Source organism: Kogia breviceps, chromosome 4, assembly GCF_026419965.1.
Source record: "Kogia breviceps isolate mKogBre1 chromosome 4, mKogBre1 haplotype 1, whole genome shotgun sequence".
In the NCBI taxonomy this organism is placed as follows: Eukaryota; Metazoa; Chordata; class Mammalia; order Artiodactyla; family Physeteridae; genus Kogia; species Kogia breviceps.
The window spans coordinates 5,163,372-5,305,557 of NC_081313.1; the positions used below are offsets into that span (position 1 = coordinate 5,163,372).

The window sequence follows — 142,186 nt, forward strand, 5'->3', positions numbered from 1 at the left end:
CGTGCATATATTTTCTATGATACTTCAGATTTTCACAAACTCATTCTTAGAAATTAGTGGTAGAGAAACACACAATAGCCGTGTGCCTGGTGGAAAACACGTGCTCTGGTCTGTGTCTCTAAAACATGCTGAGTGTGTTGTCCTGAAAGAGATCCAGCTTCTTTGGGAAAAAACTTAGCCAAGATCACTTGCTAACTTTATGATAAAATGTAGTGTTTCATTATAAAGCACATATTCCGTTTCAAAAGGATGGGAAGCGAATTTTTAAAACAAATTTTATTGTTGTATAGTTGATTTACAATATCGTGTTAGTTTCAGGTGTACAGCACAGATTCAGTTATACATATATATATATATTCTTTTTCAGATTCTTTTTCCTTATAGTTTATTACAAAATATTAAGTAGAGTTCCCTGTGGTATACAGTAGGTCCTTGTTGGTTATCTATTTTACATATAATAGTGTGTATCTGTTAATCCCAAACCCCTAATTTATCCCTTCCCCACGCCCCTTTGCCCTTCGAGTAACCATAAGTTTGTTTTCTATGTCTGTGTGTCTCTTCCTGTTTTGGAAATAAGTTCATTTGTATCTTTTTTGTTTTTTTTTTTTTTAGATTCCACATATAAGTGATATCATATATTTATCTTTGTCTGGCTTCTGGAAGTGAATTTTAGAAATATTCTTTGATTGAGCTAAGGAGGAAAACAAAATAAATTGAATATCTCCTTTTACTCTGAGACAATTTTTTGAAATTTTAGCACCCGGATAATCCATGTCAGCAATTGTGTTGAGTTCACTGAACCCTACAAGCGACCCGTTTCAATCTTTTGATTTCTGCTTAATAAGAGCTTATGTTTTCAAAGCAGTGAGGAAAAACTTCTCTTTTGTCCACTAAGTTGAGGTCTTCCAGATAGTGGGCAGCTCAGAGCCTGGCACCCTGATGTGCGGTGGTTACTCCTTAAATACTTACAGATTCAAGTGTGTTTCTGTCCTCAGATTTCCCCTTTTGCTGCCTGGGGCACTTGGAGGTGAAGGGTGTCTGTCTCCTGTTAATTTGAAACTTCTGTCGTTCTTTTAAAAGATCTGTACCCGATTGCGGTTGAGGACGTTTCCTCCCCTGTGATACTGGGTTATCGCAGGCAGTGTCGGAAGGACCCTTGCCTGTCCCGTGAATTACAAAGGAGCCGAGAAGCAGCTGGAAACAAGTCACACCTGCGTGGATTGAGCGCCGCCTGCCGGCCAGCTGAGGGGCTGGGGCCAGTGCAGGGCTCAGATGCTCAGGAGGTAAGACTCGTGCTGCGATGAAGCCATTGGTCCACCTGGACACCGACTAAAAGGGTGAAAAAAATCAAGAGATCCCACAGTTACCAAATTCCAGGCAGTGGGAGAAGCCCATGACTCCTTTTCAAAATCACTACAGTAACGTTCAGAATGACTGTAAATCTCCACTTCCTAACTCCATCACTTTAGGTTAACATGGCCAGGAAAGCCTTGCAAAGGTTTTGGCTGGACCTGGGTCTGGGAGGTTTGAGTTGTACTGGGAGAGGCAAAGATGAGGTTGAGAGAAACTTCCAGAAAATTGGTGCACCCTGAACGCAGGTCCGAGACAAGAGAGGCTGCGGCTCGCTGAGCTCAGGGGCTGTGAGCAAAGAACTCTGAGACCCTGGGCGCCAGCAAAGTGGCTGGAGGGAAGGCTGGTGTGGAGATGGAGGTCCGCTTGGGAGGATCGTGAGTGTCGGCTCCTTTACTCGGTGGACAGCTGCGTATGGGACACCCCGCTGGGCTGTGCCAAAGGGTGCGCAGGTCGGCACTCTTCCCGCCCCCAGCCGGGGCAGCAGGAGGGGACGTCACCAAGGTCACCTCACTCTGAGATGGTTCACGGCCCACCCCCTGCGCGCATGGTTGGTCACACGGAGATTTTCTACCCGGAACGTCCAGCCCCTGCTCCCGAGCATTTGCCTTTGCTCCCGGGGGGGTGGGACCTTCCCCGAGCCTGAGGAAAGTGTTTGACCCCGAGCCCGCATTCCGACTCTCTGATGGGAGGGCGATCCCTCAGAGGTGTCACCCCTCCGGATGGTGCGGTATGTGCCCTGCTGTCCATCCCGTTCCCATCCCACGGGGGCAAAAGGACTCCACATAGGTCTGTTCAGTCACTGCATCATGAACGCACAAGTGGGTGAATTTATCTGCAGAAGAACCGAGAGAGACACAGCCACAAAGACAAAGCAGAGCTTTGGCAGTTGAAATGGTTGCTTTCTTGTTCCCAAACGTCTTGAGGTCAGAACATCCACCAGTCTTAAATATTGTTAAGATAAAAAGAAATGGACTTGTTAATGGCTGTTTTGAAACTTAGCCAGACTGGGGCAATAAACAGCCCTGCACTTATTAGCCCAGAGTCTGCAGACTCCGGCACCACCTTGGACCACAGAGGCATTGTCTAGGGGAGGGCTGGACCGCTGGTGACAGGTGGCACGGGCAAGGTGGCATCCTTTGCCCAGACGTGGTGTTGGGTCTCCAGTAGCCCTGATTGTTCTCCGTCCTCTGTCGGAGGATAATGCAGCCCATCCTCTCCTTCGGGCGTGGCTTCAGCCAGTGGGGTGTGACTTGACGTGGCATCGCCACATCCCAGCAGAATCCTGAGGGCCACGGTGTGGCCCGGCCATGTCTTCCTTTTCCCTCGCCACGTGACGGAGCTGGGGACTGATCCTCCGGCCACAGGGTCCCTGAACGAGGAAAGCACGACGTGGAACAGCGTCGGGAGGCGCTGCCGATGTGTGCCGTGTTATTCCTCGAAGCCACTGAGATGGGGGCTGGGGGGTGTTACTGCAGCATAAACGGGCAAAGCTGACTAAGCAAGTGACTTTTATTTTATTTTATTCTTTTTTACGGTATTTTACGGCCACGCTGCTCGGCTTGCAGGATCTTAGTTCCCCGACCAGGGATCCGGCAGTGAGAGCGCTGAGTCCTGACCACTGGACGCGCGGGGAGTTCCCGCGATTTGTTTTTTTTTTTTTTTTGCGGTACGCGGGCCTCACTGTTGTGGCCTCTCCCGTTGCGGAGCACAGGCTCCGGACGCGCAGGCTCAGCGGCCACGGCTCACGGGCCCAGCCGCTCCGCGGCATGTGGGATCCTCCCAGACCGGGGCACGAACCCGTGTGCCCTGCATCGGCAGGCGGACTCTCAACCACTGCGCCACCAGGGAAGCCCGCGATTTGTATTTTAAAACGTGAAACAACATAGTGTAGGCCAAAGGAAGCGTGTATCGGGCCAGCGTGCTCTTTGCAACTCGATGCCCACACCCTCCGCTCCAGGAAGGCTAAAGTGACCTCCTGTGTTGCCTGCTGGTCCATCTCTACCTTAGGGCACAGTCCTCCTTCCAAGCGTCTGTGCCAGGACAGGCAAATGCGTCACGCAGAGCCCCCCAGGCTGGAGCCCCCTCCTTCCAGCCCCCTTGTGTAGGGGTATTTGATAACCCAGCCCACTCCCTTCAAATCCCAAACTCTTGAAATGCAACTGTTAGGTCCAGAGCAGGATTCCGGCCCCCAAATACTTCCCATAGAATGACCGTGTTCTCTCTGAGCTGCCCTAAGTCACCTCATGGCTAAAATTCCACACTCCTCCAGTTCAAGAGAATGAATAAACGGAAAACGGCTGTGATTAGCATCCTGTCCTATACATTTTTTAAACCACGGTGCTCGTCCTCATTTCTTTGCTGGTGGTGAAACCCATGCCTTTTCCACAGCATGTGTGGTCTGTTAAGGAAGCACTGTAGCATCGTGTACTGGTTTGAAACTTCAGAAATGGATTCCTTTGCTTGCCCCCTCGTTTTCGGGGAGGAGGGTGCCCTGTGCTTTAGAGAAGGTGACCGTCCTGTGTCCTGTGACCGTCACCTACCATTTTCTTTCAGGAAGGGCTGTGGCCCTTCGTGATGGGGGCCTCTAGCCACGGTCCTGTCGTGGGCTCAAGTTCAGGAGGAAGGTGACATGAGGATGAGAAAGCTTTCTCAACAAATAGCGGGTTGGTGGACTAGGAGATCGCAAGCGCCGCCCGCATCTGCCCTCCGGCAGCATGGAATTCACTAGAAACGCCTCTGCCGACACGTCTCCGGGCCCAGCTCTGCTTTCCACCTCCAGGGCTGCTTGGCTGGGCCTGCGAGGCCTCACAGTCAGGAGAAAAGAACCCGCAGGTCTGTAAACTTGCTATTTTTAGGCCTCGGTGGACCTAAGCCAGTTCCCCGAGGGTATGTAGTCATTGCTGAAACATTTTATTGAATAGGGCCTTGAAAAATGACAACACACATCTTCAATCTACTCAGAAACGTGAGCAGGTTTAAAACGCCACGCAGCGAACCCCCACAGCGAAGAGCTGCCTCGCCCCGTGCCATCAGGCTGGTCCCACCCCTGCTCGGCTGCCCTGCCAACCACACCCCCCGGGCTGAGCTCGCCCGCGGGCACTACAGGCCAGCAGTGAACGGTTCCCTGCCAGACACGCCTCTTCGGACCAGCTTCTCTTCCAGACACGGCACTTCTGTGGCCAGCCGCCTCCTGGGTGTCTCCCCAGGGTGTCAGGCAGGGACACCTGAAACCCAACGATTCCAAAAGGGATGCTTCTTGTTTCCCTGTGTCTCCGTCTGGGAAAGGAAGGCTCTCAATCGCTCAGGCCACCAACCCAGGTGGTGGAACAGCTTCCCTCTGCATCACTCCTCGGTCGATCCTAATAATTCTACCTTCAAACTCCATGCTGGATCCGCCCCCTGGTCCCCGTCAGCCCCCAAGGTCCCGGGACCAGCGCCCGTATCCCTTCCGCGGAGCTGCCGTGGCCCCAGACTGGTTCCCCGCCTGGATCCCTCCCTCCGCTCGGTTACCCTTCACAGAGCACACGGGGCGACCTGCTGGGGGCGTAGACGCCGTCTCCATTGCTCGGCTCAGAATCCTCTCGCCCCGGCCTGCGAGGAAGGACACGTGTCTGTGGGTCCTGAGGCCCCTCGTGTCTCTGGTTATTAAATGTCATATATAGAAGATCTTGACTCAAGGGACGGTTTAGCAATGACTGGAAACAGAGATGCTTCCAGTGCACCCGCCCAAGTCCTGGTTTGCACAATAGAACAGAACAGACATCCAGAGGGTTGGTCTGGGACTGAAGAGAAATAGAAAAATGAATTAGTTCCTTCAGACCTGCAGGGCAATAAACTCTTCTCTTCCATCACCAGGGAAGTTGGATCCTGACCAAGAGCCGAAAGCAGGGAGCATGGCCTTTGACTGCATATTCCCCTCAGTTAGAGGAGGAGATAACTAGGAAACAAAGGATGCCAGGAAAATTCTAGCTTCTTTGAGAATCTCCGCGAAATAACATTGCGAACACACATGCAGGACATGTGCTCTGTGCCGGTCTCTCCGGTAAGCACTTCACACGTGTGACTCTTTTAATCTGCACACAATCTTACGCATAGGTTACAACTATGGTCCACGTTCTGCAGACGAGTGAATCAGGGCCACCAAGGTTAATCAGCTTGCCCGAGGCCTCGCCATCAGGAAATGGCAGAGTGTTTGCAAAGTGAGCTGTGGCTCCACAGCCCCTGTTCTTAACCAGAGAAACAGATCTGGGTTTAAGAATGGGCTGTATGCGCCCCCTTACAGTCCTAAAGCACAGGGAAGTTTCAGCAAACTCCGTGAGACAGAGCGTCTGCGCTTACTTACCTACGACTGCCTCTCTGTATCGAGACCTAGCCTACGAACGCCAGGGGATGTGGCAGTAACCTCTGGACCTAGCGGCCAGTGACCTCTGTGAGGGGCGGGGACAGAGCCCCGGGAAGTGTCTGAGACTCTGGTGTGTAAAGTAAACACTCACTCGGTGCTTCTGGTTGTAAAGGCTTCTCCAGGGAGTGGGAGAAACAACAAAGCCAAGGGGCCTCTACTAGGTAAGAATGAGATACTGAAAAATGAGAATTTCCCGGTTTCACACGCAGGTTGTCTTTTACATCGTAGATTTACATGCATTTATATCTGTATTTCTCCTCTAACGGGATGCAGGGCACACAGTCAAACAGGTGGTGCCTGTTACGTGTTCTGCGGTGCTTTTAGGACAGCCCCGGTCCGACTCGTCGTTAAGGCCGGGCTCCGTGTTCTCCGTCAGCGGGTCTGTCCTCAGGCTCCACGCGGGAAACCTGGAAGCTCTCCGGCTCCTCCCTCTTCGCTTCCTCCAGGTGGAATCAGTTACAGGGCCCAGGGTTTTACCTCCGAAACATATTCTATGGCAGAGTCAGTGCCGTGTGTTTACCCGGCCCGTTTCCTTTCTGTTTGGGGCTCTCGGCTCAACTACACTCTCTAGACTCCCTCCGATTAGGTGGGTCCATGAGCCTGAGTTCTGGCCACGGGGATGTGAGCCGAAGATGCGTCGGCCACGCCAGGCCTGGCCCCAAACCTCCCGCAGGACCTGCCATCCCGCTCCTTCCCTCTCCTGCCGGCCCGCTGCCAGGCTCCAGGGAACCGCTGGACTCCTGAATTAGAGAGCCTGCGTCCTTGAGGGACCCCGTGAAGTCCCTTCCCTCCCGACACCCAGGCCCCATCAGGCCCAGCCGGATGGGGATGTGAATGAGAGAGAAACTCACTACGTCCTGCTGCTGAGATCTGAGGGTGTTTCTTACACCATCTACAGCCACTGACCCGAACTAGTTTATCTTCTCCTAAATATTCCTTTGCAAACCTAACACTGTGCCCATTACCGACTTTCCAGTTCTCTCCCCAGGCCACGTTCTCCGCACCTCTGTCCCTCGTGCATCACAATTCCATCTCCTAAGGCAGAGGGAGCATCTTTAAACACAGCTCAGACCCTGTCACTGCTCGGTGCACATCTTTTCACGGGGACTCCGGTAGCCTCCAAAGTGCTGCAGCGTGGAATAGGGTCTTCCCAGGCCTGGCCTTGGTCTACCGCGCCGGCCTCGTGTTAGATTTCTGGAGCCATCCCCTGGGCCCGGATGCAGGGAGGGCAGGCGCGTCTGTCCTCAGGGCTGTTTCTCTCCCCAGGCCTGGAACACCCTTCACCTGCCCGCCTCCATCTCCCACTGCTGTCTTACTTCTCTGCATCCCGCAGGATCGTCTAGCAGCACGCCCTCCAGGCTCCCTTTTTCTGTATCCCTCTCAACAACCTGCACGCCATGCACTTCACTGTGCTTTCTCTACCCAGAGCATGTGGTTCAGAGACTGTGCTGCTCATCTTTGTGCCTGACACACAGCAGAGGCTCAGCAGCTACCCCTGAGACCTGACAATCACAAGTGTCTGCAGATGTTGCTGAGAAGCCCTGCCTTTTTTTTTTTTTTTTTTTTTTTTCGGTACGCGGGCCTCTCACTGTTGTGGCCTCTCCCGTTGCGGAGCACAGGCTCCGGACGCGCAGGCTCAGCGGCCATGGCTCACGGGCTTAGTTGCTCCGCGGCACATGGGATCTTCCCGGACTGGGGCACGAACCCGCGTCCCCTGCATCGGCAGGTGGACTCCCAACCATCGCGCCACCAGGGAAGCCCCAGCCTTGCCTTTGAGTCAGAGGGGAGAAGGGACCATCTGCTGATCCTGACAAGAAATCAGAGGGCATGTTATCTCGGTGGGGTCACCCTGGTCAATGTTGACCTGAACCTAGATTTTATCAAAACAGGCTCTCAAGGGACCAAATTCAGAAGAGACTGGGGTGGCAGACACTGGGCTTACACAGTACCCACTGCCTGCTTCTTCTGAGCTAACAGACCCCGGTCTTTGTCAACATGGCCATACGCCCAGCACAAGCAATGTCTCATGATTGGTCTAGGCCTTTCTTGATCATTCTGTGTCTCCATATAATTTCCCAGCCTTTCTTGCAGTTAGGGGTGGCCTTATAACTGGTTCGAGTCAAGGAGATATAAGGTGAAATCTAGTTTCTTTTTAGAAATGTCTGCTTTTCTGATAAAAAGGGGCGCAAGCAGGAGACACCTCCCTGCCTCACCTCCCTCCATCCTTGACCGTGGACATGACGAGTCGGCCTGGGGCGGGTCAGCTCGGACAGCCTCGGACGCTGAACCACCCTGCCAGGGGTGCTTTTTCTCCTGACTCTTAGTTATGGGAGAAAAAGAACTCTTTGCTTTTGTGTAAGCCCCTGCAGCGGGTTGAATAGTATCTTTCCCCCAACCCCCAAATTAATGTCCACCTAGATTCTCAGAATATGACCTCATTTGGAAATAGGGTCCTTGCAGATGTAATAAGTTAAGGATCTTGAGATGAAATGATGCTGAATTTAGGGTGGGCCCTAAATCCAGTGACTGGTGTCCTTATAAGAAGAGGAGAGAGCACAGGGAGACTCACAGGAAGAGGGCTACATGGAAAGACAGAGACAGAGAAGGAAACAATGCAGCCACAAGCCACGGGATGCCAGGAGCCACAGGAGCTGGAGGAAGCAGGGAGCGTGGCCCTGCCGACACCCCGATTTCGGGCCTCTGGTCTCCTCGACTACAAGGGAGTGGATTACACTTGTTTTAAACCTCCATGTTTGTGGTGATTTGTTACAGGCTGACCCAGGAAACAAATACAGCCACTGTTAGTGAAGTTTTCTGCTGCTTTAAATGAAACTATTCTTTAAAAAATTTTCTTAAATTTTATTTTATTGAAGTACAGTTGATGTACAATGTTGTGTTAATTTCTGCTGTACAGCAAAGTGACTCAGTTTTATATATATATATATATATATACACAGACACACACATTCTTTTTCATATTTTTTTCCATTATGGTTTATCACAAGATATTGAATATAGTTCCCTGTGCTAGACAGTAAGACCTTGTTGTCCATCCATTCTATATATAATGGTTTGCATCTGCTGACCCCAAACTCCCAGTCCATCCCTCCCTCCACCATTGGCAACCACAAGTCTGTTCTCTATGTCTGTGAGTTTGTTTCTGTTTCACAGGTAAGTTCATTTGAGTCACATTTTAGGTTCCACATATAAGTGATATCACATGATATTTGCCTTTCTTTGACTTATTTCACTTAGTATGATCATCTCTAGGTCCATCCATGTTGCTGCAAATGGCATTATTTCGTTCTTTTTTATCGCTGAGTAGTATTCCATCGTCTATATGTACCACATCATCTTTATCCATTTAGATGAAACTATTCTCAACGAATACGCTAAGACATGGATGGAGAAACCAACTTAAAAATCACATTTGGGAGATTTTATTTCCAGGGCCCATGTTTGAAGACAAGGGAAGGAGAAGAGCAGGTCAGCTGTTGTTCTAGGGAAAATGAAGCTGGTTTCTTTCATGTCTAGGTGGAGCCTTTAAAAAAAAATTGGCTCCAAATATTTATCACTGATGTATTTTTTTATTATTTATCATAGAGACATTAAAATGGTGGAGAACAACATTCACGGAATACACTTCATTTATCTTACATTGCGAGGAAGTTAGATTTTCCACATAAAATGGTTTTGCAGAAAACTGAGGCTTACCATTTTTTATGCTCACACATTTCTAATATAATCAATTATACATTTATTTAGTGTTAATTTTGAAGCATTTTGAAACATATATTTTCTGTTTTCTCAAAACCAAAATTTGTTCAATATGCTTGAACTTACATATAAAGTTTTAAAAATTCAACCTCATTTCTTTATTTTACTTTTAAGGAAAAATTGTGCATATTTAAGGTGTACAGCGTGGTGATTGGATACACCTGTACATAGTAAAATAATTGCTACAGCCAAGCTGACATATCCATCTCGTCACATGGTTACCTTAGGTTTCTTAGGTGCAGCCTTTTGAAAATCTCCCTGCCCCCCTCAAATCTCATGGTGAAGGACCATGTGTTTCCACCAGGGTCAGGGTGTCCAGCCTGGGACAAGAGAGCGTCAAAGCATGATTATGGGGCTCCCTGTTTACAGATTCCCTACAGACCGTTTCCCTAATTCTGTTACGTATGCCTTCCGCGGGACTGCTCCTTCCGTATTCCGTTATGCCATGTTTGCGTGACACACTGAAGTTAATTCTTATGGGGTCTAACTGACGGGACTTGCTCTGACAAGCCCCCCACCCCAGTCGACCCGACTGGGCCAGAATATTAGAAGTTTGGGTTTCAGGAAAGCCTCAGAGTCCTCATCCGGGGCTGTGAGGAGTTAGACCGGACGATCTGCATGGCATCTTCTGCATCTGAGGTGGGAAGGGGCGTCTTGGGACAGCTGTGCTGTTGAAACGTGGTGACGCCGCCCTGGTGGAATCATGGACGGAGGGTCTTAGGCGATGCTCATCAAAGGCGCTTGAGCGACACAGACCCACCTCTGCCGTTGTCACACTTGCCAAAAAAGACCGAAGCCAAATGTGATCAAGACTCTAGATCCAACAGACCAATGTACAGAAAAGAGAGATGACAGGGAACACGTTAGATGTTACCACAGGGAGATGTAACTGCAAGATCCAGACCGTGGAACAAAGGAACCAAATTCAACAACAGACTGTAACCCCTCAACACTTGCAGAAGAAAAGAGAAAAAGATGAGGGAGAAATCATAGATTAAAAACCTGGGAAGATGGGCTTCCCTGGTGGCGCAGTGGTTGCGAGTGCGCCTGCCGATACAGGGGACGCGGGTTCGTGCCCCGGTCCGGGAGGACCCCACGTGCCGCGGAGCGGCTGGGCCCGTGAGCCGTGGCCGCTGAGCCTGCGCGTCCGGAGCCTGTGCTCCGCAACGGGAGAGGCCACAGCAGTGAGAGGCCCGCGTACTGGAAAAAAAAAAAAAAAAAAAAAAAAAGTTGGTGGCTGATGAATCAAACTAAGGGCGATTAGCTAGAGGCAAACGGCAAAGACAGAGTGAGCTTGAAATGTTGAAAACAAGTAAACAACGACAACCCATGTACTAGATCCTGGAAGCTCGGCAAGGCAACTTCCTGCTTTCATTCCCATTGGGTCGGTTAGGTGAACATTGGTCACCCCACCAGTGTTCACTGAGGACCTGTCATGTGCCAGACACCGTCCTTGAGTTGGCACCCAGCAGGGAAAAGGACAGATAAAAATTCTTCTCCTGTGGAGCTTATATTCCGATGGGGTGAGGAGACACAGATGACAAACAAGGTGAACAAAATTTATATTAGATGGTATAGTGGGTTGAATTGTGTCCACCCCCCCCCCAAAAAAAAGAGATACGTTCAAGCTCTAACCCTGGGTACCAGTAGAATGTAACCCTATTTGGAAATAGGGTCTTTGCAGATGTAGTCAAGTTAAGATGAAGTCAACAGCGTGAGTCCCAACCCAATGTAAATGGTATCTTTATTAGAAGAGAAGAGACACACACACGGGGAAAACTCCATGCACCGAGGGAGGCAGAGATTGGAGCGATGTACCTACAAGCCAAGGAACACCAAGAATTGCTGGCAACACCAGAAGTTAAGAGTAAGGTTCTCCCACAGAGCCCTCAGAGAAAGCACGGCCCTGGCAACACCTTGATTTCAGACTTTTAGCCTCCAGGATTGTGAGGGAATAAATTTCTGTTGTTTTAAGCCATCTGGTTTGTGGTATTTTGTTATGTGGCCCTAGGAAACTAACAGAGATAAATGCTAAGAAAAATAAAGCAGGGCAGGGTAGTAGGGAGTGTTGAAGGCTAGCTTTGTAGTTTAAACAGAGCCACTTGGAAGTCCTCACTAAGACCTGAGAGTGGGGAGGGACATCTCAGGGAAGAGCATCCCAGGCAGATGTAACAGCAAGTGCAAAGGCCCTGAGGTAGGAGTGTGCCCACTGGCTTGTGACTTGATCAGGCTAGGATAGGGCACCAGACAATGCAGGGACTTGTAGATCATAGTAAGTTTGAGTGAGAAAGAAAGCCACCAGAGGATTTTGAGAAGAAAAGTGGCATGATCTTTTTTTTCTTTTTTTAAGTCGACATTCTTTTTTTAAAGGATCACTCAAGTGGCTGTAGGAAGACAATGCCAAAGCGGTAAGAATGGAATGGGGGAAACCAGCTAGAAGGCACGGCTTAAAATAGGCTAAAAATATCGGTGGCTTGAAGGGGGGTGTAGGTAGGGGGTAGGGTGGACTGAGGGTAGCTGTAGGGCTTTCGCTGTTTCCAAAGGTGAAGCCAAGAGGGTGTATTGGTTATGGAAAGAGAGGAGGCTGGGACGACTCCAAGGATTTTGGCCTGAGTCACTGGAAGCAAGGAGTTCCAGAATAGCGACTGACTTGCTTGTGTGCGATTTTCTGTAGTTTATTTAACTGGGCATGTTCTAATACTTGATCATAATTTCCACATGTACAATATACAGGTACTGAAAAACGTCTGAACCGAAATAGCCACTTTTATCAAGTAACATCATCTGGCAAAAAACCTTAGTATGCAATACACGGACTTTTCATGTCGGTACAAGGTTTGAGGTGTCAAGCACTTAATAACGTCTACTCATCTCTGACACAGACGAGGCACAGACCATTTGAAATACGCCTTGTTCCCACATATCTAACAGGAAAGGCGCCCAGGCACTGTGGGAGTAAGGCACACAGCCTCAGGGCCCTGGCTCCGTGCCAAGTCGCCTGGCCCGGGAACGCATTCCCGGACTCAGGCCAGGACGCGGGGAGCGGGGCGGGCCGCGGGGTCCGGCAGGCAGCCTGGGCTCCCATGGCACCGGCAGGCTTGCTTTGGATCTCACAGACTGCGTGGTTAGCTTTGCATTCCAAACAATACTATTGTCAGAACCGGCTCAGAGCATCCTCTGGACACGGGGAACTCAAAGAGCAGACAGCTGGGCAATTCTCCAATGCATCCTGCGAACCTTGTGCCAGCTCCAACAGCCAAGGCCACGCGCCCAACACCCACGTACACGGGCTGTTTCTCTGATGGGCAGCACTGCCAAGCTTGCCTCGGGAAATCGCTCCAGCGAGCCAAGCTGAACGTTTTAACACCCGTATCTGCATAGAAAATCAGTTTTAAAAGAAACTAAAATAGCCTGTGATGAAACCGGCAGATTAGGGTTCTGCCTGGGCACCCCTGGGCCCCGCTCCTGGCAGCCGCTCAGGGGCCAGTGCCGGCCGGGCCGCAGGGTGTGAGACCTGCTCCTCCGGGAGGACGCCGGCGAGCACTTGTGAGGGCGCCGACACGAGGGACCGCAGCGTGACCGACGGCACGCAGGACCCTGATGGACGGGAGGGGGCTTGGGGCATCTCTGTCCTTTCCCTGGAGCAGCGACGGCAGTGGGGCCTATCAGTTCCCTACGCAGGTCTGGAGGGTCGGCCGGCGGAGGGCGAGGACCCCGCCCGGGCGTGCGGAAACGTCCACCGGCAGCGCTGGCCTCGCGTCCCTGCGCACGCGCGGCGCGGCTAGGCGGCTGCCGGTACCCCAGGGCCAGCGCGCATGTCTCCACGCCTCAGCCTTGCGCGGCGGAGGGAGGTGGCGCTGTCGGCCGCTGCCGGGCCGAGGGCGGCGCGCTGCCTCGCGGCTTCTCTGTGCCCCACCGCAGCCCAGTTTGGTCTAGAAAGGCCCACGAAATCGCCGCCGTCACCGCCCCGCTCCAGCCCCTCCCTGTCGCGTATCCTTCCGTCGCGGTGCACCCCCCCCCACCGCGGCCCCCGGTCCCCGGCCCTCACCGAGGAGAACCCCAGTACGCAGGCGCGGTAACCAAGGCGGCGGTGTCTAGTGAGGATTTGAAATCGGCCGCGCGTGCGCACTGGAGTCCCGGCCCCGGCGAGGGAGGCCGCGCTTCCTCCCCGCCAGCCCCCGCCCCGCTCCCTCCCCGCCCCTCATTGGAGCGGAGGCGGCGGCGCCCCCTCCTTCCCCCGCACTCTGTCGCCGCCGAGAGTGTCTTTTCGCCGCCGCCGCCGCAGCAGCAGGAACGCGGAGCGAGCGGCGCGAGCGTGACTGAGGGCCGGGCGCACAGCGGCGGCCCTCCCGTGGGTCCCGGGCTGCGCGGCGCCTGGGCCCGCCCCCTCGGCCCTGCCGCCCGCCCCCTCCGATGGCCTCTCCCGCCGGCCCAAGTGGAACGCCGCCGCCGCCGCGGCCCCCGCGCCCGCCCCGCGCCGCGTGAAGGGAGCCCGACAGGCCTGAGCAGCCCGCCGCGGCCTGCCCGGGCCCCGTCAGGCCGCCACGAGCCGGGACCCCGACGGGAGCCGCCGCAGCGAGCCGGTCTGAGCCGCGGCGCAGGCCCGCCCGCCCGTCCGCCCGGCCGCGCGCGGCCCGTCCGTCCGTCCGTGCGCGGCGCGGCCGGGGCTCGGGGCGCGGCGGGGGCGGGGCCGGGGCGGACGGGCGCGCGGGCCCGCGGGGCGGCGCGTGGATGGATCCGCGCGTGGCCTGGATCCAGCCCGAGCAGAAGGGGCCGGCCAATGCCCTGTGGATGCAGATCTGGGAGACCTCGCAGGGCGTGGGCCGCGGCGGCTCGGGCTTCGCGTCCTACTTCTGCCTCAACTCGCCCGCACTGGACACGGCAGCCGCGGCGGGGACGGCCGGGCTGGGCGGCGGCGGCCTAGCCGGGCCCGCGCTGCCCGCCGCGTCGCCCCAGCCGCCCGCGCCCGGCCCCGCCGCGCTGCCCCCCGCGCTGCTGACGGCGCTCGGGCCCGCGGCTGAGGGCGCCCGGCGCCTGCACAAGTCGCCGTCTCTGTCGTCGTCGTCCTCGTCCTCGTCCAACGCCGAGTCGGGCACGGAGAGCCCCGGCTGCTCCTCGTCGTCCTCCAGCAGCGCCTCGCTCGGCCGGGCGGGAGGAGGCCGCGGCGGCGCCTTCTTCCACTTCGCCGACGGTCCTTCGAGCGGCCCCGGCGCGGCCAACGGGCACCCCGGGCCGCGCGGCCCCGCGCCCGCCGGCTCCCCGCCGCAGCACCAGTTCCACCCGGGCCGCCGGAAACGCGAGAACAAGGCCAGCACGTACGGCCTCAACTACCTGCTGTCCGGCAGCCGCGCGGCCTCGCTGAGCGGAGGGGGCGGCCCTGGGCCCCAGGCGCCGCGGCCCGGCACGCCGTGGAAGAGCCGCGCATACAGCCCGGGTATCCAGGGGTGAGTGCGCGCGGCGCGGCGAGGCGCGGGGACCGGGGAGGGGGGCGGGGGGGCGGCGCCCGCCCGTGGGGATCCCGGCCCGGCCGGGCGCGCCACCCCGCCGCCACCCCCGCCCGGAGGTCCCCATCCGGGCTCCCTTCTTATTTGGAGCGTGGATGTTGAAGGCACGTCCGACTCCTTGGGAGGTTGTTGTTATTTCCATTATAAACTCCTCTTAACAAACGAGTGAAATGTCCGGATTCTTGCACTAACAGTTGTAGGAGAGGGACCGTTGAGTCCGATTTGTGCAGATGTTTTCCTTTTCTCCCTTGCGAAACTGGAAAGGAGGTCGCCTAACTTTCTCTCCATCTCCCACCCCACCCCGACAGGTTAGGGACCTTTTGTCAAAGTGGGGTGCAGATAGGTGCGGAGTTTGTTACCTTGCAGAGGATTATAGTATTGCCAGGAATTTGAATGAAGTGGAAGGTAAATATTGGTTAAATGTTAACTTTGATTCTCCGCGGAAATCCATTTGAAAGAGGATTAGATTTTTGGTAACGATACAATTTAACCAACAGCGAATTTAGAAATGACATTTTCGGGAGGGGGTTTCAATTACGGTTTAATTTTGTGCCGAAAGTGACAGATAGTATCATCTGCAGTTTCTTATTTTTAAATAAGTTAGTAGCATTCAAAGAAAGTAAAAAGCGTTTGTAGCAAATACTTATTCTCTGGAATGCGTCACCTCTCTTTTACGTATTTCCACATCAGCCTAAAGGGGATTAGAAGATCTTTTAGGGTTAGTGCAATTACAGACGCAAGGACTGGCGAAAAAGGGGTGTGCGTGTTGTGTTGGAGCAGTCCCAGGTGACGCTGCTCAGGTGTGAGTGCTACTTACCCAGCCCTCTTACCTTCCTGTGCTTTTCTGAGCACCTGGAAACAAGATATGTGTATGTAGGTTTTATGTTGGTATTTCAGGACTTAAATCATAAACTCTCCTTGTACAATCTCATGCTGACTTAAAGGGCACCTAATGATTTTCCTGGGTGTTAGGGTTGGAAAACTTTAGAGGCTTAGAAATCCCTCAATTGCTCGGTATTGAAATTATCTCTTAAAGTAACTTTTTCTTTTCATAGGTCTGTTTATTCTGCTTTGAAGTGTGTTGTAAAACACTTAAGTTGATACTACTTTAGAGTGTGTGATACACAGTAATAGCTGCGTCCTGCAACTCGTTTCACCTGGTGTGGGTTGGAAGCATTACTTTCTTAAATTCCTTGAAGCCTTGAGCATGCACTCAGCCCCAAGGAGGAGCCCAGACTCCTCTTGCCTCTGTTTCTGCAGTTCTTACTTGTACAACTTTCTCAGAAGAGGTGGTGGAGACACAGTTTCTTTCTTCTTTTCTTTTTTCATTTATTTATTTTTTGGGCTGCGTTGGGTCTTCGTTGCTGCACTCAGGCTTTCTCTAGTTGGGGCGAGCGGGGGCTACTCTTCATTGCTGTGCACGGGCTTCTCATTGCGGTGGCTTCTCTTGTTGCAGAGCGCGGGCTCTAGGCACGTGGGCTTCAGTAGTTGCAGCACGCCGCCTCAGTAGTTGTGGCTCACAGGCTCTAGAGCGCAGGCTCAGTAGCTGGTGGCTCACGGGCTTAGTTGCTCCACGGCATGTGGGATCTTCCCCGACCAGGACTCGAACCCATTTCCCCTGCATTGGCAGGCAGATTCTTAACCACTGCGCCACTAGGGAAGTCCCGGACACAGTTTCTTGATGTATGGCGTTAAACGTAAGAGTTCTTTGGGGGACCTGTAGGTTTCCAGCCTGTCTTGTAACTGGAATTGACTGTGTCTTAGCACTTGGAAAACAGAAGGCGCGTGGTCTTTGCTTGTAGAGCAATTTTGGGCCCAGACCGTCTGGAGCCCTGCTTTCTCCTCTCATGAGCTGGTAGCAGTGCCAGTGTGATACCCTTGTGCAAACTGCTCAGGCTGTGGAAGCTGTTTCCTCATGCATGGTTTCTAGTACGCCTCAGTACATAGGTTGCTATCGCTTTCCTTAATAAATGAGCCTACTACCTGCCAGGTGCTGCCCTGGGATCTGGGGGAGGGGTCGGCATGGGAGACACAGCCTCAGGACCCTGACTTGAAAACCTGAGTCCGGGGTGCCCGCACCTAGAGCCCATGTGCCCTGCCCGTCCAGTCTCTCTCTGCCTGTCCTCCTCACCGTCACGTGGCCTGTTGTCTCTAGCGAGGTTGCTCACGAACCCCGAGGGGGCATCACGCCTTCTTGCCCTCCTTGACCGTTCCCAGCACGGCCAGTGGGCTGCTCTCCTCTGGCAGCAGCTTGGGTCAGGTCCCACCCCCGGGCACCTCCCTCGCCCCTGTTAGGTTAGAGGCAAAGCCTGATACCCGGCCCGCTTCCCGGGTGCTGCCCCTCTGGGCCCTACCTGGGGTCTCCACTCCCTCTCTGTCAGGGTCCCCCGCCTCCACCCCCATCAGTCTGTTAGAAGTTGTGTAGAGTTAAAGAGTGGGCTGCGAAGCGGTCAGGAGTTCTGTGTTTCGGCCCACCTAAATAGGCGGGCTGTGTTGGCCGTCCTTCTTTGCCCGCCTCTGTGGGTGGCCCTGGGCCTGTCCACTCTGGCATCCCTGCCTAGAGGAGGAGCCTGCTAGGACTGCCTGTCAGGTGCCTGGAAGGGTGAGTACCCTACGCTTGGTTCACTGCTCTGAATCCTAGAGGACTGCCCACCTAGAAGGGCGGAGCAGAGGAAGGGTGCACCGGAGGGAGGGTCCTTCGTGAGCAGACATTTCCACGGGCCCGCTGGGCTTCTCCGACTAACTTCCTGGTATTGAGAGATAGCTGTGTCTGGAGCTTGCTCCAGGCTACCAGCTTACCCAGAGTGATGAGGGAGGCCACTGGAAGGTCTCTCGAGCTCTCTCGCTTGTGGCTTAGAAAGGAAAGAACTGAGATAAGAGGTCGCCTAGGCCAGCCATTAGAGAAGCGTCTTGTTGATGAGGAGCTGCTCGGCCCATCTAGTGTCAGGACAGCACTTCTGGAAAGACAGTGGCCGCAGTCCTCAAGAGAGGGTAAGCGGTTGCTGGCGGGGCATCTGAGCCCATTGGGGCTTGGCCTGGTAGCCCAGGTAGCAGCTGGCACCATCCCTCCTTTCTTGGGGACGTTTCTGCCCTTGGGATCTTTGCTGGCCGGCCGCCTTGTAAAGTAGCCAACCTGTTTGCATCCTTGAGTAAGACGAAGAAAAAGCAGGTGACAGTGGACAGGAATTAGCGCGAGAACCTTCAGAGCGGAGAAGGTCAAATTCTTGTTTCTTAGTCTGCTTCCTTGGTTGAGCTCTCAGTCTTGAGACTGGCCCCGAGCATGTGTCCTGGCCTCTGGCTGCCGCCACTTTCTCCGGCCTTTGTCTCCTGACCCAGCAGTACTTTGTGACTTTGCCTGGGTCAGTCTCAACAGCTTCAGAAACCTTCCCAGTTCAAAGGTAAAGAGGAGTCCCGCGTAAGTGAGAGTGGGAGCGTGCACCTCAGATACTCTGCCGCGTCCTTCCTGGTGCCCCGTAGACCCCCAGGAAGGAGATCCTGGAACGGGAGAGAACCCAGCGCCCTGGCAGATGCCTGCAGTCCGGGCCCTGCCGTGACTTGTGTCCAGCGTCTGTCCTCTCAGGCCTGCCCGCAGTGTTCAGGGTCACATGCGACACCCTCCCTGCGGGCCCCTTGACAGTATTTCATTTTTTTAACATCTTCTGTTCCCTCAAAGAAAATTCCCTTAGCCTGAAGTTTGTGAGAAGCCGGCAGATGTCGTCTCAGAGGAGTGGCCAGCCAGCCCCGCTGGGCCCCGGCCTGCGTTCTTTCTAACTCCACGCATGTTCTCTTTTCTCCTTTCTCCCAAGTCAGTGCCTGGAGCAGATTCGGGATCCCTCCTCTCCCTCTGTGCCTCCAGCCTGACGTGGCACTACCCGTGGTCCAGCGCACGGCCTCCCACGGCTCGTCCTGCGGGCGCCAGGGGGAGGGCACAGGTGAAGGTCCAGCAGGACCTGCCGTGGACCATGGCTGTCACCACTCTTATTGCCTTTGTCTCATTCTCATCTCCTCCTGTAAATGTCTGAGGATGCACAGGAATGGTTATTGTGAGATGGTGGCACACGTGGGCCTTATTTTCTGAGTGTTCATCCTTGGAGGCCCCGAGGGTGACGCGCTGGGCACGAGTTTGCTGCTGCACTGACCGTTCATGCAATTAGCTCCCACGCGGACACTCCTCCCTGCGTGAAGGTTGCCTCCTTGTCCCTGGCCCTCGCGCCACGGCCAGTCTCTCTGCAAAGTGAACTTGAAAATCCAGCCCAAGATGCTGGCTGTGACAGTCGGGGAGCGTGATGCCTGGGCGCTGGTGAACGAGGACGGGCGAAGCTAGCACAGCTGACACTCGGAGCCGGGGCTGCCCAGGGGGAGCAGGGGCGGGACGGAGCTCTGGAAGTGGAGGGTCTGGGTACTAGGAGTCCTCTGAAAAGTGGGCCCTCGAATGATCTTGTAAAAAATGGCCTCCTGGCTTCTCCTGCCGTGGAGGTCAGGGTGGGATAAAGCGGACACCCTGCTGCTGTGAGCTCTGGGTGGAAAAGCAGCGCCCAGGCAGTGCCCTCGCTGCCGCTTAGATGTGACACGTGGTTGTGACTTAATTGCTCCTAGACGTAATTTTAAGTGTTTTAAAGTAAACACGTTTTTCAGAATTGAAGATCTGTTTTGCAAAGTAAAGTCTCAGAACTTCCTTTGGTCGCTGTGTAATATAAAATTTTGGCCCCCATTTTAAATGGATTCACGTAAATAGAAGGAGGGATGACAGTCATCCTTGGAAAGTAAGGCTTTGTGTGCCGTGGTCAGGTCATGATGGTTTAAGATTTGGGTTTTTGGTTGTGAAGTAGCCGAGGGTTGTAGTAAACAAACAAACACAAACCTGTGATGTTCAGATTCACAAACTTGATTTTGATGGTACAGCCAGAAGGCAGGCTCACCAGGGAGGGGTGACTGAATCTCACGCACTGGAGTCATAGGAGGGCGTCACAAGCCACAGCGTCACCTGGAAGTTGCCACTGGCCAGCACAGCTGTGCAGAGGCCTGCCTAGAAGACTCTGGTCAGCTTGTCAGGGATTTCTTCTCTCGGAAGGCCGCTGAGTGGGTGTGGCACCGAGGAAGGGCAGGTGGGTGGTCTCGGTAATCGAGACGGGTGCCCCGGACCTCTGCCCCCAGTACGTACGAGCGGCCCTCCCGGTGAGGTGCTCACAGGTGCCTCTCCCCGACGGCTTGGGATTTGCGCTAAAAATGAAATGTCTTAGGCTAGGATTTCCGTGCCGCACCGGTTTGCTGCTGCTGTGTAACAAATGTCCACAGGCTCAGTGGCCTCACGGCAGCACTCACGGACGTCTCACGGGCTCTGTGGGTCAGAGGTCGGCGCTGGGGGCCGGCTTCTCTGTGCAGGCGCTCCGCTGGCTGAGGTCTCGGGCCGCCCGCCGCGCTCTCTGCCGGGGCGCCGGGTCTTCCTGCGAGCTCACTCCCGTCATTGGACGATTCCATCCCTTGCAGTTGTAGGACTGAGGTCCCTGATTTCTTGCTGGCTGCCCGCTGGGGCCTCTCTCAGCCCCTTTAAGCCACCTGCATCCTTTGGTTCGAGGCCCTTCCACCTGCAAACCCACCACAGGGCTTTGAATCTCTAGATGGCTCTGCCAGCTGAAGGAAGCCTTCTGCCTTAAGAGCTCACGGAGTTGGGTCGGGTCCACCCAGGTGACTGTCTGTGTTTAGGGCACGGAATCATACAGCATAATCACAGGAGCAGTGACAGTTGCATCACGGCTGCAGGTGCCGGGGGTCAGGGTACAGAATCTGCTGGGGGCTGCCTGCCGCACGTGCAGGTGTCCTCTCGTACGTAGACTTCTGTTCCGTGGAACACAGGTTGTGTTTTTCCTTTCCCACACTTCTCTCCTTTGACTGGACTCCAGCCCGTCACGATGACTCTTGCAGATTGCTGTCCTCTGGCTTGGTTGTCACCCCTGAACTCAGGGACAGCCAGAGTGATCACAGCTGTGGGTGCCTTTCTCTGCCTTTCTCACGTGGACTCTTCTTAAAACATGTCAGCTGAGAAGAGGTTACGTGAGAGCCACGGGGGTGAACGTACGGAAATTACAGCGATTGAGAAGTCCCGTCTGTGAGGTGCCTGTGCTCCTGCGCTGAGGGAGGGAGGTCGGCGGCTCACCCGAGTCTCCTCCAGAGCCGGTACACGGGTGCCTGCAGTCCACGCTTGCTTTGCAGAAGACCCTGCACCACTTGTCCTGCAGCGCAGCTTAACGGGAGTGCTGTCCTGCCCAGAAGCCCGGCCTCAGAGCTCTGTCCCTTCCTGTGGAGTCACCCCTGCTCTCCGGGGTCTCTTCGGGGGCAGGTGGCTGCGTCCTAGCCGTATTCCCAGTGCCAGGCATGCAGCAAGCCGCCGCTGAGTAGGTGTCTGGTGAGTGAGTGAGTGAATGAAAGCAAGGAAGAGAGGAGGACTCTGGCAGCTTAGAGGAGCAAGTGAGGTGTGGCCAGTCTGCAGAGTTTAAATAAGCCAAATGCTAAAAATAACTTTTGCTGTTTGTCTTAGAATTTCTGCAGACTTGATCGCCAGCTCTGAAGTTATTTAAATGCAGAATGCCTGCCTTCCTGAAGAGTGTGGTTAAATCAGTTTTATGCCTCGGGACAGAATGTAAAAACAAAGCATTCAGCAAAAATTCTATTCTCCGTTAGAAAGGTATCTCCATTTAGTTCCAGCTGGTCTTTTTCTTACTATAAAATTAATACCTGACATGAAAAGTTAGAAAACTTGGTACCTGGTGAGCGTCCTGTCACCTGTTTGCACACACGTGGCCTGGGCTTCGGAGGCCTGTGTTCCCTTTGCTGGTGGGAGGGGACGGAGACTGGGCCCCGCCCTGGCCTGCGAGGCTCCGTGCAGAAGTTTGTCCTTCTCTGCACTGACAGGGTGGACTTGACTGAGGGCTCTGAAGTTCCCCCCGGTGGGGAGTGGCTTTGATTCTCAGCACCATGCCTTTTTATTGTGGGTTTGTGCTCTTTTTAAATTCCCAAATAGCTGCTCTGAACAATCATTTAAGCTCTCTGTGGTTTGAGGTCAGAGTTAATTTCCTAAGTGATAACATGTGGATGTAGGTAGTTGATATCTTTTCATGTTTGAAAGAGATTTCAGGTGGTCTTAAGGTTTCTGGAGTCCTGGGAATCTGAAGGAATGGCTAGAGTGCTAATAGTTAAAGGGAAATGAAAAATCCAACTATATGTGTGTGTTTTTTTCTTCCATCCCTTTAGCATCGGGCTGGCCTGCATCTCGGGTCGCCTGGCCCCCGGGTCTGGACGTGGCTGGCTTCAGTCGAGGGTTCTGACTTCGGAGCCGCAGCGTCCCACCCGTGCAGCAGGGCTTATCAGAGAAGGGAGACGTGGGCTCGCTGTGTGAGTGGTCACGCGGGGGAGTTAGGAGGGCTGCTGCTTTCCTTTTCTCCTCTCTTCTCTAAAGAAATGCAAACCAAACTTCTTGTTGCCAACCAGATACAGACAGCTTTCCCTCTCAGGCCAAAACTTTTCTCTTGGAGGGACTGCTGAAGACTTGCAGTTGGTGTCTTCAGGGCAGGCAGCGGGCACAGCTGGAGACCGACGCACCTGATGCGTGGAAATGCTTTCTCCTTTTGAGCCAAGGCAAACGTTTCTATTTTTAAAAATTTAAACAATGCCTGAATCATGTGTCCTCTAGGTTTTTCAGTAAGACTCTTGTCTTCCCAGAGCTTTCGGGGTTTTCCTAATGTGTTTATAAGGCGTGTGTGCTGCCCTGTGTAACTAGCTGAGAGTTGTTTGGGATTTTGGTCTTGTTCTGTGCAGAGTGGGAGGGGTGGATGTTATGCTCTTTCTCTGAGCTCTTTGCAGCTTTTAGCGCATGCTCTGTGTGTCGTGCAGGAAGCAAAAGTGAGGGCCTTGGGAAGGTCAGCACTAGAGCGGCGCCATGCGTGGGGCATTCTGTGAGGACGGGGTGGGGGCTCTAGTTCCGTGCTGCCCGGTGTACTAGTCTCCGGCCACGTGTGGCCACTGAGCCCTTGAAGTGTGACTGATGGGGTGGAGGAACTGGATTTTAATTGTTTTTAATTTTAGTTGAAATTTAAATGGTCTCATGTTTGGACAGCACCGAGCTGCAGTAACTTTAGATTCCTTACTTGGAACACAGATTCCTTACTTGATTCAGTAACTGCTGCCTAAATAAATCCAAACTCAAACAGCAGCAAAAGCTGCGCTACTCAGCAAGTTGCCACTGGAAAGCTCCAGAAATGGTATTTCTGCGTTTCTAGTATAAATCCTTTTCAGAGGGCTGCTGTTGCAGTAACACATGAAGCATAAAATGGGTTCCTGCGCTCGGGGTGTCTGGTCCAGCAGGCAGGTGGTGGCTCTCCGCACCTCTGCACATGGGCTAATGACATGATCCAGCCTCTCCCCACCCGGCAGTGCCCTTGGGCAGCAGCAGAGCACAGGGGCCCCAGCATGGGGTCGGCTCTGTGCACGAGGTTCCTCCTTGCGTTCTCAGAGCAGGCCAGGAAACGGGTGGGTTTTCTCTTGTTTTGGAGACAAAAGCAAAGCCTGGACAGGCGAATGTGATCTGGCCAAAGGTGCTGCATGTGGAAGTGTCAGTCTAGCTCTGACATTGCGGAGCTGCAAACAGTTCTTAAACGAAGTTCCTTAAACAAAGGAGCTGCCCCCCCCAAGACGCGGGGATGGGAACTAGCAGCTTGCTCTTCTAGACCTGGCTTTCGTGTGTCTGCTGAGGGCCATTTGCTTTTCTGCCTTCCTAGAGAGAGCAGACTGGGGAAGGGGGCCCAGGTCCTCCCGTAAGGACTTTGCCGGCCCGATGACCAATGACAGAGGTGGGGGAGGTGGGTGGGGGAGCGCTGGGGGCGGCCCCGGGGACCAGAAGCCCATCCTGCTGCTGTAGTACAAGGAGTTCCTGCTTCCCCCAGGCGTCGGAAGCTGCCTGGGGGCAGTCGTGGTGGAGGCAGCAGGGCTCCTGCCATCTGGGTTATTCTTAGAAGTTGCACTTTATGAAAAACGAAGCATCTGATGAATCCTTGGCTTGTGTTTTTCTGGAAGACAGTGGAAAGGCCGAGAAGCAGGACTGGCGAGCTTTTGCCGACTGCCTCCTTGGTGTCAGGTGCTGCCTCTGCTGCAGATCCTGCTTTCTCCCAATTCCCCTGGGCAGTAACTCATTTTAAGTCTTGGTAGTTGAAGAAGCATCTCGCCCAGGGTGCAACTAGAAGATAAAAGAACGGGCGCCTCAGCGCAGGCCTGCTTGACAAGAAAGCCCCTGTGTTCACTGCTGCCTCCCAGGAAGGGGTTGGTGCCCTCAGAGAAAGAGCCAGAAGCGGGAACTTGGTGAACTGGCGGGGGGTGGGGGTGCCTTAGCGCCACGCAGTAAGGAGGATTTTTGTTACTGGAGTCTTTTCCAAATGTAAGCAAACAGATCAAAAAATTGAAGTACAACTCTGAAATGACTGAAATAAAAAAGAGGGTACCTTGCATGGCTTGTGAAAAGCAAAGAAATTCTCAAGTATTGTTATGTTATTTCCTGTAAAAATGTGGGTGAGGAATCTGGCTAAAGAGTCGAAGACTGCCTCACAAGAGACAGATGATGGATAGAAATACGAGGATAGAACTGAGACCAAATTCCACAGAACGGGGACCTGTGAGAGTTGTCAGAGGCTAAGGCCTGGAATGAAGGGAAGCTTGCAAAATTGTAAGAGTAAAAAGGGCCTCTTAGGATCAGAGTAAGCCCGTAGGAAGTAGGTAAAAAGCTGGGCTGGTAAGACGGCTCAGTGTTCCGGAGCCTTCCGTAGCAGCTGGATGCTTGAGCTTTTCCTTTGCTCCCATCAGGTGAGTGGTCCTCCGTACTTGTCATGGTATTAATCGTCACTGGCCCTGCTGAGCCCTCACCCCTTCCAGGAGAGGGAGAGGTTCTTGTCTCCTCACTGGGTAGGAGAGGGTGGTGTAGGAGAGGGCGTGAGGCTCACACTGTCCATAGGTGCAGAGCGGGCGTGGGAGCCCAAGCAGTCTGATGCCACAGCCCGTCGTCTTAACTGCTGGGCCCTCGGAGCAAAGAGGGGATTGTCCAAAGAGGAATAACAGTAGGAAGAAAACACTGTGTTGAGTTCCAGTCTCTAGGTCAAGAGAAATGACTACTGGCTTCTCAGGAGGGGTAGCAGACGACATCATGAAGCTCCGCCCCATCCCTGTACGGCTCTCGGGCACCCCGCAGATGGACCCAAGAGGAATCTGAGTAGCTTCCGGCAGAGCCAGCAGCAGGCCCTGGTCTGTCACCCTGCGGCTCTCCAGTGGCTCCTTTACAAACCGGTGACAGCACGGCTGTGCATGACACCGTGCCTCTATGGTTCTGTTTGCTTGTTGCTTTAAAGTGAGAGACTGATTTGGACTGTGCTTTATGCTGATTTTTAAATAATGGCATTGTTTTTATAAAACACATTTGTGTGTATTTTTTGGTAAACAGCAGAAAGCTTTAAAAATCACTCAACCCCACCACCCAGAAATAACCACGAAGCCATTAGGTGTCTGCCATTGTAGACATCTCTCTAAGCCCTGTATGGACGGACACATGCATTGATCAACAGAAATACTTCTATTACAATTTATGTTCTCCTTAAATACAATTTACTAAATTATTAATTTTGCTTGAAAGCGAAAGTCATGTTCAACTTCCAAAAGAAATAATAGTTTCTAAGAGATGTTGCTGAGACTAAGCATATAAAGAAGATTAAAAACCTTATGTGGCTAAGTGCAAAGAAAAGTTAGTTATAATGAAATCAGTTCAGTTTGTCTGCTGCCATGTAGGGTAGCGATGTTAGCCCTTGCTATGGACTGAGTCGTCTCCACTCAGATCGTAGGTTGAAGCCGCAATGTGGTGGCATCAGGAGGTGTGGCCTTTGGGAGGTGATGGGTTTAGATGAGGTCATGGGTGGGGCCTCATCATGGGATTAGTGCCCTTAAGAGAAAGACCAGAGAGTTCACTCGTTCTCTCTCCACCACGTGAGGGCACATTGAGAAGTTGGCAGTCTGTGAGCCAGGAAGAGGGCCCTCCCCATAACCCGGCCTTGCTGGTGCCTGGATCTTGAACTTCCAGCTTCCACAACTGTGAGACATAAATGTCTGTTATTTAAGGCGCCCAGTCTGTGGTATCCCTTTACAGCAGCCCAAGCAGACTAAGACGGCCCTTTATGTAGCCTCCCACCTCCTGATTTGCATTATGTTGTTTGTCTGCCACCATGAGTTAGGCATTTGTATTTTGTTCTGCAGTTATGGTCACTACCATTTGTTGAGCTCTTTCTGAGTGCTAGACCCCATTCTAAATACTTTGTCTGTATTCATTAAATCCTCCTGACAGTGCCACGTGAGGGGGCGCCATCAGCATCCTCATGTTTCACGTGAGGAGACTGAAGCCCAGAGCAGCTGAGGGTCCCGCAGCGTTTTGTAGCGGATCCTGCCATCCTGCCTTGGCCCTGAACACTACAGTTTGCCGTCGATTAGTCTGGGTTCTGTCTTTGCATAGACCCCATGCTGTGTGCCAGGCTCTCACCGGGACTCCGGCAGCTTCCCACGTTCTGATGGGCATCTTCGGCAGGGCTCCGGGGGCCGTACTGCCCGGCCCCCCTGCAGGATGGGCTCTGTGCGCGGCCCTTCACTCCACGCGGACCGGCCCGGCCTGGTAGCTCTCAGCGCGCTCCACGGGTCCACGCGGCCCTGCCGCGTTCTGTCTGTGCTGCGTGTCGAGAGTTGAGTTTGTACAGGAGAGCTCCTGAGCTCCATGTTCCCCGAAGCCTGCCAGGTGCCTGGAGAACGGGGTCCCCGCTTCACGACCTTGGCTTGCTCCCCGACGTCTCTTGCTGTGAATGTTGTCAGAGACCTGGGGCGAGACTGATCCCGCTTCAGGGAGGTGGTTTCTTCTGGATGCCCGCCTGGCCGCGCCTTCCTCTCGTCCTCACCTGGTCCTTTCTGCAGCGTTGGCCCTGCATCAGCCCTTCCTGGACCTCAGCTGCGCTTCCACCCGCAGGCAGGGCTCTGCCTTTAGGGGCTGGTCCCCTGTCAGGCCTTCGGCGCAGCCCTGGTTTCATCTTCCACCTTTTCCACGTGGACGACTTGACTCACTTTCTTTTCCTCTCTGTCCGTCTTCCTTAAAGGGGCCCTTCTCAGGTGTTGGCACAGCGGCTTCCCTGTCCTCTCCTGCAGCTCCTTGCCCTCCTTTCACCCTGTGTCTACGGCCACATTCTCACCGAGGGTTTCTGTAGCACAAGGCGTAGGAGTGGGTTTTCCTGACCCCGGCTGGCGTCTCCTCCCACACTGGGGTCCTTGTCCTCATGATGTTCTGGGCCCCTGTCTCTTCCTCTTTGTTTGCTGTGCCGCGTTCATGGGTTGCCATCTCTGCTGATGTGACCTGAGGGTGTTCTGAGCCCTCCGACATCCCCTAGAACTTTCCCTCTCAGGCCTGGCTGCAGGTTGGAGAGGCTGCTGCGTCTTTGGCCGACCCTCGGGGACCCGTCGGCCCCCAGGTGGAGAGTCGTTGGGGCGAGTCTGTGAGCCACCTTGTTGGGGACCTGTAGTCTGTTCCCTGAATTAGTTCAGCCTCTTAGGGCCCAGCTCATCTGGCCCAGTCCTTTCATGGCCTTGGGGTCCTCAGAAGCCTGGTGTCATCTGCTCTGACGTCAGCCCAGGTAACAAGACCCTCGCTGCTGGTGTGTCAGACTCAGGCTCCCCCTGTCCTCTAGGCCCTGCTGACTTCCTCTCAGGGCCTCCAGGTTTGTCCCCTGATCTTTGCACATCTGGCTGCTTCTTGCCCTTCTGTCTTGGCTCCAGTATCAGCTCTTTGGGAGGCTGTCCCTGACCATATGATATAAAGTAGCCATAAAGACAGCCGTGGCCACCATTTGGAATCTCTGCATAGTGTGCTCATACTTGGGGTTGATTTTGGTTATTTACTTTGCTCCCTTCTCCGTGCCCCTAACCCAACTCAGCTAGCATGAGGGACTTACTGATTTTGTCTTGCTCACTCTATAGCCGGTGTCAGAACAGCACCTGCTCCATTGTGGGTTGGCAGTAAATAACTGTACAATGATGACTTGCATCTGCTTTCTGTACTTCAATATTGACTTAAACCTTTGAATCCGTTAAGTTCTGAGCTTTACCCTCCCTTCCTCCCTGCCTTTCTATTTTTGCTAGTTTTCCAGTGCTTTGTGTTGTCCTTTTTTTTTTTAAACATCTTTATTGGAGTATAATTGCTTTACAATGGTGAGTTAGTTTCTGCTTTACAACAAAGTGAATCAGTTATACATATACATATGTTCCCATATCTCTTCCCTCTTGCGTCTCCTTCCCTCCCACCCTCCCTGTCCTACCGCTCTAGGTGGTCACAAAGCACCAAGCTGATCTCCCTGTGCCATGCGGCTGCTTCCCACTAGCTATCCACCCTACGTTTGGCAGTGTATAGACGTCCATGCCACTCTCTCACTTTGTCACAGCTTACCCTTTCCCCTCCCTGCATCCTCAAGGCCATGCTCTAGTAGGTCTGTGTTTTATTCCCATCCTACCCCTAGTCTCTTCATGACGTTTTTTTCCTTAGATTCCATATATATGTGTTAGCATACGGTATTTATTTTTCTCTTTCTGACTTACTTCACTCTGTATGACAGACTCCATGTCCATCCACCTCACTACAAATAACTCAGTTTCATTTCTTTTTATGGCTGAGTAATATTCCATTGTATATATGTGCCACATCTTCTTTATCCATTCATCTGTTGATGGACACTTAAGTTGCTTCCATGTCCTGGCTCTTGTAAATAGAGCTGCAATGAACATTGTGGTACATGACTCTTTTTGAATTATGGTTTTCTCAGGGTATATGCCCAGTAGTGGGATTGCTGGGTCATATGGTAGTTCTATTTGTAGTTTTTTAAGGAACCTCCATACTGTTCTCCATAATGGCTGTATTAATTCACATTCCCACCAGCAGTGCAAGAGTGTTCCCTTTTCTCCACACCCTCTCCAGCATTTATTGTTTCTAGATTTTTTGATGATGGCCATTCTGACTGGTGTGAGATGATATCTCATTGTAGTTTTGATTTGCATTTCTCTAATGATTAATGATGTTGAGCATTCTTTCATTTGTTTGTTGGCAATCTGTATATCTTCTTTGGGAAAATGTCTATTTAGGACTTCCGCCCATTTTTGGATTGGGTTGTTTGTTTTTTTGTTACTGAGCTGCATGAATTGCTTATAAATTTTGGAGCTTAATCCTTTGTCAGTTGCTTCATTTGCAAGTATTTTCTCCTATTCTGAGGGCTGTCTTTTGGTCTTGTTTATGGTATCCTTTGCTGTGCAAAAGCTTTTAAGTTTCATTAGGTCCCATTTGTTTATTTTTGTTTTTATTTCCATTTCTCTAGGAGGTGGGTCAAAAAGGATCTTGCTGTGATGTATGTCATAGAGTGTTCTGCCTATGTTTTCCTCTGAGAGTTTGATAGTGTCTGGCCTTACATTTAGGTCTTTTACCCATTTTGAGTTTATTTTGGTGTATAGTATTAGGGAGTGTTCTAATTTCATACTTTTACATGTACTTGTCCAGTTTTCCCAGTACCACTTATTGAAGAGGCTGTCTTTTCTCCACTGTATATTCTTGCCTCCTTTATCAAAGATAAGGTGACCATATGTGTGTGGGTTTATCTCTGGGCTTTCTATCCTGTTCCATTGATCTATATTTCTGTTTTTGTGCCAGTACCATACTATCTTGATTACTGTAGCTTTGTAGTATAGTCTGAAGTCAGGGAGCCTGATTCCTCCAGCTCCATTTTTCGTTCTCAAGATTGCTTTGGCTACTTGGGGTCTTTTGTGTTTCCATACAAATTGTGAAATTTTTTGTTCTAGTTCTGTGAAAAATGCCAGTGGTAGTTTGATAGGGATTGCATTGAATCTATAGATTGCTTTGGGTAGTAGAGTCACTTTCACAATGTTGATTCTTCCAATCCAAGAACGTGGTATATCTCTCCATCTATTTGTATCATCTTTAATTTCTTTTATCAGTGTCTTATAATTTTCTGCATACAGGTCTTTTGTCACCTTAGGTAGCTTTATTCCTAAGTATTTTATTCTTTTTGTTGCAGTGGTAAATGGGAGTGTTTTCTTAATTTCACTCTCAGATTTTTCATCATTTGTGTATAAGAATGCCAGAGATTTCTGTGCATTAATTTTGTATCCTGCAACTTTACCAAATTCATTGATTAGCTCTAGTAGTTTTCTGGTAGCATCCTTAGGATTCTGTATGTATAGTGTCATGTCATCTGCAAACAGTGACAGCTTTACTTCTTCTTTTCCTATTTGGATTCCTTTTATTTCTTTTTCTTCTCTGATTGCTATGGCTAGAACTTCCAAAACTATGTTGAATGTGAGAGTTGGCAACCTTGTCTTCTTCCTGATGTTAGTGGAAAGGGTCATTGTTGAGAATGATGCTGGCTGTGGGTTTGTCATATATGGCCTTTATTATGTTGAGGAAAGTTCCCTCTATGCCTACTTTCTGCAGGGTTTTTGTCATAAATGGGTGTTGAATTTTGTCAAAAGTTTTCTCTGCATCTATTGAGATGATCATATGGTTTTTCTCCTTCAGTTTGTTGATACGGTGTATCACGTTGATTGATTTGCATATGTTGAAAAATCCTTGCATTCCTGGAATAACACCTACTTGATCATGGTGTATGATCCTTTTAATGTGCTGTTGGATTCTGTTTGCTAGTATTTTGTTGAGGATTTTTGCATCTATGTTCATCAGTGATGTTGTCCTGTAGTTTTCTTTCTTTGTGATGTCTTTGTCTGGTTTTGGTATCAGGGTTATGGTGGCCTCATAGAATGCGTTTGGGAGTGTTCCTCCCTCTGCTGTCTTTTGGAAGAGTTTGAGAAGGATAGGTGTTAGCTCTTCTCTAAATGTTTGATAGAATTCACCTGTGAAGCCATCTGGTCCTGGGCTTTTTTTTGTTGGAAGACTTTTAATCACAGTTTCAATTTCAGTGCTTGTGATTGGTCTGTTCACATTTTCTATATCTTCCTGGTTTAGTCTTGGCAGGTTGTGCATTTCTAAGAATTTGTCCATTTCTTTCAGGTTGTCCATTTTATTGGCATGCAGTTGCTTGTAGTAATCTCTAATAATCTTCTGTATTTCTGCAGTGTCTGTTGTTACTTCTCCTTTTTCATTTCTAATTCTATTGATTTGAGTCTTCTCCCCTTTTTTTTGATGAGTCTGGCTAATGGTTTATCAATTTTGTTTATCTTCTCAGAGAACCAGCTTTTAGTTTTATTGACCTTTGCTATCGTTTCTTTCATTTCTTTTTCATTTATTTCTGATCTGATCTTTATGATTTCTTTCCTTCTGCTAACTCTGGGGTTGTTTGGTTCTTCTTTCTCTAATTGCTTTGGGTGCAAGGTTAGGTTGTTTATTGAGATGTTTCCTGTTTCTTAAGGTAGGATTGTATTGCTATAAACTTCCCTCTTAGAACTGCTTTTGCTGCATCCCATAGGTTTTGGGTCATCGTGTCTCCATTTTCATTTGTTCTAAGTATTTTTTGATTTCCTCTTTGATTTCTTCAGTGACCACTTCGTTATTAAGTAGTGTATTGTTTAGCCTCCACGCGTTTGTATTTTTTACAGATCTTTTCCTGTAATTGATATCTAGTCTCATAGCATTGTGGTCGGAAAAGATACTTGATACGATTTCCATTTTCTTAAATTTACCAAGGCTAGATTTGTGACCCAAGATATGATCTATCCTGGAGAATGTTCCATGAGCACTTGAGAAAAATGTGTATTCTGTTGTGTTTGGATGGAATGTCCTATAAATATCAATTAAGTCCATTTTGTTTAATGTATCATTTAAAACTTGTATTTCCTTATGTATTTTCATTTTGGATGATCTGTCCATTGGTGAAAGTGGGGTGTTAAAGTCCCCTACTATGATTGTGTTACTGTCGATTTCCCCTTTTATGGCTGTTAGTATTTGCCTTATGTATTGAGGTGCTCCTATGTTGGGTGCATAAATATTTACAATAGTTATATTTTCTTCATGGATCGATCCCTTGATCATTATGTAGTGTCCTTCTTTGTCTCTTGTAATAGTCTTTATTTTAAAGTCTATTTTGTCTGATATGAGAATTGCTACTCTAGTTTTCTTCTGATTTCCATTTGCATAGAATATCTTTCTCCACCCCCTCACTTTCAGTCTGTATGTGTCCCTAGGTCTGAAGTGGGTCTCTTGTAGACAGCATATATATGGGTCTTGTTTTTTTGTTTGTTTGTTTGTTTGTTTTTTTTTTTTTTTTTTTGGTGGTACGTGGGCCTCTCCCTTTGTGGAGCACAGGCTCCGGACGTGCTGGCTCAGCGGCCATGGCTCACAGGCCCAGCCGCTCCACGGCATGTGGGATCTTCCTGGACTGGGGCACGAACCCGTGTCCCCTGCATCCGCAGGTGGATTCTCAACCACTGCACCACCAGGGAAGCCCTATGGGTCTTGTTTTTGTATCCATTCAGCCAGTCTGTGTCTTTTGGTGGGAGCATTTAATCCATTTACATTTAAGGTAATTATCGATATTTATGTTCCTATTCCCATTTACTTAGTTGTTTTTGAGTTTTTTCTTGTAGGTCTTTTCCTTCTCTTGCGTTTCTTGCCTAGAGAAGTTCCTTTAGCATTTGTTGTAAAGTTAGTTTGGTGGTGCTGAACTCTCTCAGCTTTTGCTTGTCTGTGAAGGTCTTAATTTCTCCATCAAATCTGAATGAGATCCTTGCTGGGTAGAGTCATCTTGGTTGTAGGTTTTTCTCCTTCATCACTTTAAATATGTCCTGCTACTCCCTTCTGGCTTGCAGAGTTTCTGCTGAAAGATCAGCTGTTAACCTTAAGGGGATTCTCTTGTGTGTTATTTGTTGTTTTTCCCTTGCTGCTTTTAATATATACTTTGTATTTAATTTTTGATAGTTTGATTAATATGTGTCTTGGTGTGTTTCGCCTTGGATTTATCCTGTATGGGACTCTCTGTTCTTCCTGGACTTGATTGACTATTTCCTTTTCCATATTAGGGAAGTTTTCCACTATAATCTCTTCAAATATTTTCTCAGTCCCTTTCTTTTTCTCTCCTTCTGGGACCCCTATAATTTGCATGTTGGTGTGTTTAATGTTGTCCCAGAGGTCTCTGAGACTGTCCTCAGTTCTTTTCATTCTTTTTTCCTTTATTCTGCTCTGTGGTAGTTAATTCCACTATTTTATCTTCCAGGTCACTTATCCGTTCTTCTGCCTCAGTTATTCTGCTATTGATCCCTTCTGGAGTATTTTTAATTTCATTTATTGTGGTGCTCATTGTTGCTTGCTTCCTGTTTATTTCTTCTAGGTCCTTGTTAAATGTTTCTTGCATTTTGTCTATTCTGTTTCCAAGATTTTGGATCATCTTTACTATCATTATTCTGAATTCTTTTTCAGGTGGACTGCCTATTTCCTCTTCATTAGTTAGGTCTGGTGGGTTTTTATCTTGCTCCTTCATCTGCTGTGTGTTTTTCTGTCTTTTCATTTTGCTTACTGTGTTTGGGGTCTCCTTTTTTGCAGGCTGCAGGTTCGTAGTTCCCGTTGTTTTTGGTGTCTGTCCCCCAGTGGCTAAGGTTGGTTTAGTGGGTTGATGTGTTGTCCTTTCTTAACGGGTTTTTCTGGTCATCATGGTGGGGTCTTGGGAGGTTGACGTGTGCTCTTCCTGCCATCTTGAGCCAGAACCCTGGAACCTGTCTCCCGAGACTTGAAGAGGTAGACACGCCTAGTTCATGCTGAGCAGAAATGGTACAAATGATTTACTTCCTTCCTTACACTGAATGGAGACATACCTGCTGATTGAATGAAAAGTAAACATTTGATAATTAAAAGTTATGTTTTTATTTTTCTGATTCTGCAGATCAAATTTTGATATATATGCAAATATTGGATACAGGGAAATTAAGTAGCTTTAATTACAGCAGAAGGTCAGATATGCTGACACTCGGGCATGTGGGGAGACCTGGCTTTCGTGTGGCCATGCGCCCTGGCGCCTGGCGGTGACGAGCTCCCACTCTGGTCACGTGTGCAGGCCGCACGGAAGTGGACACGGGCTTAACGAGTGCTTTGCCACTCTTGGTGACGTGGAAGGTGATTGGCATGTCCTCTGTCAGGTGCGTTACACACGTGGGCTTTCCTGCCCCGACGGTCGTTGGGATGACGTGTCCCTCCAGGACAGCATCTCGGGGAGAGGCTACGCACGTCTCGCGTCGCCTAGCGTCACCGCCGAGCGGTCAGGGCCGGCGAGTGAGCAGCTGGCGCCGTGGCAGTGGAGCTGAGGCCCCGGAAGCCTGCAGGAGGCAGATGGGAGGGGCAGTCGATGGGGTGTGGGGGCTCCGGGGAGCTCGTTGAGCAGTGTGAGCAGAGACCCGCCGTAGAGGTTCGTGCCGGGAAGTTTCCCGCCGGACGCGAGGCCCGGGCTGGTTGTCCGGCCTCTGAGCGTCTGTGAACCGGGAGGCGGTGGTTCTCAGGGTCACCCTCGTGAAGTGTGTCACCCGCTGACCGGACAGGGCAGGCAGGTGGGATGCGCCAGTTACTCATCAGCATAGTAAGAATACTGGTAGGGTAGTATCACTAATGAATTTTAAGTTTCTAAGTCTGAATATAGCCTCAGAATCCTACTCAACACAGCTGTCTGACAGCAGTGCCGTTGATGGGGGCTGGGACGGTGGGGAAGCCTGTTAGCTGTCCCTGGTGTGGTGTGGCCAGAGCGGGTTGGGGTACTTGAGAGAACACCCCCTTCCTCACAGGTCTCTGGGTTCAGTCATCCACATCTGCAGAGGTTTCTCTGGGATCGCAGGGTAGCTTTTTCAGGAGCCCCGTCTTTTGGGGGGGTGTATGCTAAACCAGTGACTTGGGGTGGCACTAGAACCAGAACTCTAGGGGCGAAGGGGCCTTTAGCCTTGCTGGACCCCACGTGGAGCTGAGCAGAGTCGCAGGAGTAGTTCCCTCGGCCCCCAGAATGCCGGGCGTGGGCCGAGCCAGAGGGAAAGCCCACGCGGGTTTGGCCTTAATGTAAAGGCCACAGGCAGCCGGTCTCAAATAAGACTTAAGCACAGCCATGTCTGCCCTTTGATCTTTGGAGTAAAGTCAGTGTCAGTAAAGCTGACATGATGACACTTTTTCTTGGCTATGATTAGAAAAGCCATAAAGTACTTACTGAAGAAACTTGGAAAATACGGAAAGGAAACTACCTATAATTTTCCTGTTGTTAACACTTTCCTGTTCTTGACAGAGCATATGTCTCTCTGTTATTTTTAATGCTACTTTAAATGTGTCACAAATGTGTCACTTTTGTATGTTTGTTTAAATCTAACACTAGATAGGTGATTCCTCCTGTCTTATAAAGCTCTTTTAAACAATTTATAAAGATGGAATTGATGTATATTATTTCCTAAATAACTAGGGAGAGATGTTTACAACTTTTCACTTTTTTAAACAGCTCATAGTGCATATTTCTGCATGTTTCTGTATGTTGGGCCACTTCCTGAGTGTGGCTTCACAGCCCTGTGGCTGAACGTCAAGATTGAGAGCTGCCCAGCTCTGGGTTTGAGTCCTGGTCATGGAATCTTGGGCCATTTACCATCTGTCTAATTAATGGTTTTCTTAAAATCTCTAAAATGGAGAAAATCTTGAATAATACTTGCCTCAAGGACTGTTTGGGAGACTAACGAAAATGCCGGTAATATGGATGGTATTATGTAGTACCTCAGGCTAGTCATTTTTTCAGGCTCTGAACACACACTGCTTCCCAAAAGATTATCCAGCTCACCTTCACGAGGGTAAGCATCTCTGGAAATTACGACAGAGGATGTAGCTGTTTTCATCTCAGAAATGATCCGGCTGCTTGAGCTAGTGCGCGAGACCGGGCCGTCCTGCTTTCAGACTCGGCATTTCCCTCCGAGCACCGTGGCCTGCAAGGGTCTGTGATGTGGCTGCGTGGCTGGTGGCCTGAAGCAGTGCACGGGGCCCAGCCAAGTGCTTTCTTGGCACCCCCCTGCCCCAGCGGCCCTCCTGGCCGTGAGCTCCTCCAGATTGAGGGTCCTGGAGTGCACTGTGGGTTCCGTAGGACACCAGTGTTGGGGGGCTGAGGCCCACCGGTCGTTCTTGCCCATGATGGGTTGAGGACGTGCCACGTGAGTGGGGTGCTTCCCTGTAGGTTGCTCCAGCTGTCCTGGCTCTTTTGCTGGTCTGAGCCCTTTCTTTCCTGGGCTGGCCGTGGCCTGGGCCTGGAGCAGCAGCGCCCCCAGCCTGGTTCCCGCCGCTGCCTCCTGTCTGTCACTCAGCGCTCAGGCCCCTCCCTGTGCAGCATCTTCTCTGAGGGCCTCCCTCTCCTGTTAACATTTTAGAGGCTCTCTCCCTCTAGAGAAGGAGCTGTGCACAGGTGGGGTGCTGCGGGAGCGGAGAGAGGCTGAGGTGCAGTGCCCGCGGGCAGGCTGATGGGAGCGCTGGCTCAGCAACAGGAAGGAACGCTCTGGAAGCCCACAGGCTTTCTGCTTTGCAGTTTCAGTCAGCTCCCTCACGCTTTCGAGCTTAGATTGTAAACAACCTTTGAAGGTCTGATTCAAGACTTTCTAAATAGTGGTACAGACATTAATTGGCCTATAACACAATTAAAAATAAATAAAATGATTTATAATTAGCTCATTAACTGTGTCAGGAAATGGGAGTTTTTAAAAGGATCATCCATCCCCCAAATAGAAGTGATTCAGTCACTCGCTGCAGGTCTCACTGGTCGCTGCCAGCAGCCCTTCTTTGCAGCTGGTGGCGAGGCAGCTGCTCACTCGGGACGTCTGGGCCGCCGGGGCGCTCGGACTCCGCAGTCTTAGTGTAAGTGCATCCATGCGGGCTTGAAGATGTACCGTAGAACTCCAGTAGTTAACTCCAAATACTTTCCCCAAGCCGATGTTTTTGGCAAAAATGCAGACAGTGAACACTGTGGAGCCCAGGGGAGGGAGCTCCAACTTCTGAGGAACCACTGGCTTTTTAAGGCTTCTGAGGGTTTTAAGAAGACGTGGAAGGAGTTGGAGAGGGAGAGAGTAACGTAACAGTTGAAGTGAGTTTCTGGTGTCTTGTGCGGCACTTCACATTGTAATCAAAAAGCCTGGTTTTCCACAAGCACTTGGAGTTGAGCAGGTTCCTGGAGGGTGTGGGAGGGAAGAGTGACTCAGGGTCAGCAGCGGGGCGGGGCCCTGGGGACCGCGGGCTGGGAGAGCTGGATGAGCTAATACTGGAGAGCACAGCTCTTACTTACAGGACTGGGTGCTGACGCGTCTCGAAACCACATTGGAGGAGGTTGCGCTCATTCATGTGGCTTTTCTGTTCCCTTAAAGCGGTGAATGAAATCTGACCTCTGACCACGGCTTTCCTTAGAAAAAGCTGCGGCGATTTAACGGGCAACCCTCTGTGCTTCCCCCTTGCAGACCCGCATCAGTAACTGCTTGGCCTGTTAGCTTTGCCTCTTTTCTGTCCACACTGTTTTATTTTAAATATACGTCGCTGTCCTCGCTTCTGGCCCCTGGTGCCATTGTGCCTCTCAGGTGCTGTAGAGCATCTGCCTGTCCTCCTGTGTGCGTGCAGAGATGTCACCGTGGGACAACTTGCAGGTTGCGCTGGGCTGGGAATGGGAGAAGGAAAGGCTTTGCCTGGGGCTGGATGCCGAGGCTCCCAGGTGAGAAGGCAGGGAAACTGGGGGGGGGGGCGCCACTTCCCCGGGGCCCCCCTCAGAACCAGCCAGCCTTCCCTGGCTTCGGTTCAGATTTAGACAGAGTCGGGAACCCTGCAACCCTGCCAGCCCGACTTCTAAAACTGAAAATGATCCTCCTGAAATGGGTCATCTCTTTTCCTGAATAGCTGTATTAGCTATGAAATTAGATAGTTTGGTTTTCTAGCTTAATAATCCATCTTTTGCTCTTTAAAAAAGCTCATTGAGTTGGATTTCATAAATGTTTACAGCAACCGTATACCAGCTGCTGAGATAGATACGGAAACATTGCTGATCTTGATAATTTGGGACCAAAAGCAAAAATTAATTTGGGACATGTACTGAAAACTGAAAAGTCAGTCATTACCTTTTGAGGGGGTTTGGCCTCTTACAAGAGAGTGATTGTAAATGAGAAATGTCTTTTTTCATTTTTCAGTGAACTTTATTTTCTAATATCTAGATTAAAAGCATGCTTGTTAATAATGTTCAGAAGTTTGTTTTCCGGTAGTTTCATGATGAAAACTAAAATGCACGGAAAACTCTGGTCTCACCATTTTCATCTTTCTTAAAAGAGCCAGAAAGTGAATCAGTTCAGGGCTTGCGCCACTGCCTTGTATCAATCTGAGATTCTTCCGGATTGACTCTCAGAGTTGCGTGTGGTCTGTACGGGCCAGTGGCCAAGGCTCGAGTGTCTCAGAACCCACTGCTCAGAGACAAGGCATCAGGCGTGCTGCGCTCTTCTGCCTCTGCTGCCCGCAGGGTTGCTTTTGCGCACAGACAGCAGGCCTTTCCCACCGTGCCCCCCCCGATGGGGCCACTCGAGAGGCTCAAGCCGCCACTGCACAAAGCCATCCAGAGTGCTGCTCCTGCGGGCCTTATCCCTTTAGGGCCCACGGTGGCGTGGGCACCCGGGGCCTCAGCTTAGGGTGAGGGCTGCGTTGTGCGGAGTTTTCCGGAGTTCATTCTTGGCCACGTGGCTGCGAAGTGGCTGCACGGGCCCTACGTTCCAGTGGGTCTTCTCTGTTGCTCTTGCTGCCCTCTCCCCACAGGATGTCTTGTGGTCAGCTTCTGATTCCCATGTTTCTTTGGATTTGAGGTGCTATTCCTTGCAAAAACCCAACCCATTCGAAGTTGTCTTTTTTTGCGGGGCAGAAACACCGGGTTGGCCAAAAAGTTCGTTCGGCTTTAAGTAAAAGCGAGAGACGCCTTTTTCATCTTCACCAAGAACTTTATTGAACAGCGTATTCATTAACCGAGCGAGCTTTCTGGCCAGCCCAATGTCAACTTCATCTAGACAACTTCCCACAGATCAGCCAGCCTAAAGAGATGCACCCTTATGAAATGTACCATGAAGAAGGAAAAATATTTAGTTTTGCATTGATTTGATGCTCAGCTATTGATTGAAAGATGCATCCCAATTTTAGGCATGTTGAAATGTTAAGGAAAAAAGAGTACATTTTCGTGATGACGAAAGAATAGTCTTGCTCAATTCCACAATTACATCAGTTACTTTGGAAAATGCTCTAATCAGGCACCATTGTTACTAACATCTTGTCGGGCTCTTAAATCCTAGTTTCGTAAATGGAGCAGTGAGTATGTGTTTAAATTATATAAAGCACTATAATGCTTAGTTTTGACAGACATGGCTCTTATTTGTCCACATTTAGCCCCAAGATTCTAAAATGTTTACTTAGAGAACCTTAGAGAGCCCCAGGACCAAGGTGTGTTTTTAGCCCTTGTCTCCCTTGGCAGGTGTGTGGGCAGGGTGCACTGTCCCCAGGCCCCCAGGTGAGGCCCGTGCCCCCGGGGGAGCCTCCCCTCCTTCCTGGACGGAGGCGCCTCATCTCGCAGGATGGAAGGAGCGAGGGTCCCAGAGGGGACGTGTGGTCCTGGGGCCGCCTGCTCTGCCCGTGCTGGGCTCTGCCCGTGCTGAGCGCAGCCGCTCAGCCGTCGGGGGTGGAGCTGAGGGAGCGACGCGGCCATGAGCCCCACGTGGCTGTTGGGACTGAATTAGCAAAGCTGCAACCTGAGGCCCTCATTGCAGCAGCCACGCCTCAGGTGCCCGGTAGCCGGTAGCCGCCTGCAGAACGCTGTGCAGTCAGGGGAGTCCTGTCCGCAGCCCGTGCCTCTCCACCCCACCCCGCTCCGCGTGGGTTTTAGGGCCTGGCGGGGGTGCCGGCACCGGCTACACCGAGGGACTTGGAAACCTCGCTGCTGTTTAGGGGCGGGACGGGAAGCGTGGCGTCAGGGCTTAGAAGCCTGACCGACTTGATGTTCTTTTTTTTAAAATTAAGCGCTCGGTGTTCACTGTTAAAATTAGGAGATGGATACAAGCAAAAAGAATTTAAAAATTACAAGTAATCTTGTCATCTAGAAGTACAGTTGACTTTTTTTGTGTTGTATTTAATGTTTTGTTGTTTCCGAATGTTAAATGTAAGCAGTGGTGTATTGAGCATCCTCTCCGGGCAGTTGTTCTCCCTCTGAAATGTATCATCTTTTCTCCTTTTCACTTGTAAATTTATACATATGACGAGTACATTCTTGTGAAAACCTGAGGTTCCAGCAGCGCTGGGTGTAGAGCAGGAGGTGGCCACTCTCACCAGCTCATCCGTCACTTGCGGGAGGAGGCCCGGCCGCCTTGGCACGCGGGCCGCTTAGACCTTCTCCTGAGTTACGTGCACGCGGGGCGTGTCTGTCACCTGTCCGTCATGGAGCCGCCCCTTGCTCCTCTCTGTGGGTGGACGGCGCCCCGTCCTGACCCACGGCCCTGCCGCGAGCGTGTGGGTGCGGGTGTGGGGGTCTGGAGCCCAGGTGTCCAGGCGTGGGGCTCTGGGCTCAGAGAGGGATGCCTTTCTTTAGCTTTGAGATACGTTGTCAGCTGATCTCAGAGCATGAGGTCCAGTCTGAGAGAGGCCTGGTCTTTCTGAACAAGTCCTTCCTGCTTCTGACATGTGCACTTGACGTTTGCTTTTTAATTTGTTTACCCTCCGCAAGTTTTTTGTTACAATTTCTTGGTAATTATTTGACTCTCTCAGTCTTTGCGTTGTGCTTGTCATTTTTGTGTTGGAGTCTGGAAAGGCCTTCAAGTTCAAGATAGCTGATGATCTCCCTGGCTGCTTTCCCCTGACTTCTTCTATTTGATGCTTTCATTTAGTAATTTAACTGTGCGTCTGTGTTATGTTTTCAAATGTAGAACAAGGCAGGAATCTAATTTCATTGTTTTCCCGCTTCTGTGTCAGGATTAGGCTTGGCTACGAAGAGTGAAAGTTACAGAGGGATGGTGCCCTGATTCCAGGGGACCAGCCCCCCTCTCCCTCTGTTGCCTTTAGCCTTGCGGGGATCGGTTCCGCAGGCCCGTCACAGGCCAACACGCTGGGACTGGGGAAGGGGAGGGGAGAGGGCTGTGGGAGCGCTCCTCTTAGGAGACCCTCCGAGAAGGTCTCCCCAGGGCCTCCGGCTGGGGCCTGCGGTCACCGGCCATCCGCAGGGGCAGGTGGTCCCTGGCCTCGTAAGTGGCCCTGGGCCCTCCAGGTGGGTCATCGTTCCTGCTGGTTTTGAGACGCCACCTCTCTGACCCATGAGAGAGGAGTTTCTCTGTGCTGGTCACAGCATAGACATGTCCTTGGAAGATTTGGACACTGAAAGCTAGTGGTGGGGTGATGTGAGCTCTAGGAGATGCGGTGACTAAATTGTGAGCCATGGAGGAGACTTGGGTGTGGTTTTATGTAGACGTCTCGTCGGCTGTGAGATTCCTCTGAGGTTCTGATGTGTGAGAAGAGTAACTGTCCTCGTTTTCAAGTAGAAAAGATCAAAACTTTTCACTGACGTCATTCAGCAGGGCACTTTGGAGAACCGAAGGCGCGTGTCTGTTCCGTGTCGGGAGCGGTGGCTGCACACGTGGTCGCTGGCACTTAGTGTGAAAGTGTGCTGTGCTGACTGTCATGGGTCGTTTCTGAAAGTAGTGAAACGACTTGTAGTGTGGTCCTGAGTAAACAGTCCCGGCTGTTTTTATTTAGCACTCTTTACATTTTTTTAAAAGGACAGTTGGCCATTTAAGTAATTTCTGCTAACAAATCAAGTTATCAGTACGGGGTAGAGTGTTTCTTGGATGTTGATTTTAGATGACATTGTACAGGGAAGGTAGATCTTAAGTGACAAAGTCATAAGCAAAATATGCGTTTTGTCAAAACTTGATTCATCCCACACAGACTGGTTGAACGCTTACCACGAGCGGGCGCTGAGATCAGGCCTTTGCTCCTGGAGGTCACGTTCGCCGGACAGAGCCGGGCGGCAGGCGGACGCTGCTTCTCGAGAGCCTGCGGGCTCTGTGGGGCTGCCCCACCCTTCCCAGCCCTCGGTGCTTCCTCTCTCCTCTCAGCGTTCCTTCCACCGAGAGCCTGAGCTGGAGGCGGCTGCAGGGCTCTTTGAATCTGCCCGGGCCTCGTGATGGTCGTTAGACCTTCTCGTGTCTTCCTGCTGCACCGATGGTACATCACCCTCCAGAGCCACGCGGTCCTCAGGCGGCCCGAGCGGTCCCGCAGCGCCTCGCCGGTCCCTGCTTGCCTCGAGGAAGAGCCTGCAGGGGCTGGGCCAGAGCCGCCCTGTCCACCCAGGCCGCCAGCAGGATCCCTTCCGTTCCCAGAAGGCAGAGCAAAAGTACTCTTCCTACTGTTTGTTACAGCCGTTGCTAACTTTTAGATGCAGTTTAATACAAGTTTCAGGTAGGCGTTTCATTAGTGTATCTCGTTGGTGGAACCCAGCGCTGAGATCGGGAGGCGTGTGCTCCGCTGGCACTGCGCTCCGGGACGCGGGCACGCCTCTGCCTCGCTGCTCATCTCTCCGGAATCGGGAGGGGGGGGCGTGCTTGCCTGTCACAGAGAAGGGGCGCCCTTCTCTGTGACGGGCAAGTCAACAGACATCTGACGAGACTGACACTGTCACGTTGGGCGGTGTCTGTGCCTCCTGGGAGGCTGATGGGCGACTTTTCATGTTGCTCTTTCACATGTGACAGTTCTCTCCACCTTGCAGGCACAGATTGGCAGTGACGTTTTGGCACATCGGAAGGGCCTGTTTCCTAGATGCTTTAATGTGTTACGTTTGTGGGGTGTGGATCGGATTTTGCCACGCCGGGTTTGCTGTTCTTCCGTGTCTCCGGGCCAGTTGCTTAGGTGCTCTAGGCCATATCCGTATTTGGTGTCTCTATACTTCTGTACTCCTGGTGTTATCAGAACAGCGCCGAGCTGCAGGAGAGCGTGTGCGCCTAGTGCTTTGATGGGCTGACTTCTCAGCGAGGTGAGGGCTGGTCCAGCGGCACAGGCGGTTGCCCCGAGGAGCCCTGTGCTGTCTCCTGACAGCTGCCCGGTGACAGCGTTACTGTCACTTGTTAACAGGGGGAGGCCCCTGGTGCAGTCGCTAACGTGGCACATGGGTCCTGCTGACGACATTGCCGAGCGCTGGGAGCCGTGGGCCACGCTGCCGATGCGACGCGCCCTCCGAGCTGCCGGAAGGGGTGCGGTTAAAGGCTTCGGATGTTGTTGGCGCTGGGTAGTTGTTGAGGTGTTAGAAGCTCTACCTGATAAATCGTGGAGTTGGGTAGATGTTTTGGAAAAATTACTGCGTTTTAATGTTGCATGACTTTCTACCGTTTTGGGTTTACTAAAAATGGGACTCACGGCTGAATCAGCAGCGTGCTTGGGGTGAAGTTCTGCATGATTAAAAAAAAAAAAATTAAACGTGGTAACGTCAGGGCTCCAGTCAGTGATGGCCTCACTCCCCTTGCAGATGCACCGTGAAGGAGGCTGTCGAGCGTGTGTTTCCTGTGTGTGTCCCATGTGTGCTGTCAGCGGCTTCGCGTAGCTTTTAAACTGGGTGTTAGGATGGTCGCTTCAAGTGAGTAGCAGGGGTGGCAGTCCTGAGGGTGAGAGAGTGAGGTTGGCCTTAAACAAGAGCCGAGGGGAGGTGAGGTGTTAGACATCCCGTCCTTACCTTTGTCGCTTGGCCCTGGAAGGTCCTGTTAAGTGTTGCCTGCTGTCTGGTGGACTGTCTTGCTAGCTGTTGAGCTAATGTGATAGTATTACTGAACAAATTTCATTTTGTCTTCTCTTTTCCTTGCTAATAATCAGACTAAGAATGGAAGCAGCTAGATTGGACTTGACGTAATTCCTAGGATCGGGTTATTTGTTTGCCCGTCTTTAAATCCCTAAAAGTAACTGAGGGCGACCTGTCCTTTCTTCCTGGGTCTGCAGCCCAGATCCTTGGCTGAGACTTGACTCCCCGTTGCCACAGCCGGGGACTGGCAGAGACGTGAGTTTTGGGGCAGGGGTGTGAGGCAGCTCTCGAGCCCGCTCCTTTCTCCTGAAACCATTGCTTTTTAGACCTTTGCTGGGGAAGACCGAGAGGGAGAGAGGGCCGAACTGACCCGTGTCCCGCACACCTTGGTGCCGTCCTCCTTGCGGGAACCTTGAGGGGGGATGTGCCAGTGCTGAGTTGAGTGGGGCTTTCTGCCCGAGAGACGTGCTCTTGGGCCCTGGGTGCTGGGTCCAGGGTGGTGTCCGCTGGTGGGCCAGGCAGACCTGGCTGTTGAGACTTGGGGCCGCCAGGCTCCCAAGGACACGTGTCTTCCTGGCCTGTCTCAGACCCGTTAGTGAGGGTGCCCATGAGCGCAGAGCACAGCCCGGACAGGGTGAGAAACCCACTGGGTTCCCCTGCGCTGCCTCTGGGATCACCCTGCATCTTTCACGGATGGAGTTCTCTCAGTTCTTTCATGTAAAGTCCCTGAAATGTTTGTTTTGAATAAGCCTTTACATGCCAACTGAAAGTTTTGATATTTACATCAACAAAATTCGCTCGTGTTACTCTGTGGTGCTAAGCCGAACCGTGGAATTTCTTCCACCACAGAGTGTTCATTTCATTATATACTTTCAGAGGAAACAAGAAACTGGATTTTAAGTGGCCAGAAATATGTTTTAGTGTCATGCTGATCTAATAGCAAAATGAGAAGTGTGGTTAAGTTTAATTGTAACTCTAGTGTGTTTCTCTTTTGTCCGCTAGACTTCATGAGGAAATAATTGACTTTTATAACTTCATGTCCCCTTGTCCTGAAGAAGCAGCCATGAGAAGAGAGGTGGTGAAAAGGATCGAAACTGTGGTTAAAGATCTTTGGCCGACGGCTGATGTGGGTATACCCTTTGCACTTCTGTGTCGCTACAAGTTCATGTCAGCACCCTGTGGCCGCCTGTGTCTGTGGGTCTGTGCAGACGTGGCCGAGGCCATGCTTCCAGGTTCCAGGGGGTCCTGAGATGGGTGGCCGCCCTTACCGAGGAGCTGGTTAGAGACGCGTGCGCCCTGACCCCGCCCAGTCAGAAACCCTGGGCCTGCCCAGGTGGGATCTCGGCCGAGCTTGGGTGGTTCTGACACCTTCAGGTGTGAGGACCATCGGCCCGAGGGAATTCCTTTTTGGAACAGTGCGGTTATTTTTCCTGGTTTAAGTTTACCTTAAGATTAGAAGTTTTACCTTTTCCCTGCATCACTCATCATAGCGTGTGTTCCGTTTTGTAAAACTACACACCGCTTTTCCAGAGAGCGAACGCGTGTGCGTTGAGATGCGGTCCGTGGGCACTTGGAGCGCGGGAGCAGTGGGAGATGCCCCCTGGCCGGCCCCGCCTTCCCCTCCTGGGCACGGTGACACATGCACTCTCGGCTTTGCACTTCGGTGCCCTGGGACAGAGCCCCGCCCTGTGCCTTCCGCGGGCTTGAAGCGGGCTCTCGACAGGCCCCGGCTTTGCGGGCTGTGGGCGAGGCCGGGAATTGTTCCGCCCTTTAGTGCCGAGTTGTTGAAGATTCCTGTTCGGGGCTGGAGTTTACCTTACAGACCGAGAGGAGTTTGTTTGACCTCTGGGCCCTCGCGGCAGCGCGGGCGTGAGAAGGGGCCGGGCGGGGGGGCGGGGGGGTGGCCGTCAGCGTGGCCGCGTCTGAGGTGCTCGCTCTCTGTTGCAGGTGCAGATATTTGGCAGCTTCAGCACGGGCCTCTATCTTCCCACCAGGTGAGGCCCAGCTGCGCCACCGCGTGGAGGACCAGGGGTGGGTCTGCATAGCAGGGTGGGGTGTCTGCGCGCGTGTTAAGGCTAAAGTAGGTTCCTTGCATTCAAAGCTAAGGCTAGAGACACGACCGAAAGGAAGAGATGGTGGAGCACGGAGGGGAGATTGCAGGAAATAAAAATTTAATGACCGTTATGGTAATTGACTGCTTTGCATTGTTCCTCTTGCACTTACTGTGGTGGGATGCAGAGCGCCGGCTCCTAGGAGCCGGAGGAAGTGAGAGCCGTGGGAGCAAGTGCAATAGAAGACGGTCTGAGGCTTTTGGATTTGATTTTGAAAAATTCATCTTACGTTTTAATGAAGGTTCAAGCAAACTTCTGCTTGAACAGTATTTTGTAAGCATTTTTATTGGATAGAAAAACGTCAAAGAAGTTTGCATTCTAAAGCCGTTCTCCAGTGTACCCTCGTCAAGGACTCTTCAGTATCTTAGTTTTATGTGCATCGTTTTATTACAAGCTTATGTTCTCCCAAGCCACTGTTAACGCTTGGAGACTAAAGAGGCCACAGTCTCAGGATTTGGGTTGGCGTTGGCAGGGCCAGGGGGGAACTGGACAGATTCGAGGTGTCCAGGAGCCCGGGCCAGCGCAGCCGTGAGGGCCTCGGTTGCCTCGGGGTGCGGGAGCTCGGTCAGCGTTTGCTTTCCACCTCTGTTCCGAGTGGCTCGTCAGCTGCACTCTCTCACTGAGCAGGAGGGGCTTCCGGCACCCCGTCTGCCTCTCAGAGGACCTGCGGGCCTGCGCCGGGGCGCCGGTCGGCCGGCCGCGTGCGCTGCCGTGTGGGGGGGCGAGCAGGCCTCACACTCGCTTTTCTCCCACCCAGCGACATCGATCTAGTGGTCTTTGGAAAATGGGAGCGTCCTCCGCTGCAGCTGTTGGAGCAGGCCCTGCGGAAACACAGCGTGGCCGAGCCGGGCTCCATCAAGGTCCTCGACAAGGCGACGGTAAGCGCGGGTTCTGGGGCCCGTGCAGGGGCTCTGCGTGCCCGCAGGCAGCCTGCGTGCCATGGGGCGAGCTGATGGGGACAGCGGTTTCTGGCCGCGTGTTTGAAGACTTCCCTACTTGTAGTGTAAGCGCGCCTGTATTTTTTTGTGGTTAGGAGTTCAAGCTGAGAATGTTTAGACACCATGTGAAGTACAAGTTGTGAGAGCACCAAACTGTTCCTGCTCTAAAATGTATGATGGGGTCGTCTCTTATGAGGCCGCGTAAGGAAAAGATATTAACACTCCAAACGAGACAGATTCAGAGGCTGCCTTTGGTGGAGAATGTAGCAGAATGATTAGACTGTGGCATTTATTACGTAGAAAAAGATTACCATTTGCCAAGTTATGCTTCAGAGAGAGAAACTTGCCTGTTCCTTTCATCGTTCCAAAACTGTACATAAGTGAAAACCGTGCTTCTCTGGCAGGACGGTGGAAGATGAGGCGGCTTTTGAGGCGAGCGCCCAGGTTCCCCTAGTGCAGGGCCGCCGACAGCTCAGGAGCTCCGTGTTCCCTGCCCGTGTGTGCTGGTTATCAGAGTCTCGGCTCTGCCCTTCTGTGGCTCTGCCGTTTGTCCCGTCGCGTCGGCCCCTCGAGAGTGCGCGGTGGGTGGCTGGTGGTCTCTGACCAGGCGTCCTTGCTGAGGTGTAGAGCAGCTGAGGAGGCTCGGCCTGATTGTCCTGCGCTCCAGAACTTTCTGGAGGACAGACCGTATGCTGAATAGATGCTTCAGGAGCTGCGTGGTCAGGTGGCCTCATTGCTGTCACACACCTCCTCCGCTGCTGGCGGCCCGTCGTAGGCCGAGGAGCGGGGTCCACCCGCTCCTCTCCACGAGTGTCAGCTGTCGCCAGGCAGCCCTGTCTGCCGGCAGCCTCACCGGCATCTCATCATGGGCTCCGAGCCCAGCGTGAGAGCTGTAGTTAAGGTGAAATTCAAAATAGAATTTCAGTGTTACTACTAATCTCCAGGATCTGGGGCTTCAACACATGAGCGGTGGGGGGGGGGGGGGGGGAGAGTGTGTGTGTGTGTGTGTGTGTGTGTCAGGCAGGAGGGAGCCAGGAGTGATTTGGCGAGAAGAGTCAGTGGGTATAGAAGAGGCTTCACAGCTGTGTCCAGAGGTGCTGGGGAAGGTACTCGCTCCTGAGGAGTTTACCACGTCCGGGAGGCGTGGGCCTTTGACCATGGGCTCCTTCTGAAGCAGTTTTGATCGGTTCTTTGGGAAAGTGTTTCGTTTCCTCTGCCTTCTTGGACCTCCCCCTGCCTGGTGGTGGAGGTGATCTCCAGGAGAGACTGTCACCACCTGCTGGCCTGTCCCTCTCACACGTGTCCTGGGCAGTTTGCCCCCAGGTGTATATGTTTTAGAGCCCAGAGCAGGTGTGCACTGAAGAGCGTGTTCCTCTGTTGACTTCCAGACATTTTAAACCTTTCGTGAGACCCCGATTGTTTTGGCGGAAGGAATGTCCTTTTTTATTCCTTAGAAGCTGCCTTTTTTTCTGGAAGAACACAGTTTTGTGTGGGGCAGGTGTGGTCTGAATGGTTGCTTGGGCAGCTTTTATGAGGCCAGTTTTGAGTGCCTTTTGGTGATGATTCTTGTTACTGAGAGTATTTTCAAACTAGCCTTTTATTTGATTTTCATAGAAAAAAATTGTTTTTAAGTTAAATTGTCTTAAAGAGTGAAAACGCACGGTAGAGTTGTTTGGAAAAACAATATCAGTGCAAAATATAATTTAAAAAATGGCTTTAAAGTTACTTGGAATGCTTTCAGAAATCCTAGCAGATGTGATTTGGGGACCAAAAGCTCCTCCCATCCCCAGGCCCTCATGGTGGGACGGGGCCTTAGCTGGCTTCCCCTCGTGGTAGGCAGGCTTGTGCAGCACAGGTGCTGCAGAGAGCAGGTGGTTGATGCTCGGTCACCAGAGAGGCACCGGGTCAGGCTGGCAGGGCCGGGCAGAGATGAGCACTAGCTGTTGTCAGATGGGGGGGTGGCCTTGGGGGCCTTGGGGGCTCATGGGGTTGATGCTGGGAAAGTCCCTTTTCTTCTCATCTTTACGGTCTGGGGCTCATGATCTCTAAGCCCCTTTTGTGTATCAGGAGAAAAACTCTCTGTACAACTTGGGAAACATCTGATGCCTGACCGTGGAAAACGTTGCCTATTAAAGCACAATTTTCTGTTTTCTAAAGCACAATTAAATCTTTGCAGGTACCGATAATAAAACTCACAGACCAGGAGACGGAAGTTAAAGTCGACATCAGCTTTAACATGGAGACTGGGGTCCGGGCAGCAGAGTTCATCAAGAATTACATGAAGGTGCTGTCTCAGCAAGTTAGCACAGTAAAAACAAGGGGGTGGTAATCTTCAATGAGAAAGACTGTAGCAGTTGAATTTATCCTCCAGTACTATTTCTAGAGACACTTTGAAACTACAGAGCTGTCTTGCAGATTTGTCCTCCTTGGCTAACCATTTCGTACACCTGAGCATTATTTTAGAGCACTTTGTTGAACTATTCTTTCTCGTTATTACAAGATGACCCTCGCTGTAGCTCAGCGTGCCTGATAGCAAGTTGAGTACCTCGTAGTGGAGTGTATGTAGATTCGCTTACTTTGGGTGGTCTCAGTGCCCAAGGGGACGCATTCACTGGACTCTGACCAGGTGTGTGGTCCAGTTAAATGGAGAGTCCTTCCCTCCTGTTGCCGTGGAGGTGGTGAGGCGACCCCAGCACCATCACCTGGACCCTGCCTCTGCCCACGGTTTCGGACCCACGCGCCTCCAGTGCTCCCCTTCCCCGTGCACCACCACGCGTGTCCGAAGGGGCATTTCTACCCCAGCAGAGCAGGAAAAGCAGCAGAAGCCTCCACACCCCTCCACCCCCTTCTCAGCCCTCCTGCCCTCCCCGCTTCGCCGTGCGTTTGGCTCTGTTGCCTCCTGCTGGCCCCCTTGCTCCTCTCACGGGTGCTTCTGAGCGCTCGCGTTTGCACACGGCTGCACGCCAGCCTGCAGAACACTGCGCTGGGCACCGGCGGGCGGGGAGACGCTGGGAGGAGACGCTCATTCACGCCCCAGCCCCACCGGGCTTGGGGTCTCCATTGCAGGCCCCCCACCGCGTCCCTGCTGAGCCCTAACCTGGGGAAGGGACCCCAGCGGGGCCCTCACGGGCCCCTCACATAATTCGTTCTCAGGCCCCTACGGTGAGGATGATTGGCCTTGAGGCTTCCGAGGGTTGAGAGGATGAAGTGAGCCCCCGTCTGCCATGCGGAGTTTGCTGTGTGAGAAGTCTTCAGAGCTATGGAGTCTAACCAGATGATGTTTTTCTTTTGGAATTTACAGAAATATTCATTGCTGCCTTACTTGATTTTAGTACTGAAACAGTTCCTCCTGCAGAGGGACCTGAATGAAGTTTTTACAGGTGGAATTAGCTCGTACAGCCTAATTTTAATGGCCATCAGCTTTCTACAGGTGAGTGTGCTTTCTCTCGAGGACCCTTGACCCTGAGGCTTCCGGGGGAGTATCCTTCCTTGACGTTCTTACCGGTTGGTTCATGGGTTCCAGCTCCTTGCTCTTTCAGTATTCTGTTTTGGTGTGGTAGAAACTGACTTCTAATAATCTTCATAGTAAAACTCTGTTTTCATCAATACTTTTTCCTTGGCTTCTTCATAGCTTATTTTTGTATCCGATTTAACTGTTGGAGGGAGGGCTTATCTCCTTCTGTCAGTAGGGTGTATATTGATCTAACCTTGAAGAAACACTTTATATTTAGAAAAATTACATGCCTTGAGAGACAGTGAAAAACTGTTTTTCTCAGTTCTTGACTGTGATTTATACTACAAAATATGTCTCGGGATTCCTTGGTGGTGCAGTGGTTGAGAGCCCGCCTGCTAATGTGTGGGACACGGGTTCGTGTCTCGGTCCGGGAGGATCCCGCGTGCCACAGAGCGGCTGGGCCGGTGAGCCGTGGCCTCTGAGCCTGTGTGTCCGGAGCCTGTGCTCCACAGCGGGAGAGGCCACCACGGTGAGGGGCCCGCGTAGCACACACAAAAAATATATATATATGTCTCAGAGAAATAGTTGGCTACCACAGAAGGTAAAAAAGTACTGAAGAGGCCTTTTTTCCTGAGTGATGAAAAATCAGTATTTTGTCTTTAATTATCTGTTGCTCTTATTTTGTTGAGTACCATGGAAAAACCAGTCGAGAGAACCTAAGTATTAAATGCTGTGATGCAGTGATAAAGTATGCTTACACTGCTTTTTGGACGTATGTTCTCTAAGTTAACGGAGACATGAATTGCCCCGTTTACAGTTACTGCAGTGAAGGACTGCGCCTGTGTTCTAGCTGCACAGCACCGTCCTCCGTGTTTATCAGCGGGTTTGCATTTGTGGTTTTATGTCCAGAATTCGGTCGTTTTTCTCCGTGTCATTAGTACAGCTGACAGTGCTGGTCACAGCGCCTCTCACCATGTTGATTTCCTTGGCGTGTTTTTGCAGAGGTGCTGTAGGAACAGTGAAAATGGAATTCCGCACCCATTTTCTTACCGTCCTAATGACACTGCCTTGGCCTCCCCTTTCGCCTCGGAGATGCTGCCCTGGTAGCCGTTCTTCCCGAGTCTTTGGACGTTATTTTGAACAGAGCACAACGTTGTGCGCTTAATTTCCCTCCTCGGAACGCTTCCAGTAGCCTCGCAGCGGACCGCTGCCCACTTTCCTGGTGCCGGGCTCCCCGTCTGAAGCGACCGCGGAGGCTGCACCTGGCGGGTCAGGGTTGCCGCTGGCCCCCGCCCATCCCTCGGTGCCTTGCCGGTCCTGCCTCAGAGCCGTGACTGCTGTAGCGTCTGTGTTCGTTTCACGGCTCGGTGAGGTCACGAGGCCCAGCCTTGCCCCGGGTGGGCCCTCAGCTGGATGACTTTTGACTGAGGCCGGGAACGTAAGGGAGGGAGAAGGAAAGGCAAGAGTAAGCATGCAGCAGTGCGCCTTTGTAAGGTCTTCCGAACCCTGAACACACCTGCAGGCTTTAGGAACCGTATTTCCTTGAGGAGCCCTGTGTTATAAACATTTTTAGCCCTTGTGCTTCTGCCAGGACTCGGACTTTTACGTCCTTTTGGACTCGACCGTCCTTTTCCTGATGGCCGCTGTCCAGTGTGACTTGCTGTGTGAGGGCAGTGCTGTCTGCTGGGTCCAGCAGCACGGCCGTGTGTGCTTACAGGGAGCTGGCAGTGTGGCTCTAGCAGACCAGCAAACTGAATGTTTAGTTTGTTTGTCTTAATTCGTTTAAATGTAAATACTCACATGCGGCTCGTGGCCGTCACAGTGGGCAGCGCAGGTCTCTGTTGCTCCCGTTCGTGAGCCTCTGAAATTAGTGACACTTGGGTGGCGTCATAGACAGGGGCTTGGAGCTTCAGAACGAATCCGTGACCTGCTTCAGGAAGGCGCGTGTGGAGCCGAGGCTGCCGCGCCCCCGTCTGCCCGGGCAGGGGTGTGAGTTTGCTGTAACCAGCAGGATGCGGTGCCGGCCGCCGCACGCGGTCAGCGTCGCCCGTTTCCCGCGGCGCCGTGGGACTGCGCGGTCTCACGCTGCCCCCTGTTGGCTGTGCTTCAGAAAAACGTGGTTGAGGTTAGAATCTGTGCAGGTACCTCCACCATCTCGGTGACTCTGAATTGTGCAGAATATGGTCCACTTATTTATCAGTGTTTGGGAATTTGCGGTTCATCAGACGTCTGTGTTAGGAGGTAGCTATATGGGTTACAAATTTCAAAGAATGGAAGTATAACTTAAAAATTCAGATGAGAAGCTTTTATTTCTTTTGAGCACTCTTGATTGACAAAAGATATGCAGGCCCTGTTGGTGCCTCCTGGCCGCCTCTGCGAGTGTCCTCACGGCGCCGGTGAGCAAGCGAGGGCCACCGCTGGCGTGCGTCCTTGGCCAGCTCGCCGCTGCCGCCGCGCGCAGCTGTCTGTAGAGAGCGGCCAGAATCCGTACGAACCGGGGATGCCTTGCTTTTACAGTTGCATCCAAGAATTGATGCCCGGAGAGCTGATGAGAACCTTGGAATGCTTCTTGTAGAATTTTTTGAACTCTACGGAAGAAATTTTAATTACTTGAAAACTGGTATTAGAATAAAAGAAGGAGGTGCCTATATCGCCAAAGAGGAGATCATGAAAGCCATGACCAGCGGGTACAGGCCGTCGATGCTGTGCATTGAGGACCCCCTGCTGCCCGGTAAGGACCCTCGCTTTGCCCTCGCCCCAGCGTGGAGGCATCGCGCGCCGGCTGGGTGTGGAGGGGCCTCCGCAGGCCCCTGCCCGCGCCCCCCACCAGCCGAGGGCACGCGATCTGACGCAGGTTCCTGCTGTACTAACAGAGTTGATGGTGGCACGTTCAGAATTCGTTCTTAATGCTTCTAATTCACGTACTGTAAAGTTGCAACTTTGTTTACTTTCTGTAGTCAGAAAAATGTAGAAAGTGAGAATTAAGAAAAAAAATTTATTTTTTCTGAATAGAAAAGTGTTACGTATCCATCATAAAGCATCTGCTTCCCAGAAGTTTGTCACATAGAAAAGTGAAGTATGCCATAATCCCCTGTCTTTGGATGTGTTTTTCTCCAGTTTTCCATACGTGGATACTAACATTGATTGTTGCCTCCTTATTAACTGCATGGTGTCACATAATACCAACAGACTGCAGCTTGTCATTTTATTTAAACAGTGCACCCGAGACCCCTTTCCTGTGCGCATGGGGAGTGTTCGTCGTAAGGGCTTCCTTCTTGAAGACCCTGAGGCGGGTTAGGGTGCTTTACACCCACACACCTTTGGTGACCGTCTTTTAAATCTTTGCTGATCTGATGAGACCGTGCAGTACACATTGTCATGTACCTTACAGTTCTTTAATGAGGAGTGAGGTTAAACACGTGGTTACTAGCAATTGCACAAAATGTTTATCGAGCATTTATTAGGTGACACACTGTTCTTACTGTTGGTGATAAAGTCAGTGACAGACAGGTGACGGGAAAGGTGGTGGAGATTGTTAGCTCCAGGCACACTGCCCTTTGTGTTGCTTTTTGGGTGAGCTCATGTGCTTTGTGCATCTGTCTGCTGGACTGTCCTCACTGACTTTGTACCGTCCTCTGTGGGTCAGGGAAGCCTTTCTTTGTCGACATGCTGTACTGTTGTCTCTTGTGTCTGTATTTGGTATTTTTTATTGTTTTGCTCCTGTATATGTTTTCCAGCACCCTCAGATTTACGATTTTTGTTTTGTTTTGTGGCTTCTGGGGTATGAAATTTATTTCTTAAAAGTCTTTTGAAAGATTCTCCTCTGTGGTCTGTAAACGCTGTGGTCCACACAAGTGCTTATCCTTCAGCCCAGTAGGACAGGTTTCTCTCACCAGTTTGTCTGTTTGGAACAGTTAAATGGCAGGCAATTCCTTGGTCTTCAGTGTTTGCTGAAATATAACTGAAAAATGAAAACCCACACAGTTACTGGGTTACATTATTATTAAACCTGGAAAGGAGACAATTCCAGTACTTAAGGATATGTCTCCTAAAAACCACCCTCACCCGAATTGTGAAGAAGGAGTTACGTGTAAAAATTAAAATTGGAAACTGCCGTTCTTAACAAAAGTCAGCTCCTTGCCTGTGGCTCACTTGTCGACTTCGGTGGCGGCTTCATTTTTATTTGCCGTCCACCCGAGAGTTCGGCCTGGCACCTTCTGTCCCCGAGGGTTTGCTCCTGCAGGTCCCCTCGGTGCTGACAGGTGCGGGGCTCCGGCTGTGACCTGTCCTCTCAGTCAGGCCCTGGCAGTCTGGTTAAGGTTGTGCTTTGGATCCATTGAGCTTTTTGCCATCCGGGGGGTGACCCTGCCGTTTGAGGGGCCGCCGCTCCGTCTCCATGCACGACAGCTCCTTGAACGGAGATGGGTCCCGATCTGTGGGTGAGATGGGCCCTCCGGCTGGAACGCCCCCAGCTGCCCACGGCGACGGGCGCTGTGCACTTCCTGGTGCCCGATCCGGCTGTGCTGGGGGGTCTGGAGGGCGTTTCAGGGCTGGGGGCCCGTGGGGGAAAGGCTCACGTGAGAGGACCACGCGGCTGGGTAGCAGCTCCCATGGCAGCCTTTCTGTTTCAGGGAACGACGTGGGCCGGAGCTCCTACGGGGCCATGCAAGTGAAGCAGGTGTTCGACTACGCCTACATCGTCCTCAGCCATGCCGTGTCGCCGCTCGCCAGGTCCTATCCCAACAGAGATTCTGAAAGGTAGCCCCGTGCCGGGTGCCGCAGCCTCTGCGGCACCGGCGCCCTGGCCTCTGTCGTGCGTTGATGGGTGGGCCACCCTCTCTTGGGAGAACTGGGAGATACTGGTAAAGGGAGGCCTTTCAGGAGTTCAGGACGGGCGTCATGGTCAAGGGTGGAAAATTTTTTATTTAGGGAGTCAACACTTTCTCAGGGTGTTAGTTTGGGGGGTCATTTCTGGCTTTTAAAGCTGTGGCACCTGGTGATTTTTCTCAGGCCGTCTTCAAGATGTGGGTGCTCAGCTCCGAGGGACACGTCCACCCCCCGCCCCGGCCCCTTCCTGCACGCTTGTCCGCCAGCCCCCGTTCTGAGTGCGCACTCCCGTGGTGTGTGCTTTGATTGGCGATGAGAAATGTTTCTTTCTGAGCCCAGAGGCTGCTGCTGTGGTGGAGGTGGAGGGACTTGGGTGGGGAGGGAGCGGGGGGAGAGGGGAGTTGAGAGGGAGACTGAGGGGTTGCCACCAGTGGTCACTGCAGCAGGACCACCGCCTCCATCCTCGGCAGGTGATGGAGAAGGTGGGCTCTGAGACCTGGCCCTTCTGTGGCCTCCGTCCACTCAGCGTGTTCAGGCAGAGCTCTGGGCCCGTGCCGGGCTCTCTCTGTCTCGTCCGAGCGCTGGGAAACGGGACCCCTGCGGTCACTGGGGCTGGGGAGGGCGGCCCTCCCTACTCGGCCCTGGGCTTCAGAGGTCTTTTGTAGATAGACGTAGGTCCAAGGATATCTGCCGAAGAGCACCTACTTTTTCTGTGCTGTGATTGCAGAGTATGTTTGGGCTCAAACACCAGAAGCCATACAGATTTTGTAAAGTTATTTCAGCTCTTGACCCACCTTTCACTTAGTGAGGCTCTGTGTTAAAATGTAAAGTGGCTGCTGGGAAGGACTGTTGACTCCCCGTGTCCTCCTGCTGCAGCACCTTAGGGAGGATCATCAAGGTGACCCAGGAGGTGATCGACTACCGGGCGTGGATCAAGGAGAAGTGGGGCAGCCGGGCCCACGCGGCGCCAGACCCCGGTGAGAGGCCAGCCCAGGGCCGTTGCGGCGCCGCCCGACCCGTCGGCGCAGCAGCGTCTCTTTGTCCCTTGGTGGTAAACTGTTCACCCTAAGGACACCTCGCTTTCTGTAAGAGCTTCATTTAAAACTGTCAGGGTTAGGCCGGTGCTGTCCAGTAGAAATAACGTGCGTGCCACACGTGCAGTTCTAAAGCTAGTAACTGCATTGCCGGCGGGGAAAGAAGCAGGTGAAGTTAATTTTGATAATATATTTTATTCAACTTTTAGTATTCAAAATATTAACATTTGAATAGGTAGTCAGTATACAGGGTTACTGAGATTTTTTTTTTGGTACTGCGTCCTTGAAATCCAGTGTGTTTTTATACCTGGAGCACATCGTGATCAGGGTTTGTGCAATTTCCAGATGAAACTGTACACCCATGTCGTTCCAGGCCTATTTAAATGTTCTCCAGTAACTGAAGTGTAATTTGAAAAATTAATCGAAACGAAGTAAGTTAGAAATGCAGTTTGTCAGGCCCCTGAGCAGCGCTTAGGGCGCGGCGGGGCCCTCGGGCCGAGGTGCGTGACGGCTCTGTCTTCCCTCCACAGACGACAGGATTAAGACCACCGAGCGGGTGGGCGTGTGCGAGGGGGAGCAGCCTCCACGCCGGGACCCCGAGTCGCCCTGCGGCCCGCGCCTGGCCCTGTCCCTGCCCAGCCCCCAACTCCTGTCCTCCGGCTCGTCTGCCTCCTCCGTGTCCTCGCTCTCCGGAAGCGACATCGTGAGTGTGTCCGCTGGGGGCGTGTGTGTGTGGAAAACGCCCGCAGCAGTGAGTTTAAACTCTGCCCCCCTCGCCTTATGGCTTGCTCTGTGTGCCCGAGGCCACCCCGCGTGCGCGCCCAGCGGTCCCCGCCGTGCTGAGAGCTCAGGTGGCGGGCACGTGGCCCCTTGGGAGTGGTGGGGCCCGCGCGGCGTGGCTGCCATGGGTCGTGTCTCACCCACTTACTGGGAGATAAGACCTTGCCCTCTGGGCGTCTCCTCTGCATTTCCGTCCTGTTCTTCTTCGGTTACGTTCTTCTGCCCAGGTCTTGTGACTCGGGGGAGACCTGGGCAGACGGGGGCTGCCCGCACCCCAGCACCCTGGGGGCTCACCCTTGGCCGCTCCCGTCGACGTGAGGGGCACGGGCCTTGGGTGCAGCTGTCCTCTTGTCACCCGCAGGATTCGGACACCCCCCCCTGCCCGACGCCCAGCGTGCGCCAGTTCAGCCTCCAGGCGCCTGCCCCTCTGCCGGCCGGCCTGCCCGCCGCCCTGCCCGTGCCGAGCTGCAGAGCGCAGTCGGCCCCGCCCAGGACGCTGGTCATGGCGACCAACAACCAGGTACGCGGCCGGCGACGGCCCCGGGACCAGCTCCCAGCCGCTGCCTGCGCTGCGGGACTGGCTGACACGGTGGGGCTAGAGAAGCAACGTGAAAAATCTGGGGAAGGTCCACTTCCGTCTGGTAGGAAATTCTCGTCTTCTGCGGGCGGATAGGATGTAATCGTTGTTCGAGGGACGTCCGTGCAGTTGAGGCCCCCAGGTCCTGTGTTTGCAGCGAGGGCACTCTTGGTTCCCGGGCACCGAGGTGGCTTTGCTGCAAATTCCGTCGGCGCCCAGCGTGAGGCCGCCAGCCTGGGTCTGTGCTGAGAGAGGGACGTCGCCGCCGTCCCTGGGCAGAGACGGACACTGTCCTGGCTTTCCCCCAGATTCTCAGTGTTTACACTCTTACTAAGTTTTGATATAAACTTTGACTTGTCCACGTTATCCATTAGGTAGTATTTATGGGGTTTTTTTCTATTTGAATATGTCCTCTTTTAAAAAATTTAGACAAAATTAAGAGTGTAAAAGGTAATTTTAGATATTTTAAATTTGTACCCACTTCCCAAGTGTACATCAGTTACACGTATATAAAGCCCGTCGCGTTAATTTACTTCTAAAGTTGAGCCAGTTTCTGCAGTGTGGGTTATATGATCTGAGTGTAAAGCAACGCGATGCGTGCGAATGTATTGCCGGGTTCCTCTGCGTTGCTTGGCTCTCCGTCCAGGCAGGGCGTTCTCAGGACACGCCTCAGGCCGCGGGGACCCAGGGCAGCGGGTCCAGGACGCGTGGTGGCCGCCGTCAGCATAGCACCCCAGGAACCTTCAGTTGCTGCGTGAGCGTGAAATGAAGAGGCAGGTGCCTGCACTGTGCGAGTAAAGACTCTGCCACGGATGACGCACCCGGCTCTAACCTTTCCTCGGGCTCAGCTCCCTCGAGGGCTGCGTGCCGATCGCTGCTGCCTGAGCTTTTCCTCCGGGATGCTGGGAATGTCGGGGGGACGGTCAGGACCACACGCTGTGCCTGGTCCCGTCTGTCAGCCGCACGGACAGTGAGTGAGGCAGATGCGAAGGTCATTCAAGTTTTAAGACGAGGCTCAAAGCGCACTTTCTCATTTTATTCCCAAACTTCAAACTTCCAGTGGAGTAACTGAGGGAAGTCCCACTCGAAAGCCTCACGCGTACAGGCTCCCTGCCCACTCAGGGTGCAGTGGGGACTTAGAGCTGGGGCCGCGAGGCCGTCAGAGGTCCCGGGAGTGGGCTCTTCCCGGGACCTCGTGCCCCTGGCGGCGCAGAGCCCCCATGGAGGAGAGGCCGCGGGTGTGCTCAGGCCCCGGGGCTGGGGGGAGGTGTGAGGAAGGGGCACGGCGTGTGCCCTGCAGCCCCTGAGCGCAGCCCTGAGGCCCCGGCTCCTGCTGCGGCCACGGCCCCGGGGGCCACGGCCACTCTCCAGAGGTCTTTGGGGCAGATGCATACAGTTCTAAGATGAGAGCGGTGAGGTTGTTGAAGGTGAGTGGAGGGGCTCCCGCCAGCACCCCTGTGCCGTGGCGGGTGGGTGATGCAAAGACGGAAGCGTTGGGGACTGGTGAGAGCGGGGAGGGTGGCCACCCCGTGTGCGGGCCTTCGCTCGGGCCAGCCCCACGCCTTTTGTCTGCCTTGCCGAGGGCTCCCTCCGGAGGCCGGGGGGACAGGTATTTTGATGACTGCAGTTGTTTTGAACTGTTTGGTCTTCAGTGAATATTGAAACCTCACGACTTGGGTGGCTGGACACACTTCACACCATCGTTGCTGTTGCAGAGTATGGACTGTGTCTGATTCAAAACAAGAAGTTGCAGTCGGGCGCAAACGAAGGAGCCTGTGTGCAGACGGCACCCTCGTCGGCGCCCACGCGAAGAACGGGCTGGTTTAGCCTGCGTTGCGTTCGTGCCTCACGGGTGTCTCCGGCCGTTCTCTCCCAGACCAGGTTTACTATACCTCCGCCGACGCTCGGGGTGGCCGCCGTGCCCTGTAGACCAGCTGGCATCGAAGGAGCTCCGGCGCTGAAAGCTGTCCACCACGTGTCTTCCCCGGCCGTGCCGTCCGCGCCCCCCAACGCGCTCTCCAGCCCTCACCTGTATCACAAGGTATGGTCCTGTCCGCCCGGGTCCTGGGTTCCCACCAGGCAGGTCTGTGATAGCCCAGTGCTTAACGCTTTCTCCACCAGAGAGGGAATTCCACAGATACTCTTTTTTTTCTTCTCTGATCATTCAGCTTCACGTTTGCTTTCCCTTGTAACAGACAAAACTTTACAAGTGTTAAGAAATTATTTTAAAATTTCGTATAGTTTAATTCATCATGCATCTCTTTTTTCTACTGAATTTGTTAGCATACAGCGAAGAATATTTTGATTTCCCATTTTTCTGTTAATTTACACGCTAAAAGAACTTTGGTTTTCAAGAAGTAGATGATGAAACCAGGAGCGATGACGCCCGTGAGCGGTGCTCTCTTCCCACGGTTTCGCTCCCTCCCCGTTCTTTGCTGTGGGTGCCCCAGGCAGAGGGCCTGGCGGGGCCTGTGTGCGACTGGCTTTCTAGTGATTGGGGAGGGTCCCTGTGAACGCATTTTTCCGTTGCCCTGTGGCTGCTCTAAGCCCAGACCCCACACGTTAGAAACTTGGTATCAGGAAGACAGGTCGTCGTTAAGGTGCCAGGATGTTGGAAAGAACTGTGGCCGTGTCCAGGCGTGGGGGTTGGGGCGCGAGGCCCGAAGGCCGATGCGCCCAGGCTGACGGTGCTTGTCCACCTCCGCTCTGCTCACCGCTCTCTGTTGCTCGTCTAATCACATTTGCCAGTACGTTCTGATCCCTGAGGGTTGGCTCTTTGGACCTATGTCGCTGAGTCCTGCTTATCTTTTTTATTTAGAGTTAAGTATTAGAACGTTCCTTCCTGGATTTATCCATCCTGCCGCTACCTGGCTTGCTACGCTGACCTGTTAGAAATACTCAGGATGAAATTACAGCTTGGCAGAGGGCAAAAGCACTCTTCCTTAGTAGCATTTTGGCTTTCCTTCTTAACCCCCTTCTGCTGGATTTGCTCTGAAACCTTCCTGAGACCAGCTGTGTCTTCCCTGGTCTGCTGTGCGTGGGGCTTGGCGGCCTGGGAGCGGCCGGCACACACCCCGCTGACGTGGAACCCGCTCGTGTGTTTCCAGAACGTCACGGTCGAAGTCTGGGGGAGAGAGTGAGAGGGACCCTCTTATCTCTGTGGACGCGTAGAAGCAGCTAGAAGTGAGATTCTAGACGTGTTCGGATGTGAGCGCGTGTGGTCTGAAACAGGCCCACAGTTCTCGCGCTGCCAGAGCGCTGGGGTGGGCAGGGGTCGTTCTCCGCATCTGGAGGTAGCGACAGGGGTCCCTGTGATGTGTGAGCAGCGGCCCGCTGTCGCTTCCGCCACGTCTGGGCTCCTCCCCGCGGGCCCGCCGCCCTTCAGACCCCCCGGCGGGGTCGCGGCTCCCGCTGGCTCAGGCTCCCCGCCCACGGAGGCGGCGGGCCTCCACTTGCGCCCTGTCCAGGCTGGCCTCCAACCCTGTGTCCCTCTCGGTCCCCTCAGCAGCACGGCGGCATGAAACTGTCCATGAAGGGCTCCCACAGCCACGGCCAAGGCGGCAGCTACAGCGCGGTGGGCAGCGGAGGGGTGCGGCCTCCCGTGGGCAACCGGGGGCACCATCAGTATAACCGCGCCGGCTGGAGGAGGAGGAAACACACACACACCAGGGACAGCCTGCCCGTCAGTCTCAGCAGATAATACTCCTGGTGGCGCCGCCCGGCCACACCTCCCAGACTGGAGCCGGGTGGCCTCGGCACCCCCGGGACCGGAGACCAGCACCCAGCACGTCGGCCGGGCCCTCGGCTGCCCGCTCTGCATGTTCCTTGTGCGGGGGCCACGTCCGTCATGAAGAACGGCTCCCGTGCTCCTCTGAGGAGCCCTGCTGGACGTGGACGCTGCCTTCTGCCTTCCCAGGCGTCTCCCTTCAGTGCTGGCTCGGGTCTGGACCGGGAACTGCGGGGACGGACGGGGCCTTGGCCTTTCTCAGTACCGTGTCTGTCCTGTGCATTGGCACTTCATTCCACGTTGTCGGAGCAACGGAGATCAAGCCCCGTTATTTGTTGGGAGGTCATCCTTGTTTTACTACCCTCACATTTTGTTGCAAATTTCAGAACTGTTTTTCTATGTAAATATTGGAAATTTATGATTTGTGCAATAACTCAGATATTTTTTATTTAATTTCGTATTTTCACATAAGTTATATTTAAGGGAGAAGGGAATTTTTTTAAACATGCTTAGATCCTTTCCCGAGTTGCATTTTCTAAGTTGGGTTCATCTTGTCGGCTGGTTGTCTGATGAGCATCGTTACCAACACCGCGAATGAGGGGCTTGGGGCTTATTTTTACGTTCCTTCTTTGGTCAGGTGTGAGGCCTCTCAGTTCGCCGTGAAGGAGCTGAGTCGCTGCCCCCGCCCCCCAGCGGGTCTCCGAAGGGCTTTGGCCGCGAAGCCTTTCTGACCAGCTGCCCGCCGGCTCGGCCGTCCGGCCTGTCTGTCGTCTTGCTCTGACCGTGGAGTTTTAATGTTTTGGGTTTGGTTCTTTGAAACTAGACAACGGAGCCAGCGTTTAGAGTGCCAGAGTGTGTAACTTTCTGTGGGGAGAGAGGGCTGTCACATTATGAAATCTTAAGCAAGTGTGAACTTTGAAGCGCCTCGGTTTTAGTAGCCTGGCCTGTAAATGACGGGTCTGGTGCACATCCTCACGGACAGTGGTACCCAGCTTTAGGGATGCGGAGAAAGGAATTATGTCGATTCCATTGTGGAATCTGTAGCAGTGTGCATTCGTTCTGTTAAGAGCAAACATAGGAGAAGTACTTGAGCTGCTCAGTGCGCTGTGGAGGGGTTTTTGACGCGTCACAGGAGAGCGCAGCCCAGTGTCGGGCCCCGGAGCGGCTGGCGCCTGACTCGAGAAGCATCCAGGTATACTATGCAAGTGTATTCTGCCATGACAGCCACTGTCTTTGTTATCCTTTTTTGAACACTAATGTACCCATCCTGCCTCACCCTGAGCTTTCGGAGCACCACAGGTGTCCCTGGGAGTCAGGTGCCTCTCCTAGGCCATCCGACTCCCCTTTTTAAAATGGGAGTTCTGGCCCTGCTGACGCTACAGGTGGGACGGTCTTTGAAGTCCACTAGCAGAGAAGGTTGGGACGAGAAGCTTACTGCCGTGACCCTGGTGACGTGCAGAAGCGGGGCGTCCTCAAGTGGGGTCTAGGTGTGGAGAGCTTCACCGCATCTGCGGGCCCCCTGGAAGCGGGACCGGCCCCCGTGCGCTGAGAGCGGCCGGCCGCGCCTGCAGACGCCCTGGGAGGCTCCCAGAGCCGAGTAGCACACTGTATCTGCAGATCTTGATGATCGGAGGTTATCAAAAATATTTAAAGATATTTAAATCGTGAACCTGTTGATAAATATTTATAAAAGCTGATCCGTAGGTCTGTACTAATCTCTGCGCGTTAGCAATATTGACTGCAAGGCTCCTCCAAGGAAGCACAGCGGGGGGCCGCGGGGGCGCCCTCGGGTGTGCCGTGGGGCCCTCAGTCCCTAAGCCGGGCGCCGGGCTCCAGCCCCGTCACGTCACGGTGAACCGGTGAATTGGCCCGGGGCCCGCGCCGCGGGCCTGACAACAGGATATCATGTTTCGATTTTTTGTGTGTGTGGACAACGATGTGGAAGCTAAAATTGACATATTTTTATGTAAAGTTTTTCTATTCTTTGATTTTTAATAAACTTTGGAAACCAGGAGGTGGTTGTGTTTGAGTGTGTCTTTCCTTGCGGGGCGGGCGGTGGCTCCTGCAGTTTATGTCCTTGACTTCTCTAAGTTCGGAGGGCGGGCCGTCGTGTTACCACTGGTTTGGTGAACTACTCAGAACCTGGTGAGGTGGCAGGTGGGGCGCAGGAGAACCAGACCCGCCACAGGCTAGGCTGGCAGGGCGCGCCCAAGCCGCTTAAATGATGCTCTCTGTGCGCGGTTTCCGACAAGCTGGTGGGACACTGTACTTAGACTGCCCGACGACGCGTCTGTTTCTTCCACGTCTCTCTTAGGTCAACGTTATATCACTTCAAAATAACGCATTTTAAACCCCCGAACATCACGGTGCGGCTTAATGTAGCTGATGATTGGGATTTATAAGGAAACGTGTAACATTTCTCGCACCAGCGAGTGACTGAGCTGCCCGTCCCGGGCTGCGCGGCCCCCGCAAGTGGGATGCTCCAGGACCTGGTCGGTAGAGCCTGGCGCGCTGTAAGGCCGGTGTCCTGAGTCCAGTGCTCCTGCGGGTCCTTCCACAAAAGGCTTCCGAAGGTGCTCTGGGCAGGTGCTGTCTGGAGATGCCAGGCCTGCTCCTCAGGCACCCACGTTCCAGTGAGGTCGCAGGAAACCTCCGAGAGCAGCCGATGCCACGTGGCCTCAGCAGGGCAGGATGCGGCGGCTGGAGGTGAAGAGTGACGGGTGTGTTTTTCTTAACAGGACCGCCTGGGGCAGCCTTGAGCCCAGCCCGGGCGGGACCTGAGTGGCGCCAGCAGGAGGCCTGATGGCTGAGGCGGGTGCAGGAGCAGTCTAGGAGGGCGGTGGGTGGGCTGGGCGAGCTCCTGGAGGCCGCGAGGGGAGGTGAGAGGCTCTCCATGCCGCCGCGGCCACCTCTGGGGGATGGTGCTGCGATGGTCCAGGCGAGAGAGGACGGCCGCCCGGGGCACCGGACGGGCTGCAGTGCGGGTTTAGGATCTGGGGTCGGTCTGGAGGTGGAGCTGGTAAGGCCGCCTGGTGGAAGGGGTGATGGGCGGGAGGGGGTGGGGTGGGCGTCACCCTCGGCCGCCTCGGGGGTTTCTGCCCACAGCCTTCTGCAGGAGCTCGGACGACGTGACTGCAGATGCTCGAGGTTCCCCAAGGAGCAGGGGCTGAACAGGCCAGTTGCACCGGGAGCCTGGAACCCGGGGGGCCTGGAGCCTGCGGTTACCTGAAGTGTAAGTAGGGCCTCGAGGAGCTCAGAGGGGAGGCCGTGCCTGTGCTGTCCCGGCGGGGCCCTGCGTCCTCCCGGGACTCGGCGAGCCAGCGCCGGCTGTCGTCAGGGTCCCACCGCAGCTCGGCCCCAAGTGTGACGCTCTGCCCGTCCACCACGTCGTCTCAGGGACCATCAGCGCTGACTCCCAGGCTTCCAGATAAACCCCTCGCGGCCACGTCTCCAGGACTTCCCTTTTCATTTGTTTGTTCGTTCGTTTGTTTGTTGGAGACTCGTGGCTTGTGGGATCTTAGTTCCCTGAGCAGGGATTGAACCTGGGCCCACGGCAGTGGAAGCGTGGAGCCCTAACCACTGGACCGCCAGGGAATTCCCTCCACGATTTCCTCTTTGAGTTGCTGCAGGGTCTCTCGTGCCCTGTCTTATCCCCGTTCGAGGTACCTGGCACGTGGGCCCTAGACAGCCTGTGTGCACGGCGGCGGTGACCTCGGTAACCCAGACACGCGTACACGTTTTTGTATCAGTCACCTTGTGATGATTTTTTTAAAACGTATTCTTTATTTTTCTAGGGAAGTATAGTTGACTTACAATATTAGTTTCAGGTGTACAGCATACTATTTCAATTTTTTTTTTTTTTTTTTTTTTTTTTTGCGGTACGCGGGCCTCTCACCGCCGTGGCCTCTCCCGTTGCGGGGCACAGGCTCCGGACGCGCAGGCGCAGCGGCCACGGCTCACGGGCCCAGCCGCTCCGCGGCACGTGGGATCCTCTCGGACCGGGGCACGAACCCGCGTCCCCTGCATCGGCAGGCGGATTCTCAACCACTGCGCCACCAGGGAAGCCCTATTTCAATATTTTTCTAGCTTATCCTCCATTTAAAATTATTATGAAATATTGGCTACATTCACCCCCTGTGATGATTTGATGAAACTTTGAGGAGGGTGTGATGTTTGTCGTTACACCTCAGAACCTGCAAAGCTCTTGCCAATCTTTAGGCGACTTAGAGGACCAGAGCAAGCTGATGACAGTGGGTAGTGGCTACCATGAAGCACAGAGCCCGTTGGGTAAGAGCGACTCGGGAATAGGTTTCGTCACTGTGTTTCCTTGGCTGCGTGAGGGCGGGGCAGCTGCCCAGCAACTGAGGAGGAGGGCACCTTGGCCGCACCGGCTGCTGTCGTTCGCTGTCAGTCTCCCAGCATCACAGCGTCCTGGAGAAGGACCAATTCGTGATTCACAGGCCCCAGAGTGAATTCTGGGCAAGGTGGGTAAACCCGGTGTTCGTTAGTGGGGTTTTCAGAAGGTAGGGCGAGTTCTGCCTTCAGTGGAGCCGCATGCCAGCCCTGAGCGCCTCAAGGCCTCCCGTGAGCCCCCGAGAGACTGCTGACTTTAGGCGGAACCCCTTCGCCTCACACTGGTGTCGGGGGCCAGCGGAAGCCCCCTGGGTTGATGTGTTCAAGTGGTTTTGAGAAAACCACCTGGACTTGGTTTTCATGGCCAGTGTTTGTGTCGTAAGATAGCGGCACTCATAAAGACGGATTCCGGAAAGTGCGCTCTCATCCCACCCTCTGGTCCTTTCGGCTCCTTCCTGGCGGACCCCGTCCTCCTCTGCCCCTGGCGCCTCCTTTCTCATCCAGCTTCCAGCGCACTCAGGCCTTTGTGGTCGAATCCCTCACCGTTGTCTCTCAATCGCATTCTCCCGGCAAGACCCGCAGCACCCGAGATCCATGCCCCTGCGGGCCCCTCGGCCCTGCGGGCAGGGGAAGGAACAGCGGGGGCGGGGCGGGGGGGTCGGCTCAGGCCGGGTCAGAGGGCCCCGCAGAGATGAGGCTGACGTTCTGAGTACTTAGTGGGCCCGGATCACCCTGTGACGCCACCAGCGCTGTGTCTTTGCACGCCTCCTCCACGCCGGGCACGGGTGACATCCCATCCGCAGGTGAGTGAGGGGGCGCAGAGGTTAAGGAACTTGGCCAGGGTCATTTAACAGGTGTGGGGTGAGATGGGGCACACCTCCCCGTACCCTCAGGGCTCAGGTGCGCCTTCGCCATTTCTCAGCGATGAGGATCTCAACCCCTACTTGGTTCAAATTCACACCCCACCTCCCTGCTCCCCTCCCTCCCCTCTCAGACGTGGCCTTGCCTCCTGGGTCAGAAAGCAAGCCCGGGCCCCAGGATGCCTGCAGCACCGGCCCTGCTCCTTCCCCGACGTTGTAAATAAACACAGGAAGTGCAGCCTGGCCTTTGCTGAGGCCCACTTGTCCTGTCCTCTGTCTCAGACCCCTGCTTCTGTCTCCCACCAGCCTGCAAACCCTTCCAGTGTCGTGTGTTCCCCCCCCACCCCCCCGTCTCCTCCCTCTCTGGAGGCTCCTGGCCTCTTCTGGAACCAGCTACCTGCATGGCTCTCTCCACCCTCTGCCTCCCCTCTGGGCTCGCATCCCTGCGACTCCGTGAAACCTCGGGGCAACCTCAGCTCTGCTAATCTTGGGCTGGGCTCCCAGGACACCCTCACCTCCTTGGCCTCCTCGACGACATTTTCTCCGCATTTTCCGTCTCCCAGCTCTGCTTGTACCCTGGCTGGATTCCCCAGGAGCAACTCCCAAGGCCCGGCCACACTGGTCTCCTCCCCTCCACCTGTGTCCTCGCCTGCTTCCAGGGGGGCTGCCCTCAGCCTTCCTCCATCATCCTACCTCATCCACTGGGCATCTGTCGGCCTCTAAATCTGCTACCTACAACTCCTCAGGACCTAGACCCATCCCTTCCTCCTCATCCTGACTGCCTGGGACTGCGCTACCCGCCTCATCCTCCCTGCTTTCCCTGTCGCCCCGCCCTGGCCCCACCCTCATCCCCGCCCCTCTCCCGGACGCCCCGCCCCGGCCCCACCCTCATCCCCGCCCCTCTCCCGGACGCCCCGCCCTGGGCCCGTCCACCCCTCCCCCTCCCCGCTTGTCCCCGCCCCCTTCCCTCCCCCTCCACCAGGGGTCAGCCTTGAGTCCATTCTCCAACTTCCCTCCACGGAGCACCACTGACGATCTTTCAAAAACACAACCTCAACCCTGTCTCTGCTTCTCAAATCGCGGCATGTCTCTCCGGGGTCCTCAGGACGGCCTTCCCCAACATCAGGCTTTATAGTACTGAATAGTTCCTTCCCAGTTTTATCTCTCTGTGTGTACTGCCTGAATTGTTACTTACCTCCTTTTTTTTTTTTTTGCGGTACGCGGGCCTCTCACCGCTGTGGCCTCTCCCGTTGCGGAGCACAGGCTCCGGACGCGCAGGCTCAGCGGCCACGGCTCACGGGCCCAGCCGCTCCGCGGCACGTGGGATCCTCCCGGACCGGGGCACGAACCCGTGTCCCCCGCATTAGCGGGCGGACTCGCAACCACTGCGCCACCAGGGAAGCCCCCCCCCCCTTTTTTTTTAACGCAGGTCCACTTATGTAGGAAGGAAAAGATATCCCTTCTTAAGTGGTTTGGGGCTGAGACTTTGCAGGTCGTACCAACGCTGGGGGGCTGGCCAGAGCACTGTATCCTGTGACCCCGAAATTGGGGGCTTCCTGGGGTTCTGCACCCCCAAACGTGCCCGGTCCAGAGAGGAACAGGGAGGAAGCGGGTCACCTCTCATTGCCTGTTTGCCACCTCACTCTCAGTTCGGGGACACTGGCCAGCCCGGGCGCTGGGGCGCTGGCTTCACCACAGCCCCGCCTAAGTTTCCCTTAGAGCTCGGCCTGAGCCTTCAAGAGCCCTGGACAGTCGTGGTTGGCTGGTAGGGCCACCCTGGCTCCCCTGTAGGGGCCACGCAGCCCTTCTGAAGAGAAGGCCGCCCTTTCCGATGCCCTCTGAACACTTGTCTCTCCGATGGTCTGTACAGAAGGACTCGTGAGCTGTTTATTTTTTAGTATCCGGTCAGCCATTTACCAATAGTCACGTAAAATACAATAAAAAATGAATTAGTAGAAACAGAAAAGTAGAAAAGCAAAACCCTTCTTGTAAACCTACCGATTAAAAGCTCATGTGGTTCGTTACTGGATCTGACCGACCTAAGCTGTGCTGTCAGGTGTTCGGGTGTCTAAATGTTCCCACCCATGTTTGTACATCCCTATGTGGCCGTGGCTGGGCTTTGAGGACCCAACTGGTCCCTCACCTCGCTCTCAATGGCGGCTCCCACCTGTTCTCAGGTCTCTCCATGGCCCTCCCGGGGAGCATTTATCCTTTGGGAAGGCCCGTGACACTTAACACACGACTTGTGGTGTTTCCTTCTTGTGGGTGGCCATCACGTGCCCACGTTACACCACTGCTCTTGACAAAAGTGATTGGAAGACCCGTGTGGGCGTCTACACGGAGGCTGGCTGCCTGAGCCCCACCTGTAGGGATCTGAATTAACCGTGTAGACGGAGCCTGTGCCCACCAGATTTAAGCCTCAGGGGATTCTCCTGTAGGGTCAGGGTGAGACCCATTGCACAGAGCATCATGTTTCCCATTTGTACGACCACCCCACCAAAAAGAATACATGGTACTTTGCCGCCACGTACATATGACTCTACGAGTTAAATGAACCACTGTCCATGCTTACGTGTGGGATCGATTCTGTTCTACTCTATCCTGCTCTAGCTCATTACAAACAAAAGGGGACGGGGAGGGATAAATTGGGAGATTGGAATTGACATATACACACTACTATATATAAAATCGATAGCTAATAAGGATCTACTGTATAGCACAGGGAACTCTACTCAATACTCTGTAATGACCTATATGGGAAAAGAATCTAAAAGAGTGGATATATGTATATGGATAACTGGTTCACTTTCCTGTATAGCAGAAACTAACACAACACTGTAAATCAGCTATACTCCAATAAAAAATTAAAAAATAAAAACAAGGGCTTCCCTGGTGGTGCAGTCGTTGGGAGTCCGCCTGCCGATGTAGGGGACACGGGTTCGTGCCCCGGTCTGGGAGGATCCCACATGCCGCGGAGCGCCTGGGCCCGTGAGCTGTGGCCGCTGAGCCTGCGCATCCGCATCCGGAGCCTGCGCTCCACGACGGGAGAGGCCACAACAGTGAGATGCCTGCGTACTGCCAAAAAAAATAATTAAAAAAAAAAATAAAAACAAAACAGAGTGCTGGTGGCCTCACCCACTGCATCTCTCTCACCAGCCCTGATGGTCTGGACCCATCATTTGAAGCACAAGACCCCGGAGCCCAGAGAGGACACGAGCTGCCTTGGTCAAGGAGGATGGGAAGCCAGCGGAGTGCAGCTCCTTCCTGGGGTCCCTGAGCCAGACCAGCATCCTCTGTGCTGCTTTCAAGAGAAACTGGCTGAGTGAGGTCCGAGGGGTTTGGCCCTTTGAGAAGCAGCTCACTGGCTGGAGGTGACACTGTGGTCACAGTCTAAATGCTGCTGAATTCTGTTTGGGGTGCAACACAAAGAGCAGTTGGTAGGTTTTTTGGCTTCCCTCCCTCCTCGTGTCCTGAATTTCCAGCTCACTGTGAAGGTGTAGAAACCCAGGAAGGTCTGGCGCAGGGCAGGGCGTCCTTCCTGAGTGTGGGAGGCCCTGACACCCCTGGCCTCCACCTGTGTGTCCCAGGTCCCTCTTGGGCATTGGGAAATGTTGGCTGTGCTTGGGGGTGACTGGGTCCTCTTTTACTCTGTCCACTTATTCCAGGGCCGGCTCCTCCATCCACACCCAGCGGCTCCCTCCTCTGCTTGGAGCCTCCTGGAGGGTCAGAAGGGCTGTCTGTCTGCATCGTGCTGGGTCCCGTAATCGTCATTGGTCAGTCAGTCAACTTGCTTTCTGATATTTACTATACCATGGTAAGAAGGTAGTATTTCTTTTGTGCTGTTACTTGACTTCTTCACATTTATCTTCTTTACTCAGTAGATCGTGAGCTTTCCGAGGTGTGTGAGTTCGCGTGCCCGCGTGTGTCCCTCACAGCCTCAGTGCCAGGCGGGACATCGCGAAACTGCTTGCTGAGATCTCACTGGTTTATGGGGAGGTGCACATGCTTCTCCCCTGCTTCCGTTGTTACACAGGGAAGAAAGAAGCAAATAGACAGCAAAGCTTCAGTGAGTTAAAAAAAAAAGCAAAAAAGCTTTTATGTGGAAAAATGCAGCAGGAAATAAATAGTAAGAGTCCAGGTTCCTTTTAGGAAAATTGGAGTCTAGATACACACTAGCATTTAAAAGAATGTCAAGCCCTCCCTTTAGCTGTAACACATCTCACTGCGGTGTTGCCTGTCCTGGCGAGTTTTGTTTGCTTCTTTGATGCCCTGTCTGCCAGCTAGTCGAACGGGAGGAAGAAAAGCTGGAGCCACAGTGAAGCTGGACAGTTGTCCACGTTTTGTTTGGCTGCTTTGTTCCATCTCACCCGACCCCATCTCCAAGTTCCGGGGTGGGGTGTCTGCTGGCGGCGAATCTGCCTCCCTCACAGGTGCTCCAGGCCTTCCTGCCGCCGCCGCCTGCCCGGCGAGGGGACCTCTGTGCGACGACCGGGGGGTCCGGGCGGGCCTCGCTGTCGCCCCCGGCCGGGGACTGGCCCCTGGGGGCTGCTTTGCCGGCCCTTCGCAAGGCCTGGCTGCGGGGGCCTCGCCCCGCGGAGGAGGGAGGGGCGCTGCCGGCTCACAGCCGACGCCCCGGCCCAGCGCCCCCCTAGGCCCCTCCCTCCGCCCGGCGGGAGGGTCCCTTTACCGACGGAGGACGGCCCCCTGCGGCGGGCTGTGAGCTCAGCTAATATTTGGAAAGAAACCACGTGCCCAGGTCTTACAAAAGCACAGGGAACGGGGCAGCAGCTCTTTTCTTCTACCGCGAGCGAGAGAGGTCTGGGACCTCCCAGCAGTGACGGTGCGGGTGGGACCGCGGCCGCTGCTGCCTCTCCGGGGGTGCCCGTCGGGTCCGACAGGGGGGGCCCCGAATTGCTGAAATCAGGCGTCCACCCTCCGTGCAGACCCGACGGCGTGTCTGGCCCGGGCAGGGGGTTGGTGGCCGTGCTGTCCTCAGGTCCCCGATGGCGACGATGTGCTGCGAGGGAGGCCGGGGGTGAGCCGGCGCAGAACAGCGGCTGCACGTCGGGGAGGGGTCCGCAGTGGAGCCGGCGCTCGGCCCCGCAGGAGCAGAGCGGGGAGCATCTCCTGGGGGGAGAAGAGTTTCCCGTGCAGAGAGGGGGCACCGGCCCTGGGGAGCCCGTGGGCAGTTCGGTGGACAGAGGTCTCTGGAGCTGCGGCCGCCACCGCGGGGAGGGGAGGGTCACTCGGCCCCATCGGAGGAGCCGCTTGTGGCCCCGACCTGCAGCCAAGGACGCTGGGGGCTGGTAAGTCGGGGGGTTGTTAGGTCGACGGCCCCGTTCTGAGAACAGCCACGTTGGCAAACACTCTGCAAGTCGATGCTCAGAGCCTGAGCTGGTGGAGGAAATATTTCTTATTCTCGCTCTGCTTCTCCTTCAGGGGCCTCGGCCTCCCCCTGCCTATTGAAGTCCTGGGGGCGCATTGGAGGCCCTGTTCCCACAGGCCTGGTGCCGCCACGGGGCCGGGGCCTCCCAGCCGCCTCCCCTCCGCAGCAGACACAGCCCCCCAGGTCCGCCAGAGGGGTTCCAGGAAGTCCTGCTTTCTTCTCAGAAACCCAGCTCGTCCCAGAATCCAGTTTTTTTGTGTGTATCTGACAGTTTGAAGCAAAAACTGTGAAACCTAGTTTTTAATATACAGTGTTTGTGTTTTTATTTTATTTTTCAAATATTTATTTATTTAGTTAGGCCACACCGCGTGGCATGTGGGATCTTGTTTCCCCGACCAGGGCTGGAACCCGGGTCCCCGGCAGCAGAGGCTTAGAGTCCTAACCGCTGGACCACCAGGGAAGTCCCTATGAGAGCTACCTGACTTCACAAATGTCCAACTTCTTTTTGCTCTTGGAGACGTTCTCGAAGTCACAGACCAGGCGGGGCTCCCGGCCTCCCCCACTTCAGGACGAAGGTGGGCACAGCACCCAAGCCCCCGGGGGTGCATGGCAGTTGGGAGGGTGACCCAGGAGAGAGGGAGGGGGTGAGGGGGAGTTGACCCTGTAAGTGGTGGGAGTGAATGTGGCCCGACCCTTTGACTGAACCAAGCTTCTTTTAAGGCTTCCCACCTGTGGCCAAAGTGCCACCCTCGTGGACCAGTGCGCCGGGGACACCGGTTCCCTTGGCCTGGGGGCTCCTTGGATGACAAAGGGCGGGGGGGGGTCTGTGTGGCCAGCGCAGCCCACAGGCAGTGAGCTCAGGTGACGCTGGAATCCACGGGGTGAGTTCCAGACGTCCAAGATGCTGGTGCCCAACCCGCGCGGGCCTCTGGTTGGGAGGGGCCGCGAGGGGCCGCGAGGGGCTCCCACCCCACTTCTGTCACTGGCTGGAAGGAGATGTGTCTTCTCGGTGGCTCAAAGCCAGCTTCCGGGAGACCGTCCTACCCAGGCAGAGCCTCGGTGGACCAAAGCATCATTGTCACTCACATCCCTACTTGGGACAAGTCCGCTGGACTCAGCCATCGCCGTCATCATCACACGAGAAATCCACGTGACATTTATCAGCGAAGGGGCGGAAAGATCGTCAGGTGCTTCACCCTCATTGCAAAGGGTGGTCACCGTGGGAAGGGTGATGGGGAATGCCCTCCTGAACTCTGTTCCCCGATCGCGCTAACAGAGCGTCTCACGCGTGGGGACAAAAAGAATTTGAAGACATCGTCGCTAAAAAGTCCCGAACAGGGATCACACAGCCATTTCAAACACAGGGCTTGATATAAAAAAGTCAGGCTCGGAGAAATCCACTCAAACTTTCTATTACTAACATAGTCAAAGCTTTTATTTGGAAATTGTACACAAATTCAACATTTATTATCTCCATGTACTGTATTTCATTGTGAAGTTATAATGATATACAAAAGGGAATAACTTTTTTGCCACACTTCATGTCGATGCCCCCAATTTTTTCCCGTTTACCCAAATGTACTATAAAAATACAGTAAAATAATAGTTTCTGTGGACTTAGCCTTTGCTCTCATTATCACCAGTATTGGGAATCCCTGTCTTAGAGGGCAGTGAGTTTTGTGGTCACAGCTTCATAAGAGTTCTTATGTTACCCTTATAGTTATACTGCTTTTATTATAAAAATCTACAACTGTTGTGGGATATAAACTAATGAAGCTATGAAGCACGTTTGCTTTTCACTACCTGTGAGATTGCTGTTCAAGGCTCTAATCACAGGACCCGGGTGGGTGAGAGCTTCTTTTCCACCCAAAGAAGAAACCTTCTGAGGTTTCATCATGTTAGAAGCCCAGTGGGCACCTCACATCCACAGAAACACAGGGGGTTAAATTAGGCAGGTCCGGACATGTGGTTCAGCTGGGGGGCTGGATCCTGGCGGCCGTGGCTTTGGCAATAAAAGCTCTGGAGCCGGGCTCTGAGGAGTGAATCTCCCAGCGGGATCCGCCGTGACAGGGCTTTTAGACGCACAGGCTCAGTACACAGGGAAAGGCTCACTCAGCAGGGTGATAAATCCTGCACATCCTTCCAATAAGTTGTGGTCCTTGAGCATCCCAGGGGGTCACCTCTAACCCTTATGTCCTGCCTGACGAGGGCGTCTTCCGTTATCTGGAGCTTTGGGCTCTGGTAGGTGGTCAGGTTGGCAGTGTGATCCCTGGGGTCCTTGGGTCACGCTGTAATCCGTGTGACCTCTAGAGGGTCCAGAGACTGAGGATCCAAGGTCAACCCCCAGGGAAACCTGGGGCACAAGGCTCAGGTATGCTTCCCTGGTTGGCGATACTTCAGACTGTGGTCCCGTGTCACTGCTGGGAGGGTTCAGCGCTGCCCATACAGCTCCGTGGACACGACAGCTGGAGGCTTCTGCCTTGTCTCCCCTGGACTCTCCCAGGAGACTTTGCCTTTGCCGGTTTTAGTCTGTATCCCTTTGCTGTCGTAAATTCAGCTTTTCCCGGTTCCATGTGTCCTTCCAGCAAATCATTGAACCTCAAGGTGGTTTTGAGGACCGCAGCAGCACGTGGGGGCCCTTCTGCTTGTTGCCATTTTCAGATAGGAAGAGGAGGGTGAGGGAGGAGATTCAGCACCAACACACTGACATCCGTGTTGCTGGGACCCAGGGATTTCCTGGGGGTCCAGTGATCTCCTTCCAGAGATGCAACCGCTAATTGTCTTGGTGAGAGAGGCCCAGCTCCAGGGCCGGGGGCTCGGGAGGTGAAGTGCAGGGCTCTCACCGTCCTCAGGGGCTCTCCCTGGGCCTCCTCTTCAGCCACAGGCACAGGTGCAAGCCCAGCACGCTCAGTGCTTGTCAGGAGCTTCCCGAGTGGGGGCTCTCTGCGTGCCGATGCAGCTTGAGCTCTGTATCCGGTGCCGACACTGGCCCAGGGGAGGTGGCAGTCAGAGTGCCGCCTGTGGGTCGAGATGCTGGAGAAGCGCAGCCCCTGCTCCTCAGCGTGTGGAGGACAAAATCGGGGGGGGGGGCAAGGTGGTCCTGTGCCCCAGATCACGGTGGGCTGGCTGCGTGGGTCACCCGCACAGTGCTGGGCTGAGGAATGGCCCCAAGACGCTGTGTCCGTTTCCTGAGGCAGCTGTGACCAGAGAGCTTTATTGTCTCTCGGTTCTGGAGGCCGGAAATCCGGGATCCCGGTGTGGGCCGGGTGCGTTTCTCTCCCGTCCAGGCCTCTCTGCAGCTTCTGGTGGTCTGCTGGCAACGCTTGGCTCAGAAGCGGCACCTGGACGTCTGCCTTCATGTTCAAGTGGCGTCTCTCTTCATGCCCGTCCCTGTGTCCAAACTTCTTTTTTTGATAAGAACACCTGTCAGATGAGGGGCCTGCCCTGCTCCGGTCTGACCTCATTTTACTAGTTTCATCTGCAGGGACTTTATTTCCAAATAAGTTCACATTCTGAGGTGCTGGAGGTCAGGGTTCAACATATGATTTGGGGGAGGGAATATTATTCAGCCCGTAACAGCTGCCCGTGTCCTAACTCCCAGAACCTGAGCACGTTACCGTGCATGGTGAAGGGCGCTTTGCAGATGTGATTAAATTAAGGATCTTAAAATGGGGAGACTCTTCTGGATTGCTTGGGCAGGTCCTGCGTATGATTGCAAGTGTTCTCCTAAGAGGGAGGCAGAGGGCGATTTGACTACAAAAGAGGAGAAGGCAGTGCAGTGATAGGAGCGGGGGTTGGAGTGACGTGGCCCCAACGGAGGGACGCGAGTGCTACCTGAAGCTGCAAGAGGCAAGGTTCTCCCCCCAGAGCCTCCAGAAGGCGCCAGCCCTACCGACCCTCAGCGTTAGCCCCCGACACTGGTTTTGGACTTCAAAACTGTAAGAGAATACATTTCTCTTGTTTTCAGGCACCAAGGTTGTGGTCATTTGTTACAGCAGCTGTAGGAACTGATATGGCACCACTTCCTCTTCCCGAGGCAGAGGGAAGGGCCCTGGAGCTGCGTACCTGCTCCTTTAAATTGGTTTTTCCATTCGGTTGGTTCAGAGGAGGACATGAGAGACGGATAGAGTCAGTGAAAGAAGGTTCTAGAATGCGCTTGGTTCACTTAGGGGAAAAGTGCTCCGTGTCCTGAGGGATAATAAAGCTCTAGCCTTGGGGATGCGTCTGCCGCCTCGCAGACATCCCTACAACTTGTCAACATCCACGCGTTAGCACGCGGCTTGCCTGCTCTTCACCAGCAGTCACGAGGAGGTCACAGCCCTGGTGCCCCGCGTCCCCCGGAGCCCCGCCTCGGGCCGCTCCGATCCGACTCTGCAAGGGCGCGGGCCCTGCCTCTGCCTCGCGTCCCAGCCTCGCGGGGTTTGCTCCTCACTCGCTCGGACATGGCGCCACCACGCGGACGGAGCGATCACGGCGCGTCCTGGGCACGCACGCAAGTCCCGGGGCCGCGGGGAGGAGCCGCCCTGCGGCCGCCCCTCAGCGTCTCGGAGCCGGTACCGAGAACAGGGGAATCACCCTTGTGTCTAGACGGGCTCCTCCCAGGGCCTTAGGAGTGCTTTTCGACGCAAGGCAGCGAGTCTGCTGCTGGTTTGTGTTGTGGCATCAGCACTTCTCTGCACGCGCACCCCTGTGAACGGACCCACACTCTCTGCCCTCTGACCGCCCGCCTTCACTGCGGGGCAGGGGCAGAGAGCGGCTTGCTTTCCCCGAGCCGCTGGGTGGATGCCTGGGGCGGGGCCGGGGACTTGGGCAGAGCTGGCTCGTGTGTGCTTCTGTCTCTGACAGCTTGTCACCCAGCACTGCTGCGGAGGCCGAGCTGGAGGTGAGCTAAGCTGGGTGGTGGGGCTTCACCCCGACGGGGGCGCTCTGAGAGCCAGATTCTTGGGCCGCTGTGCGCCCCTAACGCTTACTGTCGGCCTGGGGTTTCGGGGGGCTTGTGTGGGACCTCCACAGGGCCACCCCATCTCAGGGATTTGCTTGGAGGACTCACAGGACTCAGCATGCGATCGTACTTGTGGCTCAGATTTATTCCAGCAAAAGGATGCAAAGCGAACCCAGCAAAGGGAAGAGGTGCACGGGGTGCAGAGTCCAGAAGGGACCAGGCAGGAGCTGCCAGGAGCCCCTCCCAGGGGAGCCCCAGGGTGGACGGGGGAGGCCTTAATTCCTTCAGGGGGGAGCTGAGATAGCGCCCGAGAAGTGCTGTCCTCCAGGGAAGCCCAGCCATCCGGTGCCCAGGGCTCTTCCTGGGGGCTGCTCACGTGGGCACCCACTGCCCAGCAGGGCCGGAAATTCCAGACCCCAGGAGGAAGCAGCTCTCGCCGGCACGGTCTGGACACAGTGAGCCCCTCTGGTCAGTGAGGGCTGGGGCCCTGCAGCCCCGGACGCGGGAGTGGCGGGGGGGCGGGGAAGCAGGCGCCGTGCCTCGTCCCCGCCCTAAGGAGAGCTGTTTGTGTGGGCACTTACCTGCAGGAGCCGAGTGGGCAGGGGACATGCCACTGGGCTCTTTCTGGCCCTTCCGAGCTCAGCAGGCAGCACCGGGACTTAGTCCTGAATCTTAATCTCTGACCACGCCCCCCCGCCCCCGCCCCGGCATGGTGGGTGCTCAGCAGATGTTGGTCAGGAAGGGAGGGAGGGAAGGAAGGAAGGTGAGGGCTGGCTTCCAGAGCACTCCTGGGGGCCGTGCCTCCACCCCGAGCACCTTGGCAGGAATACCTCAGCCCCACGGGGCCCGGCTCCGGCCCGGCGACCGCACTCGACTCGCTGGCCCCTCTGCCTGACGTGGGAGCCCTGAAGCAGGGCTTTTGAGCCTTTTCCTTTGCGTTCTCCACGGCTGAGTCCTGAACGCTGCCCGGCGCACAGATGCTCGGAAGCGCCAGTCCTCTGCGATTAGAGACAGGAGTGTCCCCATTGGCTCAGCTCGGAGCCCAGCTTCCCCGGAGCCCGGGGGAGAAGGGAGCATCCCTTCACGAGCCCGAGATCCCGTGGGGTGGGGCTGTCCCGGGGAGAACTGTGCTAGCAGATGTGTAACATCTGGCCGTCCTCTGCGGTCAGTGCGCCTGGGCTGATTTCTGCCTTGAGCTTTCGCCTCTTTGTTCCGGGAGGCGGGGGTGGGGGAGGGCGGCCGCTGCAGGAGGGCCGGGCAGTCGTCGTCTCTGCCAGCAGGAGACCTGCAGCCCCCTCCTCCCTGTTCCTCAGCCAGAGGCTGAAGCCAGGGCGGCCAGCGCTGGGCTCTGTCCTCGCCGGAGCGCGCGCTGCCGTCCGTTGCGTGAGCGCGCAGGCCCGGGCCCCCCTCTGCCTCGCCATCTGCCCTCCGGCTTCTCCGTGGCCCCTTCCCATGGGCTTTGGCGCCACGGGGCTCCTCTGGCTGCTTTGGACTGTCCCGTTCTGCAAGGGTGACCCCCCGCTGGGCCAGACCCCCCCCCCCACCCGCCCCTGCTCCTTGGCACCAACTTTGGCCCTCCCAGCACGTGTGTCTGCCCGGGAGCCTGGGAGTTTGATGGGCTCCTCGGGGTGCTTCGGGCTACACTGAATCTTCTCTGCACGAGGCGCCTGGCCGAGGGCGACCTGCGGCGGGGCTGTGTCCTCCCAGAGGAAGGGGCATCTCCTCCTAGCTGTCACAGAGGCGTGTGTGGCGTAGCAGGGCAGGGGGCCCCAGGCACGGCCGGGTGGCGTTTGGATGGTGGTCTGTGGCCCGGGTCCCGGGCTGCCCCTGCCGGCTCTGGTGCAGCCACAGCCCTAAGGGTGCCAGAGGTAGGGGCCTTGGCGCTGCCCCAGCACTTGCCAGCCCCGGGCGGGCATGCCTTCAGTCCCGATGTTGCTGAGGCACCCACAAAGACACGGGAAGGTCAAGCCCGGGCTGGTGACCATGGCCGTCAGGACTGGTTGTGGGGCTGACCAGTGTACCTGCGGGTCCAGGGGACTGGGTGGGAGCTCATGTTGGCTTCACCACGAGGCCCAAGTTCTTTCCCTGTGCTGGGAGCTCTTCTCCTTGTCCGTCTGCAAAGCTCTACTGAGCCTCCAAGAGCCACCCGATGTCACCTCCGCTGTGAAGGGACTTGCCCCAGCCTGACTCTCACAGACAGAAGTAGTGACTTTGAGAAGAAATGCACACCCGTCCCCACCTTCCTGGGACAGCATCGTGCAGTAATGACTCAACCTGGGAAAGGCGTGGATGATGGAATTGAGGGAACCGTGTATACGTGTGTGTGTACACACGTGTGTGCCTGTGTGCGTGTATATGTGTGTTTGCCTGCACACGTGCAGGAAAACACACCCTTAGACTTCATGCAGATGCTGCCAGGCCATCACCCAGGGACCTGCGATGGGGCCTGTTGATTTTATCCTCTTATAATTACATTTTTTTTCCCGGAACAATTTCCAGTTACATTTCTGTTTGACAAGGTACCAAGTGAAACCCATCTAACCCAGAAAATGACAGGAACACGTTTAATCTTTCCAATTTAACCTTTTCATCCTGACTTAACCTTTCCCTTCTTGACGTAAATGAAATTAGGGCTCTTGTCTTTCGATTTAAGGAGATTGCAGAGGCGCTGCTTGGAAGAACAAGCAGGACGCTTAGCTCCCCGGGGCCGTGGAAAGAAGGTGCTGGGCGTCTGGGGTCTCAGACCCCTGAGAAGAGGCAACTCAGCCAGAAGCACAGCCCTGCTCGTGGCCCCACAGGGCACGCGGGCAGTCTCTATGGAGGCTGCTTATGCACCAGGCACAGCTCCGAGCACCAGGGAAGGGACAGTTTATGTAACGCTCAGCAGATCCTAGGACATGGGCACTGGAGTTGTCAGCAGCGTGTGGGGGGGGGGGGCGGGGGGGGGGCGGGAAGTGTGCGTGAACCGCTCCCCTCCCGGCTGGCAGCAAGCCGGGCTGGACTCCGGCTCCGTGGCTGCTCCCGTGGCTCCCGTGGCCCCCTGGAACACCCCCCCCTCCCCCAGCACAGCGGCACCCACGGGGCGGGCGAGGGGTGCCTCCAGCCGAAGCTGGTGCTCCATCAGGGCTGAGGGCTCGGTGAGCCAATGCTCCAGACGAATGAGGACACGTGCACCGTAATTCACTAGAGGCCATGCTGGTGTCCGAGGGCTGCCCTGACGGCACCACAGCCTGGGAGGGCTGAGGCAGCAGACGGTAATCGTTTCATGTGCTGGAGCCAGAAGCCTGAGATCAAGGTGTCGGCAGGCCCACGCTGTCCCTGAAGGTTCCAGGGCAGGAGCCCTCCTGCCTCTTCCAGCTTCTCACGGTGGCTGGCAGTTCTTATGTTCCTTGCCTTGTGGACGCATCGCTTCGTCTTCACATGACCGTCTTTCCTCTGTGTCTGTGTCCAAATTTCCCTCCTCTTATAAGTACACCCGCTTTGGATGAGTTTAATTTATCTAATGACATCTGCCAAGACCCTATCTCCAGTTATTGTGCTATTCTGACGTTCCCGGTGGACCTGGATTTTTGGAGGACACTGTTTCAGCCCGGTACACCAAGCCAGTGCTCACTCACCCCCGTCCTGGTCAGCCTGGCTGCTACAGCAGAGTACCACAGCTTTCTCTGTGCCTTAAACAGCAGACGTTTCTTTCTCACAGTCCTGGAGGCCAGATGTCCAAGATGAGGGCGCCAGCCGATTTGGCTCCCGGGAGGCCTCTGTTCCTGGCTTGTACACGGCCGTCCTCTCACTGTGTCCTCACGTGGCCTTTCCTTGGTGTGCGCCCGCGGAGGGAGAGCTCCGTCTTCCTCTTCCTGTGAGGGCGCTAATCCTGTAACAGGAAGAACATTTTGCATTCTCTTGCACGTTCATCACTAAAGGGATGTCGCCCATAAGCTTAAATTACACATCGTGGCCCACCTCTGGGAACCCTGCCTCCCACGTGATGAGCATGAGGCTGAAATACCTTTGTGTGGCTCACAGGAAACATCCTGAGCCTGCCCGCCGGTGAATGGCTGCAGGAAGGAAGAAATGAACACATCCCCTCCGGAAGCTGAGGGGAACCAGGAAGTGTCTGACTTTACTCCCTCCCTTTGTAGTATAAAAAGAGGCTAAATCCTAACTCAGGGAGGATGGTTCTTTGGGGCAGGAGCCCACCGTCTTCTCGGTTTGCTGGCCTTCTGAATAAAGTTGCTATTCCTTGCTCCAACACCTCATCTGCACCCCAACTGCTCACTGACCCTAGCCATGCCCCAAAGCCCCGCCTCCAAGTGGCATCACGCCGGGGGGTAGGGTTCCACACGTGGGTTGTGGGGTCCCAAACCTGCAGCCCAGAATGCTCACTCGCTCCCTCGGAGGAGGTAAGCAGGGGTCTCCCGCTTCTGTAGACGTTGCCTCCTCGATGGTACAGCGGGGACTGCCCAGTGACGGGGCTGATGGAGAGGAGGACACGGAGGACTGGGGAGTCTCGAGGGGGCGAGGCAGGTCGCCTGTCCAGCTCTCCGGACATCTGTGCTGCCAAGGCAGTGATGTGTGGTCAACCTCATCGGGCATTGGACCACGGGTCTGAGTCTTTGGCGTGTGGATCAGCTTGGGGACCGCTGCCCTGCTCCCGTGGGTTTCCAGCGTTCCCATGCTCTGGTGGGTGCAGGATCTAGCCTCTCGACTGGCCTTTGTGGAAATCGGGGTGTGAGTGCAGACTTTTGGGGCCAGTGTGAGTGGGACCCTTTCCATCCTCCCTCGGGGCACGTGCAGTCAGGACGGGAACTGCCTCCTCTTCCTCACCACCCCGTCATCTCCTAGAGGTGGGGTCCTGGCCTGGGGTCTTACCTTTTGCATCTGTGAAATGGGGGTAAAATAATATCTACCTACCAGTGTTGTGGTGAGGACGAAGAGTCAATTCCCATTCAGAGAGAGTATTCAATGCAGCTATTTTTGTTGTTATTACTTTCCCCACTATTTTCACACACACTCCATCTGCTAACGTCCTGTTCCTATAAATGGAATCATGCAATATGTCACCTTCTGTGTCTGGCTTATTTCACTGAGCATAATGTATCAGTGCTTCCTTCCTTTTTATGGCCAAATAACATTGGCTTGTGTGGGTACCACATTTCATTTACCCTGTCAACGGTGGATGGATTTGGTGTTTGTTTCTACTTTTTAGTCACTTTGAATAATGCTGCTATGAACGTTCATATACAAGTTTTTATGTTGACATATTGTTCATTTCTCTTGGGTATATACCTAGGAGTGGCGTTTCTGGGTTATGTGGTAATTTGATGTATGACTTATTGAGGAACGGCCAAGCACTTTTCCAGAGTGGCCTCCCCATTTCACATGCCCACCAGCCACGTGTGAGCTTTCTGATTTCTCCACATCCTCACCAGTGCTCGCGATTATCTGAATTTTTTAAATTGAAGTATAGTTGATTTACAATGTTGTGTTAGTTTCTGGTGTACAGCAAAGTGACTTAGTTATACCTATATATGTACATATATATATTCTTTTTCATATTCTTTTCCATTATGGTTTATTACAGGATAATGAATGTAGTTCCCTGTGCTCTACAGTAGCACCTTGTTGTTTATCCATCGTATATATAATAGTTTGCATCTGCTAACCCCAAACTCCCAATCCATCCCTCCTCCACCCCCTTCCCCTGCAACCACGAGTCTTTTCTCTATGTCTGTGAGTCTATTCTGTAGATGAGTTCATTTGGGTCATATTTTAGATTCCACATACGCGCGATATCATGTTTTGCTTGTCTTTCTCTTTCTGACTTACTTCACTTAGTGTGATAATCTCTAGGTCCATCTATGTAGCTGCAAATGGCATGATTTCATTCTTTTTTATGGCTGAGTAATATTTCATTGTATGTAGGTACCACATCTTCTTTATCCATTCACCTGTCGATGGACATTTAGGTTGTTTCCATATCTTGGCAATTGTAAATAATGCTGCTATGAACACTGGGGTGCATGCATCTTTTCGAATTAGAGTTTTCTCCAGATATATGCCCAGGAGTGGGATTGCTGGATCATATGGCAACTCTATTTTTAGTTTTCTGAGGAACCTCCATACTGTTCTCCATAGTGGCTGCACCAATTTATATTCCCACCAACAGTGTAGGAGGGTTCCCTTTATTCTACACCCTCTCCAGCATTTGTTATTTGTAAACTTTTTAATGCTGGCCATTCTGAATGGTGTGAGGTGATACCTCATTGTGGTTTTGATCTGCATTTCTCTAATAATTAGCGATGTTGAACATCATTTCATGTGCCTGTGTCTTCTTTGGAGAAATGTCTATTTAGGTCTCCTGCCTATGTTTTGATTGGGTTGTTCGGTTTTGTTGTTGTTGTTGTTACTGAGTTGTATGAATATCTGAGTTCTTGATTCTAGCCATCCTAGTGGGTGTGAAGTGGTATCTCACTGTGGTTTTGATTTGCATTCACCTAATAGGCAAATCCATGATGAACTCATGTCAAATACCACAGAACTCCCATGTGCTATGGTGTCTTAAGCATTCCATACATGAGTGTTTCTCTGCGTGGTGGGATTAAAGGTGACTTCATCTTTTAAAGTCAACTTTATTTCTCCAATTTTCTAAATTTAGCATGCATTTATTTTGCAATATTTATTATTTTTCTAATGCTTCTAAAAGACAATGAGAGAGACTCTTTTTCATAAGGGTAGTCCCTGGAGGAAAACATTTATTTAAATTTATTTATTAAATTTATTAATTAGCTCAAATCCTCATAAGAACTGATGTCTTACGAGGTCAGATATTGGTTTGAGAAGGTGGATGATGGGAAGCACCAGAGAGAGAGCAGCAAGTACCAACAGCTAGTGCAGGGGGCTCCCTTCAGAAGGATCCAAGAGCTCACCTGTGTTTGTGACTGTCCACTTTCTTAGGTGACTACTCAATCCACACAATTGAGGACCAATCTTTTGTCCACGGCAACCTAAGAATCCCCATCAAGGACTCTTTCCCTTGGGAGTTGTCAAGACCTTCTCTTCACCCAAGACAATCAGCTTCCCATCCTTCTGTGGGGAGGGGGTGGCCTGACCCCCTGCAAGGTGTTCTGCTCTCCTCAGCTTGGCTCCCCTGCCTGGACACTGACAGACAGAGGTCAGAGGTCGGGGCTAACTAAGAACTAGAGAAGCCTGGCCCGTTCCTCTGTGTGGCTACTCACGTCTGAGAACAGAGCAGTGGCCAAGGCTGATCGTTGGTGTCCAGGGAGGGTCTGCAGATGTATGGGAACCTGAGGGCCTAGAACCACCTGCTGCTCCTTGTGTCCGCAGGGGTCCCTGGACGCTTTTTGGAAGAAGAACTTTTACTCTGTTTGTTGGCAACTGGGGTTCTGTTGGCTGCGGTCTCCAAAGTGGGGGTAGAACTCAGCTTGTGCCTCTTTCAGTGTGTTCCAGATCCTTCAGGGACCTAAGTGGAGCTAAGGGGGTGATTCTGCCATGAAGGCTTATCTCCATCTGTCCCCACTGGAGTGACCCTGGCTGTGTAGACACTAGCCTCCTGGGTGTGGAGGGGGAAGTTCTTCTCATGTCTGAGCGGGGCCTGTTGCTGAGGATGCATCCCGTTAGGCAGGTTCTAGTTCAGTCTGGCTGGTGTCGAGACCACGGTCTCTGTTTTGGCCTGAATTGTGCTGCCTCAAAAGATAAGTTGAAGTCCTAACTCCCGGAATCCGTGGACGTGCTTTTATTTGGAAATAGGTCTTTGCAGATGTCATCAAGTGAAGATGAGGTCATACTGGATTACGGTGGGTCTTAATCCAATGGCTGGTCTCCTTATAAGAAGACAGAAATGTAGACAGAGGCACACAGAGTGGAGAATGCCATGTTAAGACAGAGGCAGCAATTGGAGAGACCTGGAGTGATGTGTCAACCAGCTAAGGGCTGCCCGCGACCATCAGAGGCTATGGAGGGGCATGGAGAGGAGTCTCCTCTAGAGCTTCCAGAAGGACCCAGCCCTGCTGCACCTTGATTTTGGACCTGTAGCCTCTAGAACAGTGAAAAAATAAATTCTTGTTGTTTTAAGTCATGCAGTTTGTGGTATTTTGTTACAGGAGACCTAGGACTTTATAGCCCTCTTCCAGACTTTGCTAGCCGGGTCTGAGGCTGCCCCCAAAGGCCTGGGAGGCAGGGCTGTTTCTGGTTTGGGGCTCTTTCCCACTTCCTCCCCATCCCTGTTCTTGGCCATATTGATGGTTGAAACATAGTATCTCTCTTTTTTTTTTAATCTTCATTTCATTGATTACTATTTAAACATCTTCTTATATTTACTGGTCAATTGAATGTCTATATCTGAGTTGCCTATTTAGATTTGTTGTCTGTTTGTAAATTCTTTTTCTCATTGTTCAGAAACCCTCTAAGGTTAAGGTGTACAATGTGTTGACGTGATACACTCATACACTGCAACTTATATACTGAGTTGATGTGTGTGTGTGGGGGGGTATAAGACAGGAGTCCAGTTTCATTCTCTTGCATGTAGCCGGCCAGTCTTCCCAGCACCATTTATGGAAGAGACTATCCTGTCCCCATTGTAATTTCTTGGCTTCTTTGTCATAAATCAATTGACCATGTATGTATAAATTAAATTTTAAAGGAGACAAATTAGAATGCTTTTTCCTTATATATATATACATATATATATATGTATATATATATATAAGAAAGGCTTTTCTACTCCAGTACCTTAAACATCATTCTCCTATACAATTTTTTCCCCTTATTTTCATAGTTTTGTGTTTTATGTTTAGGACTTTAATCGAAGTGAAACATTTTTTAAAAATTTACTTATTTTACTGAAATATACTTGATATACAATGCTGTGTTAATTTCAGCTGTGAATGTTGTAATGTAGGAATTTAACACTTTTCCCCCAATAGCTTGCTAATTTTGCACAAACCATTCATTACCTGTCCACAATTCCTTTCTTCCCTTCCTTCCCCCAGTTTGAGGTAACACCTTTCACACAGACAGTGCACTAGAATATAAGCCTCAGGAAGGAAGGGATTGTGTCTATTTTCTTCACTGCTGTATTCCCAATGCCAAAAACACAGTGGCTGTCAATTTTTATTGTTATTTATTCTCAAAGGAACAAATAGATGCGTTTCTGGGCTTTATCTGTTCTGCTGAGATACTCAGCTCCTCCTGAGTCCACGCATCACTATACACATTTGGAATTTTTTAGGCAGAGCATATATGGTAGAGCAAAACTCCCCTCTCCATTCCTCTCTTTAAAGGTCCTGACTATTTTTACACAATTACCCTTCCACTGCACTCTTTTTTTTAATGGATCTTTATTGCAGTATAATTGCCTCACAATACCGTGTTAGTTTCTGTTGCACAACCAAGCGAATCAGCCATATGCATACACATGTCCCCATATGCCACCTCCTTCTTGAGCCTCCCTCCCATCCTTCCTCTCCCATCCCTCTAGGTCATTGCAAAGCACCGAGCTGATCTCCCTGTGCTTCCCACCAGCCAACCATTTTATACGTTCAGTAGCGTACATATGTCGATGCTACTCTCACTTTGCCCCAGCTTCGCCCTCCCACCCCATGTCATCAAGTCCATTCTCTATGTCTACCTCTTTATTCCTGTCCTGCAACTAGGTTCATCAGTACCAGATTTTTTAAATTCCGTATATATGCGTTAGCATACGGTAATTGTTTTTCTCTTTCTGAATTACTTCACTCTGTATGACAGACTCTAAGTCCATCCACCTCACTACAAATAACTCAGTTTCGCTTCTGTTTATGGCTGAGTAATATTCTATTGTATATATGTGCCACATCTTCTACATCCATTCATCTGTCGATGGATATTTAGGCTGGTTCCATGTCCTGGCTATTGTAAATAGTGCTGCAATGAACATTGGGGTGCATATCTCTTTTTGAATTATGGTTTTCTCAGGATATATGCCCAGTAGTGGGATTGCTGGGTCATATGGTAGTTCTATTTTTAATTTTTGAAGGAACCTCTATACTATTCTCCATAGTGGCTATATCAATTTACATTCCCACCAACAGTGTAGGAGGGTTCCCTTTTTACCACACCCTTTCCAGCATTTATTGTTTCTAGCTTGTTTGATAATGGCCATTCTGGCCAGTGTGAGGTGATAACTCATTGTAGTTTTGTTTTGCATTTCTCTAATAATTACTGATGTTGAACATCTTTTCATGTGCCTCTTGGCCATCTGTATGTCTTCCTTAGTGAAATGTCTATTTAGGTCTTCTGCCCATTTTTTAAGTGGATTATTTGTTTTTTTGATATTGAGCTCCATGAGCTATTTATATATTTTGGAGATTAATCCTTTGGCTGTTGTTTCATTGCAAATATTTTCTCCCATTCTGAGGGCTGTCTTTTCGTCTTGTTTATGGTTTCCTTTGCTGTGCAAGAGATTTTAAGTTTAATTAAGTCCCATTTGTTTATTTTTGTTTTTATTTCTGTTACTCTAGGAGGTGGGTCAAAAAAGATCTTGCTTTGGTTTATGTCAAAGAGTGTTTTTCCTATGTTTTCCTCTAAAAGTTTTATAGTGTCTGGTCTTACATTTAAGTCTTTAATCCATTTGGAGTTTATTTTTGTGTATGGTTTTAGGTACTGTTCTAATTTCATTCTTTTACATGTAGCTGTCCAGTTTTAACAGCACCACTTATTGAAGACGCTGTCTTTTCTCCACTGTATGTTCTTGCCTCCTTTGTTGTAAATTAGGTGCCCATATGTGCATGGGCTTATCTCTGAGCATTCTATCCTGTACCATTGAGCTATATTTCTGGTTTTGTGCCAGTACCATACTGTCTTGATTACTGTAGCTTTGTGGTATAGTTTGAAGTTGGGGAGCCTGATTCCTCCAACTCTGTTTTTCTTTCTCAAGATTACTTTGGCTATTTGGGGTCTTTGTGTTTCCATACAAATTGTAAGATTTTTTTTTTTGTTCTAATTCTGTGAAGAATGCCATTGGTAGCTTGATAGGGATTTCACTGAATCTGTAGATTGCTTTGGGTAGTATAGTCATTTTCACAACATTGATTCTTGCAATCCAAGAACATGGTATATCTCTCCATCTGTTTATGTCATCTTTGGTTTCTTTCATCAGTGTTTTATAGTTTTCTGAGTACAATATTTGCCTCCATAGGCAGGTTTATTCCTAAGTATTTTATTCTTTTTGTTACAATGGTAAATGGGAGTGTTTCCTTAATTTGTCTTTCTGATTTTTCATTGTTGGTATATAGGAATGCCAGAGATTTCTGTGAATTAATTTTGTATCCTGCAACCTTACCAAATTCATTGATTAGTTCTAGTAGTTTTCTGGTGGTATGTTTAGGATTTTCTATGTATAGTATCATGTCATCGGCAAACGGTGACAGTTTTTCTTCTTCTTTTCCAATTTGTATTCCTTGTATTTCTTTTTCTTCTCTGATTGCTGTGGCTAGGACTTCCAAAACTATGTTGAATAAGAGTGGCGAGAGTGGACATCCTTGTCTTGTTCCTGATCTTAGTGGAAATGCTTTCAGTTTTTCACCATGTTGCTTGCTGTGGGTTTGTCATATATGGCCTTTCTTATGTTGAGGTAGGTTCCCTCTATGCCCATTTTCTGGAGAGTTTTTAACATAAATGGGTGTTGAATTTTGTCAAAAGCTTTTTCTGCATCTATTGAGATGATCATATGGTTTTTATTCTACAATTTGTTAATATGGTGTGTCACATTGATTGATTTGCATATATTGAAGAATCCTTGCATCCCCGGGATAAATCCCACTTGATCATGGTGTATGATCCTTTTAATGTGCTGTTGGATTCTGTTTGCTAGTATTTTGTTGACGATTTTTTCATCTATGTTCATCAGTGATATTGGTCTATAATTTTCTGTTTTTGTGTTATCTTTTTCTGGTTTTGGTATCAGGGTGATGCTGGCTTTATAGAATGAATTTGGGATTTTTCTCCCTCTGCAATTTTTGGGAAGAGTTTGAGAAGGATGGGTGTTAGCGCTTCTCTAAATGTTTGGTAGAATTCACCTGTGAAGCCATCTGGTCCTGGACTTTTGTTTGTTGGAAGATTTTAAATCATAGTATCAATTTCATTACTTGTGATAGGTCTATTTATATTTTCTAATTCTTCCTGGTTCAGTCTTAGAAAATTGTACCTTTCCAAGAAATTGTCCGTTTCTTCATGGTTGTCCATTTTATTGGCATATAGTTATTTGTAGTTGTCTCTTATAATCCTTTGTATTTCTACAGTGTCAGTTGTAATTTCTCCTTTTTCATTTCTAATTTTATTGATTTGTGTCTTCTCCATTTTTTTCTTGATGAACCTGACTAAGGGTTTATCAATTTTGTTTATCTTCTCAAAGAACCAGCTTTTAGTTTTATTGATCTTTGCTATTGTTTTCTTCATTTCTATTTCTTTAATTTCTTCTCTGATCTTTATGATTTCTTTCCTTCTACTGACTTTAGGTTTTCTTTGTTCTTCTTTCTCTAGTTGTTTTAAGTGTAGGGTTAGATTGTTTATTTGAGATTTTTCTTGTTTCTTGAGTTGAGATTGAATTGCTGTAAACTTCCCACTTAGAACTACTTTCACTGCATCCCATAGGTTTTGGGTCATTGGGTTTTCATTGTCACTTGTTTCTATGTTTTAAAAAATTTCTTCCTTGATTTCTTCAGTGATCTCATGGTTAGTTAGTAGTGCACGCTCCATGTACTTGTGTTTTTTACAGTTTTTTCCTGTAACTGATTTCCAATCTTATAGCATTGTGGTCAGAAAAGATGCTTGATACAATTTCAATTTTCTTAAATTTTCTGAGGCTTGATTTGTGACCCAAGATGTGATCTATCCTGGAGAATGCTCCATGTGCACTTGAGAAGAAAGTGTACTCTGCCACTTTTAGGTAGAATGTTCTATAAATATAAATTAGATCTATCTGGTCTATTGTGTCATTTAAAGGTTGTGTTTCCTTATTTATTTTCTGTTTGGATGATCTGTCCATTGGTGAAGGTGGAGTGTTAAAGTCCCCTACTATTATTGTGTTACTGTCAATTTCTCCTTTCATGGTTGTTAGCATTTGCCTTATGTATTGAGGTGCTTCTATGTTGGGTTCATAAACATCTATAATTGTTATATCTTCTTCTTGGATTGATCCCTTGATCATTATGTAGTGTCCCTCCTTATCTCTTGTAACGTTCTTTATTTTAAAGTCTATTTTATCTGATACAACTATTGCTACTCCAGCTTTCTTCTGATTTCCATTTGCATGGAATACCTTTTTCCATCCCTTCACTTTCAGTCTATATGTGTCCCTAGGTCTGAAGTGGGTCTCTTGTAGACAGCATATATATGGGTCTTGTTTTTGTATCCATTCAGTCAATCTGTGTCTTTTGGTTGGGGCATTTAGTACATTTACATGCAAGGTTATTATTGATATGTATGTTCCTATTACAATTTTCTTAATTGTTTTGTGTTTGTTTTTGTGGGTCCTTTTCTTCTCTTCTTTTTCTCACTTAGAGAAGTTTCTTTAGCATTTGTTATAAAGCTGGTTTGGTGGTGCTGAATTCTCTTAGCTTTTGCTTCTCTGAAAAGCTTTTGACTTCTCCATCGAATCTGAATGAGATCCTTCCTGGGTAGAGTAACCTCGGTTGTAGGTTTTTCTCTTTCATCACTTTAAGTATATCCTGCCACTCCCTTCTGGCTTGCAGAGTTTCTGCTGAAAAATCAGCTGATAACCTTATGGGGAGTCCTTTGTATGTTAGTTTTTGTTTTTCCCTTGCTGATTTTACTATTTTTTCTTTGAATTTAATTTTTGTTAGTTTGATTAATGTGTGTCTTGGTGTGTTTCTCCTAGGGTTTATCCTGTATGGGACTCCCTGTGCTTCCTGGACTTGGGTGACTATTTCCAATACCATGGTAGGGAAGTTTTCCACTCTAATCTCTTCAAATATTTTCTCAGACACTTTCTTTTTCTCTTCTTCTTCTGGGACCCCTATAATTCAAATGTTGGTGCATTTAGTGTTGTCCCAGAGATCTCTGAGATTGTCTTCAGTTCTTTCCATTCTTTTTTCTTTATTCTGTTCCTCGGCAGTTATTTCCACCATTTTGTCCTCCAGCTCACTTATTCGTTCTTCTGCTTCAGTTATTCTGTTATTGATTTCTTCTAGTGTATTTTTCATTTCAGTTATTGTGCTGTTCACCTCTGTTTGTTTGTTCTTTAGTTCTTCAAGATGTTTGTTAAACATTTCTTGTATTTCCTCAATCTGTGCTTCCATTCTATTTCTGAGATCCTGGATCATCTTTACTATCATTACTCTGAATTCTTTTTCAGGTAGATTGCCTATTTCATCTTCATTTATTTGGCCTTGTAGGTTTTTACCTTGCTCCTTCATCTGTGACATATATTTTTGCAATCTATTTTTTTTTTATGGATTGGATTATGTTTCTGTTTTACTGGTTGATTGGCCTGAGCCTTCCAACAGTGGAGTTTGTAGGCTATTGGGTAGAGATTCATCTTGGTGCTGAGATGAGGACCTCTGTGAGACCTCACTCTGATGAATATTCCCTGGGATCTGAGGTTCTCTCTTAGTCCAGTGGTTTGTACTTGGAGCTCCCACCACAGGAGCTTCCTCCTGACTCTGGGTTCATGAATCAAGATCTTGCAAGTCGCATGGGGTGGCAAAAAAAAAAAAAAGAGAAAGAACAATAGCATAGTAAAAAATAAAATTAGCCTAGGAAACCAACAGTTATGTTAGAAAGAATATAAAAATAAAAATATAGATGAATCAACAACTGGAAGGTACATCAGTACCACAATAGTAAAAAAGAGGAGTAGGGGCTTCCCTGGTGGCGCAGTGGTTAAGAATCTGCCTGCCAATGCAGGGGACATGGGCTCGAGCCCTGGGCTGGGAAGATCCCACATGCCATGGAGCAACTAAGCCTGTGTGCCACAACTTCTGAGCCTGTGCTCTAGAGCCCATGAGCCACAACTACTGAAGCCCATGTGCCTCAACTACTATAGCCCGTGTGCCTAGAGCCCATGCTCCGCAACAAGAGAAGCCACCAAAATGAGAATCCCGTGCACTGCAATGAAGAGTAGCCCCCACTTGCTGCAACCATAGAAGGCTCAAACACAGCAACTAAGACCCAGTGCAGCCAAAAATAAATAAATAAATAAATAAATTAAAAAAAAAAAAAAAAAGAGGACGGAAAAGAAGAAAAAAAAGGTGGGGGGAGACCTTGGCTGTGGAGGGAGTGGCCTAAGCAAGGGTGCGGTTTGAGTGGTGGGCGGGGCCAATGCTCAGGACCCACAGGGCTGGAAAAGGCCTGGAGGCTGTGGGGGGAGGGGCTTAGTCTTAGCGAACAGAAGGGGCCCAGGTGCCCCCCCCACTGCTGGTCTCAGAGGGCAGGGGACCTCGCCTGGGAGCAGGCTTCCCGTGCCTGAGTGGATGGCGCAGTCGCTCTCTGCTCCTCTCCCGCTCCTCCTGGCGGGCCCCTCCCGTCTGCCTCTCCTGATCTCCCCGGCCTCCCTCCTCTTCCCCCGGGACCCAGGCTACCTGGAAGGGGCTTTGGAAGTGGGGGGTACCGACCTGGGAGCTCAGCAGGTTCCCCGGCCCGAGTGGGCCGGGCGATTCCCTCGGCTCCTCCCCCGCTCTTCCCAGGGAGCCCCTCCCACCGGCCTCTCCTGATCTCCCCGGTGGGCCTGGGGGCACCGATCCTGTCTGGCCTCCACTTCTCGTCTCCCCTCAGTCCCCCTACATCCTACCGGTTCACTCTGGGGTTCCTCCCACCTCCTTGGGCATCAGAGTCCCCCACCAGCGGCTGGCAGGCTCCCTAGTTGTGGGGAGACCTAACTCTGCATCTTCGCACACCGCCGTCTTGACTCCACCTCCCATTATACTCTTAAACTCAGCTTGTTCAGTTGCTTCAAAACCTTTGCACGGTTGGGTCTTTTCATTCGTGAACAGTCCATCCCATAATATATTTTGGTCTTTCAAAAATGTCTGTCCGTAAGGTCTTACGGTGTTCTCTGTAGAAGTCATACCCATTTCTTGTTAAGTTTATTTGTAGATCCATTGTTTTAATTTTTATTAGGCAAGAGACCTGTTCTTTTCTATTGCATGCCTAACTGGTTTTTTAAAGTGTATAGAAAAGTTGATATTTTAAAAAATGTTGATCTTGACTAGGACTCTCTTTATAGCTATTGTTTCAAATACGATGATCTATTTAAATGCTGTTTTCTACGGGACGTTGTGCAGATTTTACAAGGCAGGGGAACCCCAAACAGTCAGGTTTGCACACGCGGTGAAGGAGTTGCATTGTGCAAAGCTGTAGGGTGAATGCAAAAGAAGCAGAGGAACTCCTTTTTGGAGGGAGGGGCTGGATGAGATGGGGGTTCACACTGGGAGACTGTGGCATAAATGTGTCCTCTGACCCCTGGCTCTCAGACGGGGGCGGGGGGGGGGAGTGGAGGGAGCCGGGCACCCTGGGAGCAGGGAGATCAAGGTCCCCTCCAAAAGAGGAAGCTGGAAGCTGGGTGAAATCCCATCGGGTGATGGACCCCAGCTGTTCTGAAACACCCCAGTTGGTGGCTATGTCTGTCCAGGGCTCCAGCAGAGCTAAAAAGCAGAAGGCTGACCAGTGCTGTGGTCCCCGTTTTAGAGATGGGGAGAGCCAGGCTGAGAGAGGGCACAGCGCCTGTCTAGGACAGCCGGGGGTGAACTCCACAGTGCCTGAGTGCAAAGTGCCTGCCCCTGTCCCCGCTCTGAGCCCCCTGCACACACAGACCCTGCAGCTGGTCACCATCGGAGTGCAGCTTTAAGGCTGCACTTCTCAGCTTTTGTTCGGTATGCAGAAGCAATCCCTGGAGCACTTTCTAAAAATGCAGACTTGCTTTTCTGATTCTAGAGACGCTAATTCTGCGGGTCTGGGGGTGAAGCCCAGAGCTGTTCATTTCTAAAACACACCCCAGGTGATTTTGAGGGTGGTGTTTTAAGAAATACTGGGTTAATTTGCATTCTCTCTGACAATTTAAAAGTGGATTCTTAATTGGGCAGGTTAAATTGAAAGATAAGACAGATATGGCACATTAACCAAAAGATGCCTTATGTTTCAGAGAGTTGCTATCTGGTTCATCTGAGCTGTGATAATAGTGATGCCACAAATGACAGGAATGAAAGAAAACACCTAGTGTGGGCAAGGGGGGATTTGTAAAGACTGCAATAGACGTATAATTTGCCTACTTAGTAGTTGCCAAAAAGTGAGTTGACTTATAATAGGGCAATTTAAAAAATACCATGGAAAGAGGCGATGAATAAGGGATGCCAGGCGCCCACAGTGAGTGGGGCTTAAAATCAGTTTTCTATCTCTTGGTACCGCTCCACCCACCCGGCCGCTAACTGTAGGCCACAGCAGAGTATGGGCTCCTGTGGAGGGCAGAGCCAGGGTGCGTGTGTGTGTATGTATGATGTGGTTTGGGTGTGTGGTATGTGTGTTTGTGGGGGCTACGTATGGGGGGTGTGTGTGTCTGTGTGTGTGAGGTATGCCAGGGCCCACAGATTATGCTAACAAGTGTCATCTGGGCTTGTCCAGAGACACTCAGTGGCCGTTCTCATCTTGGCTACATGCCAGTTGCTTCTGGTCTTAAAAAAAATCAGAGAATTATATAAACATTCCATGCACAGCATACATTATGGATGATTATTCAAATTTCTGCTTCTGAATGGAAAATAGTGCATATAAACCACTGCAAAGAAGAAGCTGCGTGAGGAGACAGATGTCTTGGAACAATCTAGAAAGCAAGGAAGAGCGGGTTGGAAAGCTGCCTGTAGCCATGGGATAATGAAATGGTGGGGTCAGAGTTCCCCCGGCTTCAAACAGTCCTGCCTCGCCCCCCAACCCTCCCTGTGCACGTCTGTGTGCTCCCCTGGGGTGGAGATGGACACCTGCCTGGGAATGTCTCCCCGCCTTCTGACCCGAGCCCCTCCTGCTGCAATGAGAGCCCCCAGCCCACCGGCACACGTCACTTACTTAACCGAAGATGCAGGGCTTTCTTCTCAAAAGTGCTGCTCCTGAGTGCGTGCGTTGGTGGTCGCGCGGGTTCCGGGAACCAGACACTCTGGGTAGAGATTTTGACAGCTGCAGAGATGAGTGGGCAGCCCCACCCATCCCCCACCTCCTAGAGCATCACACAGGGGAAAATCCATTTGGAGACGCCTCCGAGGACCAGAGGTCTGCTGTGGACACCTTAGAATTTATTTTCTCAGAGTATTTGGGATCGGGCTAAATTGAAACATGGAACTTTCAAGTAACCATTATTTGCTACAATAGAACTGCACTGTGTCCTCCTCAACTAAATTCTCAAAGGCCAAAATTTAAATATGATTAACTGTTACCATTTTCATAATTGTTTTGGGGTTGTTTTTGTGGATCATTTTCTTCTGTGTTTCCCGCCTGGAAAGTTCCTTCAGCATTTGTTGTAAAGCTGGTTTGGTGGTGCTGAATTCTCTTAGCTATTGCTTGTCTGAAAAGCTTTTGATTTCTCCTTCCAATCTGAATGAGATCCTTGCTGGGTACAGTAACCTTGGTTGTAGGTTTTTCCTCTCTCATCACTTTTAAGTATATCCTACCACTCCCTTCTGGCTTGTAGAGTTTCTGCTGAAAGATCAGCTGTTAACCTTATGGGGATTCCTTTGTATGTTAGGTTTTGCTTTTCCCCTTCCTGCTTTTACTAGTTTTTCTTTGGATTTAATTTTTGTTAGTTTGATTAATGTGTGTGTGTCTTGGTGTGTTTCTCCTAGGGTTTATCCTGTATGGGACTCCCTGTGCTTCCTGGACTTGGTGACTATTACCTTTTCCATGTTAGAGAAGTTTTTCACTATAATCTCTTCAAATATTTTCTCAGACCCTTTCTTTTTCTCTTCTTCTTCTGGGACCCCTATAATTTGAATGTTGGTGCATTTGGTGTTGTCCCAGAGATCTCTGAGACGGTCCTCAATTCTTTTCACTCTTTTTTCTTTATTCTGCTCACCATCAAAAATATCTAGAAACAATAAATGCTGGAGAGGGTGTGGAGAAAAGGGAACCCTTTTGTACTGTTGGTGGGAATGTAAATTGATACAGCCACTATGGAGAACAGTATGGAGGTTCCTTAAAAAACTAAAAATAGAACTACCATACGACCCAGCAATCCCACTACTGGGCATAAACCCTGAGAAAACTATAATTCAAAAGGACACAAGTACCCCAATGTTCATTGCAGCTCTATTTACAATAGCCAGGACATGGAAGCAACCTAAATGTCCAATGATAGATGAATGGATAAAGAAGATGTGGCACATATATACAATGGAACATTACTCAGCCATAAAAAGGAACGAAATTGGATCATTTGTAGAGATGTGGATGGACCTAGAGTCTGTCATACAGACTGAAGTAAGCCAGAAAGAGAAAAACAAATATTGTTATTAACTCATATTTGTGGCATCTAGCAAAGGCATGCTGAGTGCAAAGGGGCAGGAGCCGCCCACCTCTACTGCATTGTTGAATACAAGGCAAGCATGACCAATGTTCCACTTTTTAAGGACAGCCTGAAATCTGGAATTTTGTGAGACATTTTCTAATTTTTATGTGTCAGAAACTATAGGCGTATTTTCTTTTGTTGTGTTTTGCTTTATTGCAGTTCACAGACACTGTGTTTTTTACAAATTGAAGCTTTGTGGCAACCCTGCATTGAGCAAGTCTAGTAATGCCATTTTCCCAGTAGCATTATTTTTAATTAGGGTTCGTGCATTTTCTTTTTTAGACATGATGCTATCACACACTCAGTAGACTACAGAAGAGTGTGAACATAACTTTTATACGCACTGGGAAACCAGAACCTTCCTGTGACTCACTTTATTGCCATATTCGCTGTTGCAGTGATCTGGAACCGAACCTGCCATATCTCTGAGGTCTGCCTGTAATGAGAACATCTGCAGACCCTTAGCAAGACAAGCAAAGCAGAAGAGCAGCTCAGGGGTGGACCCAGGCTTATAATTTACCATGTTTGTTCTTGGGTTATCATGGAAAATCTTATCGATTTGAGCCATCAATTCAGTGGGCTGCAGGTGAGGAAATGAGATGATTAGGATAATCTATCACCACTCCTGACAAAGTGAGTTCAGTCCACGGTGGACCAATGGTAGGTCCATGCATCACCTCATAGGTGGAGGACACTTCATCGTCACAATATGATGTACAATCATTTACCATCAGAAGACCTCCCAAGGAAGCCCATGAGTCGGGCTTCCCTGGCCTCTCCCAGGGACCCCCTGCTGGTGGTGGAACAGGTATTGGATAAAGAAAGGTGATTCCCTAAAAATAAGACATCCCTCACTAAATCCCTCACTTTCATGCTCTCGGGGTGGGTTTGATCAACACACATCAGTTATTTTCAATGGGGATGATTCCCCCCACTCAGGGGCATTTGGCAATATCTGGAGGTATTTTTGGTTGTTACAACTGGGGGGCTGCTCTTGGCATCTCAAAGGTGGAGGCCAGGGCTGCTGCTAAACGCCCCGCAATATACAGGGCAGACCTCTACCACGAACAATGATCTGAACCCCAATTCCAGCGGTGCCCAAGTTGAGAAGCCCCAATCTAGAGCTATGACCTGGATTGCCATGGTAATCAAGCCAGGTGCAGAAGTGACACATAGGTCTGTGTTCTATTCAGTGAGTGCAGTGACATTGAGCCTGGTTGGTAGGCTCTAGAGAGTCAGTATAATTCACTAATTCTTCACCTCCTTTGAGGAACAATGTTGCCTTTGATGTGTTCACAGCCTATCAGGAAAGCTGGGACAGCTGCTACATCCTGGTACCCAGGGGCTCGCGCCCCTACCCGGGGGGAGGCGGACCCACAGAGGAGGGAGAACCATACGGCTGGGGTCGGGGATCTGGCCTCTTGAGCAGTTTTGGAATTTTAATTCATTCATTTAATTTAATGAAAATGTCCACTGTTTCAAAGGATTTGCTTAAACTTTATATGTGAAAACAATGACTTGCAGGGAGCAATGGTTGAAAGTGAAAGCACCAGTGACAGGATGAGTAGCAGGTTGCTTCGTACATGTGTCGGTGGAACGTTGGGAGAGAAGCTTCAGTTCCCTGTGGCCCCAGGTGCCACTGGGGGCGTGGCCACCACCGAGTTCTGCGGGCAGGACTTTGATCAGTGCTGTGCGAAATAGAACAGACCATGGAGAGGAGAAAAAACATCTCAGCCTCTCATTTTCCCATCCCTATTGAGTTTATAGTATAAGAAATAACACTTTTTCTTGGACTTATACACTGTCAATGAGACAAGAAATTCATTTGAGGGAAATGTACTGGAGAAGAGAATTTCATTCACTTCCTCAAGAGAATCACTGTGTGTGTGTGTGTGTGTGTGTGTGTGTGTGCGCGCAAGTGTCTGCACAGATTAAAGACAAGAAGTGAAAGAAATAAAAATCTTTATGTTGGAGCTTCAAACAAGCCAAGTATGACCTGTTTAATCCCAGGCTACTTGTAAAACAGTGTTTGGGGGAACTCCCTGGTGGTCCAGTGGTTAGGACTCCGGGCTTTCACTACTGAGGGCCTGGGTTCAATCCCTGATCGGAGAACTAAGATCCCACAAGCCGCATGACTCAGCCAAGAAATTAAAAAAAAAAAAAAAAAAGAAAAAAGAAAAATAGCTTCATCTTATTAAAAAAAACAAACAAAAAATAAAACAAAGAAACAAACCAGTGTTTGGGGTCCACAATACTGGTTCCCTGCAACGGTGGAGTAAACATCAATCGATACAGCTGATCAAGTGATCAGCCATTTGCTACTGACATCAACGTAGATCCTTCTTCTGACTGTAAATGTGATGTGCAGGTTCATAATTGCACAGCTGGAAAATTCAGAACACTCTAAAGATGATCAAAACCTCCTAGAAGTCCAACGTGCGTTGATTACTGTTAACCGTTGGTGTATTTTAGGGCGTGGCTCAGTAAACTATGGCCCGTTGGCCGCATCCAGCCTGCTGCTTGTTTTTATAAATAAAGTTTTATTGGGATGCAGCTACAGATATTTGCTTACGTACTTCCAGGGCTCTTTTCAAGCTGTGGTGGCCGAGCTGAGTGGTTGTGACAGGTACTGCACAGCCAGCAAAGCTTAAGTTATTTGCTATGTGGCCCTCTGTAGAAAAGAAGTTTCGCAGTCTTTATCTTGGGGGGGTGTGAGTGCGCATGTGACAGACACACGGAGTTGGAGACGGGGAACCAGGAACCAGAAACCAGTTTCAAGATTTCTGGGGACATCTGAGCTGAGTTTTGGCCATGCTGGGTGTGAGGTAGGCACCCCGGAGAGAGCCGGGGAGCTGTTCCTGGGGCGTGGGGCGAGGAGAGGGGTCCGGGAGGGCATGGAGCGTCCTGGTAATGGTGGAAACTGGGGGCGTGAACGAGGATGCGCCTCCAGAGTGAGAGGAAAGGCCAGTGATGGGCTACGCGGTGTCAATGTGCCGCGCTGTTCTTGTACAGGAGGTGGGCCCGAGGGGAAAGGGACAGGGAGCCCTACCCCCCCGGGAGGGGAGTGCCCCCAGCAGTGACGAATGCTGCAGAGAAGGCAACGGAGCTGAGTGTGCAGGGGCCACGGGACTGGAAGTCCGCAGGCGGTTAGTGAGTTGTGTGTTCACACGTGCTACAGAGACGTGCCTGCCAGATGGCGGTGAGGAGCAGGGTGCACCGATGAGGAGGTGGTACGGAGCAGCCAGAATGTTCTGGAAGACAGTGCGTGTTTCGTGGAATAAAAAAGTGTGCTGAACAATTGTGTGCCCAAAGTATCAAAATCCACCCGTAAAAGATTCCTTCCATGGAGCTAAATTCATTTCTGTAATGATACTAGCCCCTGAGTTGGTGGCATTAGCTACTGGAAGGTTCCTTTTCCATTACTTTAATATCGATCTGAGTGTAGTCTTCTCAGTGATTTACAGATCTATTTTGAATCAAGATGCTGCTTCCTATATGTAAGGAATTTTAATATGGTATTATTCATTGATTTACATATAGGTTCTGTTGCCTCAATATGCAGATAAATAAAATCTATATTTTTAATTGCCATAAAGAATCACACACCCTAGGGAGAGACGTTTTTAATACAAATCATTTTACAAAGTCGGTAATTGCAACCCAGTTTTGTGTGAATCTGCATTTTAGCATGGAGTTTGACTTAAAGAGATGCATATCTTAAGAAGTTTAGGTAGTAAATGCTTAATTTTAAAAAGGCATTGAAATGAACTTAGTTTAGAATTTAATGAAAAATTTCCCTCCGTTTAAAATAAATAAATGGCGGTCCAGTGGTTAAGATGCTGCACTGCCACTGTAGGGGGTGTCGGTTCGATCCCTGGTTGGGGAATTAGGTGGCCCCCAAAACCCCCCAAAAAACAAAAACCAGAACTGGATGCCAGTATTTTGAATGTTTTAAATTTAGGGTCACCTAATGAGGTAGTTGTGTGATTTTTACCTGTTCCATCGTTCTTCTTAGATCAAGTGTTAAAGGAATAGTAGTTTTTAATTTTTAAAAACCCCTCAAGGCCAGCAGGCCAAGTAGAGGGGTCTCAGGGGTGACTCTGAGAGAGGAGGGATGTATGTGAGGGGTCAAATGTCTCTACTTGTGGAAAGAGCTTAGTGGGGGATGGGGGATGGGGGATGGAGGATGCTTTAGAGAAGCTCCTTGAGGAGGTGAATACCTGTAATTTCACCACCCAGAGCCCACTTTACATTTATTGTGCAGTCAGCAGGCTTTGATTTTTCTAACGATGCCACCACAGGATGGGGTGTGGTGGGAGTGGTCTGGGAGCATTACCTGAGCCCTCCCTCCCCGAGGTCATCAAGAGGGGAGGGCTGCAGAGAGGTGGCCAGGAGGCAAAGACACACTGTCTCACCTGCCCTGGTTCCGCGGGGAGCCAGGATGAGCTGAGGAGGCACCAGGGCGACTCCTCTGGGCCCTGCGCCCTCCTGGCTCCCTGGAAGAGCCTGTGAGGTTGCTGGGCCACCTGCCAGGTGTGGTGTCGCTCTCAGGACCCCAGGAGCGGGGAGGCTCTGCACGGGCTCCCAAGCGGTCTCCAGCGCAACCCAGAGACCAGACTCCACAGGGGTCTCACGGCAGAGTCCCTAACCCCGTCCGGATTGAGGGCCCTGAGCCGGTCAAGCGCCGTCCAGCCCGCAGGCCCCTCCCAGGGAAGCTGCCCCTGGCCTGGGAATTTCTCCAGGTGGCTAAACCCAGAGACGGCTGCGGTGGCAATGCCAGCTCACCCCTCCCGGCAGCGGCGGCCACGGCCCCGGGGCTACGTAACTGCTGGGTTTTGGCTGAAGTCGGATACTTAGGTGCGACTCTCCAGCCTGGGAATTCCGGGCGTCTGGATGCGCCGCACAGCCGAATCAGCGCCGTGCCTCTGTGCAGAGATCTGCAACCCGGACTAAATTTATCCAGAATTTCCTGCTGTGCCAGATCCGTTTCGACTTTGAGCTTTAAGAAAACAGCTTCTCGGGTTATGTAACTGGCGTCGCACCGGATGCGGGATGGAAGGAAGTGAGAGGGGCTGTCCTGCTCCACGGCCGCCGGTGAAGGGCTGCAGAGCCCGTGGGGCTGGGATCGTGGCGCCCCGCCCCCGCCTCGGTCGGGAGCCTCTGGGAGGCAGGGCCCCCACGTGGGTGGAGCTCTTCCACTTCCCACAGCGCGCACTCCAACAAAGCTCACGCCTCCACCGAGCAGGGCTCTGCGGAGGGGCTGGCAGATGGATTGGAAAGGAGCCGAAGTTAAGGCTGTAAGAATGTGATGCATCAGTTTTCTCATCACACTCACCTGGGGAGCTGGGGATACCCCTGCTGCGGGCCCTCGTCGCCAGAGACTAGGATGGACTTAGGTTGAGGTTGAGCCTGGGTGTCAATGTTTCAAAGCATTTCTGCTGTGCAGCCCGGGCGGAGCCCCACTGATCCGAGGCGTTACTTTCCCAGATAACATTTGTGGATCCACAGACACCCCAGAGCCTCAGCTTAGGAATCCGCAAACTGAGGATCTCGGCTCCTGTGATCTCCCGAATCGGCCAGTCCCAGTGTTTTATGATCCTGATGTGCAAGTGCTATGGGAATCCTAACGGTGCGGGAGGCCACAAAACTTCCCCAAATGACATTTTAATTTTGGCTGTATTAAGAGACCTACAGGGGAATGTCTCAAGTTCTGGTGAGCCCATTTATGTGTTGTTTCTTATTCCCCTGATCATCGAGCATGCGGCCCCGTGCATTTTCGCACGCCGACAGCATGCATATCCCTATCTGCTGGCCGGAGCAAGACATGAGCTTTGCCAGCCCCTAGAAAGAAAACCAGACATCTCAAGTTAAGGAATTTAGCGCTTTTCTCTGTATGGGAGGATGCAAGAGTCTGGGCTCACGGAAATCATTCCTTTGAGATGCACCTCAGCTCTCCGGGGCCAGTAACCTGCGCTTTCTCATCCCGAGTCTCCTCAAGCTGCACCCCATTGGGGGCGGCTGCAGTCTGATGACTCCTAGATGGTGGGCATTCCTGCTTCCATCCTGAGGCCCCTCAGGGCTCACTGTTGTGGGTGGCTTCAATCGCTAATGGCTGAGACATCCTTTGTTTACTGATGTGGCAGAGGCAGCATTCTTAGTCCATATTTGTATCCCCCCAAAACTCACATGTCGGAGCCGAAATCCGCAGTGTCATGGCACGAGGAGGAGGGGCCTCCGGGAGGTAATTAGGTGATAAGGGTGGAGCCCCCCTGAATGGGGTTAGTGCCCCCATAAGGAGATGAAGGGACCAGAGCCCGTGCTCTCTCTCCACCATGTGAGGACACAGTGAGGAGTCAGCAGACCAGGAGGTGGAATCTCATCTGTCACAGAACCGTGACTGTGGCATCTTGATTGTGCACTTCCAGCCTCCAGAACTGTGAGAAACAAATGTTTGCTGTTTGAGCCTCCCAGTCTGCTGTGCTTTGTTATTACCCTGAACTGACAAATGTATTATATACCATACTCCACTGTCTGAATATTCCAGAATAGATTTATCCTTTTTATTTAATTATTTGGTTGCGCTGGGTCTTAGTTGCTGCAGGTGGGCTCCTTAGTTGCGGCTCACGGGCCCCTTCGTTGTGACTTGTCAGCTTGGCTCTGCTGTTGCCTGAGCTGCCATATTCATAATGAGGTTCCTAGGTGTTTTGTTTTCTCTTTGGAATCCTCTTTATCACATTTTGGTGTCAGCCTCATAAAACAAGTTGAGGAGATTTCCACTTTTGTCTATGGTCTGGAACAGTTAGATAACATTGGAATTCTTTTCAGATTAACAGCTTTATTGAGATATAATTCGCATACCATAAAATCCCCCCATTTTAGAGTATACAATTTAGTGATTTTTTCCCCCCTAAGATTGTAGTACATTTTTGTTTTCAGTTACACATATACATGTATCTATTCTTTTTCAAATTCTTTTCCCATTTAGGTTGTTACGTAATACTGAGCAGAGTTCCCTGTGCTCTACAGTAGGTCCTTGTTGGTTATCTATTTAAAATATAGCAGTGTGTACATGTCAGTCCCAAACTCCCTAGCTATTCTCCCCCTCCGCCACACCTGTCCCCCCTGGTAACCATAAGTTCGTCCTCTACATCTGAGAGTCTGTTTCCGTTTTGTAGATAAGTTCATTTGTGTCTTTTTTTTAGATTCAGCATATAAGTGATATCATACAATATTTATTTCTCTGACTTACTTCATTCAGTATGACAATCTCTAGGCCCATCCGTGTTGCTGCAAATTCTTTGTTGTGTTTGGATAACATAGAAATCCCTTCCCCAGAGGCCCACACCCCTCCCTCTGTCACTTCGTTTAGCTAGCAGATGGGTGTCAACGTGCAAATGGTCCTGGAAAGCTGATGCGACTAGCACTTCCTCTAGCATCTGTGCCCCCCGTGATGTCTGCCTTCCTTCTAGCTTTTACAGCCATCTGCCACGGTGTGCATCCATTCTTCCTGCCCTGTTTTCTCTGAGTGTCTTATAAATGATACAAGACAAAGGATTTAATTTTGCTTATTGCTCTACCTCTAGTGTCTAGAATAGAAGTGGCATGTGGCAGGATTTTAATAAATATTTGTTTGAGTGATTGAATTCAGCTGTAAAACCACCAGGCTCTAGTCACTTTTTTTTTTTTTTCAATTATAGAACTTCTATAGACTATGTAACAATTGTAATTCTTCCTGGGTAAATTTTAATTTTTATATTTGACCAGAAAAGCATCCATTTCCTCCAGTGTTAAAATTTATTGATGTAGCATTGGATGAGGCATTCCCTTGTTTCTTTAAAGCTCTTCTTTATCTATGGGGATGACTTCTTTTTTTCATATCTAATCTTGCATTTTTTAAAATTAATAAGCCAGTCCTTGTATATCTGGGATGCTTTGCAAATCTTTACAAGTAAACTACTTTTCTCTTTCAAGTGATTTTACCTGAGTTTTCTTTTCATGTGTAAGATCTAAACCCTCCTCAATTTTGGCTTCTGGTTTGATCTCCTGATGATCCTACTTTCCCACCCTATAGCCCAAGTACCAAATCCGTCAGTCTACGCAATTCAAGACTAACCTCTTTAGAAAACTTTAGAAACCAATTTTTGTTCACCCTCTCGGTCCATAATGTCCCAGGCAACCCTGGGTGGACGTGTCAGGCAGTTCACTCGATGTACCTTATGACCCCATCCTTCCTACCCCATAGAACAATGGGTGAAGTCTAACCTAGCAGGCACAGCCCTTGCTTACAATTAGATTCTTTCTGTCAGGAATTTGACCTAAGATGCACAGAAACCATAAATCAGCTGGAGCAATCCCAGACGTTGGCAGTATACTCAGGCAGCTTGGAAGAGAAGCAGGCTTCACGTATTAGAAGAGGCACTAAGAGAAAAAAGGACATGTCTGCAGTTTGTGACCTGCTTTAACTGGACAGAGATCAAGGCCCTGATGACGCTGGTCCAGTTCTGGAGCCCGAGCAGGACCCTGCACCCCAGAGTGTGGAGGAGCTATTCGGGCCCTGTTCGTGCACGTACTGTGCTTGTTTTGCTACTGTCACTGAGGGAGATTTTCAGCAACTACTGGATGCTGCTGACTTGCGTTAGTGCCTTTAGCGCATCAGACCTCTTCCTGTCTCAGTTTCCTTATTCATATGTTAGAGTTGATAACACCTCTCTTGGAAATGAGACCACGAATGTGACTTATAAAGTGCAAAGGGCTCTACAAATGCACACTATTATTATTTAAGTAAGCAATCAGCCAATCCATCCATTCATCCATCAGTCTTGACCTAGGCCCTCTCCCATCTCTTTGTGTGAGTGTACTTTAGTATGGTTTTTTCAGAAAAGCAATCTGGCAGTATGATCAACAGTCTTTAAAATACAGAGAGCAGCCAAGATAGCAGAGTAGGAAGACACAGAAAAACCTGAACGAACTGTCTGGTCAACCCAATATATATATATATATTGGGTTGGACCTGGATGGACCTGGAGGGTATTATGCTAAGTGAAATAAATCAGACAGAGAAAGACAAATACTGTATGATTTAACTTATGTGTGGAACCTAAAAAACAAACAAATGAACAAACATAGCAGAACAGAAACAGAGTTATAGATACAGAGAGCAAATGGGTGGTTGTCAGGGGCGAGGGCAATGGGGAGAGGAAAGTAATAGGTGAGGGAGATTAAGAGATACAAAGTTCCAGTTGCAAAATAAGTGAGTCATGGGGATAAAATGTACAGTGTGGGGAATACAGTCAAGAACTATGTAATATCTTTGTACGGTGACAGATGGTAACTAGACTTATCATGTTGATCATTTTGAAATGCATAGGGATACCAAATCACTATGTTGTAGAACAGGAACTAACATAGTGTTGTAGGTCAGTTATACTTCAAAAACAAACAAACTCACAGAAAAAGAGACCAGATTTGTGGTTACCAGTGGCAGAGCGTGGAGGGAGGAGAAATTGGATGAAGGCAGTCAAAGGGTACAAACTTCCAGATAAATAAGTACTAGGGATATAACATACAACTTGATAAATAAAATTACCACTGCTGTAAATATGCATATGTTATATATAAAATAAATATATATTTTAAAATTTCTTTATTTTTGTATCTATACAAAATACGTATTTAATATATATCATACTATCCATAATTTTTATTTATTCTTCTGTTAGAATTGGTTGTATTTTTTGAGAAATTTGATGTCATCCAAATTGTCAAATTTTTTGGAGTAAATTTGTTCTTAATACCTTGTTAATGTTAGTAGGATCTATAGTTTTAGCTCATTTTTTCTTATTTGGCCATTTGTGTTTCATTGTTCTATTTTGCTGGGACTTATCCTTTCAAAGAACTAGCTGTTGACTTTGTTGATATTTTAATTGTATTACAAAATTTTTATTGAAGCTCTGCCCTTAGCTTTATTATTACCTTCTTTCTTAAGTGAGATTTGATTTTTCTTTCTAGGTTCTTGTGATGGAAACTTAAATCTTTGACTTTTCAGCTTGCCTTCTTCTAATACATGCATTTAAGGTTATAAGTCCCCTCTCTCCTTTTTGCTTTTTTCATTTCTTTTGAGAAATTGCTATCAGTCTTTCCTTGACTTGTTTGAAGGTAATGTGTTACTTCTTTGGCAGCTTTTAAGATTCTCTTTCTGTCTTTGATTTTCAGCAGTCTGACATTGATAATGTGCCTACATGTAGTTTTATTTATATTTGTTTAGCTCAGAGTTTGCTGAACTTCTTGAACATGTGGGTTGAAGTCTTCCATCAGTTTTGGCCATTCTCAGCCATTATCTCTTTGAATATTGCTCCTGTCTCATTCTCCCTCCTCTCTTTCTGGTAATTCAATTATATTAATTTCGGTCTTTTGAATATGTTACACCTATCTCTCAAGTTTTAAAATAAATTTTCTTACTTTTTGATCTCTATCCTTCAATTTGCATTTTTTTTTTTTTTTTTTTGCAGTATGCGGTCCTCTCACTGTTGTGGCCTCTGCTGACGCGCAGGCTCAGAGGCCACGGCTCACGACCCCAGCCGCTCCGTGGCACGCGGGATCTTCCCGGACCGGGGCACGAACCCGCGTCCCCTGCATCGGCAGGCGGACTCCCAACCACTGTGCCACCAGGGAAGCCCCATAGTTTTTATTTAACACCTTTCAGTTCATTAATTCTGTGTGTTTTCTGTGTGCAATCTGTTGTAACAACTATTCATTGTATTCTTAACTTTGGATTTTGTATTTTTCAGTTCTGCCATACCCATTTTTGAAAAAACAAATTCCAGTTCTCAATTGCAAATTGCTATCATTTCATGTATGTTGATTCTCATTTCCTCTGCTTTCTTGTACATATTAATCATACTTATTTTTAAAGTAATTGTCTGCTATTGTTACTGAACCAAACATGGGTCTGCTTGCCCACATACTGTAAAACCAATCTCCTAACACCGGGTTGTGGTGAAGGAAAGTGCAGCGTTTATTGCAGGCACCAGGCAAAGAGTCCAGGGCAGCTAGTGCTTAAAAGACCCCGAAGGCTTTCAGGGAAAGGTTTTTAAAGATAAGATGAGGGAGAGGGGGTTGCTAGGTGTGTGATCAGCTTGTGAACATTCTTCTGATTGGCTGGTGCTGAGGTAGTTGGGAGTCAACATCATCAACCTTCTAGTTCCAACTGGTCTGGGGTCTATGTGTCTGTGCACAGCAGACAGTTAACTTCCTCCACCTGGTGCGAGTTTCAGTATCTGTAAAACAGCTCAAAGGACACGGCTCAGAATATTATCTATAGTCTTTGAGGAAGAACTAGAGGTCCTTGACTTTGTTTAATGGCTAAACTATTATTTTGTCTTATTTGACTGTTTTCCCTGCTTTCTGGATTTTCTCACTTCTCTGATTAAATTTACTCTTTGGAACTCAGGGAAGGCCTAGGAAGCTACAGTTTTCTACAAACAAGAGGTGGGTGGAGGACACGGGGACAGGGGTAGTCTGTTTTGGGAAGGCCCGTAGGGTCCCGTTCTGTTACACTATCTCCAGTATCTGGGTCAACCGTGAATCTAATGTTGTTGATTTTTTACTGTTTAGCATATGGTCTTATCTTTTCACACACCTCGTGATTTTTCTGTAAGCTGGATATTGTATCTAAAATACTGTGAAAGTAGATTGAGAGAGGAGGTCAGTTTCCAAACTCCAATCAGGGACTGCGCTGTGTCAGGGCTGAGAGTGAGGGGGTCAGGAGTGCAGAGGGCTGAACTTAAGCCTCTCAAGGACAAAGCTGAGTCACCCACAGTCTGTCAGAACTGAGGAAACAAAGATTTTCCAGCCTCTCACAGAGGCAGATTGAGTCTGATCGATCATAACTTGGCAAATGTCTTGATGGAGAGAATGGCTACATGTGTGGTGCCCTCCAGTCTCTAATTTTGTCCGGCTTGAACATCAAAATCCTTGCTGATTTTTCTGTTTCCCAGCCGCCGGTTTTTGCCCAGTGGCTGAATCTTGATTCTCAGCCTAGAGGCAACACCAAGATTTGACAAGTAGCTAGAGTTCCTGCTGTCAATTCACCATAGGCTTTCATCTTCTGTCTGTTTTCTTTTCAAACCCCTTCCCTCAGGAGATCTTTGATCTTAATCACCTCAACATTCATGGCAATTTTATTCTCCTTTTCAAAAACTCTCTGCCTAGCTCTTTAGGCTCCATCCCCCTGAGCACCCAGCCAAAAAGGTGAGCAAGCCTCTTACGGATGAAATCAGCTATGCATTTCAGACCGCTCACCTGCAGTATGATTTATGACCCTAGGCCTACACCACCACTAACAGCTTTTCTCTTTCTCTTTCCCCAGCAACAGCCCCCACCTGGCCCAAGTCTGATGATCAGGCTTCTGGTGATGTTCTATCTAGACCTGGAAGATGCTTCCAGGGAAAAGTGGGTATCGATCATCCACTTTTGTCTCTCTGGAATTTTAGTTCATTTAGTCGTTATTAATTCCACGGCTCTCCAATGCTTTAAAATGATTTTTAAAATTTATCCCTTAAAAAAAGTTTTGAGAGCAGGGGCATTGGCTGTGACCTACCATATCCTCATTAGAAGTGGGAGTTCAGGGCACACGTTTTGACTTTCTTTTCCATAGTTTGATGACTTGATTACAGATCAGTATACTCTATACTCTGCATTATTCATGGGACTCCATACTTTTACTTGTAAAACTGTTGCGTTGGAGGCATTTTCAGTGGTCACAGGCTGGGATTTTCTTTGTGAAGTTGAGTAGTCCTTAAAAGACTGGAACCTTTGAAACTAACTTTATCAGAATTATGACGTCCTTCTCAACTTTTGGACCTTATAGCTCAAATTGGGGCCTGATTTCTTAAAGATTCTCCGCTTCATTGTAAAGTCATGTCAGGGTCGTGCCCTTTGATTACTGCTGTTCCTGGAGTTTTCACCTTTCGAAGCTTTTCCTTTTAAGGCACGAAGATGGAGGAGGGATTTGACTAGGGTTTTGGGCTTTTGGTTTGTGTAATTTATGAAGATTGGGGGAGTAAGTGTAAGCCTAGGGAATGTAGGGACAGAGTTAGATCCAGTCTGCGCAAACTTCTCATGGCGATTCAAGCAGCTCTTTTCCTCTACAGGCTGGCTATTCCCTGAGCCACCTTCATTGCCACTCTTCGTTTTGGAATCAATTAGAGATTTTTTTTCAATGACACTTCAAGAAGAGCTGATTTCACCACCTGGGTTACAGGCTTAAGCAACTGAAATCTTATTGCATTATTTTATAATCCGGAAGAGCACGTAGACTCATCTTTTCAGTAATGTTGTCAGTAAAGGAGTGGACACTTCAGGGAGGCTTCTCTTGGGGTGTAACAGAAGGAGCCAGCTGCAGTGGGACCAAGTCTACATGATGGTACGTGGTGGCTACTGCAAGGTATAGAGAAGTGGCTTGAGTTCTGCACACGAGGGCTACACAGTTCCTCTGAGAGGGAAGAAGGGAAAGAGGCAGGACTGACGCTCACGGAACGCCATCTCCCGTGACCAGAGGGCCGGAGTGTGGGGCCGAGGGAGTTCCGTGTGCTGAGACTGTGTGTCTGTTCTTAGCACGTGCCATCCAACCAGACAGAAATTAGTCCTCTACTTCTATCTGTCACATCTGGCTTGGAGCAACCGGCCCTGCGTCATAATATCTCGCGATCCCCCGGCTGGCAGACATTCCTCCCACTTTTTCACTCCTAAAGCACACGTGGCATTATTTATGTATCACACTAGTTGTCACTGAACTCGGGGGTGAAAATCCTATCTATCTACTTGGTGGTAGAGTGCCAGCAGGGTAGTGTTTTCTAGTTGTTGTGAGAAAGAGCTCTAGATTCAGATTTCCTGGGGACACAACTCCCTGCCTCTGCTCCCTATAGCTAGTCTTTAGGACAAGGTAAATTTTCCCATCTGTAAAGTGGGCCAGATCCTGGTAACAGCTTCGATAAATTTTGTGAGGATTAAACAAGTCATGATGTAATTAATTCATATGTACAAAGCATTTAGAATACAGAGTACTCAATAATGCTAGCTGCTACTTTTCTTATTACTTCCATTGAATTAACATACACAGAGCACTGAGAATACGTTTCCCTTTAAATAAATGTTATTTTTCTCACCTGGTTGTCAGCTCTTTGGTAACAGAGATCGTGTCTCAGCAGCAGTGAAGGACACCACAGCAGCTGCCCTTACGCTGGAGTGTTAATAAAGCCATGAAGAGCGTCTTTATAAAAGGGCCTCCAGGATCCCAGAGAAACTATCAAAGGGAATTTTGTAAATGATGGTTAGGCTTCCAGATTCACATGGATCTTATTCATGAATTATGAGAGCCCAAGGTCTGCAGGTCGAAAGGGGTGTGTGTGCTCACTTATAGACCCTCCTGCTTAGTTTGCTGAAAGAACTGCAAGAAGTACGATGCCCACGGAGGGGCGCCTGGAGGATTGAGCGAAGGGTGAGGAGCTCGCAGTCACAGTGAGGAAGAGGATGGGAACAGGAAATAAGGCAACTGCCATGGCACCCTGTGCCAGAACTGGCCTCTGAGGCCGGTAAGTGGAGGAAACACAGCCTCCTGTCTCACCTTCCATGGGACCCATCGTTGATGCTCCAAATGAAGCAGCAGAATATATGAGTTCAATGACCTGAGGCTAAACTATTATTCCAGCTCTTAGGAGTCAGCCCTTCCCTGAGTCCTGCAGCTGCGAAAAAGGCCCGCACGGCACTCACCCTGTACAGAGGGTTGTCTCAGGCAGAAACCCGAGGGTGGTGGCCATGCCAGTGCAGATGGGAGAGGCTGGCTGTTTGCATGACACCTGCAGCTCTGCCCTGTCACCGTGTCAGCCGCTGGCCAGCTGTCCTCATGCCAAGGAAATGAGTTTACATAGTGAGGCAAATCAAATTGTAGAGAACAATGTGATTAGAGCAAATAAATTATCTTGCGGTCCCAGGATGTGATATATTCATGGTTCAGGACTTTTAACAAAGAAATAATAATAATAAAATCCTTTAGAAAAACAAACTGGCAAACATTTGTAAAATATTTATAAGATGCAGGGCCTTTTTATATACAAGAATTTATTAACTAATTTTTTCTTCCACCAAGGACTATTTTTGGAATCAATGACATTGTTCTGGAGAAAGACATAAATTGGTGAAGATTTAAAAGAACACAAGACAGCCAAGACTTTAATTATTGTGACAATTATATTTCAGGCAGGAAAATTATGCAAAGCTATTTGCACTTTTAATATGTTACCAACTTTCTTTTTGTTTTTCACATTGATGACAAGGGTGAACTCAATCAACCTAGCAAATAAAGAAAAAAAAATCTGGGAAGGAATCTGGCTAAGCTAAAATTGCTTCATCTCTAATTCTTTTGCGATGTGAACCCTCAGTAATGCAGATTTATATCACCCAACGAGTAAACATCCTGATTTGTAGAACGTTTAAAAATAAATAGTGTTTATTGCTCTTTGTCCAACTTTGCGTGTAATTACTGCAATTTCTGAGCAAGCTACTTGATCAGAGACATTGGCAAAAGGGAGAGAACAGAGTAGAGAAACCATGGGACAGTGGGTGATTATAAACCATTTGCAAAAGGAGAAGTTGAAGAAATGGGGTTCTTTACATAAAGAGCGGGTCACTGGATGGGGACTCATGGGCCGCCCTCCAAAGTATGAGAGTTTCAACGTCTCCCATATCTCACTGTGCTCTTCCTGAGGGGAGCTCTTGGCCAGATGGATGAGAGAATAGCACATACAAATCATGCTATGGAATGTAATCAAACCTGCCAAGAAACACGTGTGTCATGTGGCTGCTTAACCCTAAAGAAACATAAAGCCTCAGTTTTCCATAGGACCTGACATGTCTGTCCTTGGGATGGGCGTCGAGGTCCTCTAAGAGACCTCACAGTGGTCTGCAAAGGGGGCCACGCCAAGATGAATTTAGGCGTTTCTGTAGCTCATCCAACCTCAAGCCGTGGAGGGAGGTGCCTTGTGCCTTCTCGCAGGCACTCCAGCCTCTAGGAGCGATTCCTTTGGAGTCTCCCTAGCTTTTCCTTAGATGCGGACGCGGAGAAGAAAGGGACATCCCTCCACGTTGGACCACCAATTGCTCTCCTGGTTTTCTTCAATCCTCTGTGCACTTCTCGTCTTCTCTTACCTGTGCTGGGGGTGACTGGACGGGCACGATACTGACCCGCAGGGGCGCATTTGTGATTTTTCTGCAAGTCGGTCGCAGATGTGTTCATGCCTCTCTTTAGCAAGTAGGAGTACTTACGGCTTCTTGTCCCAAGCTCTTCAGGCAAAATTCTTAGCGCCTAGGAGATGGCCCACTTAACAGCCTGCTACATTAGGCTCTAACTGGCCAGTGTACTGATCAGTAGGGCGATTGGTTTATTTGTGTGAGTTAACAGAAGTGAGAGTCACTGAACTCAGTGAGGTGCGCTTCAAGCCCTACTGAGTCTTGAGGTCTAGCAGGTGGCCCCTGGTGGGATGTTGCTTTGTTCTTAGGACGTTTAGAGACGGTTTTTGTGGAATTCACCTACTGGGTGGATACCGGGTTTGCTGATTCTCAAGAGCTTTTTTATTGAGCTTCTAGGACTCTGACTTAGCAAAGAGCTGTCCGTCCTCAGTGGTGATCCTTGTTCTTTGACACATGTAGAGGTTTTCTTGGTCAGTTATTATCTACGATTGATTATGGTAAAAGTGTGCTTGAGAAAAAAGGGTTTTAAAAATTGGGAGATATAGAACTTTGTGTCTGTCCATTAGAACAAACTCCTTAATCAAACTGTTCAGCTATTCTTGATGAAATTTTTTGACTGATTGATGACCAATAATTACCATATCAATCCAATATGATGGTGAATTTATCAACTTCTTTCTGTGGCTTTAACACATTTTGCTACCTTTTGTGAGAGTTTTTTAGGTATGTACCTTTAACAAAATTGTTATATTATTTGAGTAAATTGAATCTGTTTTATTAACGTTGTGGTCCGGGCTGTCTCCCTAATGCCCCATTTTGTCTCAGTGTCTCTTATCTAGCAGATTACAGCTATATTAGCCTTCTTTTTTGTTGGTGGGCATTTATGTCTTTCATCCTTTTCTACATTGAACCGTATAAAATTGGGGCAATATCTATCAGTTTCATATGGTTTAACCAATGCTGTCAAACTTTGTGGGTCTCTATGCTTTAGGTGGGTCTGCTGTATATGTAGAGCATCTATGTGGACTTTGGTTTTTATCCCTTCTTTCAACCTTTATCTTTAAACTATGAGTTCATTCCATTTACATTTACTATAACTTTGGTATATTTGGACCCACTTCTACCCTCTTGATATATTATTTCTGCTTGTTTTACCTTTCTACCTTTTTTTTTTTTTTTTTTTTTTTTGTGGTACGCAGGCCTCTCACTGTTGTGGCCTCTCCCGTTGCGGAGCACAGGCTACAGACGCGCAGGCTCAGCGGCCACGGCTCACGGGCCCAGCCGCTCCGTGGCACGTGGGATCCTCCCGGACCGGGGCACGAACCCGTGTCCCCTGCATCGGCAGGCGGACTCTCAACCACTGCGCCAACAGGGAAGCCCTACCTTTCTACATTTTTAATTGATATTTTTATTTCATCAATAATGAGACTAGAACTCTTGTATTTCCACACATTCACTGGTCTCATCCTCTTACAAACGCTGCCATCATGATGTCCTCTATTTCAGTCCTGGCTGATGGAACTTTCTGTGACAATGGAAATGTTCTATATCTAAGATGTCCGATAGGGTAGCAGCGGCTATACTGGGCCTCTGAGTGGCAACATCTCTAAGATCTTGTAAGCCTGGTGATATTCTCATTCGAATGATGATTTGACAGTATGCAACAATCTAGGCGATTCAATGTTTTGAAAACACTGGTCAATTTTTCCCTTATATCCAATGTTACTATTGAAAAATCTAATGTTGACCGAGTTCTTGATCCTTTGTATATGATCTGTTCTTTATCTCTGGAAGCTTTAAAAATTTTCTTTTTGTCTGATGTTTTGAAATTTCATTAAATGTGTTTAAATTATTCATCTCTTTTGGCCCTTTCAATATCAATTTTTTTATTTCTGGAAAATTTGTATTTCATTTTTTCAGATTTTACTAGCTTCATTTTAATTTTTCTCTCCCCTCCCGTGGGGCTCCTTTTATTTGAATTTAGTGCATCTATTTCTTTTCTTCATATCACTTTTATGTTTTCCTGCACTTTCTAATTCTTTGTCATTTCTTTCTTCTTTCTGGAATTGATATTCCAGTCTGCTATGTTATTCCTCAGCTGCATATTTATTGTATCTGTTATTGTTATCTGTTCATTATATCTATTATTTATCCTGTTCAGTCCATTCTCTATTTCAACTGTCGTATTTTTCACACCAAATGTTTCTGTTTGTTTTCTATAATTTTTCTTTTTATTTCATATTGCTAATATCTCTTTTCAAATGTTTATTAGTTTAATTGTAAATCCTTGGTCTAATATTATTTCTGCTTCAGAATCTGTCATCTAGTAAGTTTTTTGGTTTTTTTTTTTTTTTTTTTTTTTTTGCAAAGGGTATGCCCATCAACGGTCTTGCTTTTTTTCTCCTTTTTCTCCTGAAACGCATTTTTCTCTGGGATGTCAGCTACTCTCTCAGCCGAGCAGGTGGGGGAGGCCCGACTCCTCTGCCTCAGCCCAAGCGAGCTAGAAGCATGGGGTAGATAAACCGTATGGACAAGAGCCTGGCACCAGAAAACACAGTCATGGCCCCACCCCACAGGGCCGCACGTCAGCTCAGGCCTTCGCCTCCTACCTTCCTGGGAGAGGCGGCATTAGGGAGAGAGGTGCTCTTACATTCCAATTTACCAGCCCAGGGGCGAGGGGCAAGCTGCTGTCTGAAGTGTGTCAGTCGCAGCTCCTCGTGCGTACAGAGCATCTGGACTTCCCTGAATTTCCTCCTGTGGCCACATCTGGACCAGAGATCAGAGGTGTCCCGTTATGGCTCCTCTTCTGTTCGTATTCTGCCACAGTGTGCCAGGCTGCCCCTGCCACGGGTCAAACCCATCACCCCACGTTCGAAACAAAACCGTCCCCACCCCATTTCTTGATGTTTTATCTCCAGAGTTCTCCAGCTTGATCTTGGCCGGGGCAGCCGGGATCATGCTTGTTCAGCATTTGAGAAGAACCAGAATCCTTCTATACCAAGAAAAGATTTTAAAAATCAAAGTCTCATCTGTTTGTATATAATTAAGGGCTACAAGGACTCTGTTCCCAAACAGATAAACGTAGTTGGCAGCAGCCCAGACTCAAGCCTAATTCAAAATGTGCATAATTTGGATAGAGTTTGAGATGTTTCACAATATGTTATCTCTTTGAATGTTTATTTTCAACAAAAGCTAAATGGCATATTGGCCACGGGTCGGTCTCAAGGTGATTTACATGGAAGAAATAGTATGAAACAGGTCTTCCCTTCAGATAAGGGTGGTGGGAAAATGTCTCTCCCTAGGACTCTGACAGTTAAGCTTATGGAACAGACTTTGAAATGCAATTAGACAGCTTGGGTGTGGTTTTAGTTGCTGGTCGCCATTAGTGAAAGCTTAATTTTGGTCTCCAGCAAATAGTTCTTTTATCTATGAGATAATTAACAAAACGTGAATTTTGCTGGGCAAGAAGCAAGACCGTATTTCTGTTTCTAAATTTAAGCCCGGAGACAGTTAACTCAAGGAGATGATGAAGAACACGTGTAAGACAACTTCAAAGGCTTCTGTGAGATCACCATTCAAAAAATCTGTAACTTACTTAAGATCATAATGTTTACATTTGAAGATTTAAAAACTTAGAGAAAGTATGCAGGCATACAAATCCATGGTCTAGCAATTGTTATTGCTTGGGCACTTCTCCATCATGTCGTTGTTTTTATATTATGTATAAAATATACGTATTATACATATTTTCTGTACTTAAAGCATTAAAAAATGGTCACATAGAATGTTACAAAGGTAACCATGGTCGTGAGTTTGGTGACTATTCTTCAGCGCTGCAGAGACAGACACAGAGCAAGGAGGCAAAGACCTAGGGGTCTGTCCGTTTGTGGATGGATGTGTGTCTGTCTGCTCGTATTGAGACTGCATTGGTTCGGTAATCACCTAGGAACATACATCAGGTAACCTGGGAAGATTTTAACATGGGATTGTATAATCTCAGCGTTTGAAGGGCTTTGGGGTCACTTAGTCTGACGCTGTGGTTTCCAGATGGGGAAACTGAGGCGGGGAGGTGAGATTATGCTAAGAAGGTTGTATTATTCCAGTAACACAACTTCATTCCCTGAAAGTCACCTACTGAATAAATTGCAAATTATAGCTGTGGTTTGGGAAAACATTCTGCTTCATGAGGACACCTTGAGAATGTGTTCTAAGTGGGAGATTTGGAGTAATGTATTTTCTAACTAACGATGTTGAAACCGTTCTGTTGTGGCCTTGCAAATGCACAAGCCAGAGTCTAAAATCAGTCTGGGTGGAGCCTCGCAGCATATTCTCTCCAGGGAACTTTTGGGGATTTAAAGACATCAGTTATTCGTAGGTGACAGCACGGCCTCCAGCAAACAGAGAGTGGAGTGCGGTAGTCAATTCTTGTGCGTGTTTGATTAAGAAAGTTATTAAAAAAAAAAAAAAAAAAAAAAAACAACCGTGGGATTTTCAGATGCTTCAGACGACGGCGCGCAGTGCCTCCCAAACTCACTTAACCTGAGTTCCGTTTCTTGTAGTACATTACAGGGTGGTGCCCCGTAGAATCTAGGTTGGGAATGTCCAAAAGGTAAGAAGATGTCAGGAGGGGGATAGTTCGGGCTCTAGATGGAAATTACCAAGGTGTATATAAAGTGCTTGATATGCAACAGAGCGCTGAGTCTTCACAACAACTTTGCAAGGCAGATACCGGGTCACAGGCGAGGACGCAGAGGCACGGAGGCCCCTTAGGGTTCATCAGCGGCGGCTGCACCTAAGGGGCTGTCAGCTCAGCTCCAGAGCCCAAGCTGCTGAGCCCGGATCTCCGTGGAACTCCTGGGCTCCCAGGCCTGCCTGTTTCTAGGAGTCAGATCTACCCCACCCCCGTCCCTGCACCTTCACCCTCTGAGCTCTGGACTCTGGGCCGCATTTGAATTCCTCCAGTGAATTGTGCAGCCTCTTCCTCAGGACCTTTGAACGTGCTCTTCCCTTTTTTGTTCCCTGTTAACACCTGTTCACCCTTCAGGGCTGAGCTCAATGTCACTTTCTTGGGATGCTTTTTCTGACCCACCAGGCTAAGTGTTGTTCTTCTGTTGCTCACCACCACGTCACTTATCACCCGTCTTGTAAAGATGTGACTAGGGCCGTGGACTGATGCCCTTCCCCTCCCCCGTGGGCAGGCAGGAAGCAGGGCTAGTCTGCAGCATCCATGTACGTGTGTGGTGCTGAAAGCAGGGGATCAATGAATACACCAAAGATGAGTCTCCCTTCCTACTGGTTAGCGTCTCAGATTTACAGTAATGCAAGAGACTGGACAATTCATTGGTTGACTGATGATGTGTTTGCCTTGTGTCTTGGAATAGTTGAAGCATATTTAATGTTTATTATGGTTTGTGGTCTTAAAGTCTGTCTGTTTGAAATGGAGAATACACACACGTGACTTTATATTTCTCTGTTTTTAAATAACGAAAGCTATGTCCCAAAGTACTAATTAAAGCAGGAGCTCTCCTTGACCTTTACTGTTGATGGTATTTTTAGATATGAAGTTTGGTTAGCTGGCTCCTGTATAGTAAGAAACAAAACACCATCACCCTCCTGTTAACAGAGCTGACAGAAAACACTTCTCTCTATTAACAACTTTCAAGAATGGCATTCTGAGTAGAATGAAAGAGTTGTCACTTATTTCTAGCTTTATTTGCTGTTATGAGACCTTTCTCTAAGGGTCAAGTTACTATTTTACATATTTTGCTCTGAGAAAATAGGAATGAATACGGCTGACCCCAACCTGCCGTGGTTACGAGCAGCAACAAGGAAAACTGGTTGGAAAGCGCTTTGCAGATGCCAGATGTTACATAAATGCTAAACGATGAATCGCCACTCTTCACGCCCCACTGTGAACTCTCTCTGGCGACGGTCACTTTAAGATGGGAATTTTTCTTCACGTGCTTTAGGGAAAGCTCAAAATCAAAATCCAGCTTACAAATGTCTTTTATATTTGGAAAGTGTCTTCACAGGATAATGTGGCAGGTTTTCTTTTCCTCCCACGTCTAAGGCAGAATGACAAGGTTATCAAGTGTCCCCGTTCTCTGCAACCTTTGAAGCTTTTGTCTGTCTGTCATTTCTGCAAAGATGGTCCCTCTCAGTGGCCAACCCTCGGGACCTAATGGAAAGTACACCCACGATGCCCAGCTGTCTGATGTCTGGACCTACCACTGCTTGTGTGCGTGCCTAAGGTTCCTAGGTGGGGTCCCCAAGAAGGGCGAGAGGCAGCGCCCACCTGCGGGTGGGTGGAGATGGGCATCTTACACAACCCACCCCCGTGGAAGATGTTGTTTCTACTTTCAGACTGGCCAATCTTCTCCATGTTTTGGCGATCAGAAGCCTTCCCTCACCAATAAACCAGTGTGTGGCGGGTGAATCCCTGACCTCAGGTATCAGCAACATCTACCTTTAATCCCAACCTGTTCACCCCTGCTCTTGGGTGCAGGTCATGTGTTCATAGCTCAAGGAGACGAGATGAGGTCCTTCTGTGCCTTCTTCAGTTGGTTGCTCCTGAAGACCTGGAACTCAGCACCACCCTTGGAAAAACGATGACTCTTTGGTTAGTGGATCCCTTGTAACTGAGTGAGGACCTTAATGACAGTTGCCGTCTAGTAGAAAGATCAGCTGAAGAACCTTGGACTTCCGAGAACCTAGGAACCGCAAGAGCCTTGGTTGGGTCTTGGGAATTTGAGATCAACGTTGGGCTCGCACAGGCATACAGGTGTGTAGACACTGTGTACATATATGTAATACATATGTGTTTAAATGACCCTGTTGAAAATTTGCAGAGAGAACACCCAGATACAGAGAAACTATATCGATACTAATTAGCAATTTTTTAAAATTTGAAATGCTTTTAACTTTATTTCAACGGTTTCAATAAAAAAAAATTACGTAGTTTTACTCTGACATTCTAGGTCTCGATTAAAGTCTTGATCAAAAATTGTAATTTGTGTGCCCTGCCCCCGGGCACAGGTGTGCTGAAGCAGCCTCCCACTAGTTCACCGGAGCCACAGTGAACGTCTCGTCCCAACTCCATGTTCGGCAACATCACGTCGGTAGCTTGAAATCGGCCATGGCAGCCAGCACATCGATCAGCTCCTTTTACCTCCAGGAGAGCCTGTTAAACATTTACCAGCACACCACTGCTGCCAGCTTCTGGTATTTGGAAGAGCCCAATTTCCGTGTGCAGGTTATAACTTGTATGTGTAAAACCTTGAAGCCTCTTCAAGGAAAGTGGTCGTGAAGGGTGATTAGAAGCACCTGCAGCGGAAGACACCCTCTAACACCGGGGACACCTTGCCTGAGAGCCAGGGAGGCCACTGTCTTAGGCTGTTCTTTGTCCGCAGCCCTAGCGCTGTCATGCCAACCCTGCGATGACTAGAACATAAATACATGTTATCTTTTTTAAAAAAAATACCCTCAAGGTTTTCATTCTATTTACTTATTTTTGGCTGCGTTGGGTCTTCGTTGCCGCACACGGGTTTTCTCTAGATGCGGCGAGCGGGGGCTACTCTTCGTTGCGGTGCGCGGGCTTCTCATTGCGGTGGCTTCTCTTGTTGCGGAGCACGGGCTCTAGGCATGCAGGTTTCAGTAGTTGCGGCACACGGGCTCAGTAGTTGTGGCTCGCGGGCTCTGGAGCGCGGGCTCAGTAGTTGTGGCTCACGGGCTTAGTTGCTCCGCGGCATGTGGGATCCTCCTGGACCAGGGCTCGAACCCGTGTCCCCTGCATTGGCAGGCGGATTCTCAACCACCGCGCCACTAGGGAAGTCCCAATACATGTTATCCTGTGTTCCACAGCTCCTTTTTAGTGCCTGAATGACAGTGTCAAAGCAATAATGTTTTAGTACCTGAGGGGAAGAGAATTTTGCAAATAAGACTCACTGATAACCCCGCACGCTTGTTTGAACATCACAGGAGCTGTGAAATGTAACTTTCCCTCTCATTTTGCGGTTGAGCTGATGGCGTACAAGCTGTCTGATAAATGGAACAGAATGGATGTTTCTTCTATAGGCTCACGTCGAGGATGCAGCAACTACGTGGGAATGAATTTACCTGTACGTATATGGGCAGTTCTACTTTCCTGTGACACCAGAGTTCAGTAATACAAATGAAAGTTAATTTGTTTCAGAAGGAACCCTCTAATGAGTCTTAAAAGCATTTTTATAATGCACCCTTGAGTAGAGTTTCCTGTGCTCTACAGTAGGTCCTTGTTGGTGATCTATTTTATACAGAGTCGTGTGTGTGTATTAATCCCAAACTCCTAATTTATCCCTCCCTCCCTTTTCCCTTTTGGTACCCATACATTTTTTACATCGGACATACTATACTCAATATTTTGTAATAACCTATAAGGGAAAAGAATCTGAAAAAGAATAGACACCCATATACAGGTATAACTGAATCACTTTGCTGTACACCTGAAACTAACACAACATTGTAAATCAACTCTACTCCAATAAAAAAATAATGCACTCTTGACTGCATAGCCATTCTTTGCAGGGTTTTATTTTCTGTTATAGATTTATTGAATTATCATTTACATAACATGCAATTCACCCACTGTAAGTGTGCAGTTCAATGATTTTTTTTTAGTAAGATACAGTTGTACAACCATCACCACAAAACAGTTGTAGAACCTTTCATCACACTCTTGCCGGCTGGATACATTTGTAGATCCTGCACTCAGGAACCACCAGACAAGAAGTGGGAATCGGTTCTTTATTTCCAAATACATGCGTACCCTCCTGAGTTGTGTGTGTGTGTGCGTGTGTCTACAGAAGCTGCAAGAAGGAAGGAAATTAGAACTCATTTCATGTCTCATGTAAATTCCCAGAGGATAAAACTTCGCAGCTCACTCCATCACACTTACATTTGATCACTGTTTTATGCCCGTCAGCTCTGGACACGAGCAATTTTCTTCTGAGCCATCCTTACAAATTTTGTTTTCTTTATTCACTCATGACCTTCCTTCCCTCTTCTGACCTACTTTACTGGCCCCCTTGTGGAATAGCTCCACAGCACAGACTATCATGTAATTTCACTGCATCTTTTTTTAGTGGCACTGATTAGCTCCAAAAGTTACTTGGAAAGTCATTTGTGATTGACAGTTATGTAAGATCATGGTTCACCAGTTCTTCTGGAAGCAATTTAAAATGCCCAGAAATGTATTAGAGCTCAACCATTGCCACAAAACCAAGATTGGAACTCCTGTGTTTATGAGGGGATTGCAAGTTATATGAGGAAGCGTCACTGGGAGGTGCTATTTCTCCACTGAGCCTCAAAGCCGCTGAGCAGTCAGACTCTTGGCTTTTACTCCGCTCTGTTCATAAATGTGTTACACTGTAGTTCATGAAGGATTGTTGCAGTTCTTGCCCAGTGGATTATTACTGTCTGTTACTTTTCTTCTTGGTTAAACCTTGCTTCAGATGTCCAAGCTCACCCAAACTGATCTCTTTATCTGAGAAGTGGTACCTAGCGAGCATTGTTCTTCTAGGACTTTATTTCGAAGGAAGCTGCTTTTTCCTCTCCTTATTTGTATTTATTAAAGTAATACAGCAGTTTACAACTGATTAAGATTGTATTTTCTCATGGATAGTGCTGTAAGTGGGTTGAAATTCTGGGATAGATCCACTTGTCCCTCAAAAATATCAAACTTAAAAACGTTTTGGAATGTGGCAGAGACATTTACTGTTCAGTGATTATCCATATGACACCCACATTTCCCAGCCCCTTGGGGCTAGGTAGGTCCATGTGCCAAGTTCTGGACAGGGAGCCAGAATTGTAAGCATCACTTCTGGACCTTTCGAGCACTTGAGAGAGGCTGTGTGACCCTGCAGTTCTCTCTTCCATTGATGCAGTGAACTGGAAACCATGGGACCCAGATGGTGTAGCTGTGAGAAGCAATTTGCCTGGATCTCTGAGTTACTGTTCAGAAGGAAGAGTCCCTAGAAAGTGGCTGAAATCACAGAAGACCTGGTGAGGGAGACAAGTGAACCTTTACATATAACGCCCCTAAGATTTCCATATTAGCTTATTACTGAAGGATAACCTACCCTATTCTGGCTAATACACGAAGCATTCAAATGCTAGAAAATAAGACATCTGCAATAACTAATAAATGAACTAGTGCATAAACAAAAGAGGTCACCAGTGATTTAATAACCATTTACGAAGTTGAAATCCTGGTGCTTAGGAAATAGAATTTGGGAAGTTTCTGGGAAAGGGTTTCTTAGGGGAGAATCAGGGGCTAGCAGTTAGTGATGTTATTTGATTTCATTTCAAATGTCTTAATTTTTGTTACCTCCATGCCGGTTTCAAGCATAATTAGTCATTTTAATATTTTCATTCATAAGTAGAGATGAAAGGAAAATTTCTTCTCTCTAGACAAGAATATGGAAGTGTGAGAAAATGATTGCCTTAGGTGGAAGTGCCTTGGGTCTGAGCAGTAACAGAGGAGAAAGGAAAATCTCTGTCTGTTCATTGTTCTAATCATGATTCTTCTTCAAGATCCCGGAGATGTTGAAGGGACTTAAAATTAGACAGTTCTCTTTAACAGCCTCAAGAGGGCGCCACCATCCCAGCACCGCTTGGTGGTTGAGCGTCTCCGGACAGGTGAGGTCGACCACAGGACCGGTCGGAGTAGAAAGAATATAAATGTCTTAGGTTGCTGTCGTTTTTACATTCTGGAAATAATTTTTTCTACGTAGCAGTTTTAAAAATTAAAGTTAGAGAATGCAGTTTAAATTCCCCTCTAGGGCTTCCCTGGTGGCGCAGTGGTTGAGAGTCTGCCTGCCAATGCAGGGGACACAGGTTCGTGCCCCGGTCCGGGAGGATCCCGCACGCCGCGGAGCGGCTGGGCCCGTGGGCCGTGGCCGCTGAGCCTGTGCGCCCGGAGCCTGTGCTCTGCGACGGGAGAGGCCACAACAGTAAGAAGCCCACGTACCACAAAAAAAAAAAAAAAAAAAAAAAAAAAATTCCCCTCTAAATTTAGATATTTCCTTTCCCAATAAAACTCAAAAGTATTTGCAAAAGTACATACCAAACAAAACACAAATCAGGGAGTGACTGTATGATTTAGAAAATAATTCACATCGGAATTTCTTTGAATGGTAGCCTTCCTACTTCATTCAATATATTTATAATAATTTCTTTATATCAACATTCTAGAAGTAGATTTACATAATAAGGCAAAGTGTATAAACACAGCACAAATCTGATTCACCTTGATATTAAGTTTCCTGAATTGTGTAGACGATCCAGAGTCATAACATAATAGGAACTAATCCTTTGGTAACTTCCCAGAGGCATCTTTTGTTAATGCAACCTTGGAAAATTTTCTTGCTCCTTAAGACAGCGTAGTAGGTGCTAAACTCTTTCTAGGTAAAGGTTGCTGAACATTCATGTGCCGTAAAATTTTTTTGTTTTTCTAAATTTCCTTCAAGAACATCTTGAGATTAAATAGGATACACACACATACATATGATGTATGTGTGTGTGTGTTTATTTCAAAACAAGTTTGCTTCTTTCAAACAGTAGGAAACATTAAGACTGTTTCTGGGGTAACAGCCTTCCTTTAGAAAGTTTTTGAAGAGTCTGAGAACTACAGACAAGAAGTATTTCTTCACCTGGTCTCTTGAGGGGCAGGATTATTTCTTAGAACTGTTGTTTTCCTCTCCCTGGGGCATCTTGTTAGGTTTCAGACTGTTTTGTGCCCTGAGGAAAACATGAAGCGGGATGAGCGGGAAAGATTTAAATCATATCAAGCAGAACGGGGGTTTGGAGATGGAACCTAGGCGAGGGCTTTCCCCTCTGCCTCCACTTCAACCCTGTCATCCGCCTGGGGAAGCTGACCGCACAGCTGAGCTTGCTTTGATGTGTAAAACGTAGAGTCGCGGCTTGGGGTGAAGGTGCCACAAGACCAGCTTTCAGAGGCTCTCTGGGGAGGAGTCTTGGGGGTCTGCTATTGTGCTACATAGATGGTGCTACAGAGGAGGATGTGATTGTCGTGACCTTGTCTGTTAGGTGGGATCTGAGCCGGGGGCTGGATGATGGAGTCAGCATGGCACGTTAAGAGGTAAGGGGTCTGAAAAAATGCCTGCTTGGGTAGAAAAAGAGCCCACACGTCCTGAAGCACACTCTCACTTAGCCTCCTGATGGTAAAATACATGGGGTCCAGACCCTAAAGTGTTGCCTCAGCTGGCAACACAGAGTAAAAGAGGACCAAGTAAGCCATGTGGTGATGGGCAAAGCACCTTAATATTTGCACGTGGGGCACCGAAAAGATGCTGATATTTCAAAGGTCTTGTAACTAGAATAAGTTTGCAAAGTAACTGAGGTTGGACGACCTACCCTCATTTCAGGACTTATTACCCTCGTTTGGCGTCTGGGAAAGAATAAGCTCTTAGTGTTTACCAAGTAAGATGAAAACACAATTACGGAATTTCAGCCACTCTTTCCTTTGTAATTGCACAATAAAAGCCTTAATCCCTGTTTTCGGAGGACCCCCTTTTCGACCAGTTTTTGAGGTTTAATACGTAACACAGGAGTGTCCTTGACTTGGGGCATCAGTGTCCTTGGGGTTCGGGGTCAGTGTAGCTCACTCACCACGTCCACTCCCTGGGTGGCTCATTCCCAGCCTCCCTGCAAATTCTTTTTTTGTTTTGTTTTGTTTTTTGTGGTACGCGGGCCTCTCACTGTTGTGGCCTCTCCCGTTGCGGAGCACAGGCTCCGGACGCGCAGGCTCAGCGGCCATGGCTCACGGGCCCAGCCGCCCCGCGGCACGTGGGATCTTCCCGGACCGGGGCTCGAACCCGCGTCCCCTGCATCGGCAGGTGGACTCTCAACCACTGCGCCACCAGGGAAGCCCCTCCCTGCAAATTCTTGACCTTTTCTGCTCAGCTTTCTCAGTCACCACTGAGGATGCTCCTGCAGACTAGCTCCTTCTTTCCCCGCCCCACCCTGAACCGCGAAACCGTGGCCGCCTGCCTTAGGAAATCCAAGCAAACCAGACCTCTCTGGATCTTCGTGGGGTTTCTCAAAGGTCCATGAGACGCTGGTGAGAGCCCCCAAGCAGTACAGACTTGTGCTGCGCTGCTGTCTCCAGGGGCAGAGCCCTTTCCCCTGTTGCCCTCTGGTCCACAGTCCGAGGCTTCCGGCCATCTGGCTTCTGTTGGGTTAGACCATCGGGCCGCACGGAGGGGAGAATGGAAGGAAAAGCCCCGCTCCGTGCCTCTGCTCCGGCGATGTCTCCAGCAGGACCTGTGTCGCCCCCGTGACTCTCACCTCCATCAGACAGACCGGCTGTGGTTCCAGTTTTCCTTCCCAGAGGGCTAACCGTGGACCCCTTCCATCTGTCTCTCCAGCTGGGGATGGTTGCCGTTCTCTTTTGTTGTTTATGTCTGGCTCGTTTCACAGCCCGGTTTGGCTTCTCAGCTCCTCCATCCCGAGTAACCAATGCTCCGCATCAATTTCCCTCTGTGTTAAGTGGGTCAGCTGGTCACTTACCCTTCACGCACAGTTGCCCCTGCACTTTCATGCCTCTGAGAACCCCTGTCCTGAGAGCGCTCCTGTGCCTGTGGGTGGGTAGTGCAGCCTGAGCTTTAGAGAATCCCCTTCCTCTGTCTCGCTGCAAAGGATTCGGTGGTTTGCTGCACATAGTCAAAGTGTTCCTTGGACATTTCTTAGTGGTTAATTATGTTCTTTTTAAATTAATACATTTTTACACCTGGGTTTACAATCTGGAGGTTAATTCCAGGTTAGAAACCCCTCTTTGCAGTATAGGAAGAATGATGAATTGTATCACTAAAATTTAAGAAAAGAACCTGGATATACCTCGTTGATATATATATGTGTTGGTCAAGCACATTTGATCTGCATTTATTCTGGTTTCTTTTTGCAGGAACGGTAAAGTTTCCGTCTTCTGGGTGGGCATCCTTTGTTTATCTTCTGTGTCTATGTTTTTAATCTAGTCTTTCTTTCATCTTACGGGACATTCTTCCTGCACTCTGGGTGATCTCCTGAAGCATGTCATCGATGGTACTGATTCTGTTTCCTCCCCAGTGTTAATTCCACACTTGATAGAATTTTTTGTGTGTATATTTTTCATACCTTACGTGTGTGATGTGTGTTTATGTTCCGTGTGGCCTTATTTGGGGCATAACCTCTTCCCGGGGTGAATAGATTCCTTCTCTTCTTGTTCTCTGATCTCATCAGCTCCTTTTTCATCCTTTATTTTGTGGAGTTCACCTGAGCTTCTCCAGCCTCAACAGCTTCCTACCCCTTCAACTGCATGCTTCTGAGTTCAGACACAATTCCAAGTGTATTTCTGTGCTTTTGAAGACTTTAAAAGCTACATATGCGATACATCCTCTGTGATTCCATCTATATGACATTCTGGAAAAGGTAAAACTCTAGAGACAGTAAAAATAGCAGTGGTTGCCAGGGGTTGGGGAGGAAGGAATGAACAGGCCGAGCGCGGGGGATTTTTAAGGCAGTGACACTGTTCTGTACGACACTATAACGGTGGACGCGTGTCATTATGCGTTTGTCCAAACCTATAGAATGTACAACACCGAGAGTAAATCGTGATTCAAACTATGGACTTTGGGTGATTATGAGGTATCAGTGTAGGTCCATCCATCGTAACAAACGTACCGTCTGGTGGAGGGAGGCTGTGTGTGGGGGGAGGAGGGGATTGAGACACTCACTGTACTTTCCACTCGTTTTGCTGTTCTAAAATATAAAGCCTATTAAAATATACATATACACGTAAAAATTCTCTGTGTAATTAAAAAATAATAACAGAGGCTTTATAATAAAGCATAGACATTGCATGCAATTTTCTCCTTTAAATGATGCTTGGGGGTTTTTCCCCTAGGAGTCACCATTAACAATTCTGTCTGGAAACTTCCAGATCCTAGTTTCTATGGCTTCACAGACACACACACAGACATCATTATAACAAGTAGATAGGACTATTCCTGTTATTCTGTAGCCCTTGATTATTATTATTATTATTTTTACTAACAATATATCTTAAACCCCTTTTCATGTCAGAACATACATTTTAAATTCATCCTTTTTCACTGGTTCAAAACATTTGCTCCTTTTTCATCTCGAGTGGTGAATGATTTTTCAACATATCTTCTGGATATTAATCCTAGCCTGTTGTCTATATTGTAAATATTTTCTCTCATTTTTCCAATTTTCCCTTGGTATAGGGTGTTTTTTTTTTTGCTCACATGTATGTTTTAAAGTTTCATGTAGTCAAGCTGTCAGTGTTTCCTTGATGATTTCTGAGTTCTGTGACTAGCTTGGAAAATCCTTCCCCATTGTAAGATTATAACATTATTCTGATATTTTCTTTTTATTCTTTTAAAATCATTTAGATTTTTTTGGTCATGGTATAAGTATCTAATTATATTTTTTTTCCAAAATGATGGCCAATTACTTTAATACCATTGAAGAGACCATTCTGCACTGATATGAAATGCCACATTAGTGATATTTTTTAGATTTTCTGTTCAGTTCCATTGATGTATTTTCCATTCCTCCACAAATATATATGATTATAATTTCTACAACAAGACAGTATGTTTTGAGATCTGGCCTGACTCTTCCCTTTCTTTGCATGTTTTAAATTAGATTTTATTAGTTATTCTGGTACATTCATTTATTCTGCCAAATGAAAGTGAGAATTAGCATGTCAGGCTCTAAAAAAACATGCTGTTGCAATTTTGATCAGGATTGCTTTGAATTTGTAGACCGATTTGGGGAGAACTGACATAATTTTAGTATCTATTCAGGTGAGTGTTATGTCTATTTTACAAGTTTTTTCTTTAGATATTCTATAACTTTTACAGGTATATTCATATAGTTCTTGCACAGTTGTTGCTAGTGGCATATCTAGGCTTTTTTTTTTTTTTCTATTGTTATTGTAACTGGGATCTTTTTTTCCCCTATTACACTTTCTAATTGCTTGTGACAAGTACATAGAAAACTGTCTTGGGGTAATTCATGCTAGCTGCTGTAACAAACACCCCAATATTTCAGTGATTTAACACCAGAAAGTTTTATTTCTTGCTGATGAACAGGCTTAACTTGGACCTCCTTCATCTAAGCAGTGATTTGGCATACCAAGTTCTTTCCATTCCAGTCATGCAAGCCTGGGAATTTCTGAACTCTGTTCTCTGCGATTACTGTGCATACAGTAGCCCCTCCTTTTCCGCACTCATCTCTTTCTTGTAATGGCTTTGCCAGTGAAATTATAGCCAAGACCCTCCACTAACACTCTCTGTTCATCTTCATCTCCAGACCTACAAGATCCACTAGCATGTGACCTGCCTTCCAAAAAACAAAAGCTAAGTTTTACCAAATATCTTGCCACAGGATGACGTTGATCCATTTTCCCGTCTTGAATATCACTTTTCTTACCTCTTGCCATCCAACTACTAAAATAATGCTATAAATTTTAGGTTTTATTATGTTTTTTAAATATCAAGAATCCTCTTTCAAGTTGCTTAGTTTTGTATTAGGATAATCAAAGTGAGCCCATGTAACAAACAGTGTAAAAAGCTGAGTGGCTTCATCATTGAAGCTGTGTTTCTTTCTCATGTCATAGGTCTAGTGGATTTGTTCCGTTTTGAAACGTGTTTTTCCTTTGTCATTTCTAGGAATTTGGGGCAAGGGTAAGGGGAGAGAGTTGTACCTTGTTCAGTCTGCCACCTTGATCTGATGCTTTCTTCTGACTTGATTTTTATCACATTATAAGTGTGATTCCTTAGGGCTTCCCTGGTGGCGCAGTGGTTGAGAGTCCGCCTGCCGATGCAGGGGACGCGGGTTCGTGCCCCGGGCCGGGAAGATCCCACGTGCCGCGGAGCGGCTGGGCCCGTGAGCCGTGGCCGCTGAGCCTGCGCGTCCGGAGCCTGTGCTCCGCAACGGGAGAGGCCACAACAGTGAGAGGCCCGCGTACCACACACACAAAAAAGTGTGATTCCCAGAAAAAAACCTCCGTGCCTCTGTCTCCACCAGCTGTTGAGTCCTTGGGCATCATTTATCAGGCGGGAAGTATATAAGCAGTTCCAACCTTACCAGCTGTGCCCCTGGAAGAACTATCCCTCGATGCTGCTATGCTCAGCATCTGGTGTTTCTGGCTTGAATGGGAAACCCAGGAAGACTTGAAATCATATGTTTCCTACTCCTATCCCAATCCCTCACCAGCAGCATTGCCCCAGTTGGAAGAACTAGATTCTTCTTCTTTCCTTATTATTATTTCCTTATTATTCTTATTTCCTTCTCGCACCCAGCTCTGCGGTGCGAGAGAGCTCCAGACGAACGCCAGCCCACTTAGCTTTTGCCAGCTTTTCCCACTGGGGGCTGGGCCATGACCTTGCCTCCCAGATGGATACAGTCTCCCAGATCCCCGGCACCTGCCACCCCCTGGGTGTCCTGTGCTCTCACTGCTACACTCTTTCTCCCCCACTTGTGGCCCCCGCCAGCGCTGCTCCCGTCCTTTGGAAAAGGGGTTCAGCGTGGTTGTCGAGTGCAGCCTGGTCGCGGTTCTTTTCCCCACGGGAAGGCGTCTCCTTAGCGGGCTTGGCTGCTCCCCGGGCTCAGCGGCTGTTCCTGCTTGTCCTCCACCCGTTCATGAGCCACCCACCGGCCTTGAATGAGGTGAGGGGGGTTCTGTCCCCTCTGTCTGTCCCCCCTGGACTGGTAATTGTTTAGGACGCTGAAGCTCGCGATAGAGGGCAAATATCCACGGAGGAGTAGGGAGACAGGTGAAGTCACTCCTTTCCGTGAGCACTTCAGCTTAAATTCGTTTTCTCATATGAATGATGCAAAATCATAAATTGGTACTGATCAAATCGGGGCACACAGCAAAGCCTCTTTTATTCAGCGAGAGGGTTCACTTAATCGAATTTTGCATATAACTGGAGGTTTCTCCTGCCCCTGACACACGGGGAGGGATTTCAGTGATAGGCTCCGAAAAGAACGAGAAACCATTGAGGTGGGGAGGCCATGGGGACGGGATGGAGCCCAGAGAGAACAGCTGGTCGAGGATGGGGTCGCCAGTGCACCAAGGTGAAATCTTGGCTGCTGCTGAGCTTCATTTCCGAAGGCCATGAGGAGGAGGATGCATTGCTGTCTGTAAACACACCCCTTTGCAGGAACTTTTGATGAGAGGATTGTCCACAACTGGGTCTATGTCATGTCAAAGCCTTAAACATAATCAAACACAACTGCATTTAATAGAGTCTTTATGGGGCTACCTCAGATTCTTTATCACAAGAGGACATATCAGAACATTATCACCACTGAAATTATGACTCCATTTGATTTTCCTGGTGTCAACCAAAGACATGAGGCTGGATGTGCTAAGTAATCCCTTCCGTGTCCGTGGGAATTCTCACCCATGTGTCACCTGTGAGAGCATCCAGCCTCCTGGTCCTCATTCACAAGACAGACTGAGCGAATATAACCCTTGGAAGATTATGGTAGGAATGGTCACCTTCTTTTGTGTTCATAGCCCTAGAAGTTTGCAGTGACAGAAACAACACACCCTGTGGAAAACAGTGTGTAAAAACACATTTACATTGTATGGTTTGTATAAAGATAAAGAGAAGAAGATAAAGAGCTTGTCTTGATTATATGTGGCTCCTCCAGAGGATGTTTTGAAATAAGAAAAGCAAAGGATCATTTTTTTTAGATGAGTGATGTCTGTAAATAAAATTGAAAAGAAAAATTGAAACAACCCTGTAGATACTGGGCTTCAAAAATATGTAACAAATCCAAGGAACATTTTTACGATTTTTAAAAAGTTTACATCTGATCGTATTTCTTGCTGAGGTTTCATGAATATATACATAGATGAGAGAGATTAAAAACCTGAAATACTTGTGGAACAGATGAGGATGTAGGAAAGAAAGCCCTTTTATTCCATGTTGGCTTTTTTTTTTTTTTTCTCAGAAAAATTTATAGTTTAACATTCCCCTTTCTGGTTTCCCCTGGAAATCAGTTTTCCTTAGAAATTCAATGAGTGGGGACCATAGTTTGCCTGAATGTCTTTTTCGGACACTAGTACTTTTCAGTGTTCCCACCTCAAACCTATGTCTCTTGAGTTTACCTTTTAATTCTTTAGTCTGTGAAATTGTATCAGCTGGCAAAGATGGATAAAGGAAAATTAAGAATCAAGTTGAAAAGGAACAAATCGGGGGTCAGCAGACTTTGCAGTAAGCGGCCAGAAAGTCAATCTTTTCTGTTTTGTGAGCAGACGGTCTTTTTTGCTGCTCGACTTTGCCGTTGTCACCTTAGACAGTGGGGGGACTCCTCTCACAGTGTATCCATTACATGAGATCATCACCTTGTGTACTTTAAACCTCTTGAAATTTTATTTGTCAATTAAATTTTTTTTAAAAAGCTGCCACAGAGAAGAGATAAAAGAATGGGTGTGCCTGTACTCCAGTAAAACCTTATTTTTAGGTTTCAGTTTCATGTACTTTTCACATGTCCTGAAATATGAATCATTGTTTGACTTTTAAAATCATCTTAAAATGTAAGAACTATTCTCAGCTTATGGGTCATATTAAAACAGATGATGGGCTGGGTTGTTTGCTGACTTCTGTACAAAATCATACCCTTGACCTAGTTTACCTTTAAAGTTTGAATAAACACATTTATTTATTTATTTTTCAACTCTCTTCTTGAACAACCTCTAACTGGTTATAATATTCTTGGCTCACATTTTCTTTCCCTCATTACTTTGCAAACATTTGCTCCATTGTCCTTTGGTATCAAATATTGCTATGGAGACTACAGTTAACCAGATCAAAAGAAAAGTCCTTAATGTTGATTCGCTTTTTCCTGAAGGTTTCATTATTTATTCCTGACATTTAATAGCCTAGCTAGTGTCTTAGTCATCTCTTGCTGTGTAACAAATCACCCCAAACTTAGCACGTTGCTGTCTCACAGTTTGTGTGGGTCAGGCGTCCGGGCAGAGTGTAGGTGGCTGCTGTGTTTCATGCTGTCCCACAAGCTGCAATCACGGCACCAGCCCAGGGTCTGTGGTCTCATCTGAAGGCTCATCTGGGGAGGGACTGGCTGCCATACTCACTCAGAGCCTGTTGGAAGCATTTGGATCCTTGTTGGATTGAGGGCCTCAGCTCCTCACTGGCTGATGCCTGGAGTCTGCTCTCCTTTCCCTTTTACGTGGGCATCTTTCATACGGCAGCTTGCCTTATTAAGGTGTGCAGGCTGAGATGGAATAGAGGACTCTGCTGAGAAAGAAGTCAGTCTTTTATAACCCAATCACCGAAGTGGTAGGAAATCATACCCTTGACCTCGTGTACCTTGAAGTTCTAACAAACCCATGTACATAGTCAAAAATGGGAAGTAAATTCATCTGTTTTATTGAATACTTTTACTTTTGATTAGTGACCTTTGTCTCAACTTTAAAGATACGATAGACTTAATCAAAACGACCTGGGCTATTTACTCTGACCATGAATCCCAGGCAAGCAAGGACCACGTACCTGAGGGTCAGATGGCATGTGTTGGCAGTAACCGTGATAAGAGCAGCTGATAATGAAGTAGGACTCTCTGTGTTTCCGGGAATCTCTGGAGTAATTTCCAGCATCAGTTCAATGAATCATCACAACAAAGCCATGAGAAAGGCCCTAACGTTCTCACCATGGAGCTGGGAGACTCACTGACCTGCTCAAGGCCACAGAGTCTGAGTGGCACCTGCTCCCTGCTCAGGTGGGCTGGAGACAGGCTGTGCCGACCCCCCAGTTTACAGAGGACGGTGCCCACCTGCAACAGCTCATCCTGGAAAAGGAGAGCAAGGAGATGAAAATCTGAGAAGGGCACCTGTACATAGCTGCTCCATCAAAGAGTAACCTGTGACTGATTTTGAGTAGAGTTTTACATTTTGTAAAATTATTGGTCCGCATTCCAAATGGGACCATACAGTGTTTTTCTTCTCATCTAAACAGACAACAGACAAACCTGGAAGGAGCAGCTGGCCCACAATGTTTAAGAAATTCTACTCATCTGGGTTTTTTTCTCAGAATTACATTTTTGCGTCCCCTGGACATAAATGTCATGCATTGGTGACTCCCTTTTCTTTCTCTTTCTTTCTTTTTTTTTTTGACCAGTGTTCTTTCTGCAGTACAAATTTTGGAAGTCAATGTGGGGCCATAGAGTTAATCCAGTCAAAACCCTCATTCTGAGCTGGGATGCTGGTGGCCAGGGTAGCCCCCCTGCCACCAAACCAGGAGTGAACCAGGGTGAGTCCTCCTCATTGAGCCGTGTGGTCCAAAGCATGAGAGTGGAAACACCTGTGGTTTGTTATTACTTCTTGCTTTGATAAGGCTGTTTTATTATGCATATCAGTGAATGCCTCTGCAACCTGCTTCTTGTGAGATAGAGACAGGAAGCGATAAAATCACCATCCTGGGAACAAATAAAGTGAATCATAATACTTGGAAGTTATTTAACTTTTACTGCATAAACAGGAATGCACATATCTACACGTTTACATTTTGTGGAGGCTCTATGCTCTCCCTTCTTCTCGGACAGGATTTTATTTATTTCTAATTGCAGTATAATTTGACATATAACACTCTATTAGTTTCAGGTGTAGAACAGAATGATTTGACACCTATATATTGTGAAATGGTCACCCCCATAAGTCTAGTTAACATCTGTCACCGCACGTAGTTATATGTATTTTTGTCTTACGGTGAGAACTTCTAGGGTCTATTGTCTCAGCAATGTTTAAATATGCAAATACAGTCTTCTTAACCACTGTCACTGTGCAGTACATTGCATCCCCAGGACTTATTTAGCTTGTAACTGGAAAATTGGATCTTTTTATCGCCCCCATTCACGTTCCCCTCCCCCCAGTCCCCACCTCTGGCAACCACCAATCTGTTCTCTGTATCTATGAAGTTGAGAGTTTTTGTTTGTTCGTTTAGACTCCACATATACATGAGGCCACGTGGTACTTGTCTTTCTCTTTCTGACTTATTTCACTTGGCATAATGCCCTCAATTTCCTCCATGTTGCAAATGGTAAGATTCGCTTCTTTTTCATGGCTGCATAATACTCCGGTGTACATATCCTCTGTATCTCCCGTATCCGTTCATCCGTCGATGGACACTCAGATTGCTTCCATATCGTAGCGACTGTGATTAATGCCGCAGTGAATATGAGGGTACATTGGGCAGGCCATAATTGATTAGAACAGATTCACGATGCTTATGTAGATCAAGCAATACTATAGATCCATGATATTCACCATTATTGTAATTTGTATGTTTAATGACTATATCAGCTAAATACTGACATAGGGCTTACGAGGTGCCAGGATCTAGTTTAGGCTCCTTACATAAGTTAACTTAGTCCTCACAGAAACCCTTCGAGTAGGTGTAATTGCATCCCCATTTTACAGATGAGGAAACTGAAGCACCGGGGGGTTGAAGAACCTGCCTTGGTCCCCACAGCTGCAACGGGCAGAGCAGCGCACTCCCGCTGCAGGAGGAGCGCTTCCTGGCCCCTCAGGGTGTTAGGCTTTGGTGACCCAGCAGGAAACAGGAGGCACGGCTGGAGCTCTAGGCAGCTGCTGGCCGGTCTGGACACCCGTTCCCATCGGAAGGTGGAGCCACCGGGCTGGGGACATGGAGGCTAAGGTTTCACAGCAAGGAGCAGGAAGGATGCCCTCAGGCCTGACTCTTGCACCTGCCTGATGAGGGGCTCAGTTTCTGCAGCGCGTGCAGGGCAGCCCCAGGCAGGACTAGCCCAGACCTCGTCGCCCCACCCACATCTGGGCGGAGGCGGGTGCACCGTCGGAGCCCCCAGGGTGTGTGCCTGTCCCGCCTGGGCCTGCGCGAGGCAGAGCGAGCCCCTGCCTTGGGGGGTCGAGCAGGAGGCCCCCCGCTCCCAGCTTTTAGGGGCTGGGGCGTCCAGCTGTCAGGAATGTCCTCTCCTCAGCTCACAGAGAAGTGCTCTGTGGTCCAGAGTCACCTTAAATATGAGTGAAGGCGTCTTCATTCGATTTCTAGAAATACTCACACGCTTTAAAGGGTTGAAACGCCTGGGGAGTCTCCGAAGGCGGCCTTGGAATCACTGACCCACAACGAGAAACTGCCAAAGCTACTTTGGGCTCAGTGGCACCTCCCCCGCTCCCCCCGGGATTCCTGTGGCTGGAACCGGGCTTCCCAGCGGAAGGGAGAGCCGTGTGCTAATCTGCGGCATTAGGGCTGCATGCCCTGCAGGCAATCCCCCAATCCTGTGAGCGGTGTGTGATTTCATGAAAATGCAGTAATTAGAAATAACAGGAAAGCCTTTCTAATTATAGACGGTTTTATAGGCACTCTTAAAAAGATCCCAAATTTGGCAATGGTTTTTCTGGGCCCTATGTGGGCTTTTGTTTTTTTTGCGGTACGCAGGCCTCTCACTGCCGTAGCCTCTCCCGCTGCTATGCTCCGGACAACCGGCTCCGCGGCATGTGGGATCTTCCCGGACCGGGGCACGAACCCGCGTCCCCTGCATCGGCAGGCGGATTCGCAACCACTGCGCCACCAGAGAAGCCCCAGCCCCCTACGTGGGTTTCATTTTTAGTGGTGCAGAAGGATTTCAAAAGGCATTCATTCAGCTGTAATAATAGAAGAGGGCAACAGGGGGCCTTTGCGAAACACCAGGCTCCTTAATTTGAGGACAGAGGCGGAAAGTAAAAAGGTTACTTTTATGTAAGGTGCTCATTCCCTGGTCGATAACTTTTGTTCATCAATTTCATATTATGTGGTGTAAGATACGTCATGTATTGAATGCTTTGTCACTGCTTGCACTAATCCTTGAACGAAATTGGAGGACATTTTTGTCTTCTTATTTTAATGTATAGATGGGGACACAGCCATGATGGACCAGGATAGGAATCAAAGCTTCCTTGAGCCTTGGTGTCACTGTCTGCCCACCATGAGATGCCACAGGGTCACTACAACTAACGGAGAGAGGAAACGCTGGGTCTTGGCACCATTTGTTCCGTATTGTCCAGAATCTCCTGGATTTTAGAGGATTCTTGGCTATTTCATTCACCAGATAAGAACAGGGTTAGTTTGGGTTTGATATTTTGTTGATCATGTTCCCTGCAAATAAAGAAGAGTAGCAGCTTTTCCTTTCTTAAAGCCGTGTTGGTGTATCTGTTAAATAAACGAATGTCCCCATTTTACGAAATTCACTTGGCATCAACAAGGTCTTTTTAATGCCAATAGAGAAGTAGAGTGTGGGAAGAGGGCTAAAAAGAGAAGCATTTTGTATCAAGATTTTCTTTTCCTATGGAAAAGCACAAGATAAGACAATGGTCCCTGTTGTTTAGTGTGGCGTGGTAAAAAAAAAAAAAAATGACCCAGAGATAAAGACGGTGCCCCAAGTATAGACTGAAGTGATGTGGTGGATTCACTCAGGTGGTCCGTGGGCTCATGTAACTCATGAAGGTGGGATGGATATAAGAAAGGAAAAGAAAGGCTCTTCATTTTCAGGGTCTTGATCACCAGAAGGATGCTGACCACAGCTTGAGAGAGAACTCTGGGAAAGCCTCTTACTTCCTCTCCTCTTATAAGAAGTCTTCTAGCAAATGTGCTTCCCCACGTGGCCTTTTCGTCCTTCGTCTGGGTATCCGCCTTTGTACTGGTCAGTGTCCTCCAGAGAAACAGAACCAACGGCACATGCACGTGTGTGTGTGTGTGTGTGTGTGTGTGTGTGTGTGTGTGTGTGTGTAGACAGAGAGAGACACACATATACACAGATTTATTTATTTATTTATATTAAGAAACTTGGTCACACGATTGTGGATCCCCTGGAGAACCAGAGAAGAGTGGCAGTTCAGCAGCCCAAGTCCGCAGGCCATCTGCGGGCAGAATTCCCTTCTTGCTGGGCAGAGGCCAGCCTTCGTTCTACTCAGACCTTTGACGGGTTGGATGAGGCCCACCCACATTATGGAGGACAAATCTACCTTACTCTACCTCTTCCACTGATCTAAATGTTAATTTCATCCAGGAAACACCCCAAGAGAAATATCCAGAATAATGTTTGGCCAAATATTTGGGCACATTGGCTCAGTCGAACTGACACGTAAAATGAACCATCACATCGTTACTTGGAAGCACGGAACAAGCTGAGGATCATCATGGCAGACTCCGCTCACCCGCTATCTATGGGTTCCTACGTCTCCTAGTTCGCTTGCGGCTCAGCGAGCATCTCTTCCACGTGAAGCATTTCGGAGCCAGTGCTTCTCCTCCGCTCGTCGTTTCCTTGCCTTGGAGATCAGGGAGTTCTGTGTCGAGATGGCAGGGTTACAAGACTGAATCTCCTGGAGACTTCTGCCTCTGTGGGTGGGAAATAAATCATTGTGTATTAAGCCACTGAGACTTCAGGGCACAGCTGTCCTGTTCTGACACAGGCCGTGTGTGTGTGCGTGTGTGTGTGTGTGTGCGCGTGCGCGTGCGACTGTGCAAAGTTGACCAGAAGACCTGTGTGCTAGGGCTCGGATAGCACCACCGCATAGAAGGACTCTCGTGCTGGGTAAAAGACCATTTTCCGCGTCTCCGTTAGCTGACGCTGATGAGTTTCTAGAGTTGTCCTCTTCCAGTCCGTGTTCTCATGCAGGGAGTACAGGGAGTAATGCTACAAACGCATCCGGGTCTCCCGGAGGATCTGTTCCCACTGACCTCTCTGGAGGTCAGTCAGACCTGTCGTATTTAAGTGCCACCTGGAATCCCTTCTTGGGAGAAATCTCGTCCTAACCCATGTGTCCTGGGGGGCTGGGAGTCATGCGCCTTCTCCCCAGGTATTGTGTGGACTACATGATCAGCTGGAAAAATAAAATCGCAGTATCCACAGTGTTCACTCTGGGTAGACGTTTTACCAAAGCTAGTCTGATCGGAGCACCTCTCTGGATTTCTCCCTGGAGTTGGATGGGCGGGGGTAGCTCTTAATCTAGAAATGTGACCCAGAAGCATGTAGTCTGGGCTGCCAGAGCCATCTTGCCACCCACATAGACACTGCTTCATTGCAGTGAGAGTCAAAGAGAGCAACACACAGAGTGGAACCGAGACAACAGAGCTGCAAGGTAGAAAGGATGGAGAGGGCGTCCTGACAACATTCTTTTATCCTCTAGATTCAGGCTGATTGGAAATTCACCATAGATTTCTCACTTAGGTGAGCGGATATGTCCCTTTTGCGGCTTTGGCTGGTTGACGTTGGGTTTCTGTCAGTTGCCGGAAGTCCCAACATTTATGGCCGTATCCCAAGGGCACCAGCACGTTACTCTTCCTACCACTGGCGGCTGTCAAAAGGGGGGTGCCAGGAGTCAGGGAAAGATGAAGCCAATTCTACACAAAAGAAACTTCATGCATTGAGCAGAGAAAAGTGGACCTTCTACCTTTTTCCTGATTGGCTGTTCCTCCATTTCAATGAGTTACGTTTGTCTGTCAATGCCACTTAATCTCCTTTATTATATTTTGGGGAGGCGTGTTTAATCAGCACATCCTGCCTTTTGCACCGATGGCACCTGTCAGATACTGAGTGCAGGTGATATTTGCTTTTGCCTTTGAGTCTTTGTTAAGCAAAGACCTGGCATAAGTCACTTCAAACATGTTATTTCTATTTGAATCGGATTTCCCAAATGTGTACAAAAGGTAGCCTTCCGAGGCTGTCTTTCTTCTGACCAGACTCTTTCAAGGTCCCTTGAGATAGATGGAGTTGCTTTCACATCATCGTGTGATGAAGGTGCTGCAGGGTGTGGCCTTGTGGGTATCCCTGGAGCTTCTGGAATGCTCTGAACTTGTCACCTGGCGCTTTCTCCATAAGTGGTCCCTGGGCTGTGCCAGTGCTAGAAAACTTTCTCCAAAAGGATGTTGCAAAATCTCATTTACGAATTACTAAAGCCCCAGAGGCACTGTTTCCTCCAAGCATCCGCATCTGCAGCTAACATTTTCCTTGTGATAGCATACTAGATCTAAAATTCAATTTACTGGTACTCAGACGTAAGAGCGTGATGACTCAGGTACCATTAGGTGAGACCTAAGAAGCTTTTGGCCGTGAGCAAGTCTCTGTATGATGGGTTGAAAAGAACGGACTGAGCAAGACGTCATGTAGAGAAAGGTAAAGCACTGAGTTATCCCTTCCTTCTAGAAAGAGTACTGCTGAACTCACTTTTGTTGAAGAATTTTAAAACACCGTGGTCTTCTGCCCATTTGTGGATTGGGTTGTTTGTTTTTTTTTTTTGTTATTGAGCTGCATGAGCTGCTTGTAAATTTTGGAGATTAATCCTTTGTCAGCTGCTTCATTTGCAAATATTTTCTCCCATTCTGAGGGTTGTCTTTTGGTCTTGTTTATGGTTTCCTTTGCTCTGCAAAAGCTTTTAAGTTTCCTTAGGTCCCATTTGTTTATTTTTGTTTTTATTTCCATTTCTCTAGGAGGTGGGTCAAAAAGGATCTTGCTGTGATTTATGTCATAGAGTGTTCTGCCTATGTTTTCCTCTAAGAGTTTGATAGTGTCTGGCCTTACATTTAGGTCTTTAATCCATTTTGAGTTTATTTTTGTGTGTGGTGTTAGGGAGTGTTCTAATTTCATACTTTTACATGTAGCTGTCCAGTTTTCCCAGCACCACTTATAGAAGAGGCTGTGTTTTCTCCACTGTATATCCTTCCCTCCTTTATCAAAGATAAGGTGACCATAGGTGCATGGGTTTATCTCTGGGCTTTCTATCCTGTTCCATGGATCTATATTTCTGTTTTTGTGCCAGTACCATACTGTCTTGATTACTGTAGCTAAGTAGACATTTCTCCAAAGAAGATATACAGATTGCCAACAAACACATGAAAGAATGCTCAACATCACTAATCATTAGAGAAATGCAAATCAAATCTACAATGAGATATCATCTCACACCAGTCAGAATGGCCATCATCAAAAAATCTAGAAACAATAAATGCTGGAGAGGGTGTGGAGAAAAGGGAACACTCTTGCACTGTTGGTGGGAATATGAATTAGTACAGTCACTATGAAGAACAGTATGGAGGTTCATTAAAAAACTAAAAATAGAGCTACCATACGACCCAGCAATCCCACTACTGGGCATATACCCTGAGAAAACCATAATTCAAAAAGAGTCATGTACCACAATGTTCATTGCAGCTCTATTTACAATAGCCAGGACATGGAAGCAACCTAAGTGTCCATCAACAGATGAATGGATAAAGAAGATGTATATATACATATATAATATAGTATATAATATTCCATTGTATATAATCCATATATACAATGGAATATTACTCAGCCATAAAAAGAAACAAAATTGAGTTGTTTGTAGTGAGGTGGATAGACCTAGAGTCTGTCATACCGAGTGAAGTAAGTCAGAAAGAAAAAAACAAATACCATATGCTAACACATATATATGGAATCTAAGGGAAAAAAAAAAGAAAAGGTCATGAAATACCTAGGGGTAAGATGGGAATAAAGACACAGACCTACTAGAGCATGGATTTGAGGATATGGGGAGGGGGAAGGGTAAGCTGGGACGAAGTGAGAGAGTGGCATGGACATATATACACTACCAAATGTAAAACAGATAGCTAGTGGGAAGCAGCCACATAGCACAGGGAGATCAGCTTGGTGGTTTGTGACCACCTAGAGGGGTGGGATAGGGAGGGAGATGCAAGAGGGAAGAGATATGGGAACATGTGTATATGTATAACTGATTCACTTAGTTATAAAGCAGAAACTAACACACCATTATAAAGCAATTATACTCCGAAAAAGATGTTAAAACAAAACAAAACAAAACAAAAGAAACACCATGGTTCAGTGCTCCTTAAGTTTCTAAATGCTTTGTACGGTTACATCTGTTTGTAATTTGAGGAGAGATTTGACCACTTGACATTGGCCTTGGTGCCCCCGTCTGTCTTGATTGGACCCTATGTCTTACCTCTAAATTACTGAAAACCTTGACATCACAGGGATATCTCATATTGTTCACTGGGTGGCTCTTTGCCCCAACTGCCAACCAAGGGAAGCTTCTAGACACCTGAAACATGAACTCCTTAGCTCCACATGGAATCATTCTTAGAGCTGGAAATGGCTTTAGGGAATAGTTTTACAACTGTTCCCTATTCACACATGACAAATGAACACCTGGAGAAGGGAAGCCACTTGTTGAAGTTCTCAGTGCTTCCCATGGGGCAGTTGCTGGGAACAGAGGATGCAAAGGGAAAGGGAAATGCCTCGGAGAGAAGAGGGTGGGCGTGTGCACCACGTACATCTGGGACAGCGTGGTCCACAGCCGGGCTCTCTCTGTGCTGGGTCTCAGCCGACACTGCGAGGTGGAGGGCTGGGGTTCTTCCCACCCTCTTGTCGTTGTGACGAGTTTAGCGTGGTTCCTGCTGATGCAGGAGGAAT

At 49.6% G+C, this 142,186-nt stretch overlaps 1 protein-coding gene across 2 annotated transcripts; it reads left to right on the top strand.

Annotated features, from left to right (window-relative positions):
• The first annotated feature begins 14,225 nt into the window (after positions 1 to 14,225).
• TENT4A (terminal nucleotidyltransferase 4A) lies at positions 14,226 to 63,331 on the top strand. 2 transcript variants are annotated; one of them, XM_059063266.2, is made up of 13 exons: positions 14,226 to 14,976; positions 44,874 to 44,997; positions 45,819 to 45,865; positions 46,740 to 46,860; positions 49,097 to 49,204; positions 50,222 to 50,350; positions 52,892 to 53,105; positions 55,006 to 55,132; positions 56,078 to 56,178; positions 56,766 to 56,938; positions 57,377 to 57,535; positions 59,469 to 59,633; positions 61,098 to 63,331. In XM_059063266.2, the coding sequence occupies exons 1-13, from the start codon at positions 14,264 to 14,266 to the stop codon at positions 61,290 to 61,292; spliced, it is 2,376 nt and encodes a 791-aa protein (XP_058919249.1). In that variant the 5' UTR covers positions 14,226 to 14,263; the 3' UTR covers positions 61,293 to 63,331. The 2 variants fall into 2 exon arrangements, with proteins under 2 accessions (XP_058919249.1, XP_058919250.1); XM_059063267.2 differs by having other exon boundaries at positions 61,101 to 63,331.
• Positions 63,332 to 142,186: the final 78,855 nt, after the last annotated feature.

Bases quoted from the DNA above. Each gene is read 5' to 3' on its own strand.
- TENT4A (XM_059063266.2), top strand. From the start codon at position 14,264: ATGGATCCGCGCGTGGCCTGGATCCAGCCCGAGCAGAAGGGGCCGGCC. The intron at 56,179-56,765 runs GTGAGAGGCCAG...TTCCCTCCACAG, and splicing joins CCACGCGGCGCCAGACCCCG to ACGACAGGATTAAGACCACC. The intron at 57,536-59,468 runs GTACGCGGCCGG...GTTCTCTCCCAG, and splicing joins TCATGGCGACCAACAACCAG to ACCAGGTTTACTATACCTCC.